The sequence below is a fragment of the Dreissena polymorpha genome, chromosome 3 (assembly GCF_020536995.1).
Source record: "Dreissena polymorpha isolate Duluth1 chromosome 3, UMN_Dpol_1.0, whole genome shotgun sequence".
In the NCBI taxonomy this organism is placed as follows: domain Eukaryota; kingdom Metazoa; phylum Mollusca; class Bivalvia; order Myida; family Dreissenidae; genus Dreissena; species Dreissena polymorpha.
In genome coordinates this window covers 1,750,635-1,894,813 of record NC_068357.1, presented here as the reverse complement: position 1 = coordinate 1,894,813, position 144,179 = coordinate 1,750,635, and the positions used below count along the sequence as shown (strand labels likewise).

At 37.3% G+C, this 144,179-nt stretch overlaps 6 protein-coding genes and 1 long non-coding RNA gene across 19 annotated transcripts in view; 4 read left to right on the top strand and 3 right to left on the bottom strand.

The window, feature by feature from the left end:
* The window catches only part of LOC127875044 (uncharacterized), a 17,680-nt gene extending 1,765 nt beyond the window's left edge, over positions 1-15,915 (top strand). Inside the window, exons 5-6 of the mRNA XM_052419845.1 lie at positions 6,862-8,760; positions 14,520-15,915. Coding sequence (XP_052275805.1) covers positions 6,862-8,760; positions 14,520-15,604 — 2,984 coding nt within the window. The 3' untranslated portion in view covers positions 15,605-15,915. The remainder of the gene's footprint in view (positions 1-6,861; positions 8,761-14,519) is intronic.
* Positions 15,916-31,237: 15,322 nt separating this feature from the next.
* On the top strand, positions 31,238-60,568 carry LOC127873830 (NKAP-like protein). 4 transcript variants are annotated; one of them, XM_052417836.1, is made up of 9 exons: positions 31,238-31,257; positions 34,413-35,097; positions 35,972-36,052; positions 37,290-37,354; positions 39,124-39,196; positions 40,492-40,607; positions 43,631-43,745; positions 44,110-44,259; positions 59,576-60,568. In XM_052417836.1, exons 2-9 carry the CDS (start codon positions 34,460-34,462, stop codon positions 59,742-59,744), a joined length of 1,407 nt encoding a protein of 468 aa, XP_052273796.1. In that variant the 5' UTR covers positions 31,238-31,257; positions 34,413-34,459; the 3' UTR covers positions 59,745-60,568. The 4 variants fall into 4 exon arrangements, with proteins under 4 accessions (XP_052273796.1, XP_052273793.1, XP_052273795.1 ...); XM_052417833.1 differs by having other exon boundaries at positions 31,249-31,319; XM_052417835.1 differs by having other exon boundaries at positions 31,251-31,394.
* LOC127873829 (uncharacterized) lies at positions 53,604-56,685 on the bottom strand. Its single transcript, XM_052417831.1, has 3 exons — positions 56,164-56,685; positions 55,348-55,619; positions 53,604-54,576 (listed from the first exon to the last, which is right to left on the bottom strand). Exons 1-3 carry the CDS (start codon positions 56,650-56,652, stop codon positions 53,634-53,636), a joined length of 1,704 nt encoding a protein of 567 aa, XP_052273791.1. The 5' UTR covers positions 56,653-56,685; the 3' UTR covers positions 53,604-53,633.
* Positions 60,569-66,239: 5,671 nt separating the features above from the next.
* On the top strand, positions 66,240-68,007 carry LOC127872734 (uncharacterized). The gene is made up of 2 exons (XR_008045759.1): positions 66,240-66,358; positions 66,755-68,007. It is a non-coding gene; the product is annotated as an uncharacterized LOC127872734 (long non-coding RNA).
* LOC127872721 (uncharacterized) lies at positions 67,956-102,441 on the bottom strand. Of its 4 annotated transcripts, none has more exons than XM_052416073.1 (18): positions 102,350-102,441; positions 99,581-99,755; positions 99,073-99,153; positions 97,058-97,099; positions 95,760-96,031; positions 90,771-92,126; positions 88,868-89,122; positions 87,728-87,821; positions 86,911-87,077; positions 85,489-86,109; positions 84,253-84,294; positions 82,532-82,608; positions 75,616-75,802; positions 74,170-74,399; positions 72,613-72,729; positions 71,706-71,851; positions 70,802-70,945; positions 67,956-69,960 (listed from the first exon to the last, which is right to left on the bottom strand). In XM_052416073.1, the coding sequence occupies exons 2-18, from the start codon at positions 99,708-99,710 to the stop codon at positions 69,626-69,628; spliced, it is 4,296 nt and encodes a 1,431-aa protein (XP_052272033.1). In that variant the 5' UTR covers positions 99,711-99,755; positions 102,350-102,441; the 3' UTR covers positions 67,956-69,625. The 4 variants fall into 4 exon arrangements, with proteins under 4 accessions (XP_052272033.1, XP_052272034.1, XP_052272036.1 ...); XM_052416074.1 differs by having other exon boundaries at positions 102,344-102,440; XM_052416076.1 differs by lacking the exons at positions 70,802-70,945; positions 71,706-71,851 and having other exon boundaries at positions 69,860-69,960.
* Positions 102,394-125,148, top strand: LOC127872731 (activating signal cointegrator 1 complex subunit 1-like). Of its 7 annotated transcripts, none has more exons than XM_052416107.1 (10): positions 102,394-102,493; positions 106,720-106,832; positions 108,007-108,216; positions 109,883-110,061; positions 112,792-112,928; positions 117,916-117,988; positions 118,809-118,849; positions 121,706-121,830; positions 124,274-124,350; positions 125,001-125,148. In XM_052416107.1, the coding sequence occupies exons 2-10, from the start codon at positions 106,727-106,729 to the stop codon at positions 125,115-125,117; spliced, it is 1,065 nt and encodes a 354-aa protein (XP_052272067.1). In that variant the 5' UTR covers positions 102,394-102,493; positions 106,720-106,726; the 3' UTR covers positions 125,118-125,148. The 7 variants fall into 7 exon arrangements, with proteins under 7 accessions (XP_052272067.1, XP_052272066.1, XP_052272065.1 ...); XM_052416106.1 differs by lacking the exon at positions 118,809-118,849 and adding an exon at positions 118,735-118,775; XM_052416105.1 differs by lacking the exon at positions 118,809-118,849 and adding an exon at positions 118,661-118,701.
* Positions 125,149-135,976: 10,828 nt separating this feature from the next.
* On the bottom strand, positions 135,977-142,423 carry LOC127875042 (uncharacterized). Its single transcript, XM_052419843.1, has 5 exons — positions 142,317-142,423; positions 138,715-138,811; positions 137,332-137,469; positions 136,445-136,959; positions 135,977-136,001 (listed from the first exon to the last, which is right to left on the bottom strand). Exons 1-5 carry the CDS (start codon positions 142,421-142,423, stop codon positions 135,977-135,979), a joined length of 882 nt encoding a protein of 293 aa, XP_052275803.1.
* Between the last annotated feature and the right edge of the window lie 1,756 nt (positions 142,424-144,179).

The following is a 144,179-nucleotide window of genomic DNA, read 5'->3' as shown; positions in this document are numbered from 1 at the left end:
CGTTAAACCGTTAGAACTTGTTATACCCTAATGTAGACTAATGTATCGTTTCCGGGTTTAATTCAAAATATCACTATATTGATTCACATGAACTCCGAGAAAATCACGCATTTTTTTATTCATGACATTGTAACTGCTAACTAGCTTATCTTAGTCGTCTTCTATTAGTCTGACGCCCTCTCATGAAAAAATTGCAATAAACGACATAATTGGGACAATGAATTTAAAATGACAAGAAATTACATGTAATGTTTAAAAGTCGAACAAAATCCTGGCGCAGAGGCCAATCACTTAAAAATTTGCTTTTTTTGGATTTATACCTGTAAAGTCAATTACACAATGCGTTGTACAGACCAGTTGTACCATATTTGGATATCCATGGTTTGCAACAGTCATATTTGTAAAAAAATATCGTAGAAATTCAGCCATGTACGCAGCACTGTTGTAAATACCGATTGTTGTTAATTAAGAACTCTATTGTATTGAACACATACTGAAATATTAAATAAGTATTAATTTATAATTTCCTTCTGAACTTGTCATAGATAAATCGCAGTTATCGGGTGTGTATTTATTCAAGACATCATATGCGTGTACAATAGCAATCAGTCATAGCGGACGGTACTACTGTTACTGCACGTTTCGAACATCGAGCTTAAGGACAGTTTTAATGCAAATTTTGCCCCACCTAGAATCTGATCTGTGTTTGATAGAAAATAACATAAAAATTATGGATCACCGATGTTGTTCATTTTTTATTCGCTCTTGAACAACAAGCATATTTCAGCATAAGAACAATTCACCAAAAAGGTAATGACATAAAAACTTGAATAAATTAATGAGAAAAGTATTCAAAACAACCTCTGTTTATCACAAAACATGTAATACTGATTAAATGTGACTGCAGTTAAAAAAATAATGTGAATCGATTGATTCATGTTTTTCATCAATGTTTAAACATAAACAAAAACAACAGAATTTCACATATGAAAATAAACAAAATGCATCAAAGTCATTGTTATTTGTATATGCCTTCCTGCACCTAGATTTTTTCCAAATTTGCCTAAATATTAAATGAGTTATAACTTAAAACAAATATAAAAAGAAAACAATAGGTCACCGAGGTCGTTTCTTCACAAAAGCGGTTTAATTGCATGTGTTAAAATACAATTTAAAAACACAGTGAAAACCATGTACATGGTAAAGGTCAAAACACATACTTGTACATATATTGCTGTTTTCCAATTCAAAAGTAGATTTTAATGTAAATGAAAACACAAGTTATTTGAAACAAGATCAGTAAAAGTAGGTAAATTCAGCATGCAACTAAAAAAGAGGTAAACAAAACATTCAAGGGAAATATCGACGGTATAATTTGTAATTCTTGACATGACTTGGTCAATGTTTTTTTATGTATGCCAATGCAAAAGTAGATTTTAATTTAAGTGAAAACACAAATTATGTCTAGCAAGATCAAACAAATAAAAGTTTATATTGAACCAAACAAAAAGGTAGTTGAATTTAAAGGGGCATACCACATTGTCTTTTAAATTCTAGATATGACTTTACCATTTAATTGTTGTATGCAAATGTAGATTTGAATATAATGAAAATACAAATTATAAATGATTTTAAATTATATCGACGTCATTACATTATGTTAATTAAGTATTCAATTAAATACAATACGTATACAATACACTTAAAGGGGCATATCAACGGTATTAATGGTGATTCTTGGTATGACTTTACCAATTCACGGCATATCATTTGTATGAATTAATGTGTATTAACGCCGTACCATATTATTGGAAGTATTAGGGAAATATATATTAATTTTTTTATCTTCAGAGTTTGTGTACGATGAAAATCTAATCTAACTATTGCATTTTTATGAAAACGTTAAATACCTTGCCGCATATAGATTTCATGCCAATTTAATCAAATGGCTCGTGGGCTAACTGACGTACGGTCGAACAAAGCCAATTCTATATCCCTCCGCCTTTAGAGGGGGATATTGACTAAGTCACCAGGCTCTTTTGTTCACAATAACAATTCAAAATACAACTCGCAGTCAAACAATAAATACTAAGTTCCAACACATCACGAATGAAAATGAACTTAATAAATAAATATCCGATCCTGTTTGCTCAATATAATGCGGGTTATTGTTCTGTCAAATGTTAGAAGAATATATCTTATTGAGAATCGAGAATCGATTACATTCTTGTATTTTGAAGGCTGTTGATTTCCCGTTCCAGAATACGGGCCCTATTAAATTCCCCAATGCTACACGTGATCCCATGTCTTGTCTTAAGAATTTCAACGTGTCACAAAAATAAAAAAAGGATTCCACTATATTTAGTTAGAAAGATTAAGATTGCATTGCATTCGTGTAATATGACGTTATGTGTGTAGTATAAATGGGTTGCAGGTGCGGTACCGGCGCACGCTCAGATACTTTGCTTAACGATTGACCAGCCTTTAAATGTCTTAGTGTACACCAATGTGTTTTCTTAAATCATTTGCTAACCAAAAAAAACCACAATGTTATTTTTTTCCAATCATATTGGTCAGAGAAAAATAAATTAAGCGCAAAGTATGCATGTATTATATACACGTGCGGCAAGATGCACCACCGCACATGGTTAAAAGGTATCAGAGCGTCGTGGATGAATAATTTTAATTCATCAGATATTCTATGTAGTAAATTTTCTCACACAACACTACATAAAAGTTGATAACTTAAGCCGTTGTTTGAGAAATTAAAATTTTCCGATTTGTTTTTTTTAAGCATAAAATGAAACTTGCATAACAATTTTGATTATATTCTTTATATAAAACATATATACTTTGATGGCATGTTTTAAATTTATGATGATTCAATTACAAATTGCTTAATTTGAAGGAAAGCTATCCGTCTTAAACAAGTCGTTCTTGCGACACAAATATGTTCAGTTATAAGGAAGTATTGACTGTTTCCGTAATGAGATTCTTGATTGTTGTTACAAAAACGCGAAGAAAAAGGATTTTTAATTGTCGCAGGAATGAGTGTCGATTCTAACTGTGTTATTTAGGGGCTGCACATTGTTTATCATTTTTTTAAACTTAATAGTACTTATTTCTTGTCATCATTCCCTTATTGAATATGCATCCCGTTTTTATTCGAATATCCGAAAAAACATACACTTATTGCGCAACCGGTGTTACAGTCAAAACAAATTTGCGTAAAACGAAACTACCGCGTACGTCATTAATATCTACTCAGTTCTCAGTGTGTTCGGTGTGAGCTATTACGGATGTGTTTTAATGTCAGATTCGTGTTAGAAACGTTCTTACTTCATGTTTTTAGATATGAACAAAAACCACCCACAAGCTTAATATTTCACGTGACTACAGGTCGTTTTTTACACTTAGACCGAATGCCACTGTGAAATTCAATCCGGACATGGATCATAATGATTTGCAAACAAACAAATGTATTGGCGCAATGCCATTGTTAGGCATGATTTCACGATGATGACCTCTTGTCAGGTTAAACTGGTCTTATTATTGAAATTGTTTTATGATACGAGATTATGCACATCGACATATAATACCCAATTTAAATGTTCATGTAACATTGTGGTATATAACCTTTTTACGAAGTTAAAAGGTTTTTTGTAAAAACAATCTAAAAGGCTTACAAAATATACCGCATGCGCGTATGATCACTGAAGGAGGACATTATATAGTCGCATACTTTGTTGCATGTTTATATAAAGATATTGTCAAGGAATCAAGGTAGAATGATTTAAGAGAGTGTTGGCTTTTTATAAGAAATAAGTAGGAGAAATAAGCAATTTTAAAAGCATTAGTTGGGTTACGTCGGCTTGTCATAAATAAATAACCATAATTCACGGAATCATAATATGAAGTTCCGGTAAGAAGTGGGCATGTAATATTCGGTCTGATGGTCGTGGAAACGAGATAATCAATCATAAAAAACTCTATCAATAAAAATACCCACAATGACATATCTATACAATCATTATCGCAAACTTTGCACAAATCTTTTGAAATGAAAGTATTCATGTTTACTCGGAACATCACCGAAGAAAGATATAATCGTATGCTATATATAATTTTGGGGTAATTTAATAAGAGGTTAAATTATCAGATCTTTTCTTAAAAGTTTACGAGGCGCTTAATCGAAAACTGATTGGTCCATTCAAAGTGTAACGGTAAATCATGCTGTACACTGACCTATCATATCACAAATTCGTGCGACTGGAATAATACATTAGTACACGCGATTTTGAAATAAATTGTTGATATTAATTTTCCGTAAGAACTCTGCACAGTTTGTTCCAAAAAGGTTTTATTGAAATTTTGATAATTTGTATTCTTTTGGAAATGCCTAGGAATACTTACCATAACTATGTGTTATTTCCGCGACGTTGACTTTTGCGAACGGTCCGAGAATCAACAAATGAGAAATGTTTATCCTCTCTAAATTGTGTCGTAGATTTTGTGCTATGCTGCACTTAAATGATATTTTTCCCCTCCGTCCGATTTTTAATCGAACTATATATTTCCCTAATGCAGTTAATACATTCAGTCTTGAAAACAATGTGTTAGCCTATCTTTCCGTCGGTTCGGTACTACGTTTCCGCGCGAAATCACGAGAGCTAATACCCACGTTGAGCCTTGCTGTATTTCTATAGTGTGTGTGTGTGTGTGTGTGTGTGTGTGTGTGTGTGTGTGTGTGTGTGTGTGTGTGTGTGTGTGTGTGTGTGTGTGTGTGTGTGTGTGTGTGTGTGTGTGTGTGTGTGTGTGTGTGTGTGTGTGTGTGCCATACGTCTTATCAGTCAGATTGTTTTGTGATAGTTATTGTCATTTGCTTTTTTCACAGGATTACAACAATAAACTTAATTTGTATTTTTTAAATAAAGTTACAATTGCGTATTGTCAGATCCACACGGTGTGACGGTGTTTTATGGAAATAAATGTTATATTGCATGCTCATATGAGTATGTCTTAGTAAGATGTTGAAATACAATGGTGTTTTATCCAGGAGATTTTAGAAATAGGTTGACAAAACATGTTTCCTCATCGAAGCTTTCATTGTTGAACAACTAATATAATAATCGAAATTAAATGTTAAAGAAAGAAAAAAATGTTATTTAAATAATCATAACAATCGCATTATAAAAAAAAATCCCCCAAAAAATAAAACAATATACAGGGGAATATGAACAGTTGTTATTTATTACAATTTACCATCGTTGATGGGCGGTTGATGGGCGATACATGTTGGGGGAAATCATAAGGTCGCTTTGAATGTTTTATGTAATATGGCAATTTCATACTTATGGTTACAATATACTAAATCTTTTTGGAGTGCAGGCTATACTCTCTTAAAACATGAACATCATTTATTTAAACACGGTTCTCTGTAGAGTCACTTGCCATGACTTTATTTTAGTATATTTCTGTGTGCATGTGGCAGGGAAAACATTGTTGTTTACTAGAAATTCACTCTTTAATCTGAAGATTGGAGACTAAATAAGACTTTGACAGATGGCGGGAAACCCTCATGAACTGGATAGTGTCCGGTAAATAGATGGCCGTAAAACAGTGACTTTTGATTCGTGGCGAGTTCTTTCTTACATGTCGCGTGACCTATCTTTTTTATTCTTTAAATCAATTGGGCTTGGAATGCTCTTTAAGAAAAGGTATGGTTATGGGGGTCTCTATGCGCAAAAGTTTGACTTTATTTTTTGTTGAAGTTATTGCTTTCACATTGAATTTGTGTAGGAAATCTTTTACTATATTGTGACCTTATATTAAGGACTGCCCCTTTTAAACCGGTTTGAGCTTCTTATATAGGAATGGGGATTCTGGAACTGTATTATGGAATGCTTACAATCATATTCATTATGAAAATAACAATGCTGGTAATAACTGAGCGTTACATCGGTTAGGCTTCTACTCAAATCTGAACTGTATAATCAATATTCTACCACGGCACGTAGCTTGTTTTCTGTATACACAGAAGGAAAAGTACCGTGGGTTATTACCCCTATATACCAACGGAGATAAGTATGACGTCACTTTGATTGTCCGCGCACTGTTTATGAATGAAGACGACGTCATTTGATTGTCATTGTTGTGGTGACGTCACGTTTTCGCGGAAAAGTGGAGTACATTCGGTTAATATAATTCTCATATATAACCTTTAAATCGCGGAAAACTTATGAATGAAATCGTGTTAGAATCGAAATAATCGACGGGTAACCGTTGGTTATTGCGGTAATAACCTACGGCATGTCGTGCCGATGCTTGTTATCAAACCACTCGGGCTACGCCCTCTTGGTTTAATTCCTACGCATCGGAACTCCATACCGTTGGTTATTACCGCAATAACCAACGGTTAACTGTCGATTATTTCTTAAATAAATTAGATATCAACTGTAGGCACCCATAAGGATCAGTATTTTTGAGACCGTGGTAAGGCCTTAATAATCAACACACACCATGTGATTTAAAAAATGAAGGAATCGATGTGCCAATATGTATACAACCAAACAACATAGGTCGTTGAAAATCGCATAACATGAACGTACATTTAAAGGTTAAAATTGCTGCGTAATATAAGAATATATACAGATTATCCATAATACAGCACAAACAACTAGTATTTTGAAGAAGTAATTGCCTATGTTCCCTATAATATATAAAGTCATACAAATATCCTTACGTCATGTATATCGAATAGATACAATAATATTTCAACGATGATTTACATACCGAATTCTGCCACTCGTTGTATTATTAATTGTGGAATAGTTTTTAATCAATGCGTTTGTTTGTTTTCAGAAATGCTATTAGATATGATGATTGAACATTACGACAACACACTTAGTACCATCACAACCTCGCCATTGCAGGACGGTATTCACGCTAGGGTAGATGATATTTACATGCCACCAAAATTACAGTTGATGGAAAAAGTCAAGGGGGCCTTCAAGAAAACTGATACAACGATTACGAAATACAGCAACGTTCTTTTAAAGGATGGTAAATACAACCGAAAAATGTTCATACAAGGCGAGGCAGGGTCTGGCAAATCCACGTTTCTCGCCATATTAGTTAGAGACTGGTGTTGTATAACTAGTAAAGCATCAGGTAAACAGTTCCAGACGGACGAAACTTACACTGCCGATGCTAATGCACGATTGAGACCCTCTCATGTCTTTGAAGATTTAGAGACCCTGAAAGTGTACACGTTCGTTTTCCATGTCACTCTAAGGGATTCAGTCAACGAGTTAAACATTTTAGAGATGCTTAAAAAACAAATAATTGACTCAATTTACGGCGATAAGGATATACGCAAAAATGCATACCGACTACTGAATGAGATCATGGAACGTGAACGCTGCTTGGTATTACTGGATGGTCTAGATGAGTGGACCTGCAACAAAGGTAAAAGCCTACCGATATTGGCTGTATCTCACAGTCACTGTGATGTGTTGATTACAACTCGACCTTGGAAATTGACAGAAGCGATGATACCTGACGCGAAGATTGACATACTGCTTCAACTGGAAGGGGTTAACGAGCCTTTTGAGGTGAGCAGAAGACTGCTGGGCTGTATGGATGATTGTAAAGATAACATGATGTTGGACAAAAAACAATCAGAATTTAAGTCATTCATAATGAAAAATCACTTGGAAAAGTTTCTGATTTCACCAATGCTATTGCAATTGATAGTGCGCTCATGGTTTGAAGGGACTGAAATGAACAGCTGCATGTGTGAAATATACAGTCTCTTCCTGGAAAGTCTTCTTAAGAAGGCAAACAAGAAAAAAATAAAATTTAAATCGCCACCCGTCCAATGCTTCAAAGACACTGAACACATACGGCCAAATATTGAAAACGTGGATCGTCTTGCTAAAGCGGCATTCCATTTGCTGTTTTCAAATACAAGAGAAAGTTCACTAGTGTTTAGCGATACAGATTTGGAGGAATTTGGATTAGATGAAGAAGAACGAAAGTTTGCATTCGAATCCGGTATTTTATCGGCAACTCGAAAGCCGTCTACAAAGCGATCATCTTCTTCATTTTCCTTCATCCACAAGAGCATACAGGAATTCCTCACTGCTTATTATATCGCCTGCAATACCCATCTGATTGATGACATCATTTCCGGTTATCTCAACCGTTACAAGGATGCATATATGGATATTTCACAGGTGTTTATATTCCTTTGTGGACTGGAAATATCATCTGCTAATAAACTATCCAGCATGATGAATGAACGCAATGTTGATTCGTTTAGCATGAAGAATGAACGCGATTGGTATCAGTCTAATTGTAAGTTTTCAAGCATCATACTATCAGGATACAGAGAAAGTGTAGCGAATAAACATTATGACAGTAACCTCAGACTCAGTCACTTTGATTTCACCATACCGGTCACCGAAATAGGAGACGTCCACAACATCTGGCTAAAAAACATGTCAAATATTCTGTCATTGGATCTAACGATAGAGCGTGATGATGATGATGACGATGATGATGATGATGATGATGATGATGATGATGATGATGATGATGATGATGATGATGATGATGATGATGATGATGATGATGATGATGTAGAGAGTCAGAGTTCCTATGAACGAGGCGAGTCTGCATCCCATTATGAGTTTGACTTGTCATCGTGTAGCAAGCTGGAAACGTTAAAACTACGGGGCAAAAACATGTGGCTAAAAGGTAAGTAAACAATAACATATTTGTTTCACACGCGCTTTCGTTTTGTACGGTCCGTAATGAAAGTATCACAGTCTGATCAAATGTATTATGATTAAAATGGATCAGCTCATTGAATACTATTCTATACAGTAAAAAGACGAAAGAGGTATCAAACATATACATAACATGATTTTTAGCTCGGCTGTTTTCGGAGGAAATCCGAGGTATTGTCATAGCCTGCTCGTCGTCCTGATAAAACCTTTACATTGGCTCTTAAATCAAAGTGCTTCCACCTACAACTTTGAAACTTCATATGTACATGCACCTTGATGAGTTCTTCACGCCACACCCATTTTTGGGCACTACAACTTTTAAACTTCATATGTAGATGCACCTCGATGAGCTCTACAGCCCCACCAATTTTTGGGTCACTAGGTCAAAGGTCAAGGTCACTGTGACCTCTAATATAAAACTTTAACTATGCCTCTAACATCATAGTGCTTCCACCTAAAACTTTGAAACGTCATGTGTACATTCACCTTTATTAGCCAGGCTGTTTTAGGAGAAACCCCGAGGTATTGTCTTATCCTGCTCGCCCGTCCGACGTCCGCCGGCGATGTGCTAAAACCTTTACATTGGCTCTAAAATCAAAGTGCTTCCGCCTACAACTTTGAAACTTCATATGTAGATGCACCTTGATGAGTTCTACACGCCACACCCATTTTGTTTCACTAGGTCAAAGGTCAAGGTCACTGTGACCTCTAAAAAAACAAATTCTGACAAGCTTTCGCAGCCGAGCGTGGCACCCGTTATGCGGTGCTCTTGTTATTATTCAATACAGCGACTTATCGCACAACTTCAGATTAAACATTTATGTGAACGAGCCGTTCTCCATGATAATTGCGCTGTTCGCGGAAAAAAACGATTCCGTGCACGTAGCAAATTAATGTTTGCCTCAAAAGCTCCTGCTCCTTCTCTATAAATGTCTAGAACAGAGTTAAACACACTTACTATTATACTGTTTCGCATTATATGTATCGCCTTAAACTGTGTACAGTATCACAGTTTGCACTTGAACATACATCCTCTTAAAATGCAAAAAAAAAATAATCATATAATACAATTTTAATTTACGGGTTTGATATTCCGTTTAAGTTGTTAATATTGTGTATGGTTTTGAAAGGAAATCAATTTCACTAATTGTTGTCAACCATGTAGCAATTTCAAACAACATTTATTCGCAAAAGATAAATTGTGCATGCTAGTTGTGTTTTAAAATGCTTGGAATATACACTACATATATTATAGAGAAGACATAAGTTTGTATGCGGAACTTGTCTTACAAATAAAATAGTTAGACATTTCTTCTTAAAAATCAACACTTAAATTGAGTCATGCACATACCTCTGAACACAGACTCTTGCGCCGGAAGTAAAATATAGTTGCTTTACCCGTCAGCGAAAATTGCTAATGAATGGATCGCAAGTAGTTCGGACACCTATTGGATGGTTTTCTACATTTATATACAGGTATACTATTGTGTAACAGTTCTCGTCTGTTTGCATGTTCCTGGTAATGGGTTAATGATCTTTTTTCGGATATTTGGCTAACGACGGCGGGCGTAGTATTTTATCGTGTCCGTATAGTATATAAATGAAATAGCATACGCCATATGATACGCTTTGAGTGTATTCAAAATGCTCTTCTTATTCCACTGACAATTACATAAACAGTGCGGTATCTGAAATGCAAGTGTGTATTCAAGGCTGATATTCACAATTTACGCTATTAAAAAACGAAAAGCTATGAAATGGAACTCTTGTCAAACGATGTTTGAATAATCTTTCTTTTTAAATAAATAATATTTTCTTTAGTGTTGTTCATCGGTAAATAAATAATATTAGTTTAATTTGAAGAGTTAATACCTGGAATGCAATGCAGTATGCCGATCGATATTTAAATAGTCGTTCTGTTTGAACAATACTATTCAATAAAGGGTTGTTTATCAGTCGATTAAGAACGATTTAGAATTCTGACGCGTAGGAATTGAACAACAATTGCGTTCATTAAATGTGTTTGGTAGTCAGAATCAAATGATTTTTTTTCATATATAACGACACTGGAATGCTGTAAAAATATGTGTTCATTGTAAATAAAAAAATATATTGTATTAATGTATGCCCAGGCTCGTTTCTACTTTCTGCGTTATGTAAAAATTATATACACGATAGATTTTTTGGTTTGAACAGTAAGATGCGTATTCTATTTTAAAACAAACAGTAAACGAGTATTGTTTACGATGCGTAAAGATGTGTCATATTTAAAGAAGGATAAAGTAGTACTTATTAATTGTGTGTATGCAATAAACATCAACAAATGTCCACTAAATATTCACGATTCATTCATATGTGGGCGTATTACTAAGGAATAAGGTAACATTTACTTATTATGATCATTTACGTACTGTCGACTCTTGTTGGCTCGAACTCGCTTGGCTCGAATTTAGGGTTAGCTCGAAGTCTCCTCACAGGACCTTTGTATTTTATGTCGCCGTGTCGTAGTGCATATGGAGTCCGTCTAACGACCGGGATGTCTTGGGTTCGATCCACTTAGTGGGAGCGTTCTAGAGATCAAAACAAAGTACTGGTTGTACCCAGGAAACGGACCCGAAAGCTTTTCAATAAGCCTTAGGCTTGCCCTGCATTCTAGCTCAACATAAATACAATTTTACAGACAAAGAGTCATCGGAGCCAATATGTAAATATGAGCAGGTAAATGTTAAGCCATCGGAGCCAAATGTTAATTTAAAATATGCATTTGTAAACATTAACGATAGGTAATATTTGACCGAAGTTGGAACTGCCATTATATAACATGAACAAACATGTGCATGTGTGTAACCGGAACATATTGCTAGAGAAATCTTTTATCTTTAGTGATTCATATTTGTGAGTATAATTTTTTCACAAATCTGTGTTTTACTATATTTTTTGATAATTGGTCGTTTTTCGTCGTCGTTTAATAATACAAAACAAGATCCATATACCGCACGCACCTCGGAGCACAGACTACTATGTACAAGTATTTAAAACAGTGTGTTTCTTGTGAAATGGGTGTTAATGATATTTTTTAACATATAAATTATACAACTGTCGTCAAATTTACATTTTAATACCCAATAATCCAAGATGAGGATGATTATTCTGATTAAAATTATGGTTTCGACGACGATGTTTCGGCTGATGGTGCTGCTGCTGCTGATGATGATAATGATGACGGTGGTATTGGTGTTGTTGGTGATGGTGTTGATGATGATGATGATGGTAATGATGATGATGATGATGATGATGATGATGATGATGATGATGATGATGATGATGATGATGATGATGATGATGATGATGATGATGATGATGATGATGATGATGGTGATGATGATGATGGTGGTGGTGGTGATGATGATTATGATGATGATGATAATGTTGATGATGATGATGATGATGATGATGATGATGATGATGATGATGATGATGATGATGATGATGATGATGATGATGATCATGATGATCATGATGATCATGATGATCATGATGATCATGATGATGATGGAGACGGTGGTGTTGGTGTTGATGATGATGATGATAATGCTGATGATAATGATGTTGATGATGATGATGATGACGACGACGATGATGCTGCTGATGATGATAATGATGAATATGATGGTGATGATGATGATCATGATGATGATGATAATGATTATAATTATGTTGCTGATTATGCTGCTGCTGGTGCTGATGATAATGATGATGATACTGGTGGTGATTACGTTGGTGTTGGTGTTGGTGATGGCCATGATGATGATAATGATGAATATGATGATTATTATGATGAATATGATGATGAGGAAGATCATGATGATGATGGTGATGACAATGATTATAGTTATGTTGCTGAGTATGCTGCTGCTGCTAGTACTGATGATAATGATAATGATGATGACAAAGATGATGGTGTTGATGACGTTGGTGTTGGTGTTGGTGATGGTGATGATGATGATGATGATAATGATGATGATGGTGATGAGGATGATGATGATGATGGTGGTGATGATGATGATGATGATGATGATGATGATGATGATGATGATGATGATGATGATGATGATGATGATGATGATGATGATGATGATGATGATGATGGTGATGACGTAGATGACGGTGGTGTTGGTGTTGAACCAAGCGAAACCATAAATTCACGTATTTATATAAAAACAAGGCGTACGAAGAGTTATCTGGAAAAAAGTCGTTGTTTTAATTCAGTTAACATTTCTTACTAGACAAAACACGATCATTGGGAATCGTGATCTATTCAAAATGATGACATGCAAAATTGTATCGTAACTTCAATGCCAAATAAGGAAATAGTAATGATTTATAGTGATCTATTGAGATGTAAGTTTTATTAGTTAGGTTTCCAATTAATTATTTTATATATCTACTTTCAATGTTGACTTACATTATAACATAGAGGGTATTTGTTGGATTTGGTGGAATACCGATTTTAATTCACAACTAATCATATAAAATGACATTTAAACGAGTGGCGCAGCCAGTCGTGAAAATATAGTTTTTCTATGCTATCCATAAACACTACTATATTTAATGTATTTTAAATGGGAGCTCTCCAGTATATTTTTATAAACATCTATGCAGAGTAGTCCCCCTTTGTAAAGTTTGTCTTTAATTGGGGTCACAATGTGGAAATCAAAGATAACTACCAATAGCTCAGGTAAAACAATGAAAATTATCGGTAATTTTCACTGTTATTTGTATGCCCCCTTTCGAAGAAAAGGGGCATATAGTGATCGGACTGTCCGTCTATCTGTCCGTCCGTCCGTCTGTCCGTCTATCCGTCACACTTTGCGTTAAGGTTTCGAAAAATGCCCATAACTTCTATGTTCCTTGAGATATAACCTTCATATTTAGTATGTATGTGTATATGGACAAGGCCTTTCCATACGCACAAAAATTTTGACCCCAGTGACCTTGACGTTGAACTTAGGGTCCGCGTTTAGGTTTCGAAATCTGTGTTTAGGTTTCGAAAAATGCTCATAACTTCTATGTCCCTTGAGATATAACCTTCATATTTGGTATGCATTTGTATATGGACAAGGCCTTTCCATACGCACAAACAGTTTGAATCCTGTGACCTTGACGTTGAACTTAGGGTCCGCGTTTTGGTTTCGAAATCTGTGTTTAGGTTTCGAAAAAGTTCATAACTTCTATCAAGCGTTTATTGGGGGCATAAGTCATCCTATGGTAGCAGCTCTTGTTTACTGTTTCAAACAGTGAAATATCAGTTTTAATTTACTGATACATGTATTTAAACCATCGGAAAGCATAAAATAAAGTTACCTAAACAGGATTCGATTATGTTCATATTAACAAAAACTTTCATTGAATAAGAAAACAGAGTGACACATATTACTTATGATGGCAGTGAAGATAACTGTGGTAAAACTGTGTTTGGATTGTCTCCCATAGACCATTCACATTATTTCAATTTTACTTGTAACAAATTTATTATTTATTAAAAATGTATAATTTATTATCAACTAATCAAAATCTTAAAAATGGTTCAGTTTTTTTAATGCTGCACGAATCATATGGCAATTTCAATATTTTCATTTATAAATGCATTTATTTATATTATTACATATATAAAAACTTAAAAAGTATGCTCTTTTGAATGTGTAATGGATTCAAGTATTATTTCAGAGTCGGCTTGTTCGTCCAAATCAAAACATCCGGTCTGGATTGTTCTAAACAGTCTAGACCCTCTACCAGCACTACCCTGCATAGAACGGATTGTATTGGACATAGTTACAATTTCCTCTCGAGGTCTACGCAGTCTGCTCAGCTCTTTGCTGACACTCGATCATGAGGTTACGTGTGAGCTGCACCAGTGTAGCATAGCATCAAGTGTACAGGGATCAAATACAAATACAGTAGTTAAAATTATTGTTATAAACAATACATTAGAAATGGTGGTCTGGAAAGGCAGTCGCGGTCTGTGGGAGGCGCTCCATAGTCTCAATACAAAAAGTCTCAGTCTTATTTTTGGGTTAATAAATTGGTGGTTGTGGGTATCGTGGGCACCGTGGGCAACGCCTACATTAGAAATGGAGGAAACTGGAAACAGTCTGTGGGAGGCGCTCCATAGTCTCAATATAAATAGTCTCAGTTTGGGTGGTGAGTTAACATTAGCATGGGAGAAACGTGGTGAGCTGTTGTCCAAGTCACTATCATCGCTTACACAACTGGAAACGCTTACAATTCATTTGCGTACATATTTCGTCATTCAGCCACCTCAATCATTGAAGAATTTAATTATTTACTGTCACACATTGCTTCCATCTCAATTACGTGAACTTATCGACACACTGCGCGCATGTACTCAGACGATTGAGAGTAGGCTTGAATTCGGCTGTGCGAGGTCAACTTATGCCGATGATGATTATTATGAGGAACGCATACAGCAAATCGCACCGGAGGAGTACATTCCCATAGTACAGGAACTGGAGACGCTGGAGAATGTTGCAGTGAATCGATTCCGAATATTAGACCGAATACGTGAAAACCGAGAATTTGAAGAAAATACGGATGTTTCTTGCTGGTCTGTTCGTAGCAATGGTGATATCGATGACGATAAACAAAACGGTGATAACTTTAAAGATAAGCAGCTATATACAGAGTTCCTTGAATGGCTGCATGATGACGTCATACATCGAATATCAATGCGACTTCTGATTACTCCAGCCTCGACATCAGGAGTAAGCAATCAATACGGTTGCAACACATGATTTAACTATTAACAGTTGTGTGTTAATGTCTGGAAAGGTTTGTGAAATAATAATATCTCCCACTTGGAAAGCATACATAGATCGTTATATTTCTATAGAATTTTCTTTTTTTGTCAATGTTATTGTAAACAGATTTTATTGAATACATCTCGTTTTACAATGTTTAACATCTTTGCAACAACTATTTAATGTATGCATTGTTTAAGTTCACGTTTAACCCATTTATGCCTAACGTCTAGAAAAAAAGGCCATGGCAAAATGCGTAGACACAGATGACACACCGCATGATGCGGCGTCTCATCAGGGTCTGCGCTGTTTGCTTAAAGGAATTTCTGTTAGAAATATTCTACATATAGAAATAAATATACTAGACATCACTTATTTTGGAAATAAATTGATCCAATTTAGAACAATGGGAGAGTCCACAAGGCTTAAATGGGTTAATAGCGAGAAATGTATGTACACGTTTCGAACATTCTCTAGATATACATTTAAAGAAAATCAATCCATATATATTGCAAAATAACAAACAATAAGGATACGTGTTTGGTAATAGAAAACACACCTCGTTTCGTGTAAGAAGTCATCATGTAATAATATCTGTTAATTTGAACCGTGTTCACAGTGCTTGTGATTTGTATATTTTATCAGTACCAAGATACATTATTACTATAATGTAACTTTGCTAAATTTAACAAGAAAAAGAAGTTACATACTTTTATTTCTCATACAGCTTTACTTTATTTTAAAACAGAAAAATGTTTCTAAACTATTTCATGTTGATATGTCGCCTAAAATTCACATTTTTATTTTTTATTACGAATTTCATTATAAATATATATATCTATATATAGATATATATATATATAGATATATATATATAGTATAGATTATAAATATATATATATATATATATATATATATATATATATATATATAAATATATATATATATATATATATATATATATATATATATATATATATATATAATATATATATATATATATATATATATATATACTATTTTATCCCACTGTTACAGCGAATTCGGTTGATTTAAGCCCCGTTGATTAAATATCATCTATAATGAAGGAACGTTGGAAATGACGTCAATATTTTGACGAAATGACGTCATAATTCCAGCGAAATTATCCAGTCAAACTAATTTTGTTTCAACAAAAAGATTTTCAAAATAAAAAGTGGGATACATAGAGTAATAGATTAGTGTTGATTATAGATCAGGTTTATCATGCTCGGCACGAAAACGAAAAAGCACTCGCCAAGGCTCGTGCTTTTTGTTTTCTAAGCCTCGCATGATAAACCTGATCTATAATCAACACTAACCTATTATTCTCTATATACTATTGTATATATACACTTTAATGTTTTGTTAGCTATTGTGGACGAAGTGTGATGTGTTAACTCCTTAAATGGGTTTCTATTGAGAAATTACGATCTTAATAGTTTTTTTTTAAGGAATAAAACGTTTGATGAATAAAAACTCATCATAAAAAAAATATAATAAATGTTCAGAAAAGGAAAACGAGTAATAAACGAACGTACAGATTTATTCACTTTCAAATACCATTTTGCTGTCCAGAAAGAAACTGCTTAATGTGCACAAGTCATACTATTTGTTGGGAAAACCAAGTCAATATATCGACACATAGTAACAATGAGCCTTGTTCTGAGAAAACTGGGCTTAATGCATGAGCGTTAAGTGGAATCCCAGATTAGCCTGTGCAGTCCGCACAGGCTAATCAGGGACGACATTTTCCGCCTAAACTTGATTATCGGTAAGGACCTCATTGAAACTAAAAATACCATAAAAACGCGGAAACTGTCGTCCCTGATTAGCCTGTGTATTCAACACAGGCTAATCTAGGACGACACTTTAAGCATATGCATTAAGCCCAGTGTTCTCAGAACGCGGCTCAAATGCTGGTTCTTGAGCAAATACGAATGCACTGTTTGGTATCGGCGTGTACTTTCTCGTAAAAATATCATTAAACTAAACAGCAGTTGATTGATGGTGCCATATAATGGTTGCATTTTTAACCCATTAATGCATAGTCGACTCTCCCATCCATCTAAATAGGATCAATTTATTTCCAAAATTAGGGATGTGTTGTATATTTATTTCTATATTTAGAACATTTCTAAAAGAAATTCCTTTAAGCAAACAGCGCAGATCCTGATGAGACGCCGCATCGTGCGGCGTCTCATCTGGATCTACGCTGTCTGCCAAGGCCTTTTTTCCTAGACACAAGGCATAATGGGTTAAGCTTAACAGCATTTGATTGATGGTTCCATTTAACGATTGCATTTTTTACTATGAAATTCTTCGTACATATTCACTTGTTAGTTTGGATTGCGAGAATAAAATGTTTACATTGAACTCGTTGTTATTCGGTTTATAACATTGTTGTGTTGTTTTTGTCACAATCATTAGCAATTGGATGATAGGAAGCAATACATGATGATTATTATTCTGCTTCTGCTGCTGATGATGATTATGAACATTATTAATACCATTATGATAATGAAGATGACGATGCAAAGACGAAAGTGTTGGAGTACGGAACATGAGAGATGAAATCAGCCAGCATATTAATACATATATTCCTTAGAATTAACTAGATAGTGTTTGGAAACTTACTAAACTGATATTGAGCTTTGACCTTATGACATCAATATTTCCACCTATGTGCAACTACATCCGTTTGCCAGATTTATAAGCGTCGTCTTAATCAAGTCAACGGCATGTCAATTACGATGATTGCTGGTTGAACTTGTTCTCTAGAGTTAATGAAGTAACCAGTTTTTTGGATACCAGCTCATGAGACCCTTCCTTTTACCTTGTGACCTAACAATCCATCTGCGTCTTTGTTTACTACTGTGTAAACATTATACTAATATGCATGATTGTAGGACAAATCTTTCACAAAGAACAGTGCCAACACAAATATCCTGTTAAACTACTATTTGACCTTGACCTTGATCTTTAATCGGGTGTCCGCAAAATTCATAGGCATATCCCCTTTATCGGGCGTAACCACAATAACAATAGGCATGATATTAGGTCAAAGAATTATCGAGATATAGAGGTGAAACAGTGTTACTGTGACAAACCTTGATATATTTATGTTGGTTTAATCGTTACGTTGCATATCATTTCAATGTCTGTCATGTAGGCTTCATATTATAAAAATGACCCAACAAATAAATATTAACGCAGTATTCGGATCACATGGTGGTGCGATAACGACACAACCAAAGAACCGATTTTCTGGAATAATATGCAATATGACCCTGAATCGGTCACCTGTTGGTTTTGAGAGCAGAAAGTAATTTTTAAGTCATGTTGCTTATATATATTGATTTCTAGGGCTTTGTCAATTTTAAAATCAGAGGAATAAATTAAACAAACTTTGATGAGGACCACTATCTGATTTAAGAAACATTTTGATATAGAGGTATAAAGGAAAAATTAGCTATTTTGTTACGAATAATATCATAGGCTTGGTCAGTTTTAAACCAATATGAACATATTTACAGTTATTATGGTAAGTTGAAAATTAAATTTTTATTGATAATTAAGTCTTTATTAATCAATGTATCCCTTGAGCGTGTCCGCGAGGGGCAAGGACGCTTGGACTTATTTTCCCCTGACAACAAATAGCTGCACTTCTGTTACTGTTTTGAACATTTTGACAGTACTCTGTGGAAATGGGATTTAATGTATGTGCTTAATGTGTCGTCCCTGATTAGCCTGTGCAGTTTGCAAAGGCTTATTAGGGACGACACTTTCCGCTTGTATGATATTTTTCGTTCACAGACAGTCCCTTCTTAGCAACAATCGTGTTAAGGCGGAATATGTCGTCCGTGATAAGCCTTTTCAGATTGCTCAGGCTTATATGGGGCGACACTTTACGCACATGCATTAAAGGGGCCTTTTCACGTTTTGGCAAATTGACAAAATTGAAAAAAAAAAGTTGTTTCAGATTCGCAAATTTTCGTTTTACTTATGATATTTGTAAGGAAAAAGTAACACTGAACATTTAACATGCTCTAATATATCCATTATATACATCTTTTGACGATTTAAAAACCTGAAAATTATAAAGCAACGCGAAACGATTGAAAAATTTAGAGAGTTCTGTTGTTGTCGTTTAATTTTGTGAAACTACGAAGATTGCTTATATAAAGTATAAAATACGTCTGTCATACAAACTTGGCAGTATGGTCGAGCGGTCTCATTCGTTTTTACTCCAGGACTCCAGGGATCACTGGTTCGAGCCCTGCTGAGGTTTACTTTTTTCCTTTTTTAAATTTTATTCTTGATTTTTTACTGGAGCTTCTTGAATCCAATGTCTACATTTAGCAATATAAAGCATTTAATGCCAAACTTCAAAGTATGCCAAAATCTGTGAAAAGGCCGCTTTAAACACTCTTTTCTCAAAAGACGGCTCATGTATAAGGTAGACAAATCAATCATTTTCCTTCCATTTTCATCGTGTCGAAGAACAAATTCTATCCAAGGTTTTTATGTTGTTCCTTGTTCAGATCAATCTGACGAAACCTGTATAGAAACATCAAAGCAACGCATAGTTTTATTACATTAATTCAATGTTTCATAGCGACGAATATATCAATATAGGAACCACTATCCGATGCTACACACACAAATTGAGATTTTTTAGCTTTCATTTCAAATTATATACACACATTACTTCATTTTGAGCGGTCCGAAACGATATGGATAGCTTTGAATGATAGTCACTCACGTGTCATTCCTGTGACTTGCATTACAATTTTGTTATCAGTTTAGGAAAATACACGCGAAAAAGGCATCGCGTGGTTATACACACCCGTCCGTTTCGTGTAAGCTTGTTTTAGTCCAACGTCGATCATGTGGCGCCAAAGCGAATTAGGCATCTAGTAAATTCAATCCCAGGACATCATGCCCTCATCGTGAGTCAGACGACTGAAACTAAACAGAATACTTTAGGCTGGTATTCCATCTGTCCGTATCCGCATCCGCATATCCGCATCCGCAAAAAAAAATAGAACAAGTTGAATTGCACTGCGCTTATTCCATTCATCCGCATCCGTATATCCGCACGCGCAAAAGGCGTCCGCAAAAGAACGCTCAAGTGAGTATTCTAATGCGGATGTGGACAAGATACGGACGGCATTTAGCACGATGAGAGTAGCTGTCATCTCAAAAATCAACTGAAAACTATCGAATTCGTAAAAAAATACCCGGGATTATACAACCGACGCAGTTCTGCATATCGGGACTCTGATTTTACTTCAAATAATTGGGAAAGCATAGCCAAGGCACTAAAAGAAGATGTCTCAGGTATTTAACATTTGTATTCATTTACAGACTGAACGATAATTGAACCTTATATATACTTAAATTCACGCTTGCCCTTCATAATAATTATCTAAATTATAATTTAAGTTTTATTCATATATAAAAATAAGATACGTTCGGCGGATGCGGATAAATGGAATATGGCGTCCGTGTTATGATTTTGCGGATACGGATGCGGATATTGATGCGGATAGATGGAATACTAGCCTTAATTATTACAGTAGTGTAGTGGTTTATCTGCATACTGATTTGTGAGGAAAAACTGATAAGTCGAATATAACGACACTTTAGACAACGTCAAATTGAAGAACCACAACAAGAATAATTGTAGAAAACATAGTTTTTGCATGATTTTTATGTTAAACTGAGGCTCGTGATGAGAAACCTGGGCTTAATGCATGTGCCTAAAGTGATATCCCAGATTAGCCTGTGCACTTTCCGCTTTTATAGTATTTTTAATTTCAAGGAAGTCCCTCCTTACCGAAAATCAAGTTTAGGCGGAAAAGTGCCGTCCATGATTAGCCTGTGTGGACTGCACAGGCTACTATGGGACGACACTTTACGCACATGCATTATGCCCATTTTTTTCTCAGAACGCGATTCAATTATATCTTAGTACAGGACGCACGTATTTACTTCAAAAGGCACAGGGAACTCCGTTAGTTAACATAGAACGGCTTTCCCACCCCCGGAAATCCAATATGCTGTGAGAAGTTGGAATCTTGCTGAATATATTCCATCAAGGCTTGGGACTTCAGCAGATGAAAAATGCGTGTTATCTATGCAAATACACATAAAGAGGAGGCGCGGATTGGGTTTTGAAAATAAAAGTTAACATTTTGCATATATAATTACCAAAAAGCACGAAAAGAAACCAACATTTGCACGCGTGCATCGTCGGAGATGTTTGCAAAGCTGTCAACTTGAAGTCATGTATAATAGATCCAAATAGTTAACATTTATGAAAGTCTACCCATAAGTGGAACTATAGGCAAAAAATATTATTATAAATGTTAAGATTGCCTACCGGACGTATATTTTTACCTGCATGAATCAATTGCTTTACATTTACAATGATATTCAAACAATAAAAAAGATACAAATAAGCTTGAAATTAACTTAGCTTCAGAACGGATATAATTATAAAACCTCAAAGTTCAATGATAATGATCTACAATGCATCAGAGGGGGCATAAATCAGCTGTAATAGTTAGCTTTTAAGTTTATAAATGAACTGCATTCAGGTCATATCTCGACATCTTTGTACAGCACCATGTCATATCATGTTTTCATCAACATGTTGAATTAAAAGTCGATTTTTTCCACCAATACGAATTTTTTTAAGAAACCCTGGCGGATATGTTGCTCGGGGACATTAGTTAATATAATTGTCGGTGCAAAAACTTTTTCACTGGCATACCTTTAAAGAAATTTGTAAATAAAGTGCTAAATATGGGACAAATCCCTGCATCGTCGACTTTAAATAGCCATATTTCAAGAAATCCTGAATATTAATAACCAGGATTTTTCTAACATACATGGTAATTCCTCCTTTGCATACACCAAAATATATTTTAATTCAAAAATGCCTTTAAACAATTATATAACTGGATTTACTTACCCCACCGAAATTCATCGAAATATATCGGCAACTTCTCCTAGCACATCCGACTTCTCACAGCATATCGGGTGTCCGGGGGTGTTTCCAGTCTCGTCGGCGTCCCTTTGAGTATGTATATCATCGGGACTGCTTCAATAGAATTGACATCTCGAGTACGTACCTTGGTACAATACGCGGATCGATCGATGGTAAGTAACAAACGGCGTCTCGTTTGCTTTCATTTGTAAACACATTGAATATGGTTATACTGGCGTCAATCAATGAGAAATATATATTATTTTATATATTATATTCCTTATTTTTGATAGCTGTCTTAATACGTAAGATAAATCAACACACACGTTAACGCGCCAATTTATAAAGCACGTGCACATCAATAGTGGTCTATATAGGTTAGTACTTCTTTTCATTATATGCCGGTTCCTGATAATCCATATCTGTGCTATTGAATGTAAGGTACTCATCATCAGCGTCAATATCATTGGCAGTCTGCGTATCCTTGGTCCGTCCGTTCAGATAGCCGCGTGATGTCGTCGTGCACGGATAAAGAATTTTCACCACACTTGTATGCTGCACAAGTTATAACGCGCCACGGACTGAACTGTACGGCAATTTTCAATCAGAATCTAAATGTTGAATACATTTCGCAATCGTCATAGGAGAATCTCTTTTGTAAGCAACCATGTTCTGCTCACTCTTTAAAACAAACAAATACTTTATAAAACTTTATTTTTTGCGAGCCACAATTTACAAAAGTGTGAAGATCAAGCATTTGACTGTATTTGATGTGATGTGGATAAATGTAACTGTTATAATTCCGTTATTAAATATTACAATTGATATATTATGAGTAACTGGAAAACAAATTGCATGGCTGTTGATGAATACTCTAGATCCGGAGTGCCAAATGCAGAAAAATGCATACACAATACACGGATAAGAAACGGGACCGTTACGCCAAATATCTTGTTGTGTCTAAGTCACATGACCGTGTCGTAACTATTGATCTTTTTTCGAAGCGCCGAGGTTATACATTTGATGTACCCACTCACGTATTTTGTTAAATTTTAGTTTCATTTCTAGGCCGATTTTGACGAATTATATATCATTAGAAAGCTTACGTAACGTAGTTTTCAGATATTTAAATATATGTTAAGTTTTTCATCCGATTTCAGCAGCCCGGCGAGTTATAACTTTAACTTTTGCAAATATCAAACCGTTTTGGAGTTTTAGAATCTAGATTTACGGTTGACATGTTCGTACTTTATACCGATTTGTAGCGTTTATATTTAGAGTTTAGTTTTAAAAATAACATCTTGCTTAGGAGAATAAAATTCTGTATATGATAGAGATTAAAAAATGGTTTAAAAATGAAAGCAAGTAAGGAATGAAGGCGGAAGAAAGTAGCGCGCGGTCCTAACGAACCGAACTGATGCTAAGGTCTTGGCGATTATGCTTTTGTTTAGATACCGGCCATTGAATTTCCTTTGCCATGATTATTATATTTTTTATGGAATATATTGAAATATTTTGTTCTAGAGACATATCAATAAAGCTAAGAATTAATGAAGCTTAATAAATTATCGATTTCAGCTCTTGATCATAACACAGAAAGGGTGTTAATTTTATGATGAAAAAGCGTATATAGCGGACCCTCTTGATATTTTTCGGCTTTGCATACTTCAAATATAATGGGTGTCAAAACATTCATCGTTTGTTGTTTATTATCAAAAAGGTAATTATGTAAACTTATATGAAAGGTTATTAACCATAAATTATCAATTAATAAAAATTATTTAAAGATTCTTGAAAATCACGGTCAACTGCCTATGCATGTATATTGAAATATCTTTATAAGTTATCGGAGTTATAAATATATAGAATTCTAAATTTAAACTCTGTATTATTTGTATTTTTCGGAAAGATTATTTAACCCCGTTGTGGTCAAATGAGAATGCTGTTTTAATCATGTTGTTCCGTACACTACCATGCACTCTTTATAGGACTACGAAATGACGGAGTTTTTTTACCGGTACCCGCTAAATACGTAAAGTATTAAGTATTAGATTTTTTAAATGTTTAAAATGTACATGCATAGGTATTAAGCACTTATACTTATTATGATTAAGCCGGCTGACATCTATACAGTTTTTAGTTTATGGCAATCTGTATGGGCAGATGACTATAAATGTTTTCAATACGCTACATATCTAATAAACGCGAAATTGAGTATTTGGCGTTACATAACTCCAAGAAATGGCCACCAATACCACGAGAAGACATGGAGGTATCATAAAAAGTGTAAACTGACCAGACATTGCCACCTGTGGTTAGGGACCAATATACAAGTATAGGTCCCTGCTGTGGCGTATGACACCATAGTGTTATTTAGTATTGGTCGGCACAGTGTCTGATCATAACGAGATAATTGGTTTGTGCTGAACACAGGGGCAATAAAACCACAGATCTATCAATAAACAAGATTATTGGGATATCTTTTATTGTACACCGCGATAAAAATGCTCAAACCACGGACTCTAGATTACACGGATAAGAAACATGGCAACATTCTCAGAATCATCACTGCTATATGTGTAATCACCTAACAATTCGTCTAAAAATAATTTTTATATTTGAGTTGAAGACGATGCACTGCTGTATAAGTCTGAATAAACTATCTGTCTGCCTGTCTAAATCTAAGCCGTCATCGTTCCAGTGAAAAAATCTGATTTTGAATAGTTGGACATGATGCCCTGATGTCAAAATACGAAATGACCCGCGTAACACCGACCATAATTTTCAAGAATCTTTGATAAATTGATAATTTAAGGAAAATAACATTTCATATAATTATACATAATAACCTCGTTGATAATAAACAGCAAACGATGAATGTTTTTGACACCCATTTTATTTCAAGTATGCATGCAAAGCCGAATAATATCGAGAGGGTCCGCTATATACGCTGTTTCATCATAAATTTAACACCCTTTCTGTGTTATAAACAAGAAATCGTTAATTTATTAAGATTCATTTATAATAAGCTTTATTGATATGTTTCGTGAACAAAATACTACAATATATTCCATAAAAAATATAATAATATGGCAAAGGAAATTCAATGGCCGGTTTCTAAACAAAAGGCATAATCGCCAAGACCGTAGCATCAGTTTAGTGCGTTAGGAACGCGCGCTACTTGCTTCCGCCTTCATTCCTTAATTACTTTCGTTTTTAAACAATTTTTTTCTATCGTAAACAGAATTCTATTCTCCTAAGCAAGATGTAATTTTTAAAACTGAACTCCAAATATAAACGCTACAAATTGGTATTAAGTACGAACATGTCAACCGTAAATCTAGATTCTAAAACTCCAAAACGGTATGATATTTGCAAAAGTTAAAGTCATAACTCGCCGGGCTATCGAAATCAGAAGAAAAACTTAATGTATATTTATATATCTGTTTACTACGTAACGTAAACTTTCTAATGATATATAATTTGTCAAAATCGGCCTAGAAATGAAACTATAATTTAACAAAAGACGTGAGTGGGTACATCAAAATGTATAACCTCGGCGCTTCGCTGTACGCTAATTGTAAAAGATCGATAGTCACAACACGGTAAAACGCGCGGTGGTAAAACATAAAATGTGTATTTCTTGTGTTTAACTCGCTATAAATCCATTAATAACAACGGGAATATACTAAAAGTTACATTATTTTTGGAAAGAGGAATTAATAAGCAACAAGATAACGTATAAATCAATAAAATCGCATGAATAATTTTTGCATAAGATTGAATTTACTACAGTAAGGGTCAAATACTCGATTCATCTATATACACTCCGTGCATACACATTCTCACGAGAACAATGCTATGAGTACCGGCATTGTGTCACACCGGTCTTACTGACCTGTGTGAATGCGCGCTAAGCATTGTGGGAAACGGACTTTTTCCCATCATGGCGTTGGTAAACATAATAAACACGGAAGTGAAAAATGGTAATTAATTATTATCAAAAACAGGCCACATAAAACCGGGCCAGCTGTAATATATATTTGGATGCAGTTTGTGCTTCAATAGGAGCCACTTTTCATGTCAGTCTATTGTTTGTAAGAATCACTAAACACGTAACTTAGACTAACTAAACACGTTGCAAGACTGTATCTTCGAAATAGTAAATAAATCTTTATCATAAATATTTATAATTAAATATCTGCTGAAATTTGATGTTAATGTGTGAGAGGATTAATCAGGGATAAAATAAATGGAGTTCGAAGGATCTAACATTTTGAGGAGGACGTCATGGTATCTTGGACATTTGGCACTTTCATATATTTATTTAGTAGATACTGAAAATGCTGAATGTGCGAATTGCAACATCAAAGACGAGCAGGTGAGATTTTTACAGCTTTATTTTTCTTGACATAATATTTATGTTTTCCATTTAATTTATATGGCGCTCAATTTTAGCTCGGCTGTTTTCGGGGAAAACCCTAGGTATTGTCATAGACAGCTCGTCGTCAGACGTCCGGGTCGTGCTAAAACCTTTACATCGGCTCTAAAATCAAAGTGCTTCCACCTATAACATTGAAACCTCACATGTATATGCACCACACCCATTTTGGGGTCACTTAGTCAAAGGTCAAGGTCACTAACCTCTAATTAAAAAAAAAAAAATTCATTTATTCAAAACTGCACAGCAGCCTAGCTTGGCACCCATTATGTGGTGCTCTTGTTTATATATAATTTTTAAAATGTATTAATAACCAGAATAGTTGATGCATGTATAAATAAAAAGATACAGCCATGAACAGTGTGTTTTAATTTTTAATAAATATGCTTTGATTGCGTATATGCAAAACAATTAAGTCCATATATTGTTAACTGATTTTTAAAATGTTGAATGTCACACCTTACGTACCAGTCCGTTTATGTACCGACACTTTATGTACCACTATCTGACACTTTATGTACCATATTTATAATATATAGAGATAACTAATTTAATATGAATGTGTGTTATTGATGAAATGTATTTTGCGTGATAGTATTTATGAATTTAGACTTATATATTGGCAATAGATTTTATTTTTTGTCAGATTGTCTAAGTGTCACTGAGTGTCTTAGTAAAAATTTATTCGCCCAAGTACATGTAGTAATTAATAAATAATTTATTAATCTTACCTGAAATTGAAGTAAATTATAAAAATTCATTGTCTGTCACTTATCTTATCCTGACTAAGGATTATAAAGTCTAAAATGTTTGTATTATATTGTATAATTGAAATGTGATACTTTGAAGAGACGAGAGAATGACCTTAATGTTCAAACTGTAAAAAAATCAAATTATTTCCTTCTTTAGACTTTAATCATGTTTAGAGAATGACCATAATTCATTAGGAGTGCTATGAATGAATGGACAATAACGCCTATATTTTATGTAGGTGGTACGTAAAGTTTCAAAGTACCGGTAGAACATAGAAAGTCTGGTACATGTTCATAAGGTGTTACACCCTAAAATGTTCATGGTATCAGTGTTTCAATAATGAAGTGTTTCTTATTATGTATTGCTTAGGTCGTTTTATTTCAAATTTCAAATTTGCATTTATTTTAAAGCATTTTCAGTCATTTTGTGAATTCCATGTTTTTTTGTTATAAGGTGAATTATGTTGCACATGGCGTCAAATATTAATTTATGGTCGCTATGGTGTATAAAATGTTGTCCGCTGGGCATGGGTTCGATCAATACTTTGGGAGAGTTCACATTATCGTCTCCATGGACAACAAGTCCTGGTGTACCAAGTAGTAGTAGTAGCAGTAGTAGTGGTGGTGGTTGTGGTGGTGGTGGTAGTAGTAGTAGTAGTAGTAGTAGAAGTAGTAGTAGTAGTAGTAGTAGTAGTAGTAGTAGTAGTAGTTGTTGTTGTTCTTGTTGTTCTTGTTGTAGAAGTAGATAATTAATTAATTAGTAGTAGTAGTAAGAGGTGTAATGGTTGTGGTTGTATTGAATTCTGATAATACAACACAATGATGCTGCTGCTAACGATGATGATGAATATGATAATGCTGCTGCTGATTGTGATGATGATTATATGATGGGACTTCGGTATTATACAATTTGTGAGGTTCAAACACAAAACCTGTTGGATAATAAAACTTCTCATTTTATGACAAAAGAGCTAGATTGTGAAGTAAAAAATAAGTATAAAATCCCTAATAGGAAAGCTACCATTAAAGGGCCATGTGGGCTTCATCAAAGGCAATGCATGAAACAGTTATATCTCTTTCAAATGCACTCAATATTGCTGTTCCAATTGATATGCTCAGAAATGCTTCTGGATGGGCATACACCAATGAGTACTTTCCTTCAGTTTTTTCTTCTAAAGACACATTAACAACACTGTCGCCCTTAGCAGGAATTCTGGACGCCCCCCCCCCCCCCCCTAAGATGTTCCCTTCCCAGACATTTCCCCCATTTTAGTTTTAGTGCTTACATTACCTCCCCCCACCCCACAATTAATTTATAATGGTTTGGTTGAAGTATAATCTTGATTTATTATAAAAATGATTATTTTGCTAATGTAATCTTATGTAATTAACTTTTTATATGAAGCAGTTTGTTTGTTGTTTTCTTTTGATTAATCATTCATTATTTTTGTTAAACTGTTTAAGGAGTGCATGTAAATCATTAGTAAGACGGGCATGTTGGTGTACTAGAGGAATACTAGAGGAATACATGGGATATTCTAAAAATCTTACACATGTTGTTTTTAATATAATTAAATAGGATCAATTGATGAATTAATTCAGTTTGAGTCAACTTGGGCTGGGTTGTGGAACTATAGTTATTTGTTGTTTTTAATCCAATTGAATAGGGTACTATGTAACTGTCAAAGAAAATATGCATTCATACGCATATAATCCAAGTATTGGATGTCACTGATATTTTCAATTTTAATAGTAGCTAATTAAGACTAATTAAAACAGAATTGGACTTTCCTTGCAAAGTATTTCATTATTAATAATGTAATAAGCTAATGTAAACAAAAGATATTGATATTTAAATAAGTTAACTCAATGATATTAATAATATTTAAATTTGCCCCCAAAAACTAGGGCAGGTAGATAGGAAGGATTTTTTTTTGGAAAACCAACAGTGTTGTCAGTGTTAAATATTTGTAAAGCTTCTTCAATTTCAGTTTTACATTTTATGACCTGCAACATATTCTATGCTACTTTATTTTACTATGGTAAGTCATTAAAGTGTTATTTATTTTTCAACTATATAATGTGCTTATCTCATATAATGAATCACTACCCCATTTAAAGATGACACCTAATCTAAATTCATTAATAATTATAATAGTTATAATTGTTTTATTGTAACATACTATTCCACTGAAAATGACCACCATAGAAAATCAATGCAGTGCTTTTACTAAATTTTTCATTGATCTCAATTTTTAAAGAAAAAAATCTGTCAGGCACTTATAAAAAGATATATAATTAGGGTGTCAAAATTTAACAAACTGAACAAGTCAATTTGAACTTCTCTTGCAATGCAAATGGAGCCACTTGAAATATCAAATTGTTCCCATACTACAGTAGTCGGCTATATAGCTATGACATTGTGTCTATTCAAAACATGCATCAGACACACCTTCTGAAACTTTTTAAGCGGTTTTGAAAACGCTATTTCATTGCAAACTTTCGTCAATAAAGGATACATGTTGTTATACACCCAAAAGTGAAAGTACAGTTTAAAAAAATTGAATAAAGAGCGGAATTGTTGAAAACTAACGAAATTTTAATTGATACTAACATAAAACCGCAAGACTGAACAAAATAATACTTAGCTTTTAAATCAAAGCACGAATGTTTACTTATAAAGCAAATTCTTCATTCATCCGCGGACTTCTTTGTGTCGTAGTCATAAATGCCTCCAAATGGAGGTGCGTGATGCGTCTAAGTATAGAGGTGACAATAACGTAGTGACGTCACCATCTATGTATAGAATGTGAGTACCGGTACTTCCCACTAGTAATCATTACCCAGGAAAAGTTAATGTATATATCATAAACTGAAACCTACAAACATAATAACAACACGCCATAAATTTGATTCATTCGCAATTCAGACAAATAACTTATAAATGCAAGTATAAATAATCAGAAACTGACCAGTATGATAGAATGAAAATAGTACAAGTAGACTTAAACACATTGAAGTGTGTCTTTATAGAGCATGTGAGGAAAGGAAAGCACGGTCAGCAGTTTGCCCAACACTTTTACTGGGTTTAGTATTGACTAATACAAGTCTTGTATATATTTTATATCTCTCATTCTAACTTGACAAAACATGTATGATATCATGGTACATGGCTGGACGCACACCGGACAAGGGACTGAATCCCACAAGAGATGAAAATGGACACATACACGACAATGGACATAATCACTGGTACATGAGACATAGAAACATATAATTACGCTGACCAATATTACATAATCAATTTATTTCTATTTTATACATCAGAATTTAAAGAAATGTCTCTACCGCCCCAACTGAACCAACTCCGAAACTTCAGATACTTTGTAACCGAATTTAGTACTGTAGGGTAGAATTTACAACATCAAACGGTGTCGAGGTAAACATTACATCGTAAAATAAAATTGAGGAACTTTGTAAAACGTATGCATTTAAACCAAGGTATATCAATAAAGACAAACATAATTGCAAGACTGTGGAAGACATTCGTATGAGTATATCGCGGCCCTCTGTTTGGTCTGAGTGCACATGATTTTATGACTTCGCACTTTGAATTGAAAATAAGATAAACAATCAATTATCATGAATCAAAACGTGAACTGGTAAAACAAAGTTTTGACATTTAATTGTTTTTGTTGAGTTTTGGATCCTGTTTGAGTCATGGTTAACCGTTGTAGAGATTGCGTTTGGTAGCAAGTTAACACATAATGACGTTTGTTTCAGTAAAAGTTTTGACACATCAAGGTTTTGCTGATCAAAAATGCGACAAAAACATGTCATATAGTCAAGTTACCATTACCGGATCATTACTCATAGTAGATCACTTTGATGTTCAAGACTGCGTATCGAAATAACAAGTTGACATTGTTAGGTGATAATTTGCACACAGCATCTTCAAGGCCTGTTCTTTAAAACGCATTGATTGAGTCATAATCGGAGCTCCTATATGTCAAACATTTCGGTATGTTTTGCTTACATGTATATACAACTTTGTTGACTTCCGCCTCGTTTCCAATTTGAGGTTGAACATATTTCGCAACAACATGCTAAAACTCTGTTGGAAAGTAAGAAGTTTACGCATTAATTTAAAGGCCATTTAGTAGTCTTTCTGCCTGCAAAAGTCTAGTTCAGTTTTGATTTGTGTTTTTGATTTTGCAACACCTTCAATGAAAAGAAGAATTAGGGCAATAACGGATCAAGCGTGATAATAAATGCGTATTGATAATATATTATATTTAAATATATGTAAATCTGGATGATTCTTACAATAAGTAATCTTAATGTTTTATTTATGTTCCATGTTAAATATCGATGATTAGATATGATTCAAACGATTTACATGGTTTATAAGATGCCAGTCTTCGAAATTAGCTTTGAAAAGTTACATGCCAGTCGGGCCAGTTACTTAAGAATTTTTACATGCCCAACATATTTTTTACATGCCCAAACTTTTTTAACCAAAACTATAACAAATCACAACATTTTAACACTTACATGCTACACATAGTAAAGCAGAACATTTGTTTCAATAGTAGTGAATACAATTACATCTAATCAATCACTAGAATTAAGACTGTCGATCGTTACACTAGTGCTCTTGAAAAGAGCGTTCTCTGGTGTCTTCGTACCATTTCTTGGATTCCTTTTTCTCTAAATCATTGTCAATTTTCTATTTTGGAAGTGCTTTATCAGGCTCAGCCCCATCAACATACCTAAGATACTGCCTCTATGTCGACAATGACATTTGTTTACATTGACAAAAACGGAAGCGTATTACTTGATTGAAATGATCGATTCAAAAAGCATCTTTTCGATTAATGTGTAGAGAAACCGTCGATAAGAACCGAATGTGACAGAACTGCATCGGTCAAAAACAATAACGATGACATGTGCAAGCAGGTGCGTGTTGTTAAACCAATGGAATTTCATTGTTTTACAACTTACGGCAAGGTGTTTGTTCGCAAAATTGAAAAATAGATCTGCAAATATCAAGAACCGCTTACGATTATTTTTTATAAATTGTGCTTCAATAATTTACATGCTGGCGGGCCACAAACGTGAATTTTTGTATGTGCCGGGCAGTAATTTTACTCGCCACGGGCAATCGGGCGTGTGCTAATTTCGAAGACTGAGATGCCCTTATCTCTTCGATCTATTTAGGATTTTCAACAGATAATTCACACAAAAACACCATCTGTAAAGTGTAGATACAAGATCACATACAGAAAACAATTAATAAGAAAAAAAAGAATATAATTTATAACTGGCAATGTAACTTGGTCATTGTAAACAACACAGTTCATGTTTCGACAGTTCAAATAGCGTGTTAGATGCCCTCTTGAATGGTTTCGAACACGTGATCCGTTATGGCTACAACTGATCCGTTAATGCATAAATTATGCGGCGAAAAAAGGTTATTACAAATACAGTTTGCCTGCGTTTAAAAATAAGACTATGTGCTGAATCAGAAAGCAAAGGTAATATTTAATCAAACTGGTATAACAGATGTCTCAAAACATTTATTGCTTTTCACCAGAACAACTTTATTACGCTACTGATCCGGTAATGGTTACTTGACTGTACTGGTCATCCTTATTCTCACAGTACTTAACCCTTTGCATGCTGGGTAATTTGTCTTCTGCTAAAATGTCGTCTGCAGAATTTCTAAAATTAGCATTTTCTTCGATTTTTTTCAAAGAATACTATCAGAATAGCAAACAGTTTGGATCCTGATGAGACGCCACGTTCTGTGGCGTCTCATCTGGATCCAAACTGTTTGCAAAGGCCTTTAAAATTCAGCTCCAGCGCTTTAAGGGTTAATATTAAAATTAAACAAAAATAAAAGTTGAAATAAATACTTAATTGATAAATTAGGGACTCCTTTTCGAAGATAGACAACTTTTCCGCTAATACATACGGAATATTACGCTAGGCAATTGTTCCAAGAGTTTGTATCAGTGGAGTGGCTTGTGTGATGACGTATCGCCATGATTGTGATGCGAAACAGCCCCAGCCACAAAACTGATACAAACTCTTAATTTAGATTGATGCAATATGCACAAACTATTTTCTGAAAATCAGACGAAAATAATAGTGAAAGATCAACTTGTATTTGTATGCCTGCAATTTGTTTGTTATACACAATCACTGAATTTACAGAGTATACATGTGTATTTAAATCTATGTTTGTATAATACACATGATAGTTGTACCTTTACACTTGTTGAGGCCATACATTCCATAACAATACATATATTGACAACCATTATTATAAAAACTGTGAATGTCTAATAAAGGCCTTCATTGGTGCATAGGTGCATTAATCTAAACTTCATTCGAGCATTTTCCAAAATATAGATAAATTAAAGTGAAAAGGCTACAACATCTTCAAAAACAAATGCTACTGCTAGATCTAAAAAGGCATGAAATATGTAATAAAATATGATTTCAGTACAAAATCTATACATTATCTTATGTAATTATATAAATAAATGATAACAACCCAAAATATCATGTGATACATATTGATTGAAGGTTTTGGCCAAAGTGACACGAAAAAGTTCAGCGGATAGAAAGAAAACATGGCCCGCTCAGACAGTGATGGTTCACCGAGCTATCGATCCAGGAAATACTCTCAATCCTCTTCTGATGATTCTAACCACAGAAGTCAAAGGTCACCAAAAAGGAAACGTTCAAGGTCATATTCGAGGTCACCAGACAGGAATAAAAAGAACACATCAAACAGTGGTAAAATATTCAGAGACAGTACTTCTTCAGATAGTAGGTCAAAGTCAAGGTCACCAATGTGTCGTAGAAAAGAATTTGCAGGTTCTCGTGAACGAGACTCAAAAATCATGGACAGAAACACTAAAATCAGAGACAGATCTTATACTAGGTCAAGGAGTAGATCACCTATAGCCAGAAATAGGTCACCTGTTCAAAGAACTAGGTCGCCTGTTGAAAGAAATAGGTCGCCTTTCCAAAGAAATAGGTCGCCTGATCAAAGAACTAGGTCACCTGTTCAAAGAAATAGGTCGCCTGTTCAAAGAAATAGGTCACCTGTTCAAAGAAATCGGTCACCAGCTTGGAATGACAGGACAAGGTTACCAATACTGAAAGGACGTGAGTCAAATGAAGATCAGGTGGGGAGAAGCAATAATGAAAATGGGTATGGTGGGAGACATAAAGACAGGGAGTTGCAGTATGACGTTTTTGAAAGGTAAGCAAAATATGAAAAAAAATATATGAACATTGCTATCATTATTTTCATCATCAAGGATAATAATGAATTAAATTTTCTGATAATCTATTTATTTGTTACTGATATTATTAAGTCTGTACAAGTCAATCAAGGATGAAATGTTTTGCCTAAAATGGATTTATGAGGACAAGAGACTTCATTAAGAACGAACAAATGCAAGAAAAGCACATGTTTATTTGTTGGCAAAGATCACTCTTGTATACTTAAATTTAATTGATATTTTTTACTCATGGATTAACCCTTTTCGGCTTAGACGGAAAGTGAAAATGCCTATATGCAACCAGCATAAAACAAGAACAGCCTGTGAGTTACTTGGAGGCTGTTCTTGTTTTATGCTGTTTGCTACTCATCAGTATCTTATGGTTGGAAATGAAGCCACTTAAACTTGAATCTGTTAAGAAAGCTTTTTAATTGAACTTGATTTTATAGGCTACTACAAGCGGTTAAAATGCTAAACTGAGCAGAAAGGGGCTAAACTCGAAATTCTAATAAAACCTTCAAACATGCTGTATATGGCTGTTTTAACCCTTTGCCACTTACATGTAGATACATATTCTGATGAGCAGCATAAAGCATGAACGAACTGCGAGTTACCCGCAGGCTGTTCTGGTTTTATGCTGTTTGCACATAGCCATTATCACTTTGCTTCTATTATAGTGCGAAGGGTTTCACATGACACTTTGCTTCTAAGTGGAAAAGGGTTTAACATGACACTTTGTACAAAAGGGTTTAACATGACACTTTGCTTCTAAGTGGGAAAGGGTTAAACATGACAGTTTGCTTCTATTAAAGTGGGAAAGGGTTTAACATGACATTTTGCTTCCATTTACAGGCGGAGGACAGACAGAGAGAGGATTTGTGCACTGGGAGCCCCTGAAGTCTGGGGCAGATCACCCTCGCCACAACACTCAGAGTAGGGTCAATAACTCTTATGTGCAATCTATCAGAATTTTGGCCGTTTTGATCTACTGTTAAATATATTTGTTGGCTTGAAAATTCATGGTTTTTCAAAAAATGACTTTTTCAAGGAAATAATTGTAATGTTGTGAATTACTGATTTTTGAAAAAACAGCGTAATTAGTGTTGGTCATTTTCTAATTTGTTTATGTTAAATTCATGGATCCATCAACCCAAGAAATCAACAAAAATTAATGGCTGATTAATTATTATGATTTTACAGTATCTCGGTAACTACTCAAATCCTTATATTGAAACTACAAATGGGTAATGAGTGTGGTATAATTTAGTAACTGTTGAAATACTATATAGTGTTTTATTTAAGTTTACACAATTTATATATTGTTTTATTTTAGTTGACCAAATTTATATATGGTTTTATTTAAGTTGACAATTTTTTTCGTGAATTCATTCAATCTTGTTTTTATGTTTGATCTTAAATTCATGGATCATTTTAATGTATACTCTTTGTTATGTCTGATCTAAGAATTCACTTGGACATGAGCGTTTAGTGATGATAGCATTTTGTGATTGAGACGACCCACATCAATTAGTGTCTGATTGTACCACAAATATTAATGGTTTCACAGTGTACATGTACTATCAAAGGGTAAGAATAGCCAAGCATGCTGTATTCAGATTGCTCTTGTAAGGTATGGAAAGTAATAATTTAAAGGAAAATACAGTTGCAATCTTATTGTAAACTTAATATGAGTCGCGTTCTGAGAAATTTGGGCTTAATGCATGTGCGTAAAGTGTCGTCCCAGATTAGCCTGTGCCGTCTGCAAAGCGGAAAGTGTCGTCCCTGATTAGCCTGTGAGGACTGCACAGCCTTATCTGGGATGACACTTTACGCACATGCATTAAGCCCAGTTTTCTCACAACATGACACATATGACGGAAAAGAACTTTTTACTACAGTGGTCTAGTGGATATGGTGTCCGCCTAGCGATCCGGAGGTCATGGATTTGATCCCCACTGTGGGAGGTTCTTTAGATTTCCCCCATAGACAATAAGTACTTATTCTAGTCCCAGGAAACAGACTCGAGAGCGTTTCAAATAAGCCTTAGTCTTTCGATGCAATCAAGCTAAAATAAATAGGTTTAAACTAAAGGACCTTTTCTTTGTAGAATCTACGTGTGTATATGATGGCTGTGTGAAAGGTCATGTGTTTTACATTCTATTTCAAACAGATCTGATGATTCAGAAGACACTGATGAAAGTGAGGACGCCTCGGGGACTGATTCCAGCTCAGAAGGTACTTGTTATATCCGGAGTTATTGCCCTTTGTTGTTTTTGTATGATGTCCCATGAGGTTCTCTTGTATGAGATTCCATGCCTAAGAACCATTACCACAGACACTTTCTTAAATAAGACTTATTACCATTTGTTGTTTTTGTATGGTGGAACTGTTCAGAGCTATATCTCTGATACTATACAAGATCTCAATATGAACCTTAATTGGTGTATAGGTATCAATGAGGAGAATTACAATTCATAAAATCAATAAAATTTCGCACTGTGTTTTGCATTTATTGCTCTGTTCATCCATCTAAAACCACAAATAAACATAGTTTATTCTGAGGGGAATATCAATTCAACAAATTTACTTTTTATAAAAAAGACGTCATTTATGGGTTACTTTGGGTGGCAGTATCATTCTGAAACTGTTGTCCTGACAAGCTTGTGCAATAACTGCATGTAAAAAAAGATCTAGATAAAAAAAGCAGTGGGCAGCATCCTTTACCTAATTGCGCCCCTCTTTCCTCCCTCTGCTGTCACTATGGACTAGGCAGCGCAAAACAACGTGAAAATTATTTGAATTCTATTTATGTTTTGTAAGTAAATGTAAAATGAAAAGCATGTGCTTTAAAAATTCATAACGTTTGTAAGAATAAAAAATTCCTCGTATTAAGTAAATTCATAGACTGGTTTGACTTTCCATACCATCCTTTTTTAGCAGCACCCTGTACCTTTTTATGTCCCCCACCACTATAGTGGGGGAAATATTGTTTTTGCCCTGTCTGTTGGTTTGTTTGCCCAAACTTTAACATTTTGCAATAACGTTTGCCATATTGAAGATAGCAATTTCATATTTGGCATGCATGTGTATTTCATAGAGCTGCACAATTTGAGTGGTGAAAGGTCAAGGTCATCCTTCAAGGTCAAAGGTTAAAAAATTAAATCAAAGCGGCGCAGAAGGGGACATTGTGTTTCTGACAAACACATCTCTTGTTGATCCTGAATCTTTCCTGACTTCAAGTTGATATTTATATTTTACCCCTTTGAAGTAGGCAGCATGTAGCCGTCCCACAGTAGGGCTATGAGTGTCAGGATGAAAGTAAACAACTACATGTACTTGTCTCAGCCACAACTTTGCCATATTTTGATTGATGATAAACTTACTTGCACAAATATGTATCATCAAAAGATGACATGTCACTTTTAACAATGAGCCTTGGGCTTTCAATGCTATATTGCTAAAATAGTACAAGGATATTTGTTGGATTTTGTGGAATATATATATTTGATATTCCACCAAATCCAACAAATTTTCTATCTATTTTATGCTTACAAATGATTATTTTTGTATTTTTGCCATTCCGAACAATATGATTCCCCGTGTGGTGCCCAGAAATATTTTTACATGTATGTTCAAGGGAAGCTTATCAGTATGTTTTTATAAACATTCAATACAGAGTTATCACCCTAGGTAACATTGGGGGTCAAAATGGGGAAATCAAGATATCTAAAAATAGAACATGTGAAAAAAATGACAATTATCGATAATTTCGGTGTTATTTTTCAATGAAATATCAGTTTTAATTCACTGATATTTCTATATAAACCATCCGAAAACATAAAATAAATAGTTTTAAACTAAATCATTGTATTTTTTCTATTTTTTTCTAATAAACACAACAAATAATCACACATTTCTTTAATGAGTTACATTTTATTGTTCTTCTCAATTGTTTTGCTTTTCAAGTCTTTCATAATTCAGTCATTGTTTTGGTACTTTAATAGAAGAACGAAGGAAAAAGAAAAAAAAGAAGAAGTCATCAAAGAAAAAGAAGCACAAAAAGCACAGTAAAAAGGGGTTAGTATAGTCTGAGGTATTAATACACTCTGTTTATACATTTATACATGTTACATCACCTATTATAGTTGAGTGTATGATAGATTCATAAAAGTAGAATAAGGATGCGTTTTTGACCCCCCCTCCACTGCCCCCCTCCCCTTTTTACGGCAACATATAGCAGTCACCAGAGCTCCTGATAACTTTTCTGAGTAATTGGGTAAATACCCACTACGTTTGAGTTCACTTGGGTATTTTCATTTTCAATTGGGTACAAAAAAGTCGGTACCCACTACTTTACTTGACAATTGGGTATTTTTGTATTAAAATTGGGTATTTTCATTGCCTTAAATTCTCAAATGCTTACCAGAATGAGCTAGTTGAAGTTCCGCTCTTAACTGATATGTTTCTGAGATCTTGTGTAATTATGTAGATGTATCCATAATATACAGTCTTCATTAAAAAAAAAGTTTGACGATTCCTTCCACTAGTTTTTTTTACAATTTAAGGACTTTCAGCGCTTGCCTCCTACACAATATCGTCAAAAATTAGTTTCACTATATTTTCTGCTTCTGATTTTGTGTTGCTCGCGGTGAAATAACTTAAAATAGTTTTTTTGTGCCTGGGATACGATATTTCCCTGTTTATGGCCTCGCGGTTTTGACATTTGACAACAATAATACATAGTTACATAGACGCTTTCTTCCGGACATATTATTGTGCTGAAGGTTATACTGATGGTTGGACGAAGCGGAAAGAATCCGGGTATTTCGTACCTGGATATTTTCGGGAAAGATTTACTAGTAACGTAGGGGAAAATACGATGCGTAATCAGCCATTTCAATTGGGTTTCGGTACGCAGAGTTCAATTTTTCTATGCGTAATCGGCAATTTTACATTGGGTATTTACGCAAATACGCACCTTATCTGTAGCTCTGAGTCACACTGTCAATCCCACAAAAAAAACAAAAACATTTTATATTAAATTGAAAGTGTGCGAATGTGATATTAACCTGCAAATAGATGAGTGTGATTTGGAAATTGAAAATGTTTATAGGCTGGCCCAATAGTCTGTTCTTATGAACCTGCAAACAGATGAGTGTGATTTGGAAATTGAAAATGTTTATAAGCTGGCATAATACTCTGTTCTTCTTATTTAAAAAAAAGGCATCATCTTATCTTTTAATTTGCGTATGGAGGTGTCCTTCAATTGAACATTAAATAATACATGATCATTTCATTACCTTCAAGTAAAACTTGGGTGTTTTGGTTCAGCACAAGTATCATTTTACTGTAGATTTTTTTTCATCAAACAGAAAGAAGTCCAAGCACAAGTCTAAGAAGCGAAAGCAAAAAAAGAAGGCTGAGGAGTCTGACTCGGAAAGCAAAGATTCGGAGGTCGAAGAAGACCAGTGGGTGGAGGTCGTGAAAAGTAGGGGATTGATATCACCACCCACTATGAAAATGGGGCTCAATGCGTAAAGTGTAGTCTCTGTGATAACCCTTTGCAGTCTGCAGTCCTTAAGACTAAATAACCTGTTTATGTGTAAAGTGTTGTCCCTGATTAGCCTGTGTGGACTGCATGGGCTAATCTTGGACTACACTTTATGCACATGCATTAAGTCCCTTTTTCCCAGAACGAGGCTTATGTTATTTCCTGCAGGTGTTATAAACAAATGAAGTTATAGCTTTAAAGTCAGTTAAAAGTCAGTTTTTCCAGTCTTGAGGTTTTTTAACCCTTTCCCACTCAGAAGCAAAGTGGAAATGGCTATGTGCATAAAACCAGAACAGCCTGCGAGTAAGTCGCAGTCTTTATGTAAGCGTTACCAACCTATGCTATAGATGTTACAATTCGACATAATGGAATTGACCAGTAAGGAATTGTCATTAAATAAGATGGGCGGAGTTACGACATTATAATAGCCACTTTAAACTTTTCTAAGAAACAACGATTTTGATTGGCTAGAAAAGAAGAAAAGAGTAACTTCCCTTTACGGTTGCTATGCGACTTTAAGGACCGATTTAGAAAGGGAGTTGCAGATTCTGGGAAAAATGAGCACTTCCAACGAAAAAGGAAAGTCGAAGCAACAGAAATTAACACAATTCTTTAGAAAAGAAATGACCAAATGTTAGGTTCGTGATCGGAATATGTCTCAAATAGTGCAGACGTGAATGCAGAATCGGAAACGTATTATCTAACCAGTGTATATACACAGTTTAAAACAGTTTCAAAGTTCTTCTATTAACCATATTTTGGAATTTATTTCTTCAATTTTTATCAACTGACAAGTTCAGGAAAGTTTCAATATGAACATACGTTGAACATATTCCAAGTTTATACAATGTTGGTTCTTAAAAGAGATTTGTGTGGGTTTAATTTATCTTTTCTTTGAGTCCCCCTCTTTTAAATGTAAGAGAGGATCAAGCTCTCCTTGTCCTGAAAGTGAGGGGGGCCAGAACCCCTATCTACGTTTTTCTAGATGCAACCCTGCATATCTCCAATGAGCGGATGCTAGCCCAAGTCAGTGATGAAATCATACCTGTCAAGTCTGACGGTTTTGCCGTGAGTCTCACTGTTTTTGGCATGCAATAACGGTCTCATGCTGACTTAGTAATTTCTGTTTTTGAAGAAATGTAATGTTTGGATTTCATAAAATGTCGTATAATTACTACGAAGACGGGCAGGCTGTTTTAGTGGTTTCTAACCTAAATACCACATGTACCGAACACTGTTTAACAGTGTTAATGTATCATTATCACTACGCCACCGGCGTCTACATAAACAAAACAAATCGGCTGAAAAATGCCAATAAGCAGCTCACCAGCGAAGAAAATAACTTCACGCTAAAAAGGGCTAATTCCAGAAAAAAGTCTTAATTTTGCTCAGGAAATAACCACAAAACTCACCACAGACGATCTAGGATAAAAAAAATCGGGCTTTTTTCCTTAACGCCAACCTAGAGTCTGTTCAGGTTTTATGCTGTTTGCTGCTCATCAGTATCTAAGGATTGGAAATAAGACCTTTCAAACTTGAATACATTAAGAAAGGACTTAAATTCAATTTGATTTACTCAAGAACTTCAAATGGGTCATAGTGCGTTTCTGAGTGGTAAAGGGTTAATTAATGAACTTAAATCTGGTGATTATGAATATAATACTTTCACAAAAAGCAGTAAGTTTAAGTATATTAATGTGCTAATAACACCTGTGATTTACTCATGCTTATATGTACACTGACCCACGTAAAGCAGTTGCAACTTGGTTAAATGTAGTTCCTGTTTTGAACATTAAAAAGAATAAAACAATATGTTAAAAACATTTTACCAACAATCTGTGAATTAAACAACCTCAAAAAGGTGCATTTTTCATATAAAAATCCACTAGATATATATATAATTTGGGTAATGAACATAAAATATTGAATGATCAATTGTTGTTTCTGTTTTTATTTGTACCTTTATTTTGCACACTCGGCCATTAAAATTGACTTACATTTGGTAACTTCTTGTATATAATGAAATGATCGTATAATTTGTATTTTAAGTCCGTAATAATTTAAGAAAATAATTGTACTATTTCTTATGTGTTGATGCCTTAACATAAATGTGCCAGCTATTATTATAGAGATTGTCCTGTCGATCCGTTCACCTTTATCTGGACAAATAAAATTTGTTTCTTTTTAAACTAGATTTTACCATACAATCTACCATCATCATAGCTTTCAATTTTTTATGCCCCCCTTCGAAGAAGAGGGGGTATATTGTTTTGCTCATGTCGGTCAGTTCGTCGGTCCGTCCGTCCACCAGATGGTTTCCGGATAACTCAAGAACGCTTAGGCCTAGGATCATGAAACTTCATAGGTAGATTTATCATGACTGGCAGATGACCCCTATCGATTTTCAGGTCACTAGGTCAAAGGTCAAGGTCAGGGTGACGTGACACAGTAAAATGGTTTCCGGATGATAACTCAAGAAAGCTTTCGCCTAGAATCATGAAACTTCATAGGTTCATTGATCATGACTGGCAGATGACCCCAATTGATTTTCAGGTCACTAGGTCAAAGGTCAAGGGTGACTCGAAACAGTAAAATGGTTTGCAGATGATAAATCTAGAATGCTTACGCCTAGGATCATGAAACTTCATAGGAACATTGATCATGACTGGCAGATGACCCCTATTTATTTTCAGGTCACTAGGTCAAAGGTCAATGTCACAGTGACTTGAAACAGTAAAATGGTTTCCGGATGATAACTCAAGAATGCTTACGCCTATGATCATGAAACTTCACAGGTACATTGATAATGACTTGCCAATGACCCCTAATTTTTCAATTTCTGGGTACCAAAACACTAAAAATAATTTTTACTTATGACTTGTCAATTTTCACTGATATTGCTTTTACCTTGGCATCTTTTGGACATAGAATTGGGGCTTATTGAGCATTTCTATTTGTAGAACCCGAACCCGAAGTAGCAACACAGCAGATGGCAGCGCACTCTGATGACGACGCGGAAGATGAGTTTGGTCCGAAGCCTTTCGTTCCTACGGCACCTGGATTGACCCAGAAAGAGTAGGTGGCCTTGGACCTCTTTGTTGTCCAGAACTTAAAAATTGATTGTAGATTGTGGTGACATTTGACTTCATGTCCGTTCGGTATTGAAAATTTGACGTGAAAATCATTGACCTTTGATCTTTTGCTTGTCCTGCACTGGGAAAGTGACTTGAACAACATGATAACCTTTTACCTCTTGTGTGTCGGGTACTTAACAATTGACATGAAAATTGTTGGTTACTTTAAATCCTTCACCTGTACTATATAATTGACTAATACTTGACATGACAATATCTTAATGTGATCTGTGACTTCTTGCCATACTGGATTGGAAAAATGTGTACATACTGTCCGTCACCATCCACACATGGATCTGTTCCAGTTTCGGCCATGCGCTGTTGCCAGGTGAAGGTGCGGCCATGGCGGCCTACATTGCAGAAGGCAAACGTATCCCCCGCAGAGGAGAGATCGGTCTCACGCCTGATGAGATTACGCAATACGAGGACCAGGGATTCGTGATGAGCGGTAGCAGGTATTGGAGTACTTAGTTACCTCCTCTTAATACTAACCATATAGTTTAGCTCGCTGGCAAGGCTTCATGCATGTGTTTAAAGTGTTGTTCCAGATTAGCCTGTGCAGTCGGTTTTATTGAATTTTTAGTTTAAAGGAAATCTCTTCTAGCCCAAAGTCAAGTCCAGTCCAAAAGTTTGGTCCCTGGTTAGCCTATGTGAACTGGACAGGTGGATCATGGATGACACTTTGCGGACATGCATTAAGACCAATTGTCATAGAACAAGGCTGATGTAGTAGGTTTGTCTGACCTTTTATGTTTGTTCCTTATTCACTACATGGTGCACATTTATCTGTTATATCTCAGAAATTTGCAAACTTGTTACATCATGCTTTGATGACATGCTTTTTTAACATATCTGTTCTAGAATATTTTATTAACGCATACCATAATTACAGTTTTTTAAACCTTAAATGTTGATTTTATGTGTGTCTTAAAATTAAGATACCACACTTAGTGCAGTTATGGTTAATATGACAAAATAAACAACAGCATCACGATGAGGAACACAAATTAAAACCGAGCATTCCAAATAATCGGAAAAATGTATAATTTTGCATACCATAGAGAGTTTATCTGCCATTGGATATCATAGAATATTTATTGTCTCTAACTGTGCACTTTCATGAAAAAATTTAACAATATTTTTTACCAGATTATAAAAAATATATTTCTTCCATTTTTGCTTTGTCTTAGGCAATTTGTCCAAGCATTTAAAATAAATTGATTGGTTAATGCAACCATCTGCTATTACCTCTGAAATATCACAAGCATTTGAAATAAATTGATTGGTTTATGCAACCATCTGCTATTACCACTGAAATATCACAAGCATTTAAAGTAAATTGATTGGTTTATGCAACCATCTGCTATTACCACTGAAATATCACAAGCATTTAAAGTAAATTGATTGGTTTATGCAACCATCTGCTATTACCTCTGAAATATCACAAGCATTTAAAATAAATTGATTGGCTTATGCAACCATCTGCTATTACCTCTGAAATATCACAAGCATTTAAAGTAAATTGATTGGTTTATGCAACCATCTGCTATTACCACTGAAATATCACAAGCATTTAAAGTACATTGATTGGTTTATGCAACCATCTGCTATTACCTCTGAAATATCACAAGCATTTAAAGTACATTGATTGGTTTATGCAACCATCTGCTATTACCTCTGAAATATCACAAGCATTTAAAGTAAATTGATTGGTTTATGCAACCATCTGCTATTACCTCTGAAATAACACAAGCATTTAAAGTAAATTGATTGGTTTATGCAACCATCTGCTATTACCTCTGAAATATCACAAGCATTAAAAGTAAATTGATTGGTTTATGCAACCATCTGCTATTACCTCTGAAATATCAGCCTCATTGTGGGAAAACAGGGTTTAATGCATGGGCATAAATACTCGTCCCAGAACAGCCTTTGCAGTTTGCACAGACTAAACAGGGACACCACTTTGCGCCTAACCCGGGTATAAGCTAAGAACAGATATAAATAGATTTTACCATAAAAATACCATCAACGGGGACAATGTCATCCCTGAATAGCCTGTGCAACAACACAGGCCATTCAGGGACAACACTTTACACACTTGACTTACGCCCAGTTTTCCCAAAACGCCCCTCATATAAGCAAAAATTAGGCTTAAAATTACAATTTCTTACAAACATTAGAACCCTTTCAGACACAAATGCTTGACAATAAATTTGAACTAGTTATAAGTAACGAGCATATGCGGCTGACAAGATTGAATAAATGCCTGACCTATTAAGACAAAGTGTCTGACAGTCCCTGTAGAAGGTTCGCATTGTCAGTGAGGGATATTTGTTGCATTGTTAATTGTGCATTAAATGATGTACTTGAGCTTCGTGTTGGGACCATTGGGAATGAATGTTCGTAATGTGGCATCCCAGATAAGAAAAATGCACAAGCTAGTCAGGGGCGATACTTTTTTTTCATTGCATTTTTCATTTAACGCTTTTTCCCATAAGAAGCAAAGTGAAAATGGCTTTTGCAACCAGCATAAAACCAGAACAGCCTGCGAGTAACTTGCAATTTACTTGAAATTTGGGATGGAGGCAAATCAGGAAATGATATTTTAATATTTGTTTATCCTTATTCAATGTATTTCATATTTATATATTTACTTTTAAGCCCCTTGATCCAAATGTCCAAACTTTTAAACGTCCGAAAAAATAGTGGTGTTCTGTGTTGTCACACAAATTACAAAAAATGTATCATCTATCTTTGAAGAAGTGAGATATATCAACATTATGGCACAACAGTATTTTTGTTTTCATTAGTTATCCTTAAAATAAAAAAAATTTATTTTCGGTTTATTAAAGTTTGTTAATAGTAAATACATGCCATATTTTTTAAAGCCAAAACAGGATATTGAAATTTGCAACTTTACGGGGACACTTTGATATTATGTTATTAATATGCAAATTTAACTGCATTTGTACTTTGTAAAGTTTGTTCAAATCAACTTTTCTGCAAAAAAGCTCTCAAACGATATTCAAGCACTGAACAACGTCACATCATACGCATGTTAAGCAGGAAAAGCAGAATAAAAACTTTGTAACTCGTAACATTATGAGATCTTTACTATTGCATAAAAGTCACATAAAGCAAAACAACACAATTTTTGTATCAATAGCGCGAATGATGCAGATTAAATATATCATCTTTTCCAAAAATACTGTTACATTTAAATCACAACATATTAGTGTTTTTTATGTCCCCCACCACTATAGCTGGGGACATATTGTTTTTGCCCTATCTGTTGCTCTGTCTGTTGGTTTGTTTGCGCCAACTTTAACATTTTGCAATAACTTTTGCTAAATATTGAAGACAGCAACTTCATATTTGGCATGCATGTGTATCTAATGGAGCTGCTCATTTTGAGTGGTAAAAGGTCAAGGTCATCCTTCATGGTCAAAGGGAAAAAAACTAAATCAAAGCGGCGCAGAAGGGGACATAGTGTTTCTGACAAACACACTTCTTGTTTCAATTAGGTTTTCCGAAATGTCGATAACTACATGGTCATGGTCACACTTTAAGTTCAATGGTCGAAAATGACCATAAATGAGCTTGTCTGGACCATAAATAAGTCATTCATTGTCAGATTTTAAAATCATTTTGCACATTTGTTCACCATCATTGGACAGTGTGTCGCACAAAAGAATTACATCGATTTATCCAAGGTCAAGTTCTCCAGGACTGAAAATAGATTGATTTTGAAACAAGGGGGGTAACTATGATGAATAATCAGTAACAATGCACATTTTGAGTTGTCAACCTTTATCAGACTTTTTTTTTCAAATTGAAATCAAGGTCGCCAAAAGTAAAAATAGGTTTAATTTGAAACAATGGGGGTAACAATGCACATTTTGAATTGTCTCCCTTTATCAGACTTTTTTTTATAATTGAAAACCTGGTTTTGTGACAACTTTGTCCACTTGATATTTGGCAGGCATGTGAATCTCATTGAGCTACACATTTTGAGTGGTGAAAGGTCAAGGTCATCCTTCAAGGTCAAAGGTAAAAAAAACATGTATCAAAGCGGCGCAGTAGGGGGCATTGTGTTTCTGACAAACACATCTCTTGTTCCAATTTAACATGACGTGAAAAGATCCCTTTAAGAACCCTCTTTAAATAAAAAATGGAACATATGACCTAGTTTATGTATAAACAAGAGATTGCCAAGCAATATGGTCCCCTACCGGTGAAACTCCACCATTGTAAGTAAAAAATTATGTTTTTTTATATATTTGTTGCCATAGCAACCAGAACTCTTGACATAGGAACAAAATGAAATGATGTGCATACTCTCCATATTGCCATCTATCCATCTTTAAGTTTCATGAAAAAAATGAAGAACTTTTAAAGTTATCGCAGGATCCAGAAAAGTGTGACGGACTGACAGACTGACAGACAGACAGACTGACAGACTGACACATGGAGCGCAAACTATAAGTCCCCTCCGGTTTCACCGGTAGGGGACAATAAGCTAGAGAATGCAGATAAGTGTGATCAATAGACCATTTTGACAATCTGCTTGCCGTTTTTAAAGTTCGCTGTGACGTAATGGATATGGTGTCAGCCTAGTGATCGGAAGGTCACAGGTTCTATCCCCACTGTGGGAGCGTTCTTTAGATCTCTCCTAAAGACACCAAGTACTGATTCAAGGCTTAGAAAATGGACTCTACAACCTGTCAAATAACCCAGAGGCTTGTGATGCAATTGAGCTAAAAAATAGGTTTAAACTAAGCTGCTCGCTGTAAGGATACCATGTTGATATAACACCCACGTAACTGCCAGGGAATTTAATGAAAGACAGGTTCAAACTGCAGGGCAGGGGGACACAAATGACAACCTAGCTACACAAGATACCAAATGATACAATCCACTATACCGATTAATAACATCAATGATGACAGCTTTATCAGATCATTTACTAAAACACTACAGTGATCTTCTTTCTTTTACCTAGCTACTAAAGTTCTTATGCATAATAACAATAATTTTCTAACATATATAAAATATTTGAGTCAGAAGTTTTTGAATATTTGAATAATTTTTCCCATCACAATGGGAAATCATAAAATTGTAAATAAAAGTGAATAAAACACACAAAATAAATACATAAAATAAGAAAAATAAACAAGCACTTTTCATCTGAATTATAAATAGCATACATTTGTAAAAATAATGATGATAACAAAACGATGAATGACATTTGTAAATATAAATCCATTTTGATTACAAAGCAATGAACGACATGCGTTAACATTTATCAGTATGATGTTTAATAAATATATGTATATTTTTAACAAAAGAACACAAATAACATTGATTTTCAGTTTCATAGTTGATTATATACACACACAATTTAAAACAATATATGATGAACAGTTATTTGGATACAATTGTCAAAAAATAAGTTAATACACGTTTGAAAGAAAGTTGAAAATCCTGATGATTAGATGAGAATATTGCAAGCGACATCAAACAAGTGGTTCCTTGTCAAAAACTTCTGTCTGCCTCTTAATTGATTTTGTACCTTACAGAAAAAAATAACATAGACCATGGCATGTTATAAATAAATGGAAAAATAATGTCACAGTGTTTAACCTTTTTCCCCCAAGAAGTTGAAAGTTCTGGTTATTAGATTGGGGTTTGGTGGGGGTAGTGCATTTTATGTTTCAACTGATTGCATATAGTACATAAAATCATCTTAATGAATATTATACAAATTCATGGGTAGTTTATTTTCTGTTTTAACTGATTGTGTACAGTTTGACCTTATCCGACCTTCCTGCTATAAGGAGCATCTCGTCTTTCTCCCGGTACGCCATTGTTTGTGGCGAGAACCCAATGTCTGCCTTGGAAAGCATGTACTGCACTTTCTCTCCCTGCTCGTTGAGTTGGTGAATCCGGTCCGGACCAGCCACGTAGATGTAGCCCTTTCTGTCTACAAACACGTCTTGGGGACTCTTGAGGTCTTTGTACGCGAATATCACATAGCCTTCGGGTGTTATATGAAACACTGTGTTGTTACCCTTGTCCGATACGACCAGGTTTAGTTCGTCTGTTATTGCTATGTGTTCTGGATTGAGGAACAACATTTCCCCGTGGATTCTCTTCTGAAGGTCACCGGTAGAGTTCATTAGGTGTATCTGCCATTGGTTTCCCACTGTATTCACAGCAACGGCAAGTCCGCCAAATTTATTGCTGCTAATTGCTGTGCATCTGTTGACAGTCTGAATGGTGTCTACCCGTTGAATGTCATTAACGGTGACACCAACTTTTCGGATTCTACTCGATGCTGGAAAGGTCACATAAACGTTTGGTGCATTGGGTATGCTGCATGCGCCTTCCGGGTTTGATGGAACCTGAGCGCTCATCTTGAATTGTCCACTTTTCTTATCGAATAGTTTTAGTTTCTTATTAGCCTTGTCCACGATAAATATGTCCCCATTGGGCAGGAACGCAGCACCAGTGATGTTACATTCATTTTCATCATCTAGGATTTTCACACCAAACTCTCTGAAAGGGTTAGCGTGACGCGCCTTCTTTGTTATGACCTTTGGGAGCCATTCCTTGTTGACAAATTTTTGTTCAGCTGGCCCTTCATCAGCCACTGTCCATCGGATGGTTTCTGGCTTCTTTGAACAACAGCCCCCCATGCTGCCAGTTTGTTGCTCAGTGACTCATTTTCAAACCGTTGGGCATGGCTACAATTATCAATGAGTTAATGTTATGCAGTTTTGATCCATGATCCAGTGTAAATTTCCTAATATAAGTATGATTCAATGAAACAGTTTATAAAAACAAGCTTTAATATGCCGTTGTAATTATTACAGACAAACTCATTAACAATTGATTATTGCTACTTGTTAAACTTTTGAATCACTGCCACTTTTAACAATCATGCTGTTCATTTTAGAGAGGGTTTGACATGATTGGGTCTCATTTAAGACTGCATCTTGGTATTAACAATAGGCAAACTGTAATACTTTGTTAAACTAATAATTTACATCAAAAATGCTCTAATTAAGCAAGTTCAATTTACCTGAATAAAGAACAAAAACAATGGCAACCATAAGTATGATTTGAAATATCTCAGACTTTGTAATAACAGATTTTTTAATTTCAACATTCAGATCTAATACAAATTTTGTGTCATTGCATAAATGTTATTGAAAGTAGTACTAAAAGAAAACCATCACTTAACTCTTCCCAACTTAGAAGCAAAGTAAATATGGCTATGTACAAACTGCATAAAACCAGAACAGCCTGCGAGTAACTCGCAGTCTGTTCAGGTTTTATGCTGTTTGCTGCTCATCAGTATCTAAGGTTTGGAGATGAAGCCTTAACAACTTGAGTCTAGTAAGAAGGCCTTAAATTAAATATAACTTTCTTAGGGAATACAAATGCTTGAAAATACTCATCTTAAAGGGACTGTCAACCACGACGACGAAGAAAAGAAAAGTTGTAAAATATCACGACTGGTATATTACATTACTTAAAAAAAAATAAGTTGTCATATTTTCAGTATATTTGGTAATAAATGTTACTGGGTATGTCTACCAGGTAACTACCAGTTAACTACATTATAAATAACGCCAGTAGATTGATCATCATCGTCACGTGGTAAACCCAGGAATGCAAATTGTGCATGCGTAGTGAATTGTATATATTTTATATATAAAATGATCAATCTACTTGCGTTATTTATAGTGTGTTTATACTTATGTCACCTCAGATCGCAAAATTTTATTACCGAATATACTGAAAATATTAACTTTTTTCAAGTAATGTAATATACCAGTCATGATATTTTAATCAATATAAACTAATCATTGTAAATAAATACGGTACTAGAACTTTTCTTTGTAAGTCATTTGTGGTTGACAGTCCCTTTAAGTAGGAAAGGGTTAACATGCTTTTTGGTATGTGGTTTATAACACATACAAATTGCATTAAAGTAAACAAATAAACTGAAATAAAACAACATTAGTATGATCACCTTTTAAACAAATACATTTTAACTGAAATGGTTTAATTGTGTATATCAACAGAATAAACTGAAACATCGTTCAGTTAGACTGAAAAAAAAATTGAATTAATTTCTTTCCAACTTACCTTTTTTTCACAGCTATGCATGCAAGAATTACATCCCCCTAAAACTCTGTGCAAAATGCTCAAGTAAAAATGCCAAAATAAAAAAGAGCTTTATTAATGTTATGTATTGTGAAAAGTTGAACAACACTCATTTCTTTTAAATAATAGCTTCATATTAAGTTAATCAAATTCACCTAGCAAGTTAAATTGTAATTGTAAACTGTGCTATCTTGATCGGGTTTTCAAACAGTTTCAGACCTATTGAATTGACAAAAGTTTGATTGTGTTGTTATGGTACATGTATACCAATCAAGGAAATATTATATTTCACTTTCTTTTTGTTTGAAGCTAACAAAGCATAGCCGGCTTTGAGAAATAGATTAGTTCAACTTGACATTTTATTTAGTATCTCAAGAGACCTAATCAACAAGTTGGACCATCTTTAAATACTTTTTGTCTGATTTCAAAAAGAAATTACGTAATAATAAAACTCTGAAAATAGATATTACAAGATAATGTGTTATATAGGTGTGAGGACAGATTCTGTTTTAGTGGAAAAGTGATAGAAGTATTCCAAATTAATTTAAGAAACAAACATATTTTGTATTTAAATGGTTTCATAATAGTCTTTATAGGGCCTTCAACACAATTATAACGCTGTAACTGGCAGTCTTTTTTATGCTTTCGAAGAAAAGGGGGCATATAGTGATCGGACTGTCCGTCTGTCTGTCCGTCCGTCTGTCTGTCTTTCCGTCGCACTTTGCGTTTAGGTTTCGAAAAATGCTCATAACTTCTATGTCCCTTGAAATATAACCTTCATATTTGGTATGCATGTGTATATGGACAAGGCCTTTCCATACGCCCACAATTTTTTCCCCTGTGACCTTGACCTTGAACTTAGGGTCCGCATTTAGGTTTTGAAATCTGCGTTTAGGTTTCGAAAAATGCTCATTACTTCTATGTCCCTTGAGATATAACCTTCATATTTGGTTTGCATGTGTATATGGACAAGACCTTGCCATACGCACAAAATTGTTTACCCCTGTGACCTTTACCTTGAAGTTAGGGCCCGCGTTTAGGTTTCGAAATCTGCGTTTAGGTTTCGAAAAATGCTCATAACTTCTATGTCCCTTGAGATATAACCTTCATATTTGGTATGCATGTTTATATGGACAATGCCTTTCTATACGCACACAAATTTTGACCCCTGTGACCTTGACCTTGAACTTAGGGTCCGCGTTTAGGTTTCGAAATCTGCGTTGAGGTTTCGAAAAATGCTATGTATCAAAGCGATTATAGGGGGCATATGTCATCCTGTGGTGACAGCTCTTGTTCAAATTTAATGTTAAAATAATGGATTTACACATTTTCAGAAACAATTATCTGAGTGGTGTACTGCCATGGTTTGCTGTTACAATTTATGTGTACTTCATTCCCAGTGTGAGTTTAAACTCCACTCATAAACACATCAGAAGTTACAGTAATTCAGAATACAAAAGTAACATGGCTCTGCAAAATTTATCTCTATGAGTTTAAAGATGACTAAATGACACTAGTATATTGCAGCTTGTATAAATCAAGCTATTTAATGTGCCTTATTTTGCTCAAGGTTATAGTACCAATAAGATTTATTGTACAATTGAAAAAAAAAAACACCACCACAAAAAAAAGATCTTCCTTTGCTACACAGTCAGGTTTCAAGAATAGCAAAAGCAGCCACGGAATTGTTCAGTCCACTGAGCACCAGTAATCCATCAACAGGGTCATAAGAAATATTGACCGCAATGAACCCAATTGTCTCCCTTGTCATCAGAGGCCAGATTCGCTCCCCTGATTTTGAAATCTGATGCACAAGGCCTGCACCTGAAATGAACAGCGAATCTTTTGCATCGCTGCAGACTCCCAATGGCTCGCGAAGCTGTTTGTAATTGAAGAGTTCTTCCCCATGCATATTGAAACATAAAACAGAGTTATGACCCCTATCTGAGATAACAAAGTTTAATTCTTGGGTGATGAACAGGCATTCCGGTTGCGACAGGGTGTAGCCCTCTTTCTTCAGATCAATTTCCTGCAGAAGCTTGCCTTTCAAATCTAGCAAATGAATTTGCCAGGCGTCTTCTTTGAATTGCATTACAGCGATTCCAGCATTACTCCTTCCAATAGCGCCAATTGGCCATGGTGTGGTCATGGTGTTCTTGTGAGTGAAATTGTTGTTTTCAACTTGGTACACTTTTATCCCATTGCAGATAGCATTTTTGAACACCACATGCACTAGGTAGTCATTTCGCCAGCTGGCTATCTTCAGCAGGCTCATATCGGGGGAGATGGATGTGACAAACTCTAGCTCTTGGTTAAACAATTTGAGTCTTTGGTTCTTGCGGTCTGCAAGCACAAGCTGACCGTTTGGCAGAAACGCTGCCCCACTTATTGCACAGTCAGAAACATCCTCCTGGATTTTGACTGGAAACAATCCTAATTTCTTGAAGTTCTTTGCCCTCGGGAGCGCAGATTTTTCGTGTGCTATTTTCAGCTGTTTTTGAAGAATCTTGTTTTCTGCCTCAGTTTGTGCAGTCAGCTGTGTCTCTATCAAGTCTGTCTCATCCTTAAGGTACGTTGGTGTTACAAGGGCCTCTCTGGAAATGATGATATTGTCATTATTGAACCATTTACCACTCAGATACCTATTTTGACACGATTTTAGTTGCTAGAAAATCAAATTAAATGTAAGACTCTTTATGTCCCCCACCACTATAGTAGGGGACATATTGTTTTTGCCCTGTCTGTTTGTTTGTGTGTTTGTTTGCGCCAACTTTAACATTTGCAATAACTTTTGCAATATTGAAGATAGCAAATTGAAATTTGGCATGCATGTGTATCTCATGGAGCTGCACATTTTGAGTGGTGAAAGGTCAAGGTCATCCTTCAAGGTCAAAGGTCAAATATATAGCTTCAAAGCGGCGCAAAAGGGGACATAGTGTTTCTGACAAACACATATCTTGTTTTACTAAATTCTTGTTTTAAAGGCTTCATTTCAAACCTTTAGGTACCTTAAACATTAACAGCTTGTGAGTTACTATTAGGTTTTCTGGTTTATCCTGGTTGCCTGTAGCTATTTTCACTTTGCTTTTTCTCTTCGCTTTTAATCCTTTCCCACTCAGAAGCAAAGTGAAAATGGTCACAAAATTTGTGTGTTATATCTGTTGAGTCAATGTAAGTTTTGCTTAGCTTTTTTAATGTCAACAACATGAAAAATGCATTGAGTTTACATGTACATGTATTTACAGTGTAGATAAAATAGCACCCACTTAAGTATTTATCTAGAATTTGTAAATAATTCATATATAATTCATAATAAAATTAAATATAATTTTTTTTAAATGCACCAACAATTTAGAAATCCAAACCTGTTATAATCTTTGCTCACAAACGACAAGCTTGAGTATGGTGATATAGTGCCTTCAAACAGTTCACTACTGTCAATACTAGTGGGCGTGTCTGGTCTGTTACGATGATCAATGATTTCCACTGACGGAATCCGTCCGTGACCTAACTCTTCTCCTTCAAACAATGGTGGTGTTTGATTTGAGGGCTTGAATTGTACAGATTCATGTGATGTGGTAGGTATTGCAGAATCAGGACTTCTGGGTTCTGGTCGTGTTGTAGCCTGACCAATTTTCTGAATAAGAATACACTCTTATGACATTTCATTACCCTTTTCCACATAGATACATTTTCGACGCATTTGTAGTCCCATAGAAAGTTAAATTTAATAAAATATCTTTCTTACTAAATTGAAGTTTCAAACACTTTATTTTCAACTCTTAATTACTGATGAGCAGCAAACTGCATTAAACCTGAATTGACTGCGAGTTACTCGCAGGCTGTTCTGGTTTTAAGCTGGTTTCAAAAGCTATTTACACTTAGCTTCTTATTGGCGAAAGGGTTAAAAGTTTTGCTTTCACAGAGGTTGATTCAGTAAGTACAGAGAAACATGGCACATACAAAGTTTGATAATTTTTATTCTAGGATTTTAAATGTATAAAAATGATGCAATACTAAAACAAAATCATAAATTAAAAGTTTCAGAAAACATTCAGGTTTAGAAATGTGGATAAAACTGCCTAGAATTGTAACTTTTTGTCAAAATTTCCATTTTCAGTACTACATTTTAAAATAGCTGACACTCGTAATTTGCTCTGTATAGCTTTTGCAGTTCATACCTGTTCTTCACCATTTCTGCCTCTAACTCCCAAATGGATATAATACCTCAGAGAGGAATATAGTTCACCAGTCAGATGTTTTTCTGACACTCGTACTCCCCTAGCAGATGATGGTACATTCTCGTCATTCTTCAAACTTCTCCTTTCTTGGTTCAGCTCAGCTTGAGATGGAAGCTGTTCCGAGTTTAAGTTGACTGGTTCTCCATTCTCATCCAAATAAATCTTTTCCCCATTAACGTCCATCACGTAAGGCTGATCGGTCTCATCCAGATAGAACAGAAATCCGTTTTCATTTTTGAAGTACTTTTTACCGTTAGCGTCTAGATAGTAAAACCAGTCTCGATCCTTGTCGTAGTAAAACACGTCCCCATATTTATCTCGCTTCAATAATTGTCGTGTGGGTTTACGTTTCTTCTTGGTGCCTTGGGTCAGTGGCATGCTTGATTGCCTAGCAACCTGGGCTGCATTGTTTGAAGTACCTGATCCCATTGTGTTGTTGCGCTATGTTTCGAGACTTGGAAACAATCCTTAAAATATAAGAATCTATGATTTTTGGTGGGTTGGGCAGTTAGCTGCGATATCTTATTTGAAAACATGCCCAATTGAGCATTACCGTATTTGATATTCTGTTACATTGTTTCATCACTGTGTTGTATCATCAGTCTTTTAAATTTCCCTTGTTATTGTATTTGTATTGCATTTTATATAATGGATGTAAGTTATGTAGTTCTTCAGAAAAATAAGGTTATAGTTGCTTGTGCCTTATATTTGTCTCCAGTTTGGTTTGCACAATTTCATTTCAACGTTCTTAATCCCTGTCTTGAGATACCCTGTCACTATAATCAATTTTTGAATTAATTTAAGTCCACAATATTAATTCACAAATCTTATTTATTCACCAGTTTAATTTACTATGATAATTGTTTAATGACATTAATACTTCAAAAATGAAAGTGAAAATCTTATGGTATATCAGGTTTCCCAATACATAATTAGCTTTTGTTTGATTTATTGATAAGCTCTGCATGCTACAGGTTTGAAGACCACACAAACTTAGTTATACAGTTTTTATTTCTTATGCTTTACAACATTTTTTTACAAAGTGAAGTAATGTGTATTATATTATAAAAACAGTTAAGCACGTTATTGTAAGTTCAAAAAATGTTACTAAAACACAAAAAGGTTCCACAGACCTTCTTACTGAACCATGTGTTAACAACTGACTTTCAGCTCAGAATTTTACCACAATGTGTGTAAACACAATTGTAATTCACACAAGTTCAGGCATACATTATAAAGGGCTTTTAACTGAATGACTCACCAATTCTATGGTGGCACTGTGAAATCTTAATAAAACGCAAAATGTATGTTGTTTAGAAATATATTTACCTCAGAAAGTGTGACACTATGATTTGTTTTTAAATATGTGGATAAATTTGATATTTTTGAAGCCTCTTAATGCATGTAAGTTTTTGTCCCAGATAAGCCTGTGCAGTCCTCACATGCTATTTAGGGACGACACTTTCCCCCTAAAATGGATTTTCATTAGAAGAGACTTTCTTTTAATGGAAAATTCCATAAAGCAGCTAGTGCTGTCTCTTATAAGCCTGTGTGCAGCTAGTGTTGTCTCTTATAAGCCTGTGTGCAGCTAGTGTTGTCTCTTATAAGCCTGTGTGCAGCTAGTGTTGTCTCTTATAAGCCTGTGTGCAGCTAGTGTTGTCTCTTATAAGCCTGTGTGCAGCTAGTGCTGTCTCTTATAAGCCTGTGTGCAGCTAGTGCTGTCTCTTATAAGCCTGTGTGCAGCTAGTGCTGTCTCTTATAAGCCTGTGTGCAGCTAGTGTTGTCTCTTATAAGCCTGTGTGCAGCTAGTGTTGTCTCTTATAAGCCTGTGTGCAGCTAGTGTTGTCTCTTATAAGCCTGTGTGCAGCTAGTGCTGTCTCTTATAAGCCTGTGTGCAGCTAGTGCTGTCTCTTATAAGCCTGTGTGCAGCTAGTGCTGTCTCTTATAAGCCTGTGTGCAGCTAGTGCTGTCTCTTATAAGCCTGTGTGCAGCTAGTGCTGTCTCTTATAAGCCTGTGTGCAGCTAGTGTTGTCTCTTATAAGCCTGTGTGCAGCTAGTGTTGTCTCTTATAAGCCTGTGTGCAGCTAGTGTTGTCTCTTATAAGCCTGTGTGCAGCTAGTGTTGTCTCTTATAAGCCTGTGTGCAGCTAGTGTTGTCTCTTATAAGCCTGTGTGCAGCTAGTGTTGTCTCTTATAAGCCTGTGTGCAGCTAGTGTTGTCTCTTATAAGCCTGTGTGCAGCTAGTGTTGTCTCTTATAAGCCTGTGTGCAGCTAGTGTTGTCTCTTATAAGCCTGTGTGCAGCTAGTGTTGTCTCTTATAAGCCTGTGTGCAGCTAGTGTTGTCTCTTATAAGCCTGTGTGCAGCTAGTGTTGTCTCTTATAAGCCTGTGTGCAGCTAGTGTTGTCTCTTATAAGCCTGTGTGCAGCTAGTGTTGTCTCTTATAAGCCTGTGTGCAGCTAGTGTTGTCTCTTATAAGCCTGTGTGCAGCTAGTGTTGTCTCTTATAAGCCTGTGTGCAGCTAGTGTTGTCTCTGATAAGCCTGTGTGGACTACATAGGCTTATGTGGGATGACACTTTATGCAGGTGCATTTAGCCCAGTTTTCCCAGAATGAGGCACAATTTGTCTTCAGAAGTTTCTACCATTAAAATTACCCTTAATTTGTCTCTTCAGAAGTTTTTACCAGTAAAACTACACATGTTTTGACTCTTAAGAAATTTCTACGATTAAAACAACCCATATTTTGACTCTTCTTAAGTTTCAACCAATAAAACTAACCATATTTTGACTCTTCAGAAGTTTCTACCATTAAAACAACCCATATTTTGACTCTTCAGAAGTTTCTACCATTAAAACAACCCATATTTTGACTCTTCAGAAGTTTCTACCATTAAAACTACCCATATTTTGTCTCTTCAGAAGTTTCTACCATTAAAACAACCCATATTTTGACTCTTCAGAAGTTTCTACCATTAAAACAACCCATATTTTGACTCTTCAGAAGATTCTACCATTAAAACTACCCATATTTTGTCTCTTCAGAAGTTTCTACCATTAAAACAACCCATATTTTGACTCTTCAGAAGTTTCTACCATTAAAACAACCCATATTTTGACTCTTCAGAAGTTTCTACCATTAAAACTACCCATATTTTGTCTCTTCAGAAGTTTCTACCATTAAAACAACCCATATTTTGACTCTTCAGAAGTTTCTACCATTAAAACTACCCATATTTTGACTCTTCAGAAGTTTCTACCATTAAAACAACTCATATTTTGACTCTTCAGAAGATTCTTCCATTAGTCTCTTCTGAAGGTTCTACCATTAAAACTACCCATATTTTCTCTCTTCAGGCATCGTCGAATGGAGGCCGTGCGTCTGCGCAAGGAAAATCAGATCTACAGCGCGGACGAGAAGCGGGCCCTGGCAAACTTCAACCACGAGGAACGCACGAAACGCGAGACCAAGATCCTCTCCCAACTGAGGGAGATGGTCCGCAAGAAAATGGACGCTCGCAAATGAGTGTTAGACATGGGAGCCTGCTCTGAGGAAACGGGCTGTATGCATGTCGTAAAGTGTCGTCCCAGATAAGCCTGTGCAGTCCACACAGTCTTATCAGAGACGACACTTTCCACTTCTATGGTAATTTCTGTTTTAAGGAAGTCTATAATTGCTTCAATTATGCAGTTTAGGAGGAAAGTATTGTCCCTGATAAGCCAGTGCAGACTTCATGATGCGGATATGCGTTTTATCCCGTTTTCCGAAAGCGAGGCTCCGTGGAATTGTGGAATTCATGACTCAGGATTGAGCTGTTCGACTGTTTGTATGCATTCAAGTTACCTATAGGAGGGTATATGATGAAGTATTGAGGTTCAGAAATAAGAATTAAATGTGGAATTGTGGAGTTGTGACTCAAGATTGAGCTTGTGAACTTTTTGTATGCATTAAAGAAGGGATTTAGCTAGACAAAAAAAAGGCAGGACGGGAGCTTAAATTGGCAGGGTGACCTCTTTGGTGTAATAATGCTCTTTCCACTTATGAACTTATGTTCAATCACCCTTTCAGCATAATGCCATCAGGTTTATTTTTATTAGCTCATCTATTTTTTGAAAAAAAATTATGAGCTATTGTCATCACCTTGGCGTTTCGATCCACTTCTTAAGTATCAAGGCTATTGCTTTCAAACTTCAAATACTTTCATGCTATCATGAGGTTACTGTACCTGGCAAGTTGAAATTTACCTTGACCTTTGAATGACCTTGACTCTCAAGGTCAAATTATTAAATTTTGCTAAAATTGCCATAACTTCTTTATTTATGATTAGATTTGATTGATAATTTGACAAAACTACTCTTACCTGACATACCACAATAGACTCCACCCAAACCATCGCCCGTGCCCCCCCTTTCCGTGCCCCCCCCCCCCCCACCCCCCCCCCCCCCCCCCGAACTATTTATTTTGATTATTTTATGTTTGAAATACTGTCCAACCATCGCACCCAAGAATCCTCCCCCCAACCCCCCTCCCCCCACCCGAATCCCCCCCCCCCCTAATTTTTTTTTTTTTTTTTTTTAGATCATCTCTCAAATTACCACCACACCCTTACACTATACCCCCCCAACCTCACCCCCCCATTTATTTTTTGAAACGGTTAAAAAACACAAATATTTATTTTTATTATTTTATGTTTGAAATACCGTCCACTCCAACCATCGCACCCAAGAATCCCCCCCCCCACCCCCCCCCCCCGATTTTTTTTCCCTTTTTTTTTTGCATTTTTGAAAGATAATGTAATAAATGTCCACACCCCCACACAATGCACCCCTCCCTCCTTTGTGATTGAAAATGAGAGTCCCTTGACCTTTAAAAAGAAAATAGATGAGCGGTCTGCACCCGCAAGGTGCTCTTGTTATTTATTAATATAATTTGATATTAATATCAAGTAATACTGTTCATAAATGTAATTCGGTGAAATTCTCATTAGCTGATAAAAACAGGTGGGGTGTTCAAAAGGGGAATAAAATGTGTGTTGTTTGGACATTAAAAAAAGGGTGAGGGGTGAGGGGGCAGCTCATATTTTATCTGGGTGGGGCATAACATTGGAAGGGCAAGTAAGCCCTTATAACAAACAGTAAGGGGTACAATAATCGCATTTGAAAGTGTTATTGTTGTTTCTTCAAATCCCTGTATCAACACAATATCTGTCTGTTAAAGGTTTCATCACTTAACCTATGTGAATGGACTTCTCATCTAGTGGTGATTTAAAATTCTGTATAATTGAAGAAGTATGTTATGTAATAAAGTATTGAACAGAAAAGGGTACTCATTATCCATTGTGCAAATTTTATTGGTTAACCTGTGTGACTCAAGTTATTATTTAGTGGTGTTTGATCTGTAATTATTTTGTATGGTCCATAAACATGCATTATCAATAATTTATGTTTACCTTGTTTCTTGAAATATATTCATCACAATTATAAGTTTGTAAGAAAGATTATTAATTGTAAAAAAATACCATTTTTTATGCCACAACAGAGAGGGGGCATTATGAATTTTGCACTTTCCGACCGTCTGTATGTATGTCTGGAAGCTTGTGTTTTTCAATTCCTCCTTTTGCCGCTTAGACACATATTTTGATGCATTTATAGTACCATATAAATCAAATTTAATTAAATACCTTTGTTTCTTACTAAAGTCAAGTTTCAAATGCTTCATTTTTAACCCATAGGTACTGATCAGCAGCAAATAGCATAAAACCTGAACAGACTGCGAGTTATTCGCAGACTGTTCTGGTTTTATGCTGGTTGCAAAAGCCATTTTCACTTTGCTTCATATGGGGCAAAGGGTCTTAACTACTTGGTTGATCTCGCTCTGTTTACAGAGTTCAATGACCTTTATGTCTAGAGGATTGTAAAGAAAGGGATTTTGTGGTTACGACTGTTAGCAGAAATTATGACCCTTTGTCGCGGGTCATGTGTACTATTAATAATCCAAGGATTATGTTCGTTCAACTCCTCACTACTTGGTGAAACTCACTTAACCCTTACCCACTCAGTGGCAAAGTGAATATGGCTATTTGCAAACAGCATAAAACCAGAACAGCCTGCAAGTAACAGGCACTCTGTTCAGATTTTATGCTGTCTGCTGCTCATCAGTACCTAAGCTTTGGAGATGAAGCCATAAAACCTTGAATATAGTAAGAAAGGTCTTAAATTAAATATAACTTTATAAGGGACTACAAATGCTTAAAATACGTATCTAAGTGGTAAAGGGTCTAGATTCAATTTTTGGCTTTGACGAGTTTTGACAGAGTGGTGGCCCATTGCTTGTTTTAAATTTATGGAATGTAATATGCTATTAAATTTTCTTGTTAACAACTCCTCTTTAACTGCTCGGCTGATTACCGAAAATTGTCAACGCTGGATGATCTATAAGGGAGCTTTTCATAGATTTTGGAATGTATTGAAGTTTGTCATTAGATGCTTTAAATTTATTAATTTAAACATTACAACTAAAAAGCTCCAGTAAAAAAAATAATAAAATATAAACGGCTTGAAACACTGACCTTTGGAGTAAAAGTCTAGCACCTAAAGCACATGGCTCCATGCTCATTAAAAATATAAAATGTAACAATAACAACAGAACTTGCCAAATTACTCAATTGATTTGCTTTTGTAACGCTTTATTATTTTCAGCTTTTTAAATCGTCTTAAGATGCATATAACAGATATTTTAGAGCATAGTAAATGTTCGGTATGACTGTTTCATTGCAAATATCATTACTTCACCGAAAATGTGCAAATCTGAAACAATTTTGTCTATTTACCAAGTCGTGTTGATCTTTTGGATAGCAATTTTTGCTGCAATCAGTTTTGGCTGTATTATTACCCCTTGTTCTGATTTTTCTCTTTAAAATATATAGTCCCCCTAATTTTGTGTACTAAACTCCACTTGAACTGCTTGGAGGAGGATTTTATCTAATTTTTAATAGCTGAATTACCTACATATATATGTAGATGATTGTAAAGGAAAGAATTTTGGCTGCAACGATATCGAGCCCTTTGCTTTTTGTCCACTGAAGAATATATACATGTATAGTGGATTTGTTTGTGTCCAAACATTAGACATTTAAACATTTTTCAATATAAATCATTAAAAAATTGGCTTTTTTCTGCACTTTGCATGATAATACAAGATGCTTTTGTGAAACACAATGTCCCCCTATATGACGTTTGACCTTGAAGGATGACCTTGACCCTTCACCACTCAAAATGTGCAGCTCCACGAGGTACACATGCATTTCAAATATAAAATTGCTAGCTTCAATATTGCAGAAGTGACATTACATGAGCAATTTTGACCCATATATTTGACCTTGAAGGATGACCTTGACCTTTCACCACTCAAAATGTGCAGCTCCATGAGATACACATGCATGCCAAATATCAAGTTGCTATCTTCAATAATGCAAAAGTATTCATAAATTAGCGATTTGGGCCACATATATTTGACCTCTGACCTTGAAGAATGACCTTGACCTTTCACCACTCAAATTGTGCAGCTCCATGAGATACACATGCATGCCAAATATCAAGTTGCTATCTTCAATATTGCAAAAGTATTCATAAAACAAGGGCTGTTTGTAAAACATGCATGCCCCCCATATGGGCTGTCCGTTGTAGTGGCAGCCATTGTGTGAATACGTTTTTTGTCACTGTGACCTTGACCTTTGACCTAGTGACCCGAAAATCAAAAGGGGTCATCTGCGAGTCAAGATCAATGTACCTAGGAAGTGTCATGATCCTAGGCAAAAGCGTTCTTGAGTATTCATCCGAAAACCATTTTACTGTTTCGGGTCACCGTGACCTTGACCTTTGACCAAGTGACCTCAAAATCAATAGGGGTTATCTGCGAGTCATGATCAATCTACCCATGAAGTTTCATGATCCTAGGCATATGCGTTCTTGAGTTATCATCCGGAAACCATTTTACTATTTCGGGTCACCGCGACCTTGACCTAGTGACCTCAAAATCAATAGGGGTCATCTGCGAGTCATGATCAATCTACCCGTGAAGTTTCATGATCCTAGGCGTATGTGTTCTTGAGTTATCATCCGGAAACCATTTTACCATTTCGGGTCACCGCGACCTTGACCTTTGACCTAGTGACCTCAAAATCAATAGGGGTCATCTGCGAGTCATGATCAATGTACCCATGAAGTTTCATGATCCTAGGCGTATGCGTTCTTGAATTATCATCCGGAAACCATTTTACTATTTCGGGTCACCATGACCTTGACCTTTGACCTAGTGACCTCAAAATCAATAGGGGTCATCTGCGAGTCATGATCAATCTACCCATGAAGTTTCATGATCCTAGCCCCAAGCGTTCTTGAGTTATCATCCGGAAACCACCTGATGGACGGACCGACAGACCGACCAACCGACCGACAGACATGTGCAAAGCAATATACCCCCTCTTCTTCGAAGGAGGGCATAATAAGCGATTTGGGCCACCTATATTTGACCTCTGACCTTGAAGGATGACCTTGACGTTGACCTTTCACCACTCAAATTGTGCAGCTCCATGAGATACACATGCATGCCAAATATCAAGTTGCTATCTGCAATATTGCAAAAATATTCATAAAATGAGCGATTTTAGCCACATATATTTGAGCTCTGACCTTGAAGGATGACCTTGACCTTTCACCACTCAAATTGTGCAGCTCAATGAGATACACATGCATGCCAAATATCAAGTTGCTATCTTCAATATTGCAAAAGTTATTGCAAAATGTTAAAGTTTGCGCAAACCAACCAACCAACCAACAGACCAACCAACAGACAGGGCAAAAACAATATGTCCCCCACTACTATAACACGCATCCTGAGGTACACCGCACTTATACTTGTGCATTTATGTAAGACACCATCCCTGTTATCAGCAGCAACACAGGTAAGTCTGTGCTGTCTGTACATATATTAAAGACTCAATTTGATTGAAATTTAAACAACACCATATCAAAGTGAGTGGATCATTTATTAAAACATGTAATTGCACAAATCAAGTCTGTCAAGATATTTTACAACAAGGAACATGCATTAAATAAAGATATTTGTTTTGAGATAAGTCAACATCAACAACAGGTGTTCTATAATAATGTAATTAATTTGAGCTTTGAAAATAAAGCCCCAAATAACAATGCCAAAAGATCATGAATAAAACAGAAAGATATTGATGATATATCGAAAAACTAAGTGTAAGATCGTTATAATTTTAATTGATCAATATATCCATAGAAGCTTCTATATAAAACTGCGATATTAATAATATCATAGTACAAATTTATGGAATATTAATAGAACAATACAGAATATAGAACATTTAAAAAAACTATCTGATCCAAAAAAAAGAAAATTTGCAACATTTACAAGTAAATATTTGTTATTGTGGATGCTAAAATGGACCTTGCAACATAGTTTTTAGATGAAAGTGACACTGATTTGAACCTGGCATAAATATTGTCACTCTTAACATTCTGACTAATATTCAGCAAGATCGATTCATAAATGTGGCCTCAAGAGTATTACCAATGATTTGTCTCAGATTTGACCTGATGACCTAATTTTAAGATGCACAAACTCTGCCTATATATTGTAAAAATAAACATTCAGACCAACTTTTATCAAGATTAGATAGAAATTAAGGCCTCAAGAGTGTAACAAGCTCACAGTTGATGACAAACACTGCATGATGCCGAACACAGGGCGATCACAATACCTGACTTTGTGCTAAGGCAGTGATTGTTTTACTTTTTATAAAGTACCCGAAAAAAGTACGTTCCAAAATGAGGAAAAACTACAAAATTCTCGATTGCCGTCCAAAAAATTCCCAAAAGGAAAGAAAATGGGGTCATCGTTGTGCCAAAACTGCACTATCTTCATGTGAACACACTAAATGAGCACTGAAAATAAACATTTCAAGCTGAAATGTATGTAAATAAATATTTAAAGTGGTTTGTGCAATTTTAACCAAGACCCATAATTCCCAATCTGAAGATTTCACAATGTGAACTGTATCAATTTCAGGGTTTTATATACTGACAGCAATGTAAACTGTATCAATTTCAGGGGTTTATATACTGACAGCAATGTAAACTGTATCAATTTCAGGGGTTTATATACTGACAGCAATGTAAACTGTATCAATTTTAGGGGTTTATATACTGACAGCAATGTGAACTGTATCAATTTCAGGGGTTTATATACTGACAGCAATGTAAACTGTATCAATTTCAGGGGTTTATATACTGACAGCAATGTGAACTGTATCAATTTCAGGGTTTATATACTGACAGCAATGTAAACTGTATCAATTTCAGGGGTTTATATACTGACAGCAATGTGAACTGTATCAATTTCAGGGTTTTTCACGCTATTACTTCCCTATTAGAACGGTACGGGTACTTTTCCCAATTGGGCCAAACAAATTGCTGTAAGGTGACCAAACAAGCAGCAATACTAAGGAGCTTTATATACTGACAGCAATGTGAACTGTATCAATTTCAGGGTTTTTCACGCTATTACTTCCCAAATAGAACGGTACGGGTACTTTTCCCAACTGGGCCAAACAAATTGCTGTAAGGTGACCAAACAAGCAGCAATACTAAGGAGCTTTATATACTGACAGCAATGTCCTTGATGTTTAATTTTATTCCGAACTTCAAATTCTTGTTCACTGAACAATAAACATTTAAAAAAATATTTTAAGTTAATTATTTTAAAACTGCCACCCAGTAAGATTTGAATACAATTGTTATTATAGACATATACTGAATTAAATGGTCATAATAGAATTGTGTGTTCATTGAACAAATAATTAAACTGAAAACCTAACCATTTAAATAACTCATGTACAGATAAGATTTTTTTATTTAAAGCAATTTGTAATTTTAAGTATCAAAATGAAATCTAGACAGAAAACTACCTCTCTCAAGTTTTCAAATTTGTCTTAAAACACTTAAGAAAGCAGAACATGAAAATGGATTCATTGAAATACGATATACTAGTACAAAGACACATGTTCAAACTGGGTGTAATGCATATATGTATGTGCTAGGAATCATCCCAGATTAGAATGTGCAGTCTTGCACTTTGTGTCTACAATGGATTTACATCTCGAAGAGACCTTTTAAACAAACAATTTTATTAAAGTGTAAAGTGACCTACATGATTAACCTGTGCAGACTGCACAGGCATATCTGGGACCGCACTTTACGCACATGCATTTAGCCCCCTTTTCTCAGAAGGAGCCTCACGTGTAAATACTTCAAGCTTCGGAGCTGAAATACTGTAGACCCTAACAGTCAGTACCGTCAAATATAAAAATATCAACAACAAAGACATCACAAATACATCCACTAAAAATGCACTAGTCATCATATGAATCGAAGCCTGTTCAATTGCTTTTTCACAGGATAACCATCATATTTCACACTGCAAACTACTTCAATAATGAATACTTTCGCTGTATCACTGTACATCTTAAAAGTTCAAATAATGTCTCTGTTTTAATCTTTGCCTTGTCTAGCCAATATAACCATATAGAAGATACTTCAATTAATTATATGGCATAAAACTGACCCTGATTTCATTTTTTTTAAATCTCCCATGTGAGCTGTGGAGATCTACAATTTGATACTGTAATGTACATGTACAATACAAAACTGCTTACCATGTGAAATCTATTACATAAATGCAACTGTAAAATGCTGATCAAATGGATATGAACTTTGAAAAAATGGGTTAAGAATAAATTCCAGAAAATCTTATAACGTATTTGTCACACATTCCAAGTCTTTCATTAGCTTACCAGGGTTCGACAATAACTTCTTTTACAGCAAGACCATCGGACCAGCTCCTCTTAAAATGTACTAGCCCGAATCTAATGTCTACTAGACCATAAATGACATAGCAAATAAACAAAATTGGATTATGTTACTGTTGTATCAGGATTTATCAGTAAATAATAAGTGAACACCAGAAAGTTATTTTGATGCATAGAGTAAAACAATAAAATAAAACTATTTTTTTTGCTATTCTTCGTCAAATTCAAGCCGCGGGAACTGACTCGATTTTCCATAGGATAAATTTGACGTTTTCGTTTTTCTTTATATATACGTTTCCTCTCGGTTTTACCGTCGAAATCTTCTTTATTAACTGATTTGTCGGACGAAAATCCGAACTTGAACAAAGCCATTCTTTAAATTACATTATCTTGTCTGCTACGGAAAAAAAATGACATTGACGATACCGATTTTTTTATAGAAGTTGTAAAAACATGCTGCAAAGTTTAACGAAACTGCAGAAAATCATTAGTATTCATGACAACTTGACCTATGGAAACAAGCAATTCCTGCGGGAAGCTCTCCTTCGCGTCTAAAAATAGCGATGAATCATGTGAATTCTCTGCGTTTATTTATATACGCTAGTTTTGTTCTGATGTAAATAACGAGACTAATTTTACACATAAAGGAAAAACGTTTTCACAGCAGTTAGTTATAGTTATATGAGTCAGTATAGATTTGTGTATGTACGACCAGTCGGACAAGCTAGCCCGCAGTTTACTAGCCCGACCACCGATCTTACTAGACAATGTCTGTCGGACGTGCCTTAGTGTTGAACCCTGCTTACTGAACATGATTTTCACCTGTTTACATAGAATTATTACAGAACCAAAACATTGTTTTGAGAAGATAGTAAAGTAAAACCTGTCATCAGTAAAAAAGACATGTCCAATGCTATCAATGTCCTTTGCTTGATATTTCTAGCAGAATCAGGATGACTGTCTCTTGTTATTTTTTAACCTAGTTAAGACAGTATTCCTACAACAACTTAGCCTGGCTCTATGAAAAAGGGGTTTGATGCATGGGCGTAAAGCATCGTCCAAGAATTGGTTGTGCAGACTGCACAGGCTTATCAGGGACATTTTCCGACTTTCATTTCATGGTATTGTTTCTTAAACCCATTTATGCCTAGCGTCTAAAAAAAAAGGCCTTGGCAAACAGCGTAGACCTAGATGAGACACCGCATGATGCGTCTCATCAGGGTCTGCGCTGTTTGCTTAAAGAAATTTCTGTAAGAAACATTCTAAATATAGAAATAAATATACTAGACATCCCTAATTTTCGAAATACATTGATCCAATTTAGGACGGGAGAGTCCACTAGGCTTACATGGGTTAAGAAATCTCTTCTCAGTGAAAATCCAGTTTTGACAGAAAGTGTCGTCCATGACAAGCCTGTGCTACTACACATAATGATCTGGGACACTTTACCCACATGCATAAAGCCTCATTTTACCAGAGCAATGCTATATTTTTATTATAAAAAAACAAAAGTTCAAGAATAAAAGTCGAACGATCCCACAGTACTGTCGGCCTCAGCTAATTCTGTCTTCTGTTGCCTTCCCACATTATCACTACTTCCACTGTCGTTTTTATCTCGACCCTTGACCTTGACATCGATGGACATGTCAAACATGCCTGCTGATGGCGCCAATGAGTGACTCGAGTGCGATGGTGATGAGGCGTTTCCAGGTGGAGTTACCTCCCTTCCAGTTGGGTCAAAGGTCACTGATGTGTCAGCATCGCTTGAGGTCACGGGGTCGAAATGAAGATCATCGGTGTCAATATGTAGGTCAAGGTCTTCTGGGATATGTATGGCTTTGTCAGTACCTAAAAGATGATACACAAGCATCAGACAGTATTTATTAAATTTATTTACTGACATCAGACCGTAAAGAAATTGACATTTCAAACACAAATTTGATAATGAAACAAAACTGCGACCTATTTTGTTATGGCATTCTGATTGTGTTTTTCAAAATACAAAGCCTTAAGTGCTAACACAGTCAAAATGAATCAACTCAGCAATAGACTTGTTAAGAGTAAGGATACTGAGTTCGATCAGGTCAAAAGCAACAAATTGAAAAACGCAAACTTAAGATATGACACATATGCCCCATTTTACGAATCTAAAAATGTATTGTCAACAAAATCGAATAAATCTGTAGTAAAATGGTGGAAACTTAATTACAGACTCTTATTTGCTTTGTGGAAAAAAGTGTGCAAGTTTTATCAATGTATACATTCTTAGAGCATGCTTATGAGGGTGAGAGAAACAATAAGCAATAACCAAAAACGTTTTCATGTGTAGTATGGACTTACCTGCTTTTTATTATATATTTGCACAAATTGAAAAGTGTAAACTCTTAACATGTTGTTGATTAATCTATAACAAACATGTTTATGTTATGCAGATATTTGATGACAAACATTTTAATCCTTAAAATAAACCTTTTTTTCAGCGGACTCTATTCAGATTTTAGGCTTTCACTGCCCTTTGCCAATAAATTTACAATTTTTCTTCATTATCACCAATCAAATGTAACACAAAAAATTCAGACATAAAAAGGTAAATTTGGCTTCAGACAATGTTCAGCCAGGGGAAGCACTAAGATTGCCGAATCTAAGGCGAAAAATCATCTCAACAGGCTTTTTGTCTACAAGAGTGTACCTTTTCGTTGATAGAAGAGCATGTATGTGCTGGAGAACTCGGGGTCACTGGGTGTACTCTCTGTGACGGTCTCGTCATTGTAGAAATACCACCTGCCATCCACAGGGTGTCTGGCGTAGGCCGTGTAGTGACCCGAATTAGCACCTGTGTATAACCAGTTATCAGTCCAGTTAAATTAATTTGTTGAGCTGCGTTTTGGGAAAACTGGACTTGTTAAATGTATGTGCGAAAGGGTCGTCCCAGATAAGGCTGTACACACTTTCACAGGCTAATCTGGCACAACACTTTCGGCCTAAACTGTTTTTATGCTAAGAAAAGACGTACCATACAAGCGGAAAGTTTCGTCCCTGATTAGCCCATGTGGACTTCACAGGCTTTTCTGGGACGATACTTGACTCACATTAAGAAAAGACGTACCATACAAGCGGAAAGTTTCGTCCCTGATTAGCCCATGTGGACTTCACAGGCTTTTCTGGGACAATACTTGACTCACATTAAGAAAATACGTACAATACAAGCAGAAAGTTTCATCCCTGATTAGCCCATGTGGACTTCACAGGCTTTTCTGGGACGATACTTGACTCACATGCATAAAGCCGAGATTTCCTCGTAAGATGTTCAAATAAAGACTCAGCCTATCAACATAACTTTACAACTTCTTTACTTATTGTATGTTGTCAGACACTTTGTTTTTGGACCCCCTCAAAATAAACCTAATAAAATATTTCACTGTCTCTTTCTGAATTTTTTAGAAATGGTGATAAATTTAGATTTTGGAAATGCCTCACTGCAAAAAAATACTTTAACCCTTCACTAGGTCTACCAAACTGTTCAAACTGTCTACAAAGACCCTGTAAATTACAAACATAGTGTTTTTTCAATGCTTTTATTCCAAGGCACTTACCACCATAGTGGCACACAGAGCTGTAAAGATTGTACACGAGGTTCTTTGTCTTTGGTCCTGATATGAACTCGTTGAGGTCAAGGTCATCGATAGGAAACACGACCTTGCAGTCGACCTTGGTACTGGCCAGCTCATGGAACACGAACCTGGAGAGAGAGTAAAACTATTTACCACATAAATTATTTATTTTACTTCATCCCAGTGCACTGTTACGAGCCTTGATCTAATTAAACGTGGCTCAGTGCATGTGTGAAAAGTGTTGCCCCAGTCTGTACAGGGTTATATGGACGACACTTTACACTTTTAGTGAAATTTTTCATGAAAAGCATGTCTCTTTTTAGAGAAAATAGGGTCTAGGCAGAAAGTTTTCTTTCTGATTAGCACAGGCTTATTTGGGACAACACTTGACACACATGTATTAAGCTCCATTTTGCTACAGCCAGGATCATATGAATTGCATGGGACAACACTTGACGCACATGCTTTAAGCTCCATTTTGCTACAGCCAGAATCATATGCATTGCACTTAATGTAAGAATCGGCAATACATGCATTTATAATATATGTGGAGAGTAAATTAACCCATAACAAATTATATATCAGGGCATACAAACTTCACTTGTTCTCTCATCTTGATGATGATAATTAGTTACTTTTGTTCCAGAATACGCTCTTTATTCTGTCTGGTAGTCCACCAGGAGGAGTGATTATGAATGCAAGAATTTAGCAGCCAACAAGCAAATTCATTAAATTGATATCCCCCCGCCAAAAATTAATTTTGTGACAAGACGACCTGACAGAGGGACATCAATTCAATATCCCTCCGCCTTCGGGAGGAATAATAAGAAACTTCAGTAACCATGGGCTGTTTTGGCTGCTGGTAATGCTAACATAGCTAAAAGTGTACCTTTTCAGTTGAATGATGAGTGTATCCGGATACTGCCACACCGTCATAGTCTTCTTGGCGCGTTGGTTCTGTTTGCAGTGAGGACAGAACCAGGGATTGTGCTCATCCAGGTCTTCACTGTTCATACAAATCAGTGGTTCAGTTTACAACCTTAATTTGAGATTCATTCTCGAAAAACTGGGCTTAACACATGCTTTTAGTGTCATCCCAGATTAGCCTGTGCAGTCTGCACAGACTAATTAGGAACGACATTTTTCGTCTACACTGGATTTTCATTATGAAGAGATATACTTGAAATGAATAATTCCTTAAAAGAGGAATATTGTCCCTGATAAGCTTGTGCAAACTGCTACGCTTATCTTGGATGACACACTTTATGCACAAGCATTAATTTTAAATTTGCTGAATGAGGCGCCAGGGCTTTTTTTAGCATGGGCCTTAAATAGATCCCTTCCCCTGAGAGAAAGACCCCTTAAATGGATCCCTTCCCCTGAGAGAAAGACCCCTTAAATAGATCCCTTCCCCTGAGAGAAAGACCCCTTAAATAGATCCCTTCCCCTGAGAGAAAGACCCCTTAAATAGATCCCTTCCCCTGAGAGAAAGACCCCTTAAATAGATCCCTTCCCCTGAGAGAAAGACCCCTTAAATAGATCCCTTCCCCTGAGAGAAAGACCCCTTAAATAGATCCCTTCCCCTGAGAGAAAGACCCCTTAAATAGATCCCTTCCCCTGAGAAAAAGACCCCTTAAATAGATCCCTTCCCCTGAGAGAAAGACCCCTTAAATAGATCCCTTCCCCTGAGAGAAAGACCCCTTAAATAGATCCCTTCCCCTGAGAGAAAGACCCCTTAAATAGATCCCTTCCCCTGAGAGAAAGACCCCTTAAATAGATCCCTTCCCCTGAGAGAAAGACCCCTTAAATAGATCCCTTCCCCTGAGAGAAAGACCCCTTCCCCTAAAAGAAATCTTTAAAATCGTGCAATTTTCCGAAATTTCAAGCTTACTTTGGAAAATTTCTTCCCCTTTTTCAGGGCTGTTGATAATTTTTTAACCCAAATGGAAGGCCAGGCCCTTTCCCCAAATAAAAAAAAGGCCTAGGCTCATTTAGTTTAGCTTGACTGCATCTAAACATATTGGCTAATAGAGACACTGTTGAGTTTAATTTTCTTGGAAGAACACAGAAAATACTTGGCAAGTGTTGAATATAGGAAAGCTTATTTGGCGAGGCTAAAAAAACCTAAGCCTTGGTGGGTGGTTAAGGTTTTTGTGCAGAGCAATTTAACTTTTATATTTTACTTATACCATTATTTCAGTATTTGTCTGTATTCATGGCGAAAGTAAACAAAAGAAAATGGCTGACCAAACAAATCAAATGATATTATGTAATGAACAAAATCTATCACATGTTAGGTGCATTTTAACAGTGTTGAAAACAACAACATTCATCGGATTCATCTGCACCGTCTTATCTGTGATAAAACTTAAAATGCATGCATTAAACCCCGTTTTTCCAGGGTGGAACTCATTTGAAAAAGAAGCATAGAAGTTTTTACACCCACCTTTGCGTGAAAGCCCTGAAGCAGTCCATCAATGTCACCGGGTCATCAGACACCTTGTTCTCCATCGAGGGATGATTGACAAGCCCCCTACACACCCCCGTAAAATCGTCTGGGAGACGGGATACACTGACTGTCAGGTTGTCCCCGGGCCTTAGTATTGCCTCCCCTTGTTCTGGGATCTCGCAGCCTGTGCAGTGCTCGATGTAGAGACAGCGGGAACACTTCAGGCCCTGCAATGCGCAACACCTTAGTCACTAAGGTGACATGAATATTGGTCAAGCCAGAAACAGGGGTCATAACAGGACCAGATTGCCAATCCTGAAAACAAGCCAGGGGTCTGGCTCTGCAGGCCACCAGCGGGGTCAAGGGGCAGCGCCTTTGTCAGGGGGATAAAGGGGGGCTAAGTCCCCCAGACAAAAATTGATTTAAATCATTTTCAGACCCTTCTAGATTGCATTTCCAAGCAGTTTTAAATGCATTTTATTATAGCAAAAGAAAGATTTTTTTCCAAGAATTTACTTATATTTTTCAGCATAATATTATACTACATTAAGCAAATACCGGAATTTTGAAAAAAAATCAATACAGGAAAAATTGAAAAAAAAAAAAAAAAATCATTAAAAAGTACAACCTTAGCCCATAATATAAACAGCACTAAATAATATCACATAAATATATATAATATTAACGATTTCCACCTAAAAACTGATGCTGTTACAAGAAAACGTAATCATAAATTATTCGTCAAGTGGCTAAATTTACCACCCCCCACACACCTGTTCACGCAAAGTAAGATTCACGGTTGTTTTCGTTTGTTCCAATGTCACAGTTTATCAAATTAATCATTTATGTAAAGAAACAATAAAAATATAAAAAAGTAATTACGTTTATAAGCTTCTTAACATAGGTTACGTGGTCAAAATTCACAGGATAAATACTAATGTGTCTTGTTCTGATAAAACTGGGCATAATACATGTGCGTAAAGTGTCGTCCCAGATTAGCCTGTGCAGTTCGCACAGGCTAATCAGGGACGACACTTTCCGCCTAAACTTGATTTTCGGTAAGGAGACTACACAGGCTAATCTGGGACAACACTTTAGGCACATGAATTAAGCCCAGTTTTCTCAGAACACGACACTAATAAATTTTATGATTTCAGCGCAGGAGTTATCTTCTGTAGAACCGAAATAAACCAAGAATCACTCCTTAACCCCCCCCCCCCCCCAACAAAACTCGAATTTTTATTGATCTCAAAAGTGACCCTGGTGCCTTGAAATCTGGATTTCCGGATCAATCCGGAATATTACAACCCCTGCAGAAAGTAATAAGCCTGAGCTGAATGAAAAGTCTTTTCTTGGAAAACACTTCAGGTATATGCATCAGGATCAGTTTTCCTGAACGTGGCTGATCAAATAATGCATGTTATAAAAACTTGTTAAACATACCGTTCCATCAGTCAGCATCACTCGAAACTCAGACAGATATGGGTGCCGCGCTAGAATGCAGTCCCGTATGTGCTGCCAGGGTAGGTTACTGGGTAGGCTGATGACGTCTGGGTGAGCAAACAGACATGGAGTGGTGTCCTCTGTCAGCCCCGTCTCACAGCGGTACGAAATAGGAACGGCAATAATCCTGCAACAGCAACATATTTGACATACAATGTAAACAACTTCAAAAAGGCCAACAAAAAATCAATTGTGTTTTCTTAAAAAGTTTTCAGAAAGACACATTGGGAAGAGTTTTCTTTTTTCTTTTTGACTTTTTTGTTTTAATTTGGTACAAACTTACAAATTAAAATATGCAAAAAAGCCCGTTCATTCCAATTTCGTCTCAAAACTTTGCTTATGTCACAAACAAGCTGTTAATGGCCAAATCTTTATAGTGACATTTACCTTTTAGGTTATGTGTCGGATGATACACGCAATGAGCATGTTACAAGATGTTAAATGGCCTAATCAACATTTGACCAATAAGTGCGACGCTGACCACTGAGATAAGGAGACATGTTTTAAACAAGAAATGACATCTTCTGATGGTGAACATTAGTGGATAAGTGTTTCGTTTCATCGCATGATGGATGACAAAGTTACAGAATGGACAGACTGTTTTAGGGCCAAATTTTACCTGAATGTCTGAGGTAGGGATACGGGCTTTACACACAAAAAGGCCGTCTCCTCATTGTAGTCAAGGGATTCGGGCTTTACACACAAAAAGGCCGTCTCCTCATTGTAGTCAAGGGATACGGGCTTTACACACAAAAAAGGCCGTCTCCTCATTGTAGTCAAGGGATACGGGCTTTACACACAAAAAGGCCGTCTCCTCATTGTAGTCATTAGTGGCAAGTTGTTAATAAATAGCATGATGAATGAGAGAATTACAGCTTGGTCAAGATGTTTAAAGGCCAAATATGAATTTTGAACTAAGTGTGACCTCCTTAACCTTTGAGGAAGGGAGACAAGAGTTACATGTAACATGTTGTTTTTATGATGGGTTGCATTTTCGCAAATGTTTTATAAAATACATTCATCTATGGCAAAGTTAAGGCTGGTACAGGAATTGTCAAGCTGTGTTATGGCCAATTTTTACATTAGACCTTTGAACTCTAAGTCTGACCTTGACCTTAGAGGTGGAGAATGGTTTTTAATGTCACACATTGTCTTGTGAAGGTCAACTTATGAGCCAAGTTATTACAGAATCTATAACTATATGGCAAATTTATGGCAGACAGGAAATTTTGCACAGACATATGGCAGACAATGCCACAGCTACATAATCCCTTGTTTGAAGACAGGCATTGAATATTCATACATACTAGGTGGATTGTTATTTTTCATAACATATTTCATCACAAGGCTAACTTCAACAATTCAATGGACACCTAGCCCAACTCACTATACACTGCCACCCACACTGGACACCTAGCCAAACGCACTACACACTGCCACCCACACTGGATACCTAGCCCAACTCACTATACACTGCCACCCACACTGGACACCTAGCCCAACTCGCTATACACTGCAACCCACACTGGACACCTAGCCCAACTCACTATACACTGCCACCCACACTGGACACCTAGCCCAACTCACTATACACTGCCACCCACACTGGACACCTAGCCCAACGCACTACACACTGCCACCCACACTGGACACCTAGCCCAACTCACTATACACTGCCACCCACACTGGACACCTAGCCCAACTCACTATACACTGCCACCCACACTGGACACCTAGCCAAACTCACTATACACTGCCACCCACACTGGACACCTAGCCAAACTCACTATACACTGCCACCCACACTGGACACCTAGCCCAACTCACTATACACTGCTACCCACACTGGACACCTAGCCCAACTCACTATACACTGCCACCCACACTGGACACCTAGCCCAACTCAATATACACTGCCACCCACACTAGACACCTAGCCCAACTCACTATACACTGCCACTGACACTGGACACCTAGCCCAACTCACTATACACTGCCACCCACACTGGATACCTCGCCCAACTCACTATACACTGCCACCCACACTGGACACCTAGCCCAACTCACTATAAACTGCCACCCACACTGGACACCTTGCCCAACTCACTATACACTGCCACCCACACTGGACACCTAGCCAAACTCACTATACACTGCCACCCACACTGGACACCTAGCCCAACTCACTATACACTGCTTCCCACACTGGACACCTAGCCCAACTCACTATACACTGCCACCCACACTGGACACCTAGCCCAACTCACTATACACTGCCACCCACACTGGACACCTAGCCCAACGCACTACACACTGCCACCCACACTGGACACCTAGCCCAACTCACTATACACTGCCACCCACACTGGCCACCTAGCCCAACTCACTATACACTGCTACCCACACTGGACACCTAGCCCAACTCGCTATACACTGCCACCCACACTGGACACCTAGCACAACTCAATATACACTGCCACCCACACTAGACACCTAGCCCAACTCACTATACACTGCCACTGACACTGGACACCTAGCCCAACTCACTATACACTGCCACCCACACTGGATACCTAGCCCAACTCACTATACACTGCCACCCACACTGGACACCTAGCCCAACTCACTATACACTGCCACCCACACTGGACACCTTACCCAACTCACTATACACTGTCACCCACACTGGACACCTAGCCAAACTCACTATACACTGCCACCCACACTGGACACCTAGCCCAACTCACTATACACTGCTTCCCACACTGGACACCTAGCCCAACTCACTATACACTGCCACCCACACTGGACACCTAGCCCAACTCACTATACACTGCCACCCACACTGGACACCTAGCCCAACGCACTACACACTGCCACCCACACTGGACACCTAGCCCAACTCACTATACACTGCCACCCACACTGGACACATAGCCCAACTCACTATACACTGCCACCCACACTGGACACCAAGCCCAACTCACTATACACTGCCACCCACACTGGATACCTAGCCAAACTCACTATACACTGCCACCCACACTGGACACCTAGCCCAACTCACTATACACTGCTACCCACACTGGACACCTAGCCCAACTCACTATACACTGCCACCCACACTGGACACCTAGCCCAACTCAATATACACTGCCACCCACACTAGACACCTAGCCCAACTCACTATACACTGCCACTGACACTGGACACCTAGCCCAACTCACTATACACTGCCACCCACACTGGATACCTAGCCCAACTCACTATACACTGCCACCCACACTGGACACCTAGCCCAACTCAATATACACTGCCACCCACACTAGACACCTAGCCCAACTCACTATACACTGCCACTGACACTGGACACCTAGCCCAACTCACTATACACTGCCACCCACACTGGATACCTAGCCCAACTCACTATACACTGCCACCCACACTGGACACCTAGCCCAACTCACTATACACTGCCACCCACACTGGACACCTTACCCAACTCACTATACACTGCCACCCACACTGGACACCTAGCCAAACTCACTATACACTGCCACGCACACTGGACACCTAGCCCAACTCACTATACACTGCTTCCCACACTGGACACCTAGCCCAACTCACTATACACTGCCACCCACACTGGACACCTAGCCCAACTCACTATACACTGCCACCCACACTGGACACCTAGCCCAACGCACTACACACTGCCACCCACACTGGACACCTAGCCCAACTCACTATACACTGCTTCCCACACTGGACACCTAGCCCAACTCACTATACACTGCCACCCACACTGGACACCTAGCCCAACTCACTATACACTGCCACCCACACTGGACACCTAGCCCAACGCACTACACACTGCCACCCACACTGGCCACCTAGCCCAACTCACTATACACTGCCACCCACACTGGCCACCTAGCCCAACTCACTATACACTGCTACCCACACTGGACACCTAGCCCAACTCACTATACACTGCCACCCACACTGGACACCTAGCACAACTCAATATACACTGCCACCCACACTAGACACCTAGCCCAACTCACTATACACTGCCACTGACACTGGACACCTAGCCCAACTCACTATACACTGCCACCCACACTGGATACCTAGCCCAACTCACTATACACTGCCACCCACACTGGACACCTAGCCCAACTCACTATACACTGCCACCCACACTGGACACCTTACCCAACTCACTATACACTGCCACCCACACTGGACACCTAGCCAAACTCACTATACACTGCCACCCACACTGGACACCTAGCCCAACTCACTATACACTGCTTCCCACACTGGACACCTAGCCCAACTCACTATACACTGCCACCCACACTGGACACCTAGCCCAACTCACTATTCACTGCCACCCACACTGGACACCTAGCCCAACGCACTACACACTGCCACCCATACTGGACACCTAGCCCAACTCACTATACACTGCCACCCACACTGGACACCTAGCCCAACTCACTTTACACTGCCACCCACACTGGACACCAAGCCCAACTCACTATACACTGCCACCCACACTGGACACCTAGCCAAACTCACTATACACTGCCACCCACACTGGACACCTAGCCCAACTCACTATACACTGCTACCCACACTGGACACCTAGCCCAACTCACTATACACTGCCACCCACACTGGACACCTAGCCCAACTCAATATACACTGCCACCCACACTAGACACCTAGCCCAACTCACTATACACTGCCATTGACACTGGACACCTAGCCCAACTCACTATACACTGCCACCCACACTGGATACCTAGCCCAACTCACTATACACTGCCACCCACACTGGACACCTAGCCCAACTCAATATACACTGCCACCCACACTAGACACCTAGCCCAACTCACTATACACTGCCACTGACACTGGACACCTAGCCCAACTCACTATACACTGCCACCCACACTGGATACCTAGCCCAACTCACTATACACTGCCACCCACACTGGACACCTAGCCCAACTCACTATACACTGCCACCCACACTGGACACCTTACCCAACTCACTATACACTGCCACCCACACTGGACACCTAGCCAAACTCACTATACACTGCCACGCACACTGGACACCTAGCCCAACTCACTATACACTGCTTCCCACACTGGACACCTAGCCCAACTCACTATACACTGCCACCCACACTGGACACCTAGCCCAACTCACTATACACTGCCACCCACACTGGACACCTAGCCCAACGCACTACACACTGCCACCCACACTGGACACCTAGCCCAACTCACTATACACTGCCACCCACACTGGACACCTAGCCCAACTCACTATACACTGCCACCCACACTGGACACCTAGCCCAACTCACTATACACTGCCACCCACACTGGACACCTAGCCAAACTCACTATACACTGCCACCCACACTGGACACCTAGCCCAACTCACTATACACTGCTACCCACACTGGAAACCTAGCCCAACTCACTATACACTGCCACCCACACTGGACACCTAGCCCAACTCAATATACACTGCCACCCACACTAGACACCTAGCCCAACTCACTATACACTGCCACTGACACTGGACACCTAGCCCAACTCACTATACACTGCCACCCACACTGGATACCTAGCCCAACTCACTATACACTGCCACCCACACTGGACACCTAGCCCAACTCACTATACACTGCCACCCACACTGGACACCTTGCCCAACTCACTATACACTGCCACCCACACTGGACACCTAGCCAAACTCACTATACACTGCCACCCACACTGGACACCTAGCCCAACTCACTATACACTGCTTCCCACACTGGACACCTAGCCCAACTCACTATACACTGCCACCCACACTGGACACCTAGCCCAACTCACTATACACTGCCACCCACACTGGACACCTAGCCCAACTCACTATACACTGCCACCGACACTGGACACATAGCCCAATTCACTATACACTGCCACCCACACTGGATACCTAGCCCAACTCACTATACACTGCCACCCACACTGGACACCTAGCCCAACTCACTATACACTGCCACCCACACTGGACACCTAGCCCAACTCACTATACACTGCCACCCACACTGGACACCTAGCCCAACTCACTATACACTGCCACCCACACTGGACACCTAGCCCAACTCACTATACACTGCCACCCACACTGGAAACCTAGTCCAACTCACTATACACTGCCACCCACACTGGACACCTAGCCCAACTCACTATACACTGCCACCCACACTGGACACCTAGCCCAACTCACTATACACTGCCACCCACACTGGACACCTAGCCCAACTCACTATACACTGCCACCCACACTGGACACCTAGCCCAACTCACTATACACTGCCACCCACACTGGACACCTAGCCCAACTCACTATACACTGCCAACCACACTGGATTGTGGTGAGGCCCAACTCACTATACACTGCCACCCACACTGGATTGTGGTCAATGGACACCTAGCCCAACTCACTATACACTGCCACCCACACTGGATTGTGGTAAATGGACACCTAGCCCAACTCACTATACACTGCCACCCACACTGGATAGTGGTCAATGGACACCTAGCCCAACTCACTATACACTGCCACCCACAATGGATTGTGCTGAGGCTTTTACCAAGTTATGGACATGGATTTTGCCTTGTTTTGGCAAGGATTTTACCTAGTTATGGGCAAGGAGTTTACTTAGTTATGGGCAAGGATTTTACCTAGCTATGGGCAAGGATTTTACCTTGTTTTGGCAAGGATTTTACCTAGTTATGGGCAAGGAGTTTACCTAGTTATGGGCAAGAATTTTACCTTGTTTTGGGCTTGTGGTTGGCAGCACTTGCAAGCGGCACAAAGTCTTCTGTGATCTCAGCAGGGGTTGAGCACACCTGATTGGCAAAAAATATCAGATAATATAAAGAATTACTGCTAAATTGAAAAATGTCAATCTGCTCAAAATATTACTGTTCAAAAGAAAAACATTTCGCTGTTCAAAGTATCATTGTTTGATTGGAAAAAAACATCAAACTTTTTAATGTATGACTGTTTAACTAAATACCATCAAACAGTACCAAGAGTGACTGTTCAACTGTAAAACATCCAACACTACAAAGTATTACTCTTAAAGTGTGAAATATCAAACTGCTCAAAGGTTTACTGTTTAACTTTATTTAAACATCAATTTGTTTAAAGGATTACTATTCATTTTTAAGTAAACAAATACATGTTTGTTGGGTCATTTTGGCTAGATTTTCGCAACATTTAACAGTATTCACTGATAGCATTTAACCTACTCACAATTGTGTAAGTCAACCTAAGGATATCCTAGCAATTAAGCAGTTAGTGCTTAGTTCACATACTTAAGAGAGTCATGGTGAATGCCATACATGTTCAAAGATAGGAGGGGAAATGTCCAAACAAATAATTGTGTTGCCAATGCACACACAGGTTATGATGATTTGTACTCTACCCCCAAGTTTGGTAGACCAGAGGTCACCCAACTGAGCAAGCTGGGTCAGGCCAGGTATGGGTATACCAGTTGAAAGTAATTACATTCTTGCATTTTTATTGAGGTAAATATCAATTGATGACCTGACCTGTCAAGCAGTAACATTATTTCATATAACTGTTAAACACCTTAGAGGTCTAGCACATGTACTGGCTTTTTGCTTCTCAAATTTCTCTTGAAAAACAGGGCTTTATGCATGAGCTTAAAGTGTTGTACCAGATTAAACTGTGCAATCTGCATAGATTATCCTGGAATGATACTTTATCCTATTACCAGATGAAAATCGATAGTATAACAACGATCGTATAAACATGAGCTTTATACTATCGCTATTTTTAGATCAGATTTGGGTTTTTCAAAAATTGGAGAATCTGTTTTTGTCAACTACGGAAAAACTAAATCGTCAAAAAATGCCATATTTGACAGTTATTAATGGAAAATTGTGAGGAAATAATAGAATAAATAGAATATTATGTGAGTTTTGGATAAAGATCAAGTTTATCATGCGAGGCTGAGAACCGATGTAGCGCGAGGCTTGCTGAGCGGTACCATGGTTCGTGCTGAGCATGATAAACTTTTTCTTAAACTCACATTATAATCTATTTATCCTATTATTTCCTCCCTTTTTCCACTAATAATGATAAAATATTGCATTTTTGACGATTTTATCTTTCCGTAGTTGACAGAAACAGATTCTCAATTTTTTGGAAAAACCCAAAATCTGATCTAAAAATAGCGATAGTATAAAGCTTAAGTTTATACGATCGTTGTTATTCTATCGATTTTCATCTGGTAATAGGATAAAATATTCTCTATTTCTGCAGAAACTGGATTTTCGCTAACAGAGTTCCTTTAAATTAAAAAATACCATAAAAAAGACAGTGTGGTCCCTGATCAGCCAGTTAGGACTGCACAGGCTAATGTGGGACATGAAAAAAAGCACATTTAATTAGCCCAGATTTCCCAGAAAAGGGCTCCTAAGTTTCCTAGAAACGAGATACATCTCACAGAGTTGTTCACTTACCGGACAACAAAAGGCACTCTCACTGTAATGCTGAACAGACATCTGCAAAAACACAAATGCATTTTTATATATATATATATTAACTGTAAATTATTGTGAGCCAAATTTTCAACCAAGCAAACAGACCATCATTCACATGAAATCAAATCATAATTTTGTGAGGAACAATCTTTAACCTTAGCTTTCTGTAGAGTCTACAAGCATTCCAGTGGACCAAGTTTATCACTTCAACTGGTGGCTAGGGGAGTTTTCATATCTCATAGATGAAAATACTAAAACAGCGTAGGTGTTTGAATGCACAATGTGCTGAAAATTCTGTCTGGCATTAATAAACATTCCCCTAGTAGAAAATATGTAAAGATCACATAACTAGGGTTACTTAACTGTCATATTTGATATTTCATACTGTACATGAACAAACCTAGTGATTAAGTTTGGACTTGCAAATGAACAAAGAAAATCCCATTTATAGTGGAGATTAAAGCCATATACTATGACAATTTTTAATGTTGGCATTACGTCTATGCTAACCTAATATTTAATTTTATTTGTTTTGTCTGAAAACAAATTCAAAGGCTTTAATTCACCTCTACATGTAACTACTACTCATCAAACTATAGGTTTTTCACCAAAAACGGAAACAATAAAATTTTCCACACAAGAAGAGATGCATTTAGTAGGTGTTAAAGACATTCACAAGGAAATCAGCAGAACAAACAAATACATCACACACCTAAGTGTAATTTAAAACAAGAGCTGTGTTTATGAAACACAATGTCCCCTACTGAGCCGCTTTAAAGCCATATATTTGACCTTTGACCTTGAAGGATGACCTTGACCTTTCACCACTCAAAATATGCAGAGCCATGAGCTTCACATGCATGCCAAATATCAAGTTGCTCTTTAATATTGCAAAAGTTATGACCAAGGTTTAAGTTTTGTGACAGACAGACAATGACAGACAGAAAGGACAAAAACAATATACCCCCGATCAATCGATCCGGGGGCATAACAATTGAAAACAGGATTTGAAAACAGTTCAATCAGCCTATTGACAGCAAGAATGTTAACTACTGTAACCAGGATTGTAAACTACTGTAACCAGGATTGTAAACTACTGAAACCAGGATTAGCAAATAAAGAAATCAGGTTTTAAAACAGCTAAACCCAAGCTGCATAACCACAAAAAAATCAGGAATATAAAAATTACATACCAGGAATATAAAAATTAATTACCTCAAGGCAAGTAGAGCAGAAAGTTCCACTGCACGTTGTATGCACCATGAGGTCCATTTCAGGAAGCTCCTCCAGACAGATTGCACACGACTTCCAGTCATTCTCCTCCCCGCCCTTCGAACTACTCACGACCCCTTTCTCCCCGACCTCCATTGATTGGCTGGAACCACTAATCGCTGAGGAAACCACCTCAGTCAAATCCAGTTCCGATGAGGCCACAGCGGTTGTGCTATCAGCCCCCAGCCAACCATCCTCAGGTTCCGTCTCCAGGCTTCCCCGACGTTTTTCCGTGTTTGACCTTTGACCCCATTCCCAGAGGCCAGTTCCCATGATGTCAAGGTCGTTGTTGGAATGTGACACGTAATTAGACTGGTCCCCGTTATCATTGTTGTAGCCGTACGCCGAGGTAACAGATTCGTCTGGACTGGTCGCCCGCTCAGATTTAATATTCCCGCTTTGTGTAAAGGTTTCAACGTGGGAGAAAACATCATTGGGATCGGACGTCCCCATTTGGGAGCAGCTAAGGTTGTCTAGGTTGTGTGTTACGCTGATGCTGTCCATCTCGAATGCATACAGTTTCCTGGTGGAGTCATTGATGTAACGTAGCATGGTGTTGTCTTCCTGTTCATATAGAGAAATATTGTAAGTGCTGCTGCTTTACTTATATCATAAACTTAACTCTTTACCAAACCAATACTCGTTTTAACACAGCTGAAGTCCCTAACAAAATCAAGTTAAATTTAAGATATTTTTTGCTAGATTTAAGTCTTAATGTTTTCAAACCCTAAGATACGAATGAGCAACAAAATAAGTATTTTCTATATTCACCAAGGGAAAACAATCAATAATCTACCAATGCAAAGAAATTGTCTTTTTAAATAAGTATAAGTATTTGTTAACATTTTAAAAAGATTCAATTGAATAATTTCATGAAAATAGTAACCTTATGTTGATAAAATAATTTCATTTTATGTCAGTGAAGAATAAATCAAAATAACTCAATAATTATTTTGATTATCTTCAAAGCTTTAGGCAAAAAAAAACATGGGCATATTCACAAACCCATTGTTTGACTTGAATAAAGTAAAGAATAGACTCAGAACTTAGAAAATGTGTTCAACCTTTAAATATAAATCTTCTACAAATGTTACTAATGCCATAAATAAATTGTTCTAAATAAAGAATTGTGAAATAAAAGGACTTAAAGTCTGTGCCACATTGAACTGTATTGAACCATTAAAACATTACAGTTCTGAGAACTACTTTTGACTTTAGACTTAAGTTGGTTGAGGAATACAGACAATTTGTATTTATTGAAAACAACTGAATTTGATGTAAACTAGCTGGATATCATTCCATTTTGCAATTCAACGTAAACAGTAATAATTTACCCTAAAGAAATTCATAAATATTAATCCATACCAATATTCTTGAGACATGCCAATCCAACACCTCAGCTATGATGATGTCATCAACATTTCGACCAATCACATTACAGAGTTCTTGTTTGACCTTTGAAACCTTGTCTTGTTTGTGCATGACCAGCAGGTACTGGGTGGGCTCCACACCGGGTGAAATAAACACTATACCTGAGAAATAAACAAGGAGTATTTGCGCAACTTTGGTACTCGTGATCCTTGTTAATTTGTGGTCAAAAGAAACCGCTTAGAAACTTCGAGTCATTGAAACTCAAACTGAGAGTATTTTGCCACTGGAATTTCGTTCAGAGTTTTATAGTCAAATTAAACGGCGTCTTATATATAACGTAAAACTCTTGCATACAAACAACACAGACACACTATGGGATTAACATTATAAACATACTCTCTGATTAGCCAATTTTAAGGCAGAACAGTGCATTTTACTTGTTAACTGTTTACTATAAAGTAGTGTTTATCAGAACTCTGTGGAAAAGGCCCAAGACTGCACGGGGAAATCTTTTCCCAACATTCCATAGAGGAACCTTAACTTGAATTGTACTAAATTGTACTTCTGGAAACGTTTTAAATATACAATGTAACATTTTCTATAAGAAATCAAATGTACTCCATCTACAAATAGACAAAATATTAATCATTTTAGAAACATAACTTGTTGAAACCTTCTTAATGAAAAACAAATAAAACAGAAACAACGAACAAAACACACATTTCCCCAGACTTAACAGAATTGTATAAATTTATGAATTTAAAGAAAACCCTTGAGCAGCTTTTAAAAACGGTCTTCCAACTCCTCTTACATATCTGCCTTTCCATGGCGCGAGGTACTGGAACAGACAGGTACATGAAGGGTTCAAACGTCACAGACACCTGGCTGCACTCTCCACACACCACCTAAAAACAGCAGGGGCATTGAATATAGAAAACTAGAAACAGCAGGACACATGAATATTGAAAACTAGAAATAGCAGGACACATGAATATAGAAGACTAGAAACAGCAGGACACATGAATATAGAAGACTAGAAACAGCAGGACACATGAATATATAAAACTAGAAACAGCAGGACACATGAATATAGAAGACTAGAAACAGCAGGACACATGAATATAGAAAACTAGAAACAGCAGAACACATGAATATATAAAACTAGAAACAGCAGGACACATGAATATAGAAAACTAGAAACAGCAGAACACATGAATATAGAAAACTAGAAACAGCAGAACACATGAATATAGAAAACTAGAAACAGCAGGACACATGAATATAGAAAACTAGAAACAGCAGAACACATGAATATAGAAAACTAGAAACAGCAGAACACATGAATATAGAAGACTTGAAACAGCAGGACACATGAATATAACAAATAAATCACAGTCTCACTCAGAGAAAATAGGGCTTAATGCATGCACATAAACAAAATGTCATCCCAGATGCGCCGTTTGCACAGGCTAATCCTGGACAACATGATTCAACCTACGCTGGATTTTTTTTTAAAGAAGAGACTTACTTTAAACAAAAAATCCCTTTTAAACAGTGGTTTTCATCCCTATTTAGCCTGTGCTGTGAGGAGTGACCTGGGGTGAAACTTAACTCATATAATAATGGAAACACTCTAATTCTCAATTTTGAAGCTTAGTTTTAGCAAATCAACAACAACATTAATTTCCAAAATTGTTGTCAAAACAATACAATTTTTGCACTCCGAATGGTGTAAAAATACACTGTTTAGAAATTTAGATAAAACAGGAATTAGTTTAAATTAATAAATATTTATTTCTTTTGTGTTCAGAACAATAAAAATAAGTCAATGCCAAACATAGGAAATATACCTAATAAATGTGCAATCGTTTTGAAAAAATAAATAAAAAGGATTGTTGATTCAAGGAATGGGACAATAAATAACAACAACAACACAAATCAGGCACCCTACCGTAGACTTGAACTGCCCCTGGAAAGTGTCCACAATGACACTGTCATTCCTGTTCAGGTATTTCTGCCACGCCTCCTCAGCAGCAACCACGTCCCGTGCCGTGTACGCCGCCTCCAGGTCACATGACACGTCACATGACATCACAGCCGGCCCATCCTCCACATCAGACAAGTCCATGTCGGCATCTTCAGGGTCAGGTAGTTCACTCTCGATGTCACTGCCGAGGCTTGGACTTGTGTCCTTCTTGAATGTGGACTGAAAGTATCAATGCAGCATTATCTGATACAAAAATATTATCAGCCACGTCCTGGGAATACTGGGCTTAATGCATGTTATTCGATCACAATATCCAACATTCGTTATTCAATCACAATATCCAACATTCTGGGAAAACTGGGCTTAATGCATTTTAGAAAAGAGTAGTCCACACAGGATAATATGGCATGACCCTTCAAATCCAATTTGGTGTAAAAGAGACATCTGTAAACAAGACTATTGCCAAGTAATATAAGTCCCTTACCGGTGGAAACTCGACCATTTTCAGCAATATTTCTAGTCCATTTGTTGCCATAGCAACCAGAATTATTGACGTAGGAACAAAATGAAATGACATGCATAATCTCCATATTGCCATCTATCCATATTTTAAGTATCATGAAAAAATATGAAGAACCTTTAAAGCTATCGCAGAATCCAATTTCAGCAAGATTTCTAGTCTTTATGTATTTGTTAATATTTCTAGTCTATTTGTTGCCATAGTAACCTGAAATCTTGACGTAGGAACAAAATGAAATGACGTGCATAATGACGTCCATATTGCCATCTGTCCATGTAACAAGTTACATGGAAAAATATGAAGAACTTTTAAAGTTACCGCAGGATCCATAAAAGTGTGACAGACACACAAAGCGCAAACCAGAAGTCCCCTCCGGTTTCACTGGTAGAGGACAACAAAAAACTCCATTAACGCAAAAAGTTTAGTCCCTAATGAGCCGTGTGGACTGCACACTAGTTTGGGTCAGCAGGACACTCACTCATCTTTATCAAGTCTAGTTTTCACAGATTTGAGTTCAAATGAGCAAATTCCATTTCTTCTACGCAAAATCATCTGCCTCCTTTAAAATTCTTTTAACAAGCTGCTCATTTACATCCTATCCAGTGTTTTTGCTGCTAGTACTACAACAAAAATAAATGAATTTGTTGAATTGATATCCCCTACCAAATGACCTTTTTGTATGGATCAGTGTCAATCCCTAGATAAACAGTATTAATTGTAGGCTAATAATTATTACATTATAATTAAGTGAATGGTAATTGTTTTTATGAATTGCAATTTATCTTGTAGCGTATCTGAGATAAAGGATTGAAAAGTTGAATCATACACAAACAACAAAGCACAATAATTCTTAGTTAAGTAAGTGCAGTGTTATGGTTTTTGTGCATTGCACTTCATCCCATATTTTTTCATGATGAAGTTTCATGGTGAAATGTTGTAACGTATTCGAGATATAGCCCTAAAAGTTTCATCACACAAAATACAAACTAAGGGCAATAACTCTTATTAAAGAAAGTGTAAGTTTGTGGCTCTTATGCATGGCACTTATCCTCATTGGTATCTATATCTATACACCTATTTAGTTTCATATTGATATCTTATAAACTTTTAAATTATCTGAGATATAGCCCTTAAAAGTTTTGCTACAGATGGACCGACTGACTGACGAACTGACTGACAGATGGAAAACGCCATTTCTATATCCCTTTGCCTTTGGCAGGGAAAAAAACGAATTCCATTCCTACTTTTGGACATCCACTGCCTACTTCAAAACCAGTCATACAGGCCGGAAAGGCTACCTCCTCTCCAGTGTTCCCCTGCTGGTACTTGGCCGGTCAGACATCTTACCTCCTCTCCAGTGTTCCCTCTGCTGGTACTCGGCCGGTCAGACCTCATTGCCTCACACAGCAAGGCCTCTTTCTGCAGCTTACACATCTCCTGCATCTGCAGATTCTTCTCCGTCCCTTCAAACTTCATCCTCTTTACACCACTAAGCGAAAAACACTCCTCTTTCTCGGGAATGCTGTTACCCCCGCAAGCCCCTTTCGGAAATTTCGTCTTCTTGTCCGCACGAATGTTGATGTCTTTGACTCTCTTTGTCTCGTATCCGTCTGTTTTTGTCGTCACCTCAGCGATACTCTGCAGGATGTCATCTTCTTCAATCATTGCCTCACTTCTACTGGTGTTGTCCTCTTTGGCAAACTTTTCCGAATCTGTATTCATCACAGTTTCTGATATGAACTCGGTTGCCAGCACATTTGTGTTGAGAGTTTTCGTTTCCTTTGAGTACAAATCCACAAGGGACGGCACAGACACCATAGGAATAGCATTGTTCAGAACATGTGGTTCAAAGCTGGCCTCCATTTGTTCAGAACGTGTACTTTTACCCACTGATTCCTGTAAGTTCAAACTAGCAGAGCCAGTTTTATCAATATCACAGTCTGAGTCAACACGGCTGTCCCAAAGTAAATCTTGTTCGCTTGAGGCCTTTGTCAAGCTTTTAACTTTTGCAGACAGCCTCAAATCCTGAAGACTAGAAACACGCTTAAAACTAACAATCTCTTCACCAAAATTATCAGTGCCCTCTCCCTCTGTTTCCATATCAACATCGTCCATATCTGTGGACGATACGCCGCAGTCTTTGTCCGCACAGTCGTTAACAATTTTATTTGACAGCCCTTCGCATGGACTGGATCGTAACTTCAGATTCTTCATCACCGAACACTGATCAGAATCCGAGCTTTGTTCCGACAGATTGGAATGATTGCTATCTTCTGAGATCTGGTTTACTGTGTATGATATAAGATTCTGTATGCCTTTACTCTTGCACACTTGAGGTCTGTTCATCGAACTTTCCTCGACTGGTGTTTCAGAGCTTGAACTTTCTGGTGATTTCATGTTATCAAATGTCAACGTTGATACAGAGCTCGAATTCTCTGGTGATTTGCAGCCCTTCATGTTATCAAACGTCAACGTTGATTCTCTAGAATTGGCATTCCGCGATTTATCGCACGTTTGATTCTTTGCTACCGTCTGAGGTACGTTTCTTCTGCATGTTTTGTTGTTTATGTTGTGCTCATACGTGATTGGCTGTTTACTGCAGCTAGGTCCAGCCTCTGTGTTCTGATTGGTCCATTGTCCCTTGAAGTTGAGTTGCTCATGTAGGCTGTCCAATAAAAGGGCCAGGAATTCCTGGCAGTCATGCTGAAATACAAGTCAGCATTTTTATAATTAAGTTACAAGAATTAAAAGAAAGGCATAACTTGTGTAGACATTTTTAACATAAATCTATTATAAAGATAAACATTTCTCATGCAATTTTCATATCATAAGGTACAATGCATGCATGCATTGTGATAAAGAAACACAAATGTATGTATGTTAGTAGCCTTTCCAACAAATTTTCCAACAGATAAAATATTTCAAAAAGTACCTATGTATTAAGGGTTTTTAAATTTAAACAGAATAGTTTTGTGTTTTTCCAAAAAAAATATAATGAACATCAGAAAGGTTCAAACCGTGTTTAAAAAAATGTCCGTCGATTTCATTTCTGTACATGATGTCAGTTTTTTGTCAAATTATATGACAGCCTTTTTAAAATTGCCAGTTGCCAGTTGGGTCTACGCACAGCATTTCCTAACACCTTAAGCATAAAGTCTTTGTGATTTAGATTTATGACAGCATTGACAGCCTATTATATTTGGCAAACCATTAAGACTGAAATCAATTCCAGCAGAAATATCTTCTGTACAGAATGGGGGTACTAACGTGATAGTCAATATGGCGATGTCCATGCAGAGACAGGTTTTTTTTGCCGTTTCTTCACTACTTTTGTTATCCCCACGCTTTTTGAAAAAAAGGTGGGGATATTGTGGTGATCTCCGCCGTCCGTCCGTCCGTCCGTCCGTCCTGGCCACTATCTCCTCCTACACTAAAAGCACTAGAACCTTGAAATTTACACACATGGTAGCTATGAGCATATGTGCGACCCTGCACTATTTGGAATTTTGATCTGACCCCTGGGTCAAAAGTTATAGGGGTTGGGGTGGGGCCGCGTCAGAAATTATCACTCATTTTTTTAGGTTATTTTACATTTACTTCTTTATTTCTACACCGATTCACTTCAAATTGATACTGGACCTCACCTATGACAATACGGTCAATCTCAACCATGCATGGCCCCATTCCCAACCCTGGGGCGCCCCGCCCACATAGGCCACACCCACCAAAAATTTCCATTTACTATAATTTTTTCATTTCTACACGGATTCACTTCAAATTGATACTGAACTTTTGTTATGACATTAGGGTCAATCTCAACTATGCATGGCCCCAATCCCAACCCTGGGGCGCCCGCCCACATAGGCCACACCCACCAAAAAATTCCATTTACTATAATTTTTTCATTTCTACACGGATTTACTTCAAATTGATACTGAACTTCTCTTATGACATTAGGGTCAATCTCAACTATGCATGGCCCCATAACCAACCCTGGGGCCCCGCCCACATAGACCACACCCACCCAAAATTGCCTTTACTATAATTTCTTCATTTCTACACCGATTCACTTCAAATTGATATTGAACTTCTCTTATGACAATACAGTCAATCTCAACTATGCATGGCCCCATTACCAACCCTGGGGCGCCCCGCCCACATAGACCACACCCACCCAAAATTGCCTTTTACTATAATTTCTTCATTTCTACACCGATTCACTTCAAATTGATACTGAACCTCTCTTATGACAATACGGTCAATCTCAACTATGCATGGCCCCATTACCAACCCTGGGGCGCCCTGCCCACATATGTCACACCCACCCAAAATTGCCTTTTACTATAACTTCTTCATTTCTACACCAATTCACTTCTAATTGATGATGAACTTCTCTTATGACAATACGGTCAATCTCAGCTATGCATGGCCCCATTACCAACCCTGGGGCACACCTAGGTCAAACATTCGGCGTGGGGATACGCGTCGGCCTCTGCCGCGCCATTTCTAGTTTAATTTTAGAATGACGCTCACTTTCCAGCCATATCAGTAAGAAAGCGATTAGCTCTTTTTTCATATTTAAAATTGCTTTATATCTCTACGTTACCCACAGTTAAATTTCTAAGTGGATCTATCATAAGGTCATCCCGCAAAGAAATTTGGTAACGAGTAAACTCGAGATTGAGAGCAAATATCAATACAAAACAAACGCTCGTAAATTTCTTGCTGACGTGGTTGGAGGCATTTAACACAAGTATTAAAGGGTATAAAACAGCGAAAAATATCTGTCTAGGCATCGACGTCGCCACTCACCACTTTGATGTTATATGCAACTTATTATTTGTACAGATTTCATAAGGATTTCAGCATAGTAATAAATTTCCCAGTTAGGTAAAAACGCAGCTAATTTTTTACCCAATTTGACCATATATGTATATGAGCCTAGCTATGCAAAAAAACAGGGTTTAATGCATATCCCTAAAGTGTTGTACCAGACCAGCCTGTGCAGTTAACACAGGCTAATCAGGGACAACACTTTCCGCATAAAATGGATTTTCTCTAAAACGGTTCTTCATTTATACAAAAAATACATTAAAATCAGAAAAGGTCATCCCTGACCAACCTTTGCGACTACACAGGCTAATCTGGGATGACACTTTACACAAATGCATAAAACCCCGTTTTACCAGAGCAAGGTTTATATATATATTCGTTATAAATCAATACAAGCACTGTCCTTACCTGCCTATATCACTTATAGACCAGTACTAGAAATGTGCTCCACTCTACCTACCTGCCAATATCACTTATAGACCAGTACTAGAAATGTGCTCCACTCTACCTACCTGCCAATATCACTTATAGATCAGTACTAGAAATGTGCTTGACTCTGCCTACCAGCCAATATCACTTATAGACCAGTACAAGAAATGTGCTTGACTCTACCTACCAGCCAATATCACTTATAGATCAGTACAAGAAATGTGCTTGACTCTGCCTACCAGCCAATATCACTTATAGATCAGTACAAGAAATGTGCTTGACTCTGCCTACCAGCCAATATCACTTATAGATCAGTACAAGAAATGTGCTCCACTCTACCTACCTGCCAATATCACTTATAGATCAGTACAAGAAATGTGCTTGACTCTGCCTACCAGCCAATATCACTTACAGACCAGTACAAGAAATGTGCTTGACTCTACCTACCAGCCAATATCACTTATAGATCAGTACAAGAAATGTGCTTGACTCTGCCTACCAGCCAATATCACTTACAGACCAGTACAAGAAATGTGCTTGACTCTGCCTACCAGCCAATATCACTTACAGACCAGTACAAGAAATGTGCTCCACTCTACCTACCAGCCAATATCACTTATAGACCAGTACAAGAAATGTGCTCCACTCTGCCTACCTGCCTATATCACTTATAGACCAGTACTAGAAATGTGCTTGACTCTGCCTACCAGCCAATATCACTTATAGACCAGTACTAGAAATGTGCTTGACTCTGCCTACCTGCCTATATCACTTATAGACCAGTACTAGAAATGTGCTTGACTCTGCCTACCTGCCTTTATCACTTATAGACCAGTACAAGAAATGTGCTCCACTCTTCCTACCTGCCTATATCACTTATAGACCAGTACAAGAAATGTGCTTGACTCTGCCTACCAGCCAATATCACTTATAGACCAGTACAAGAAATGTGCTCCACTCTGCCTACCTGCCTATATCACTTATAGACCAGTACTAGAAATGTGCTCGACTCATCCTACCTGCCTAAATCACGTATAGATCAATCCAACAATAAATTAACACAACTCTACTAACCTGCCTATAATCCTGGAACTGGGGATGATAGATGCCCAGGATCTGCTTAAACTCCTTCGGGTAAACCACCGAGAACTGGCCACTCCAGATCTTCCCAAACAGTCTGCGGAACTCTCCTAGCAATGTGCTGTCTTTGGTTTTCTCGTTTCCATGGTAACTGATGAGGAACTTCACCATGGGCGCCGTACTCATGAGGCACTGCAGGCCAGAGTTCATGAAGCATGTGTTACCCAGGTTGTAAAGGCCACACTGCCCACGGATGCCGTTACCATCTGGAAAAACAACAACAACATAGTGTGTTATATACGTATTTTTATGCATTTGTAGTCTCTTAGAAAAATAAATATATTTAAAGATCTTTCTTACTAGATTCAAGTTGTTAAGGCTTCTTTAGATACTGATGAGCAGCAAACAGCATAAAACCTCAACAGACTGCGAGTTACTTGCAGGTTGTTCTGGTTTTATACTGTTTGCACAAAGCCATTTTCACTTTGCTTCCGAGAGGGAAAGGGTACAGTTAAATAAATGCATATAGACCCAACTGAAGCCGTGTCAGTATCAATTCATTGGCCCAAAATTTGGTCAATGTTATAGAAACAAGGGCTGTTTGTAAAACATGCATGACCCCCATATAGGCTGTCCGTTGTAGTGGCAGCCATTGTGTGAATACGTTTTTTGTCACTGTGACCTTGACCTTTGACCTAGTGACCTGAAAATCAATAGGGGTCATCTGCGAGTCACGATCAATGTACCTATGAAGTGTCATGATCCTAGGCAAAAGCGTTCTTGAGTTGTCATCCGAAAATCATTTTACTATTTTGGGTCACTGTGACCTTGACCTTTGACCTTGTGACCTCAAAATAAATAGGGGTCATCTGCGAGTCATGATCAATCTACCCATGAAGTTTCATGATCCTAGGCATATGCGTTCTTGAGTTATCATCTGAAAACCATTTTACTATTTCGGGTCACCGTGACCTTGACCTTTGACCTAGTGACCTTAAAATCAATAGGGGTCATCTGCGAGTCATGATCAATCTACCCATGAAGTTTCATGATCCTAGGCCCAAGCATTCTTGAGTTATCATCTGACAACCACCTGGTGGACGGAGCGACGGACCGACAGACCGACCGACATGAGCAAAGCAATATACCCCCTCTTCTTCGAAGGGGGGCATAAAAATGACGTCATTTGAAATCTGGTGTGTACATTTTGTTTGTCTTGTTGCTCTTTGATTAATATTTGCTTGAAATAAATAGTTTATTTAGAACAAATATTTTGAAATATAAACAGTTACCTTTAGTATCTTTATTGTATACTTGACTGTCCGAGTTAGAATCTGCAAAATAAAAAAAAGCAAATTTGCAATAAATAAGTTAGGTTTTTAAAGTAAACATAATGTTAAGTAATTTATTGCGTAGTTTGATAACAACAACAAATAATAACGTCTCAAAAGAAATTCATCAGGAATGTTTTTGGAAATTATTTAACAGTTTCTATGTACATTCCAAGAAATTTTTCACATACCGTGACAGTTTCGATCCACCATTGGCGAATCTTCATCAGACTGAAAATTTGCTGGAAATGCACATCACAGGGCGGGTTTACTGCCGGAATGGTTCCCAGCAGTAAACAAAGGCCTGTAGATGTGGCTCAGTTGGTAGCCCCCCCCCCTCGTCCCTGTACATTACCCGTATCTCAATAGCTATGGCAACCGATTCCCTAAGTTTTCTGAGTGCGGTGTTGTTTTCCCTATCAATCACTTTCACCCCCTCCCAGTCAATGACATGGTTGTGCCTAGCTATATGGTTTGTAACTGCACTAGAGTGTTCTGTTGCTTCTGATTCTCTCCTTCCTGACCGCGTGAAAACTTGTGGACTGTTTTGGGCATATTTTTTACGTTCATTCATCAGAGTACCAAGTTTGCGACCTGTTTCTCCTATGTACACAGTTTCACAATTCTTCCGTCAGCGTCTTGTCCTTAGGATGTACGAGAAAGCGTCTGAGAGTGCTGTGTGGTCGCATTGCTACACTTATGTTGTGCTTTCTGTAGACTCGCGCCAGCAATACTGTATTTGAATACAGTTGATACTACAGGCAGTATCAAATTCACAAATGAGGAGGAAGCTGAGGGCAAGATACCATTTCTGGACTCTTTGATAGAGTGAAAGGAGGACGGATTGGTGAAGTTATTGGTTTACAGGAAACCTACCCATACAGATCAATATCTGCAATTCGACTCCCACCATCCGTTATCTCACAAATTGAGTGTGGTAAGAACTCTAGTCAACAGATGTTTTACTATAGTGACTGATAAAGAGGATCAGAAAAGGGAACTTGACCACATCAGGGGAGCTTTGAAAGTGTGTGAATATCCACAATGGACAATAAACAAAGAGGTTAAAGACATGGAAACGAAGATAGCAGAAAAGCAAGAGGGGAAGTGTAAAAGGAGGAAAGAAAGGGATAAAACCAAGAATAAGTCGAAGGGTATGGTAGTCATTCCCTATGTGAAAAATGTATCTGAGGCGCTGGCGTGAGTCTACAGAAAGCACAACATAAGTGTAGCAATACGACCACACAGCACTCTCAGACGCTTTCTCGTACATCCTTAGGACAAGACGCTGACCGCAGAGGTGTGTGGCTGTGTAAACAAGATCCCGTGCAAGAATTGTGAAACTGTGTACATAGAAGAAACTGGTCGCAAACTTGGTACTCAGATGAATGAGCACAAAAAAGATGCCAAAAACAGACTACAAGTTTTCACACGGTCAGGAAGGAGAGAATCAGAAGCAACAGAACACTCTAGTGCAGTTACAAACCATATAGCTAGGCACAACCATGTCATTGACTGGGAGGGGGTGAAAGTGATTGATAGGGCAAACAACACCGCACTCCAAAAACTTATGGAATCGGTTGCGATAGCTAAGGAGAGACGGGTAATGAACAGAGACGAGGGGGGGCTACCAACTGAGCCACATCTACCGGCATTTTTTTACTGCTGGGAACCATTCCGGCAGTAAACCCGCCCTGTGACATGCATTTCCCACAAAGTTACAGTCTGATGAAGATTCACCAATGGTGGATAGAAACTGTCACGGTATGTGAAAAATTTCTTGGAATGTACATAGAAACTGTTAAATAACAAATAATAACTTTTTTGTTCTAAGTAAACAAAAGTGTGCATAACTTTTACAATAAAGCTTGTTATATTTGATTTCACAAAATTTTAAACATGTTTGTTAAAGGATATTAGGTGTACAAACAATAACACATACATGAAAGCATTAGGTGTACAAACAATACACATACATGAAAGTAAGACATCCTGGTCATGGTAATTTGCAGGTCCATAAACCAATGGTGGATTCTCAGCCTGGTCATCTTTATAATCTGTATAAAAAAACACAATAAAGATTAAATAATGTCAGAAAAGTTGTAACTAGTTAATGGCTAATATGTAAATTCACAATGTACATGTTTACAATAGACCACACACAGGATTTCATAATACAAATTACAATGTGTTTAGTATTTAGGGATCTTCATCTTGCTATCTTAAATGTTTGTTAGACAAAAAAGACATTTGAAACTTATAACCATATTTACAAACCTTTATTCAAAATAGGTCTAATTTTAAATCACATAGAGTAGTTTAAATAGAAAAGCAGTTAAACACATTTTTTTTTTTAAAGATTTCCACATTTCAAGATGGCAGATTCTCACTTAATTGCCCAGAGTTTTAGGTGTTCATCAAATTGTTTTGTGCTCTCTTGTAAAAATGTATATACATGTAGTTATTAAATATATAGCTTTTTACCAACGAAGCCTAGACTGATAGGGCTGCTATTCACGTCTGTGTTGCTAGTAATCTCATTTGCAGGGTTTTCATCCTGGGTCTCACCAGACAGTGTCTGCTCGTCCTGGGTAGATGTACATTCCGCTGACATGACTGATGTGTTCGTGGCCTTGCACTGGTTTCACATTGCACAACCCTAAAGGATAAAGGTGAATAGTTGCTTTTATGAATTTCACATTTAAATGTTTTCACAGTGCTTCGATAACAAGAGATGTTGGTCAGAAACACAATGCCCCCAACTGCACTGCTTTGATTTATAAAAAATTTTATCATTTGGCAGGTACAGATAATAATCTCCCTTTAAAGCTTATTACTTCCCTTGGATTTGTTTTTTTTACCTTTAACCTTGAAGGATGACCTTGACCTTTCACCACTCAAAATGTGCAGCTCCATGAGATACACATGCATACCAAATATCAAGTTTCTATCTTAAATATTGCAATAGTAATCGCAAAACTTTAAACAAAGTTAAAGTTTTGAGGTTAACGTTTTGGGGTAGAATAACAGACAGACAGGCCAAAAACAATATTCCCCCGATGATTCCATCTGGGGGCATAAAAAATGTCAGCCAACTAGAAAGCAGTGATTGCAGATTGCCATACAGGTGCATGTGTTCAGGTTATAGTGTTTTCAGCCCTGGATTTTTTTGTTAACTTTGATTTATTATAATAATTTTCTTTTTATTTCAGTAAATCTTTTACTGTGCACACTTTGTAAAGTCTGTTCAACAGTTGTTTGATTAAATCAAAGCAAAATTGATTCTGTCTGATGGTCTGCTACAAGAGAAAACATATTTTTAATTTTTAGTATTTTGTTAAAGTAACGTTTAAAAGTATAAATCATTGTACATTTATTACAAAAGAGTAGGGCTGCAACAATATACCGGTATATCGGTATATATCGCAATACGCAATCCCCATATTGTATTGCGATATGATTTTCATCATACCGGTACGAAAATTTTTACAAAAATTCATTCACATTTCGTCCAGAAAAGCCATCCGAAATAATGATAAAAAGGTAAACAAAACAAAGCAGTTAAAATTATTTTTTACGTAAAAAAAGCATTCTAAAAAGTGTATTATACGGAGTAGCGTTGTTACATGGGAGCATTCATTCGATGCTTTTGAACAGATTATCGTTTAATTAATTGCGCACAGCTGTAAATGTTTCGTTCGATTCTGATTTGAGCATTATTTGTAATCCGAATTTCGGAAATACGCTTCCAAATTTGAATGCTAACGCGACAATAAAAAATTATAGCGTCAAATAAAAAGTGCTTTATCCTTTGTCTCAATAAAAAGCGCGCGAAAATTATACAGACATGTAGAACGTCGCATGGAAAGTATGGGTGTATTTTGTGTTGTATAAAAACGGGAACATCACGTCAGCTGAATTACGCGTGTTCAGTGGGAAAAACGCCCCGGTTGGACGTTATTTCATCACATCTTTAAATAGTAACAATTTCAAAAATGTATTTGATACTTAAGAAAATTTGCAAATGTTTGTGTTTCTTATTATTCTTGAGCACATTTATAGTAAATATTTACCAGAATTTGCTTTAAAATTGGAATTTATGGGATTATTGGGTAATTGGCAAGTTATAATTTTGGTACAAGTTAGCAATATATTGCGATATATTGCAATACGGGTTTTTGAACTGACAATATATTGCAATACGGTTTTTGGCGTATTGTTGCAGCACTACAAAAGAGACATTCATTCATACCATAACCAATATCTACACTACTTAGTACAGTCAAGTTACCATAATCTGATCATTACCTATAGCGGATCACTTTGATGTTCAAGACTGCGTATCGTGATAAATAGTTGACATTTTTAGATTATATTCTGCACACAGCATCTTCAAGGAATGTTCTTTAAAACGAATAAGTTGTAATCAGAACTACGCTTCGTCAAACATTTCGGTATGTTTTGCTGACATGTATATACGACTTTGTTGATTTCTGTATCGTTTCGAAATCAAGGATGAACATTTTTTCGCGACCATATGCTATAACTCTGTTGGAAAGTGTTGATACAAGATCACATATAGAAAACAATAACACAAAAATGAGTAAATTTATAACTGGCAATGTAACTTGGTCATTGTAAACAACTCTGTTTATGTTTCGACAGTTCAAACAGCTTGTCAGATGCCCCCTGATTGGTTTAGATCACATGATCTGTTATGGCTACCACTGATCCGTTAATGAATGCATTTTGCGGCGAAAAAAAGGTATCACAAATACATTTTACGTTTAAAAATAAGTCTATGTGTTGAATCATTAAGCAAAGGTAATATTTTAACAAACTGGTGTAAAAGAAGTCTCAAAACAGTTATTGCTTTTCACCAGAACAACTTTATTATGATACTGATCCGGTAATGGTAACTTGACTGTACAGAATAATAAACATATCAGAAATCTCTTTTCAAAGTTCGGATTGAATGTACATGCTTCGACACTAAAGATAAAACTAGAACTAAAACCATGTTTTCTTTTTCAGCCTTCCTATTTGTTTTGTAAACACATCAACTTTCGTTTTGTATGCATGTGAAACCACAGCGCTAAAGGGTGACATTTTGATACATTTGGTTACTAATGCATTTATAAGAAAAATCTCTACAAAACATGAGAATATATTAAATCGTCTTCATGCCCCAACAGAATTTAATATAACTTGTAATTATAAAATGAATCCCGCAACAAAATTAATTACTTTTACCAGTTTTTGTTTACAATGAAAACAAAAATATGTCGATTTTTCTCCCTCTGACATGCGCGGATTAATTTTCCGGTGTAACCGGAAGTGTATTTAGTAACAAGTCAGGGTCAACACCGGCTGTCATATTATCAATAACAAAAAGAGGTAATTCAATCATATATGACTTTGTTTATCATTTTATTGTAATAATTAAATTACATTTTACCTTACAATAATGTTATGGAATCATGTCTTTGTATTAAAGCTGTAGTTTTACCGTTACTATTCTGTGACGGTGCTATTTAAAATGCCACTCTGACAAAATATCCTACGTTGACTCAATTGGTCATTGTCGGCTCGGGTACTACTAACATGTACAACGGTTACTCTTAGTCTTATGTATGCTAACATATACCCCGGGTACGGTAAATATACTAAAACATACCCAGGAATTTTAACGCTAAATCACTGTTGTTGTCGGATATTTTTTTCAAATTAATTAAAAGAGAAGTTTGTTTAAGATAATCAATATCGCTTTACCGTAATCGATAGCGCGTTTTATAACATCAGATTGGGGGCGGGAATACAACTCGGGTACAGTCTAATATCGACCAGGTAAGCAGGCTTACTCCGTCATTTGCCAAATTAGCCAATGGCTACAAATAAGGAAATTCTGAGTGGCTACAAAAAATTCCATTTGGCTACAAGGATTTCTACATAATTACCCATAAAATATCCTAAATAATAAGAATTAAAGACATAAAAAGGTAACTTTGGCTACAGAAAATTTTGAGCCAGAGGGAGCCTATGTTTAAGTATATTTACCGTACCAGGGGTACATGTAAGTATACTTACCAGGGGTACGCGTACATGTATGTAAGAAGTACCCAAGCCCACAATGACCAATCAAGCCCTACTTTGAGATGTATTACTTCATATTTACTGCTATTAAGTGCATATTTTGCTAGAGTTTTTACAGTAGACAACAATGAACGAAAATAAATTTAAACTAGAAATGGCGCGGCAGAGGCCGACGCGTATCTCCACGTCGCATGTTTGACCCAGGGGCGCCCCAGGGTTGGTAATGGGGCCATGCATAGTTGAGATTGAGTGTATTGTCATAAGAGAAGTTCAGTATCAATTAGAAGTGAATCGGTGTAGAAATGAAGAAGTTAAGTAAAAGTCAATTTTGGGTGGGTGTGGCCTATGTGGGCGGGGCACCCCAGGGTTGGTAATGGGGCTATGCATAGTTGAGAATGACTGTATTGTCATGAGAATAGTTCAGTATCAATTAGAAGTGAATCGGTGTAGAAATGAAGGAATCATAGTAAAAGGCAATTTTGTGTGGGTGTGGCCTATTTATGCAGGGCACCCCAGGGTTGGTTATTGAGCCATGCATAGTTGAGATATTGTCATAAGAGAAGTTCAGTATCAATTAGAAGTGAATCGGTGTAGAAATGAAGAAGTTATAGTAAAAGGCAATTTTGGGAGGGTGTGGCCTATGTGGGTGGGGCGCATCAGGGTTGGTAATGGGGCCATGCATAGTTGAGATTGACCGTATTGTCATGCATAGTTGAGATTGACCGTATTGTCATAAGAGAATTTCAGTATCAATTTGAAGTGAATCGGTGTAGAAATGAAGAAATTATAGTAAAAGGCAATTTTGGGTGGGTGTGGTCCATGTGGGCGGGGTGCCCTAGGGTTGGTAATAGGGCCATGCATAGTTGAGATTGACCATATTGTCATATGAGAGGTTCAGTATCAATTTGAAGTAAATCGGTGCAGAAATGAAGAAGTTAATGTAAAAAAAACATAAAAATGAGTGAAAATCTTTGACCCTGCTCTGCTCCAACCCCCATAACTTTTGACCCAGGGGTCAGATCAAAATTCCAAATAGTGCAGGGTCGCACATATGCTCATATCTACCATGTGTGTAAGTTTCAAGGTTCAAGTGCTTATAGTGTAGGAGGAGATAGTGGCCAGGGCAGACGGACAGACCGACAGACGGCTGTGATAACCACAATATCCCCACGCTTTTCAAAAAGCGTGGGGATAAAAAACTTTCATGTCAAATTATCTGTCGTTAAACAATGTCTTTTGTGACTAAGATAAAAATACCTTCTAATCAAAGACTTTATTTAATGTGCTTAGTATATTATCAGTTTTGCATATAATTTATTGTCCGCCATAATTGTTATTCAAAATATTAATTTATTAGGATTTTTATTTGTATTTATCCTTGAACGGCATTTGAATTGTTATTTATATAAAAAGAAGCATACAAGTGTGAATTATTCTGCAGAGCTAAATGTTTTGAAAAACAATCGATACAATGTTTAATGTCACCTCTTTGGGTATGGGGCAGCAACCTTTAGACTGTTTTGAATAAAATTGTGACCTTTAATTGTAGTTATTTGCTTGCAAATACTCAAAAATATATACAATTGAGAATATATGCATTTTGTCATTTAATTGTTAAGGTTCTATTCATAGAGGTGGATAAGGAGATGCACGGTGATAGTGCGATTACCACAACTATTTTGCTTACTCGTCAAAATTTTATACTTCTGACACAAGCACCGTATCCTTCTGTCAAAAAACATGGCCGCAAACTTTTTGGCGAGTCCAGATATCAATGAAAAAAAAGAGAAAAGAAGGTAAGTTGGGAATAAAATGATATTTCACCGAACAAAGTATATATTTACATCTAATTGCCGTTTACTGCATCAAAATTGAGTCTCTATTAACTTCAAAATAGTATAAACAGTTTGAGCATGTCGTGAAAGAAGTGACATTCATGACGCGAAAAATCATATTTTTGGAGATTTTAAACCCTTTAAATGAAAGATTTTTTTTTGTTAAACAGTATTTTATGGTAGAAGAATCAATTAACAACACATTACGGCATGTTTTAATGAATATACCTGTGATTTTTACATTTACACGTGTTAGTAAGTATGCACCGCTCAACACTGACATTATAGAAATATGAACACCGCTCAACAATGTCCCTAAAAGCACTGCATCTTTATGATTTTGTGGCACCGCTTTATTCTGATCTTTTTTCTTTCAGAAGGAAGAGACGTTCAAATTTATGGTTAACCAAGCTGAAGACCAAGGAAAGGAGACTTTTTCCTCCTGGTGCTGAAGATGATTCCAGCGCAACTCCAGGCGACCTTCGACCGGCATGTACCAGTTTGACGTCTGTCATAGAGACACCAAATGATAGTGCAGCTCAGCCTTTCATGACAATCTTGAACATGCTCCTAAGAAACGAAAAACCAAACAGCAAGCTCATCAAGAAAGAAATTATTAAAAAAATAGCAGTTTAGAAAACATGACTGAAATTATCAATAATGATTGTATTTTACGACAACAATAGATAAATTGAAACATGAGACTTAAACATGTGCCTTCTACGTACTGAAAAGCAAGACAATCCATCCCTGTCAACCTTTTCGGTGCAAGCATGCCATCATTTTTAAGATCAATTCTGGTACATGTAACTTTGATAAATGGAAGAATATCGTAAGTAAATTCAGCTCACGATGGCTGGTTCTAGCACATCATTTAAAACCATGTGCAGAAATTAGCGGTGCCACGAATTTCAGTTACATGGAATATAAATACGGTGCTCATAATCAGTGTTGCGCAGTGCATCGATGTTTATGTAAGTGATGTATGTTTTCACTAAAAAATAGGCCTTTAACAGGCTGTTAAACAGCTATTGAAACAAACAGGTTCGTATGGCATGTTCCCATATATATATATATATATATATATATATATATATATATATATATATATATATATACTATGAGTGTATGATTTAAGTCTGTCACATCAGGTCTGACACATTGACAATCATCTGATTATTACATTTTTCTCACAAGTACGAACGGTGTCGAGGCGCGACACGACTTTTTGTACACACTATTTCAAAGTCATGCTAAATATTTCACGACTGGTAAACTTTTAAATAGACGACATATTGGTTCAGAAATTCGGTGGAGTGCTTCGCAAGTAGCAATCACTTTGCATTGTCTTATAATAAAATATTTTGTCATCTGGTTACCTAATATTTCTTCTTCCGCCATTGTTATTTCATCAGAACGATACGGTGCTTGTGTCAGAAGTATAAAATTTTGACGGTAAGCTGAATAGTTGTGGTAATCCCCCTAGCACTGTGAGATGACATATTGTGATTTATTAAAAATTGGGGAAAAAGCTTCAATTGGTAATTATTCTATATTTAAAAAGTTAGTTTGGAGGAAAAACATACTTATACAGCTTTGGAATGGGCCTTGGGGACACAATTTGGTCCAAGATTTACAAAAAAAACGCTATAGATTAGGATTTTGTTTCTGCTTATTTTGTGTACATTTTTGTAGATGCTCAATGGATATTCTGAGGCCAGAGATAATTAAAATTGGTAAAAGATGTTATAGAAAGAATCCAGTATTGCATACTGACGTCAATGCTGCGGAGGAAGAAGACTTTACAGGTATTAATAAAAAAAAGGTTCAGGTTTTTTTCTGCTATGTAAATATTAAGTAAAACGGACCTGATTCCAAACCAATTTTTTTGTAAATTCCCAATTTCCAAAAAAAAAAAATCATATTTGTATTTAATTATTTTTTTTAAGAAAAGTCTCTTATGACTTTTGATTATAAGACACTTTATCCCAACTTTATTTTTTAAATATCCCACAAAATATTTTACTTTAATTAAGTCCTTTTTTTGATAAAAATAATTCACAAATTTGCCACTTTTATTGATCAAAAAAACAATATTACCAGACGCCTTTTCCCAAAATGGCTAGAAACCCCCCTGAGGTTGGCTTCAAATCATTACCATATCATCTCTTAATATAAAACCCCAAATTGTAAGGATTTTTTATAACTTTTAATGTTTTATTGTTTGTTTTGTTGTTTGTTTTTTATGAGGAAATAAATCTTGGGCTTTATTTTTCTACTGAAGATCAATTGATTTAAATTGCAACCATATCCATGCAGGGCTTTTTTCTTGATTTGGGGAAAGTGCCTGGCCTTCTTCTGGGTAAAAAAAAATTATAAGAACTGTGAGGGGGAAAATTTTCCCAAAGTAAGCTTGAAATTTGGGAAAAATTGCCTCATTTTAAAAGAAATTCTCTTTGGGAAAGGGGCCTTTCTATTGGTGGAAGGGCCTGGGGCCTTTATGAGGCGGATGCTAAAGAAGAATAATAGCCCTGATATGTTTTCAGTATTGATGAAACCTGAAATGAACATATTTTGGTTTGTGTTTTACTTTTTGGTTGGGTTTGTAAATTAATTGAATGCAAGCCTTGCCAACTCTTTGTGAAAAATAACCCTTTAAAGTCTTTGCCTTTACATTTTCTGTGCACTTGTCCAGGATAAATTATGCCTCAGCAAAATTATTGCAATTATTATCTTACCGCAAATCAAAAGCGCTGGCCCAGAATAAAGACTTCATTTGCTGAAAGCTCATTGAAACTGACTGAAAGTCAACAAGGATACATTAAGAGTTTATATTTAGTTTATCTTTATTTTTGTGTATCATTTAAATACAGAGAATTTATTTCTTGAAGACAAGCACTTAGATCCTAAACATGTAAACTATCAAGAACTTAATCATTATTAGTATTATATTATCTTTTGTTGACATTTCTATTTTTCAAGAACGTATCATCTCCGATTATAATGACGAAATCTGTGCCCTGGATCAGCCGAATGTTGAGGAAACGTCTGATGGCTTTCGCACTCTGGTGAAGGCACCAAGCACTCTCTTCAAGTTTGTGATTGGCCGACAAGGAGAGTCAAAAAAACGCCTGGAGACTGAAACTAGGACAAAGATTAAAATTCCCAAACAGGGTCAGGAGGGTGACATTGGTAGGCATATTTTTGTATATGTGCCTCGCTCTGGGAAAAAAACAGGCTTAAGGTATGTGCAAAAGGTGTCTTTCCAGATTAGCCTGTGCAGTCAGCACAGAATAATCAGGGACTACACTTTTTCCCTCGACTGGATTTTCGTTGAGAAGAGACTTTCTTAAAAAGAGGCTATAAAAACGGAATGTGTTGTCCCTGATTAGCCTGTGCAGACTGCACAGGCTAATCTGGGACGATAGTTGACCTACATGAATATAGTATTTTTTGCCAGAGCAAGGCTTATATATGTGTTTAGAAGCAGTTTGGTTAAGAAGCAGTTTGGTTTAGAAGTAGTTTGGTTTAGAAGCAGTTTGGTTTAGAAGCAGTTTGGTTAAGAAGCAGTTAAAAGCAGTTTGGTTAAGAAGCAGTTTGAAGCAGTTTGGTTTAGAAGCAGTTTGGTTTAGAAGCAGTTTGGTTTAGAAGCAGTTTGGTTTTGAAGCAGTTTAGTACTTTTGGGTTTTTTTATTGGTTTATTAACAGTGAGTGATTCAGAGCATCTAGTATTGATTTTTGAAAAGTATTTAGGTATTTTATTTCAATGGTTCATGTTTAAATTGAACATTTGATATTGTTTCACAAAGTAGCTGTTATATTCATGATTTTATATACATTTTCCATTGAAAGCATGTAATAATTTATGAAAGTAAGTGAGCTTTAGATTATGATTATAAAAATTGATTATGTTTTATGCAAGCAGCATTGTTCGCTCTGAAGTTGAGAAAATGTTAACAGTTATGCGCAAAGCTCAATGTATTGTTGATACTGTTGCAGCCAAATCTGGCTATCAAGACCACCTTTGGGACTTTTGAAAAGTGGTCTTGAATGTTCATCAATTTTGAACAGATCATACAAATGGTTGATTTTCTATGAACTTGAATCTTTTCATGCAACATATGAGTAGTCAAACAATGACCAATTTACCCATCAAAGACTTGATCATATTTGCTATTTATCCTTAAAGAATCAAGGATTAAAAAGGAATCTAACACCTGGCAGTTGATGCAAAAACTGTTGTTGTTAATTGGGTCTCAATGGCTTCATACACAAACCTGATCAAACCACAACCCGCAATCAAGTAAAGTGTGAACATTACTGGTCGTTAGGCGGATGTCAATTTAGAGCAATTTTGTGTATTATTACTGATTTAAGTGGTCGTGATAGCCATTCGCGGGTTCATCAGATCAGTGATTGGAACAACCATTGAAGTACAAAATGAAAAAAAGGGACTTAAAAATGGTGGTCGTTGTAGGGTGTTGGTCGCAATGACTGGGTGGTCCTTATGAGAGTTTTAATTGTATATTCAAAGCCCTTTTTGTAGTTGATTATGTCAAGTGCAAAACCCACTGTATAGGTAATAATGTTATACCATATTTGAAGTTAATAAAGCTATATTCAAAGCCCATTTGGAAATTGAAAATGTTATATGCATAATCCACTTTGAAGTTGATAATGTTATATGTATAAGTTGATAATGTTTTATGCATAACCCACTTTGAAGTTGATGACATATGCATAACCCACTTATAAGTTGATAATGTTATATGCATATCCCACTTATCAGTTGGTAATTGTATATGCATAACCCACTTTATAGATTCAGATATGACTGTTATTGTCTGCATCTCTCTAGTGATCCAAGGTCACGAGCGTATGGGCGTTATATCTGCAAAGACGCGCATAGAAGTGCTGCTGGACTCTGGTCGACAGAAGACGGCCTTTACACACTTTGTCTCCGTGCCGTTCAATACTGCAGAGATCATGAATGCTTTTACAGACTTCAAAAACGATGTTCTCAGGGATTGTGATGGGGTATGTTCTCAGGGATTGTGATGGGGTAGATGTTCTCAGGGATTGTGATGGGGTAGGAATGTTCTCAGGGATTGTGATGGGGTAGGAAATGTTCTCAGGGATTGTGATGGGGTAGGAAATGTTCTCAGGGATTGTGATGGGGTATTTTCTCAGGGATTGTGATGGGGTAGGAATGTTCTCAGGGATTGTGATGGGGTAGATGTTCTCAGGGATTGTGATGGGGTAGGAATGTTCTCAGGGATTGTGATGGGGTATGTTCTCAGGGATTGTGATGGGGTAGGAATGTTCTCAGGGATTGTGATGGGGTAGATGTTCTCAGGGATTGTGATGGGGTATGTTCTCAGGGATTGTGATGGGGTATGTTCTCAGGGATTGTGATGGGGTATGTTCTCAGGGATTGTGATGGGGTAGGAATGTTCTCAGGGATTGTGATGGTGTAGATGTTCTCAGGGATTGTGATGGGGTATGTTCTCAGGGATTGTGATGGGGTATGTTCTCAGGGATTGTGATGGGGTAGGAAATGTTCTATGGGGTAGGAAATGTTCTCAGGGATTGTAATGGGGTAGGAAATGTTCTCAGGGATTGTGATGGGGTAGGAACTGTTCTCAGGGATTGTGATGGGGTATGTTCTCAGGGATTGTGATGGGGTAGGAATGTTCTCAGGGATTGTGATGGGGTAGATGTTCTCAGGGATTGTGATGGGGTAAATGTTCTCAGGGATTGTGATGGGGTAGGAAATGTTCTCAGGGATTGTGATGGGGTAGGAAATTTTTAGGATGGAAAACGGTAGATAATTTATTGAAACAAACATATTTTCTTTATATTTCATGTTTTTCCTATTTTTGTTTACATGAGTTTTACTAGAGAATTTTACTGCAATACCAGGAAATATGCCATAATTTTAAAATGAGAACACACAGTGAAGCAGTGAAAAATATCAATGCTTCTCACTGTAGTATTTTTAGCTTGGCTGTTTTCAGAGGAAACCCGAGGTATTGTCATAGTCAGCTCGTCCGCTGTCCGCGTCATGCTAAAACCTGAATATTGGCCTTAAAATCAGAGTGCTTCCACCTACAACTTTGAAACTTCATATGTAGCTGCACCTTGATGAGTTCTACATGCCACACCCATTTTTGGGTCACTAGGTCAAAGTTCAAGGTCACTGTGACCTCTAATAAAAAAAATCATCCTGACAAGCTTTCATTTATTCAATACTGCACCCGCAGCCGAGCGTTGGCACCCTCTATGCGGTTCTCTTGTTTAGTTTTTACTCTTGTTTAGTTTTTACTCCGGCGTTTATAGCTGAATAACTAAAAATGACTCAATAGAAAATTGTATACTGGTTCAGTGCCTATTTCCACCCCTTTTTGGACGTTATTTTATTGAACATTCTTTTGAAGTCAACTGATCAGCACAAAAAATGCACATATATTGAGTTGAATTGGAACTGAGCTCACTAGGTCAAAGGTCACTGCCACAGTATGTGTGAAAATTGTTTTCAATCAATAACTCATCAATGAATAAATCGATTGACTAGATACTCCACATGTGCATTGGCCTTGGACAGTAGATGACCCCTATTGAAATTGGGGTCACTTGGTCAAAGGTCAAGGTCACTGTCACAATAAGTGTGGAAATTGTTTCTGATCAATAACTCATCAAGGAATTGAAGGATTGGCTTGATACTTCCCATATGCGTTGGCCTAAGACAGTAGATTACCCCTATGGAATTTGGGGTCACTAGGTTTAAGGTCATGGTCACTGTCACAATAAGTGGGAAAATCCATTCTGATCAATAACTCATCAACGAATCGACCAATTGGCTTGATACTTAATATGTGCATTGGCCTTGGACAGTAGATGACCTTTATTGAAATTGGGGTCACTAGTTCAAAGCCCTGTTTGGGGAGCAATATATGTCTCCGACTGTGGAACTCGTGTTTATTTTGAGTTACTTTTCTAGTGAATTTAAGCGGCTTGGTGTAGACTGGAAGCCAGGTAACATGCTTTGTGAACTAAATTTTACTTTGATTAACATTCAAGCTTCAATAATAAGCCATAGTTTGTTGTTCATACGGGGTTTTAGTGTGTTTAAATACTAACTTATATATGATCAAAGATAATTCATTTGTAGAGCTCTGCAACAATTGACCCAGTTTGGGTAACAAATGCACATTTTGTTATTGCAGTGAAATTAATTTTAATTCAACATGCACTTTTTTGCTTACTATACAGTTTATCCACATAAACTGGTAAACAAAGCAAATGTTTTCTGTACGTTACAAGATGAAAATTTATTATGGATAATTGGAGGACTCAAAATTACACTTATGAAGCATGGTACATAACTTCCTCCCATGTAACATATATTACTTGTAGGGATCATATACAAAATAAATACATAAATATTTAAATTATTTTTATGATTTTGTCAATTTTCTTAAACAATGTTTAGGCTCTGTATCAGTTCTTTGAAGGATTAAGTATATTTGTTAAAAAATAAAAATAAGCAAAGTACAGACCGGCTTAGTAGACAAAAATAAATACAGTCAACATTATTTACACCACAAGCAGTTTTATGGAAATACTATCAAAATCATGTGGGACATGAAAAAAATGCACAAAAATTAAGAAATGAAGTTGTATTTGATTTTTGCAAATGTTCTTCAAAGTTTTATGTCATATTATAACTTCACATAACACTGAGTTAATTTGTTACCATGGTTACAGGAGCGAGGGGTGGACGCCAGTATTTTCCAGAACGCAAGCAAGTTGCACCTTACGATAGGCTGTCTTGTTTTGCTCAATGAGGAAGAAGTGCAAAGAGCCACTGATATGCTTCAGTCCTCACTTGAGGAAGTGCTAAGGTATAGTTTAAATCTTTGACACTCAGAGGCAAAGTGTAAATTGCTATGTGCAAATAGCATTAAACCAGAACAGCCTGCGAGTCACTCGCAGTCTGTTCAGGTTTTATGCTGTTTGCTTCTCAACAGTATCTAAGGTTTCGAGATGAAGCGGTAAAAACTTGAATCTTGTAAGATAGGTCTTCAATTCAGCGTTCGACATTAAAGGGAGTCCGGGAATCTGAGACTCCTTAAAATGAGACTCGGACTCCTTGTTTTTGCGTCAGGGGTGTCCGTCGGACTCCTTTAAAATCATCTTAAAATTTAAAAAAAATCAGTTGATTTCCTTATTTGTTCGCAAGATCAGAATGTCCGAACTTTTGTGGACCTGAAATATGTGCCACAAATTATTCTCCTTGAACACATGTACAAAAACAAAATAATCCAAATTGTTAGCTCGGCGTTTTCAGAGAAAACCCAAGGTATTGTAATAGCCAGCTCGTCGTCTGCGTCAGCCGTCTGCCGTAGGCGTTGTGCTAAAACCTAAACATTGGCTCTAAAATCAAAGTGCTTCCACATACAACTTTGAAACTTCATATGTACATGCAGCTTGATGAGTTCTACATGCCACACCCATTTTTTGGTCACTAGGTCCGAGGTCAAGGTCATTGTGACCTAAAAAAAAAAATCTGACAAGCTTTAATTTATTCAAAACTGCACCCGTAGCCGAGCGTGGCACCTGTTATGTGGTGCTCTTGTTTTATTTTGGTTCCCTGTCAATGCCTGTGCATGTAGTAATAGGGGAACATGCAAACTATGAATAGTGTGGCAGTTTTTTTCACTGATTTTGCTGTAGTAAATTAGCTTCGCCAAACAATTTCTCATAACTATAAAAATCATCACAATACCCGAATTTTTTACACATTGTACGTTTTATGGCCCCAAGGTACTGAAGATCGGACCAGCTGTGAATCATTTGAGCGTGAATGACCAGTGTCACTATCAATTGATGATTTCAGTGGTTTATTGCAGATTGTAGGCATTGACATACCAACCACACTAATCGTTTCCTACCGTGTACTCCTCCATGAATAAATCGTGGCAAGTTGCTTAAGATGATGGCAACAGGGTGTAATCTTCGTGGAAAGTGTGCTTTGCATGCAAAATATTGTCTAAACATGTTCTCATGGTGTAAAAACCCAATGATGACATTACAAAATAAGTTGGAATTAAATTGTGTTTCTCAATTTCCACGTTCTTGGAAATATTATAAGGAATATATATAAAGCAATGAGAAATATAGGGTTGTTACACCCTTACGATGTGATTAAGTAACTATAACACTAAAACAAAACAGAAGGCTTCGAGAATGTTTTTTACCCCTAATATCGAGGTTAAACAAGCAATCATAATGCATAATAGATAAAAGTATATGTTTAAATCTTACAATGATTAAGTAAATTATTAACTTAAATATTACTGGAATCCGTTAAATATTTTGCAATGTGATATAACAAATATTGAACAGCAGTCACATACAACTTCAATCTAAAAACAAACATACAATAAAAATTAAACATTTCATGGACTGACATGTGTAACTAGCTGAAAATATGATATAATAAAAAAGTGTCTTAATGATTGGACTCCTTGAAATCTGTCCGGACTGCTAAATTTCACAAGTTTGGAGTCCTTGGACTCCTTTCTCAGATTGGTTAGTGTCAAACACTGCAATTAAATGTAACTTTGTACCGGACTACACACATGTCAAAATATGTATCTAGGAAAGGATTAAACCTTTTTATTTTTGCATAGGAAGCCTGAGGCTTAATGCTTTTGAAGAAACAGTTTCCATCACCTGATGTCAAACTCGTGACCTCCTGCTTGTTAGACGGCACTATATCCACTACCCCACTGTGCTCAGGTGTGAAATTGTGATAAATTTGTTAAGAACCCTCCAAGCTTTGCATTGATCAGCTTACCTATGAAGTTGGTGAACCCGGTTTTAATCCATCCTGAATGTATTCTTTTGTATGTTCTCATTACCCAGTTGGGATTCTCTCAACTGTTCACTGGTATTTTGTGTAATAATGTGTATGTTTTATCTTGTTTCATGAAGATCTTTGAATTACAAATCAAGGAAATACAAATAAATCAATGCATGACCTTAATTAATATCTTGTACAACCATGTGTTGATTTGAACTTATGAAAATGGTTTGACGAGAAAGCAATTTTAAATATATCATGCATCACTATATTTGTGTTTTTTTGTTGTGTGGTTATATCGTGTTTTTTTTCATCATCTGAAAGATGTAACGTTCATAGATGTCAAATACCTCGTCTTCAAAGAAGGGCTTTTGTTCGATCCTTGCTGTCGATGTTTAATCCGATGAATTGTGTCTTGTCCTGAGAAAACTGGGTATAATGCATGTGCGACCGGTGCAGTCCACACAGGCAAATTAGGGACAACACTTTCCACTTAAACTAGATTTTTCGGTAAAGAGGGACTTCCTGTAAACGGAAAATACCATTTAAGCGGAAAGAGTCGTCCCTGATTAGCCTGTGCGGACTGCACAGCCTAATCTTGGATGACACTTTAAACAAATGCATTATGGCCAGTTTTCTCAGAACAGGATTCTATTTATTTTTAAGTTTAAACAAGTATTTTGTCATCACACACCAATGGGAACTTTCCTCCCCATACATGTCAACGTTTTTATACGGAGTTAATCCAGTCATTTTTTAAATTACACAGTTTATTGATTCTGCAAATGTAAAGAATTTATCTTTGTCGCCGATGTTATGTTGCTTATTTATATTAATTAGTGTCTCCGCCCTAAGTTGAATGGTTCTTACACAAGACCCAAAAAGTATTGATTTTTACGTTTATTCACTACTGCTATCAGAGAGCATCTTAAAGCAATACAAGCATACAAAATACCGCCAGCTTATATTCACTGAGCAGGAGATATCAGGCAACAATGACTGTTACAATCACTATTATTTTATTTTTTTAAATCATTGAAAATGTTTTGCGCATATTTGTTGACTAACACAGGTTTATTGAAGTTATCTCTTTAACTAAGTATGCTTGAAATTACCAAGAAAACCTTTACAGCATATTTCAGATGCATACAGTTGATTTAAACGGTTGCCTGAAATAAATAAAATTTCATTAAAGCATAAAACATTTACTGCAAATGTGAGGCCTACAGAGTTGATTGAAACTTTCATCTTCAATAAAGAAGCCATGTGCTGGGAATACTGGGCTTAAAGCGATATTATGCGCATTTTCAGTGTTGAATTGAGCTGAAAAGAATTAACTGGGGTCGTATTCCAGAAACATCTTAAGCGATTTCTTAAATATTTTCACTTAATTTCAAAATTACAATGTTTTGCATTTCTTTACTAAATAAAGACATGCATGTTGTTTTGGTATTCCTTAAATAACACTGACATAATGATGTTATTTTGATGTAATTTTCGATGCCTCACTATTGCAGTATGAAATGAAACACTGAAGAAAAATTCCCAATTTAAGGATAAAAATAAAATTTAACTTAAGATGCTTCAGAAATACCACCCCAGGTCAAAAGAGTTAGTTAAAAGGTGGTAACTGACCAATGATCTGCAACTCATCTTGCTACCAGTTCTTTATAAAAAAAATTATTATATTCAATATTTTACATGACTGTGCAGTCCTCTAATCCTAGCGGAACTGTCTTTTTATTAGGATAGGAGTTAGTGTTCGTGTGTCGTATGAACGAATCTGCACTAAAACTTAATTTAGATTCGCATCGTACATGCTTGATCAGTTGTCAAATGAAAGTATGGTTGATATTCAAATGCATTATTTTTCTCTTTCCGGGATATTGTTTTATAATGTTGGTTCTGCATCAACAAATATAAGTGTATGTGAAGTGAAAACACAAAAAATAAACAACGGTAGTGATAGACACCTATAAACATAGCATATACTGTTAGATGCGCATAATTGCGATAGACACCTATAAACATAGCATATACTGTTAGATGCGCAAAATTGCGATAGACACCTATAAACATAGCATATACTGTTAGATGCGCATAATGTCACTTGAAAGCATGTGCGTTAAAGGCTGTTCCAGATTAGCCTGTCACTTAGCTGCACAGTCTGCACTGGCTAGAGAACACTATCCATCTAGATAGCTGCACAGTCTGCACAGGCTAGAGAACACTATCCATCTAGATAGCTGCACAGTCTGCACAGGCTAGAGAACACTATCCATCTAGACTGGATTTTCATTTAGAATAGACTTTCTTTTAAAAAATCCATAAAAGCAGAAAGTGCTATCTTTGATTTGCCTGTGCCTAGCATCATTTGGATCTGATAGCAATCAAGGTGTGTAAAACTGTAAACAAGATTACACAGGCTAATATAGGAAACACTTCACGCTTGTGCATTTAGCCCCGTTTCCCCAGAATGAGACTCAAATAGGCTCCAAACAATGCTTAACCCTTTCCCCCATAAGAAGCAAAGTGAAAATGGCTTTTGCAACCAGCATTAAACCAGAACAGCAAGTCTGTTTAGGTTTTATGCTGTTTGCTGCTCATCAGGATCTCAGGTTTGGAAATGAAGCCTTTAAAACATGAATCTAGTTAGAAAGTTCTTAAGTTATATTTAACTTTTTAGGGCCAACAAATGCGATAAAATGTGTATCGTAGTGGTAAAGGGTTAAATACGTATCTAAGTGGTAAAGTGTTAAATATGTATCTCAGTGGTAAAGTGTTTAATAAGTATGTAAGTGGTTAAGTGTTAAATACATATGTTAGTGGTAAAGTGTTAAATACGTATCTAAGTGGTAAAGTGTTAAATATGTATCTAAGTGGTAAAGTGTTAAATACGTATGTAAGTGGTTAAGTGTTAAATACGTATGTAAGTGGTAAAGTGTTAAATACGTATGTAAGTGGTAAAGTGTTAAATACGTATCTAAGTGTTAAAGGGTTAAAACTTGTTCACCACATTGCAGGCCTATACTGAAGGACGGTCCTCTGCACATACAGTTGAAAGGCTTGGAGTACATGAATGATGACCCGTCAGAGGTTGATGTTCTTTACGCTAAGGTCTTGGATAACACTGAAAGGTACAGTAGTACATGAACGATGACCCGTCAGAGGTTGATGTCCTTTACGCTAAGGTCTTGGATAACACTAACAGGTACAGTAGTACATGAATGATGACCCATCAGAGGTTGATGTTCTTTATGCTAAGGTCTTAGATAACACTGACAGGTACAGTAGTAGTACATGAATGATGACCCGTCAGAGGTTGATGTTCTCTATGCTAAGGTCTTTGATCACACTGACAGGTACAGTAGTAGTACATGAATGATGACCCATCAGAGGTTGATGTTCTCTATGCTAAGGTCTTGGATAACACTGACAGGTACAGTAGTACATGAACGATGACCCGTCAGAGGTTGATGTTCTCTACGCTAAGGTCTTGGATAACACTGACAGGTACAGTAGTACATGAACAATGACCCGTCAGAGTTTGATGTTCTCTACGCTAAGGTCTGGGATCACAGTGACAGGTTCACTAGTACATGAACGATGACCCGTCAGAGGTTGATGTTCTCGAGGCTAAGGTCTTGGATAACACTGACATGAACAGAAGTACATGAATGATGACCCGTCAGAGGTTGATGTTCTCTACGCTAAGGTCTTGGATCACACTGACAGGTACAGTAGTACATGAACGATGACCCGTCAGAGGTTGATGTTCTCTACGCTAAGGTCTTGGATAACACTGACAGGTACAGTAGTACATGAACGATGACCCGTCAGAGGTTGATGTTCTCTACGCTAAGGTCTTGGATAACACTGACAGGTACAGTAGTACATGAATGATGACCCATTAGAGGTTGATGTTCTCTACGCTAAGGTCTTGGATAACACTGACAGGTACAGTAGTAGTACATGAATGATGACCCGTCAGAGGTTGATGTTCTCTACGCTAAGATCTTGGATAACACTGACAGGTACAGTAGGAGTGGTGGAGTTAGTGGCAGGAAAATGTGTGCACATTACATTCAGAAGAATTGGAAGAATTAGCTCATGTTTTTGCCTTTGATTTATTTTCGTCTAACTCTCGAACTTTAAACAAAAACTTCAATAGAAGCAGGAAAATAATGTCTTCTCTAATTAGCCTTTGCTGACTGCATTAAGCCCTGTTTTCCCAGAGCAAAGCTCAAGTATGAAGAAAAAAATGTATGCTTTTTATACGCCCGTATAAAATACGGGACGTATTATGTGAAACCCCTTGGCGGGCGGGCGGGCGGGCGGCGGGCGGAAGGCATCACTTTGTCCGGACTCTAATTCAAATTGTATTCATCCGATCTTCACCAAACTTGGTCAGCAGTTGCATCTAGTTGATATCTAGGCCAAGTTCGAATATGGGTCATGCCGGGTCAAAAACTAGGTCATAGGGTCAATAAGTGCATTTTCAAAGGGGCCACTTTGTCCGGACTCTATTTCAAATTGTATTCATCCGATCTTCACCAAACTTGGTCAGCAGTTGCATCTAGTTGATATATAGGCCAAGTTCGAATATGGGTCATGCCGGGTCAAAAACTAGGTCATAGGGTCAATTAGTGCATTTTCAACGGCGCCACTTTGTCCGGACTCTAATTCAAATTGTATTCATCCGATCTTCACCAAACTTGGTCAGTAGTTGCATCTAGTTGATATCTAGGTCAAGTCCGAATATGGGTCATGCTGGGTTAAAAACTAGGTCACTGGGTCACTTAGTGCATTTCAAGGATTTAGCATGGTGTCCGCTCTCTAATTGAAGTATTTTTCATCCGATCTTCACCGAATTCGGTCAGAAGTTGTGTCTAAATGATATCTAGGTCAAGAACAAATATGTGTCTTGGCGGGTCAAAAAATAGGTCACAAGGTCACTTAATGAATTTCAAGCGTTTAGCATGGTGTCCGCTCTCTACTTGAAGTAGTTTTCATCTGATCTTCACTGAATTTGGTCAGAAGTTGAGTCTAAATGATATCTAGGTCAAGAACAAATATGGGTCTTGCTGGGTCAAAAACTAGGTCACTTAATGCATTTCAAGCATTTAGCATGGTGTCCGCTCTCTAATTGAAGTAGTTTTCATCCTGTCTTTACCAAATTTGGTCAGAAGTTGTGTCTAATTGATATCTAGGTCAAGTTCAAATATGTGCTGCTTAATTTTCAAAAATATATCATTTTGCCACTCAAATGGTAAAGCTATCAAGTTGTCCAAAACCTTCAAACGGGCGTATCTTGTGACAGTTTGGCACTCTTGTTATTGCTTATATTTGTTCAGATAACAAGGCTTATTTTCCTGTCAAAGGGGCCTTTAGCCTCTCAATTTGTGAAAAATTGAGTCACAAACTTTTCACAATCGGCAAAAAATGGACTGTGAACTTTTCAATATGGTGAAAACATTAGTTGCACACTTTTTTAAATGGTGAAAATTTGAGTTGCAAACATCTCAAAAGATTAAACTTTTGAGGTGCGAACTTCTCAAAGTTGTGGAAAACAGCCATTTTCTAAGAAGTAACCCCTGGCTTGTTTTTCTGTGCACACTTTCAGAGTGATTGTCTTGTAGAAAACTTGTTTATTTTTTTTGCCCTGCTTGTTGTCTGTTACAAACCGTAAAACTTTGCTGATCATCTTGTAGATATATCCTCTTATTTGTCTGCCCTCAGCTGTCTTGTAGATATATCTTCTAAATTGTCTGCCCTAAGCTGTCGTTTAGATATATCTTCTAAATTGTCTGCCCTAAGCTGTCTTGTAGATATATCTTCTAAATTGTCTGCCCTAAGCTGTCTTGTAGATATATCTTCTAAATTGTCTGCCCTAAGCTGTCGTTTAGATATATCTTCTAAATTGTCTGCCCTAAGCTGTCTTGTAGATATATCTTCTAAATTGTCTGCCCTAAGCTGTCTTGTAGATATATCTTCTAAATTGTCTGCCCTAAGCTGTCTTGTAGATATATCTTCTAAATTGTCTACCCTAAGCTGTCTTGTAGATATATCTTCTAAATTGTCTGCCCTAAGCTGTCTTGTAGATATATCTTCTAAATTGTCTGCCCTAAGCTGTCTTGTAGATATATCTTCTAAATTGTCTGCCCTAAGCTGTCTTGTAGATATATCTTCTAAATTGTCTGCCCTCAGCTCACAATGCTGTCTGTTAACTCTTTCCCACTCAGAAAGAAAGTGAAAATGGTTATATGGAAACAGCATAAAACTAGAAATGCCTGTTTGCTGCTTATCAGTATCTAAGGGTTTGAAATGAATCCTTTAATTTGAATTTAGTAAGAAAGGTCTTTAACTAAATATAACTTTTTAATGGACGACAAAGCCGTCAAAATACGTATCCAAGTGGTTAAGGGTTAAAAGCGAGAGTAAATAGGGGGTTGTTTTGATGATAGATGCTTTATTATATCTGCCCTCACCTCATTTGTTTTCTCAGTTATAGATGACCAAACATAGCTTATCATCCCTTCGATAGATCCTATATATGAGACGCATTCTGAGTAAACCCAGCTTAATGCATGTGCGTAGTGTCATCAGAGGCCAGCCTGTGCAGTCTGCACAGGCTAATACGATATGAGATTATCCGCCTTGACTGAATGTTTGTTTAGAAGAGATGTAATTTGAAAGAAAATTTCATAAAAATGGATTGTTTTGTGAGATGACCTCTACCCACTTATTAAGCCCGGTTTTTACAGAATGATGCTAATATTGTCTGCCTTTACCTTAATGTGTTCTCTTTTATAGACTACAGAGCATAGCAGATCGTCTTGTAGACCGCTTATCCACATCAGGTCTGATGCAGCGGGATTATGAGCGGGTCAAACTTCATGTGACTGTGATGAACACACTGTTCAGAAAAGACCCCACTGGTGAATGTTGAAATATATGGGCGGTGCTCCATGAAAAAGGGGTTTAACACATGTGCATAAAGTGTCTTCTTAGATTAATATGTGTGGTCAGCACAGGCTAATCAGGTGGTCTGCACAGGCTAATCAGGGACGACACTTTCCACCAAAACTGGATTTTTGCTAAGAAGAGACTTTCTTAAAACATAAACTATCATAAAAGCAGAAAAGTGTCGTTCCTGATTATCCTGTGCAGACTGCACAGGCTTATCCGTGACAACAGTACGCATATGCATTAAACCCCCTTTTCACAGAGCGAGGCTTCAGATTGATAGGAGCACCTTAACGACAAAAAATATACATGTAAACATTAAAAGGCTCTATAAAGGTGACGATCAATTATTATTTACCCATTTTTAAATATTTTTTTCATATTATATTTATAAAGGTTATCAAAAAACAATATATATATGCTATTGGACATTACCATAAAAAACGAGCAATACAACTTGTTTTGAGCTCAAAATACAGTGTCCTCCAAGTCAATTGTGTTTACAAATAATCAGTTTATTTACATTGCTGTTTACTCGGGAAAGTGAAAGTGACTCAGGTCACCAAAAATATTTCGTTGATTTTCAACGTTTTCCGGTATCACTCACACAGTAGGTCTCTTCTAAATGGTTAAAACGTTTGTAGTGATCTAATAAGTTACCTTCTGCTGGTAAAAAGTTGTATAAAATAGTATTACAATTGAATTTTCTTTTGTCTATTTTTAGCATATGTTACCACTTTGAGGCTACACACCACGTTAGTTGCAAAAATGTAAACATTTCTTCCAATTATGAAACAGGTTTATCTTCCATAATTCTTGACAACGTTGCACCTAAGCTGTGTTATTAGCATTTTTTTGCGAGAGTAACTGAAATCCGGTAAAAATTGGTAAAAATTAGACCAGTTTATATGCATAATAATTGGATTTGTCACCTTTATAGGGCCTTTAATATGCAGTGTAGTGATATGTATACATGTATTGGAGTCAAGTTTAGTCAGTCTGTTGGCATAAGTTTGTAGAGCTCACAACTTTCACATATCTAAATTGATATATTTGAAACTTACTTCTGTCACCTCTATGAAGTTTAGTTGTGCAGGACAGTTGTTTCATCCCCAGTGATCTACATATTCGTCAGTTATTCCTTTCCCACTCAGAAGCAAAGTGAAAATGGCTATGTGCAAACAGCATAAAACCAGAAGACCCTATGAGAAACTCGCAGTCTGTTCAGGTTTTATGCTGTTTGCTGCAAACCAGTATCTAAAGTATGGAAAGGAAGCCTATAAAACTTGAATCCAGAACAGTCTTGAATTAAATTTTCTTAGGGACTACAAATTCGTCAAAAATACGTATCTAAGTGGTAAAGGATTATTTTTTCCTATGACATAGCAGGCAAAGTGGTTTGGGAAAATCAGTCAAGTTTGTGACAAATAATGATTACATTATGTACTTTATCCTCTTTATTAAGACCTTTCAAAGTTCAAAATGATTGCGTCATGAATGATTAGGTATTATCTATTTAAATATAAAAAAACTATATATTCAAAATATACTTTATTTAAACCCCATTATAATGATGCAATTTTAAGATAAATAAATGCATAAAATCTTATTTAAACCCACTAAAAGAATAAAATTTAAGACCTGAACTGCAACTAAATCATTGGAGATTTAACAGCTTAATATAGCTCAATTGGTCATTGTCATTTCAGGTTCTACTTAAATGTACCCCAGATACAAGTATACTTAAATGTACCCCGGGTACGGTAAATATACTAAAATATACGTGGGAATTCTGATGCTAAATTGGTTGTCGGCTTTTTTTTTCCAAATAATAATGGTAATATTTATGTCAAAATTGTGTATAAATACCTCTATATTATCAAAACTCATACTAAAAAATGGATGTTGAGGCAGGTTTTTTCAGAGTGAATTATTTTTCGTATTCCGTATTGCGTTTTACGACATTGGATTTTGGGCAGGAAAAAAGAGTCGCAAACTGTTCAAAATTGTGAAAAAAATGCGTCGCAAACTGTTCAAAATTGTGAAAAAAATGCGTCGCAAACTGTTCAAAATAGTGAAAAAAATTAGTCGTGAACTTCTTTAAATTTGAAAATTTTAGTCACAAACTTCTGGAAATCGTACAAATTTGAGTAACAAATTTCCCAAATTTGTAAATAACGGCCATTCGGACATAAGAAAAAAAAGCCTTGAGATATTGAGTGAATTTCTTTCACATTTTCATTGACTTAAATTGAAATGTAAAATTTGTCATCACCATGAAATGAAGATATGCAAGACACCTTTTTTATCACCAGTTATCTAATCTCTAGTTAGTTATGTTCCCTGAAGATAGCTGGCAAAGTCGTGTGTGGATGCAAGTCACATGTGTGGCAAGGCTTATGTTTCTGTTGTTAGGGACAACTGAGGCGAGACAACCCCAGGAGAAGGGCCGCAAAGAGAGAGAATCATTCAGTGCGGTGCAGTTGCTAAAGGTACACTATTAGACTATAGGAATATGAACACTGTGAAACATCGGCTGTCAGCTGCAGCACTATTCAGTATTATTAGTTACACAGTTAGTAACTGATGGTGTATGGGATATATACCCTTAGTAATTTCATACCATACTCCAGCTTTGAAAAGTACTGAGGATGTATATCTCATTCACCATCAGTTACTAACTGTGTAACGACTATATCTCAACCGACTACTTGATTACTTGGGTTGTATGGAAAATAGACCATGGGCATGTTACCGCTTTAAGCCAATCGTATTTGGTCATTTTTGTAGGAGGTGAGATGTTGGATTATACTTTTACTAATACAAATTGATATGTTTTATGGAAGAAATTACCCTGATGGATAAAGAACTCTTGCTTGCTTGAACCTTCAATCCAATAGCTTATTTTGGTAATACAAATTGATATGTTTTATTGAAGAAATTACCCTGATGGACAAAGAACTCTTGCTTGCATGAACCTTCAATCCAATAGCTTATTTTGGTAATAGAAATGTTGCATCACAATAAAGGCCTTTGATATATTGATTATTTCAGACAACTTCCTTGTCATGTTGTATATTTTTCCTGAGGTCATTTTACAGTGTCATGTTATTTGAACATGGTTCCTTGTATCTTATTTCAGAAATTTGGGGATTACAAATTTGGTTCCCATACAGTGGACACTGTTCACATATCCCAGAGACACAGAACTGGTCCACAAGGATATTACGCTTGTGCAGGATCAATCAGACTTACTTGATGTGAAATTCTGGAATAAACATAATAACTTATTTGCTTATTTGCTTTACCGGTGACCACTGATGGAATACAAATAAGCTGCGCTCTGTGCTAAGGGGTTTAATGCATGTGCATAGAGTGTCATCCCAGATTAGCCTGTGCAGTCCACACAGGCTATTCAGGGAAGACACTTTCAGCCTAAACTAGAGTTTTGCCAAGAAAAGACTTTCTTGAAACATTTTTTCTTATAAAAGTGGAAAGTGTTGTCCCTGATTAACCTATGCAGACTGCACAGGCTTATCTGGGACAACACTTTACACACATGCATTAAACCCCATTTTAATATCATAAATACGTTACCTGTTATCTCTAGCTACCCCTTTCCAAGGGAGTTATTTCATCCGGAAAATATTCAAGCGCTGGGAATCGTCCACCTCTATAAGAATCCAAATCAGGTTAAACATAGTACAATGCAACCTAACAGGAAATCAAGAACCACAACTCATCTTTCCTTTCCGGATAAAACCATGTGCACGCCTATTTTAGGCTCAGGACTTATGTGTTCTTTTCACTGTGTTTTTGGCGGAGTTTAAAAGGATAAAGTTTATTTATCTTTTATTTGTATCATTCGGTTTATATTTCTATACTTTTTGTTGCAGTAATTGTCATATTTCTGCTTTTGCTGGGTTTCTTTGTTTGTATCGTCGCTCATGTACATGACGTCATGAGCACGTGAACCACGAGGAATTCGTGCCTATTCCCCAATAAGTAATTGAGGTCAATTGGACAGCGTTCTTTGTGTTTACATTTTGTGGTTTAACTTTTTATTTGAATTTATAATCATTAATTTGTTTTTTTGTAGGTTCTTTCTGTTTCTTTTATTTCAGAATGAACTTACAGGATAGAGGTTCTTGTGGTCATATCAAAGCAAGGTGGGATTCCCACGATACTTGCTTGGCATGTACCGGTTGCACATTTAATAACAAATGTGCGGTTTGCGATTTGTGGGCTTACGACGTATGGACAAAAGCAGGTCGCCGGAGGACGTCGATCAGCCGCAAACGCAACGAACCTCCATCCGACGTTGATTACCCGGTGACTCCACTGGTCAAGGATGACCAGCGGTTTTGTCAGTCACCGAGTACCGGGCAAGATGGTGTTGTTGTCAGTCGATCGTCATCAGATCTTATGACTCACACCATGCATACCGGCGACATTGATCATGGAACGACTGGATCAATGTCAGACCACATGGCAGCCGCCATTCTACGGTCTTTGTCCGGTGACGTAACCGGTCATAATATGACCGGCCGGTCACCGGTCCGGTCCGGTCCGGTCACCGGTCATGTCACCGGTCCGGTCCGGTCCGGTCATGTCACCGGTCCGGTCCGGTCACCGGTCCGGTCACCGGTCACCGGTCCGGTCCGGTCCGGTCACCGGTCCGGTCACCGGTCCGGTCCGGTCACCGGTCCGGTCACCGGTCCGGTCCGGTCACCGGTCCGGTCCGGTCATTGATCACCGGTCCGGTCACCGGTCCGGTCCGGTCACCGGTCCAGTCCGGTCCGGTCACCGGTCAACAGTCATCAGTTGGGCCTGCCACCGATAACACCAATCGCCGGTCAAGAAGAACTCGGTCTTCATCATCGGCGTATTCTTCTACATCCGATTCGTCGTCGAATACATCGTCTTCATCAAGGAGTGGACATCGGACACGCTCTTCTTCGTCGAGCAGTTATCATCGTCGCGGCGCTCATAAGCGATCACGTCGTCACTCACGGAGACGGTATTCCAAAAAATCTCGATCACATCGCAGCCGATCCACATCTCGACAGCGCAGCCGATCCAGATCTCGACATTGCAGGAAACGAGGACGTCGGCAACGTTCACGTAGACAGCATCGGACTTACCATACGTATAGTCGTTCACCATCGTGTTCCGTTATGGAATCGCATGTTTCCATGCCAAATGTGTCGGTTCCAACGTTGACTGCCACACGTATTGCATCTTCAGGAGCTCATCTCACTACTACGGCGTCAGTGTCAACACCACGGGTATCATCTACAGTATCTAGTCGTGTACCCCCTACAGCTACCCTGTCGAATCCTGATACACTATGGATACAGAATTCGGCGGGACATTTTGTACCGGTCAATGCTGATAATTTACCTTCTTCCGGTTTACATTATCAGTTTACTGACGTCGGGGATGATCATTCGCTGTTACCAGACAATTACAATCCGGTACAAGATATTCTCACTTCTGTTCCTGCTGATTCTATACAAACCGCTGGTGTTGTAGAGAGTGAGGCTGATTCAGATGCAGAATCTAATGTTGAGACGGATCAATATTTAGCTCCGATTGGTCAGATCTATGAACTGATGTTTCGTACTCTTGGTGAAGATTACTGTCCAAGACCTGCTGAACTGTCTTCAAATGCGACGATTTCTGTGACAGAACAACTTTTTCGTACATATGAATATCTTGATTATGAAATCGTTTCATGTAAATGATGATAATGTATAGGGTTATTCTGTGCATGCATGATTCTTATGCGTATTATTATCAATATCATTATTATTTTTTTTTTATCATAATAATATTTATTATTATTATTATTATTACTACTACTATTATTATTATCATTACTATTATTATTATTATTATTACTATTATTATTACTATTATTATTATTATTATTATTATTATTATTATTTAATTACTATTATTATTACTAAATTATTGTTTAAGCACAAATGCTATTATTGAAAACCAATGTTAATTTTTATCTCTCCCATTTTGCGAACTTAATTTAAAACTAACAAACAATCAATGTAACTGTTAAAACTGTTAAGTGATTCAAACTGCTTATATAAATATGACTTCCCCCTATACCAAAATGTCCCGCACTTGAACCGGAAACAAACAATGTATTTTGTACTGTGTATATTATATGTTCCCCATGTTGTATCTATGTATACCTGGGAGTAATAAAGTATTGTTCTGTTCTGTTCTGATCCCAACAGGGTTATTAAGTCGACGGCTCGTCCTGACCCACGACTTCCCATTGGTTCTACTGTTCTATCTGTTCTTCAATCATTGGAATCAGCTAATAAGACTATTCCAAAACGAGGAGAAACATGGAAAATTCCTAAGGAACTAGCTGATCCAAAACACCAGGAAGGTAGTAAAAGTTACAAACCTCCTGTACCACATGCAACATCTGGGTTGGATTTTTCAAAACTTCCGGTTCCAGATCCGGACATAAGCAAGCTATCTCTTGTAATGCCAAGTGGTTCCAATTCAGTTTCTGTTCCGTTTTCAATGTTGGAAACTTGGGAAATGAGGGAACGTAGATCATTAGGTTTGACTAACCAAATTGACTTCATGCTAGCGACAATTTTACAAATGGTGTGTGATTGGTCGGAATCTGTTCCGGAGGAACTCCGTGATTTGTTAATTCATCTCTCACGGACCACACTGGCCTTATCTCACACTTCTGCTTCTTCAATGTCCGAGATGCTAAGGATTCGTAGAGATCTTATCCTTACTTCTTTACCTAAAGATTTTCTGTTGGAACCTGGTATGAACTCGCTCAGAACAGCTCCTCTCACATCAGGGTTTCTTTTTGGTGGAAGGATACAAGAAGCAATCACAGCTGACAAGGATGACCAACTTCATGCTTCTTTAGCTAGAAACAACTCTGGACAACGCCAAGGGGTCTTTAAGCATCCTGCTTCTAGGCCACCAGCAGTTCCAGCATTCAAGACGGCTAAGAGAAATAACCTTTTCTCTAAAAAGCCTTCTTTTAATCCACGGTCAGGTCCTAATAGGCAGTCTTCCTATAACAGACCTTCTTTGTCACACAAGTCTTCTAATAAAGATTCTGGGAAAAAGGGCAAACCCAAGCCGGGACAGAGGAATTTCAAACCTTCTACCGGCAGGGGCGCACCTCCTGCTTATCAGCCCTAGGTCCCTTCCCTTTCTACCGCCACAACCTCCGATGCCGGAAATACCAGTCGGGGCCAGACTTTTCCACTTCTCAAATCGATGGCTTCAAATTACTTCAGACGCATGGGTTCATTCTCTTGTGACAAAAGGCCTGACTTTTCAATTCGAAAAAAGGCCTCCACTTTCTCGCGTCCCTATAGAGCTGGTATCTCGGCATCCACATATTCCAGAGTCCATTCTCGGGCTCTTGGAAAAACAGGCGGTAGAAAGGGTTCAAGATCCTTATTCTCCAGGATTTTACAGTCGTCTTTTTCTTGTTCAAAAGAAAAATGGTTCCTGGAGACCAGTAATAGATTTAAAAGTGTTCAACATGTATCTCCTCAAACCAACTTTCAAAATGGAGACTCCTTCTTTCATACGGGAATCCATCAAACCCCTGCACTGGGGGGTGTCTTTGGATCTGGAAGATGCTTACTTCCATGTTCCTATACATCCCAACTACCGAAAGTACTTGCGATTCGCCTTTCAAGGCCAAGTCTACCAGTTCCGGTCTATGCCTTTCGGGTTGGCGACAGCCCCACGAGTTTTTACCAAACTAATGTCGGCAGTCGGATCACACCTCAGAGTTCACGGGATTATTCTTCTTCAGTATTTCGACGACTGGCTCTTACACCAGCTCGATCGTCAATTGCTTCTGTACAACCTAGAATTCTCTTGGAAGGAGCTCCTCTCGTTAGGGCTCCTTCTCAATGCAGACAAATCAGACCTCATTCCTTCACAGGACTTTACGTTTGTGGGAATGAATTTCTTGACCCACATCAATCGGGTCAGAGTGTCTATTCAACGTATATCAGACCTTCTGATGAAGGTCAACTGGGTTTTGTCCCAATCTCATATAACAGCTCAAGAATTCCTCTCTCTCAACGGTATCCTGAGCTCAGTAGCAGACTTTGTGCAGTTGGGACGTCTCTTCCTACGTCCTCTTCAGCACTATCTCTCAGCTTGTTGGAAATGGTCTCCAGGCAATCTATTAACACAGATTCCAATCCTTCCCTCCTTAAGGTCTCATCTTCAGTGGTGGCTAGACGAGGAGACTCTGTTGGCAGGAGTACCCCTTCTTCCCCCGCAACCGTCATTATATCTAATAACGGATGCGAGCAAGGAAGGGTGGGGTGCTCACCTGGAACCTCTCAGTCTGATAATTTCAGGGTTGTGGGCTCATCAGGAATCTCACCTTCATATCAACAATCTAGAAATGCGAGCAGTATTTCTAGCTGTATCTCATTTCCAATCACATCTTCGAGACTCTTGTGTGATGGTGTCAACAGACAACACATCTGTGGTGGCTTACATCCAGGCACAGGGGGGAACACATTCTCAATCCCTGTATCTGGAAACCAGAAAATTACTTGTTCTTTGCAAAACACTCAACATTCATCTGCTGGCAAAATATATACCAGGTCGCCTCAACGCCCTGGCGGATGGTTTGTCTCGCAAACACCAGTTACTTCCATCGGAGTGGACACTTCATCAAGAAGTGACCAACCAGATCTTTTTCAAGTTCGGTTATCCCCTGGTCGATCTATTTGCAACCAGACACAATCACAGACTTCCTCTGTATGTGAGTCCAGTTTACGATCCAGCAGCGTGGGCAATCGACGCGCTTTCGTTCGCATGGGACCAACTGGATGCTAACGCCTATCCCCCACCCATTCTAATTCCCCAAATATTGGGGAAAATCAGGGTGAGCTCTTGCAGGATACTCCTGATTGCCCCTTGGTGGCCCAGAAGATCTTGGTTCAACGATCTTCTCAGTCTCCTGTACGATTATCCCAGGAATCTTCCTCACAGGTCAGATCTTCTGTCTCAAAGCGGCAGACTACATGCGGACCCAAAAATGTTCCACTTACACGTCTGGCCGTTATCAGGCAATCTTTGCAGAAGAAATGTTTTTCTGTCAGGGCTTCAACCCTCGTTGCTTCTGCAAGGAGAAAATCCACCAGAGCAGTCTATGATGCTCGTTGGAAACTCTTCTCCAATTGGTGTTTTCGAGGGAAAATTAATCCCCTCAATCCCTCTGCTAGACGAATAGCGGATTTTCTCATTTATCTTTTTGATGATAAGAAACTTTCTCTTAGTTCCATCAAAGGATACAGATCTATGATTTCGCATACATTGGCTTTCACTAAGTCTTCACAAGTCTGTGCTGATCCAGCTATTTCAGAACTTGTTCGAGCTATGGAACTTAGTCGTCCTGTATCTCGTACACTTGCTCCTAAATGGGATTTAGCTTGTGTGCTTGGTTCCCTTATTAAGGCTCCCTATGAACCTCTTGATCAGGCTTCATTACAATTCCTAACATGGAAGACCGTTTTCCTTCTTACTATGGCTTCAGCCAAACGGAGAAGTGAAATTCATGCTCTTTCTATCGAGGATAGTCATCTTCGTTTTGACTCTTCTGATGGTTCTGTTACATTGTTGTGTCAGTCAGGATTCCTTGCTAAAAATCAACTCCCCTCTATGGCTTCCAAACCCTTCAAAGTTCCAAGTCTATCTAGAACTTGTGGACATGAAGATGATGATAGACTCCTTTGCCCGGTTAGGGCTTTGAAGTTCTACCTTAAAAAGGTTAAGTCTATTCGAGGTTCTCGCAAGAGACTTTTCATTCCATTAAAAGGGGGGGGGGGGGGGCGATGTGTCTGCGGCTTCTATTTCTCGTTGGATAGCCTCGACTATAAGGAAAGCTTATTCTTCTCTTTCATCGAGGGATTTATCCCTGTTTAAGATAAGACCGCATGAATTAAGAGCTCTTTCGGCTTCGTGGGCTTATATTAATCAGACCCCACTATCTGAAGTGCTTCAAGCTGCTTTCTGGAGGAATCCGACCACCTTCTCCTCTTTTTATCTTCGTTCTCTTGAGTGCCAACAAGACAATTTGTATAAGTTGGGTCCTCTTGTAGTGGCTCAAACTGTAGTTTCTTCTATGGCGTAAGTACACTGGTGCCATCCGAGAATTAAGTACTATACTGTACTAACAAAGATTATAAGAGGACTTGATTCTACTATCTCTGGCTGTAAACCCTCTATATGGGTTTTGCTGTGATGGGAAAAAATATGCGAACCTTCCCGCCGCAGCTGCAAAATCAGCTAGAGATAACAGGTAACGTATTTATGATATTAAAACAAATTTTCTTAAGTAAAATTCATTTTAATTATTAAATACTTACCTGTTATCGGTAAGTCCCACCTCCCACCCCGCTCATCGCCTTTTTATGTTTGCGTAAAGGAAAGATGAGTTGTGGTTCTTGATTTCCTGTTAGGTTGCATTGTACTATGTTTAACCTGATTTGGATTCTTATAGAGGTGGACGATTCCCAGCGCTTGAATATTTTCCGGATGAAATAACTCCCTTGGAAAGGGGTAGCTAGAGATAACAGGTAAGTATTTAATAATTAAAATGAATTTTACTTAAGAAAATTTGTTTTCACAGAGCATGGCCCAGATCATTTTTTTTCAACTGGAAGTTTTAGCAAACAGTGTAGAACAATGACTGATTACAATTCTAGACAGTGTGAAAACTTGTAATCTGAAAAGTGGAGTAAAAAAGTGAAGGGGATTGCATTTCTTAACATTTCGGTATCAAATCATTATTTGTAATTTTTGCCCTTAATTGTATGTGTGAAGGAGACATTAAATATTCAAATTTATGGTTTTACATCAACTGAAAGATACAGTTAATACTGTGTATTATTTTATACATAATTACTTGTTCCTTGATGCTTGTGTCCTTACATTTTGGTTTTGTTTATAATATGAATTGATTTTTTAAATGTTTTATCACACCTGTTAATATAAATGACATGCCAAGTGATTGATTGTATATTTTCATTCTACAAGATTTAGTTGTATCAAAACAACTGACTTTATATTATTAAGTATAACAAAACAATAATACAGGCATACTAAAAAATAAAAAAGCGTAAAGATACACATACACTACAAAATTAATTCGCCCTTGTATGAAACAGAATAATATTCACACTTACTAGCGTAACGATTTAATGTAAAAAAAAATGTATATATATGCATTTACATGTTTTGGCAGTTATTCGAAAAAAAGCTGTATTGTGTTCAAAACAATTCACCTATTGAAACATAGATTCCGTGCTAATGTCTTAACGATTCATCAGGCACAAGTCAAACTGTAAAATCCCATCTACTTTTAGTAAACTAATTAATTATCATGCAGTGTTGACCGCAATTTCATGAAATGAGGCAACCAGTGCATACATTTGACGCAATAGCCCCAGTGTGACCACAAGTTCAGTTAATAATTCTACCGGTGCATGTGGGTGCATGTGTTTACCGCAATTACAGTTAATGAGACAAACGGTTTATATGATTGTCGCGAGCGCATTAACAACAAGGAGTCTTGTTCTGAGAAAACTGGGCATAATGCATGTGCTTAAAGTGTCGTCCCAGATTAGCCTGTGCAGTTTGCACAGGCTAATCAGGGACGACACTTTCCACTTTAACTAGATTTTCAGTAAAAAGGGACTTCCTTTAAACGAAAAATAACATTAAAGCGGAAAGTGTCGTCCCTGATTAGCCTGTGTGGACTGCACAGGCTAATCTGGGATGGCACTTACGCACATTTATTATGCCCAGTTTTCTCAGAACACGACTCCAATTTTAGTTTATGAGACAACCGGTGCATACGTTTGCAGCAATCGCCCGTGTGTCCTGCACACCCTCCTCCTCCAAAAAGTCAATAATCTTCCTCATCCGATGCTTCCTAGCTACAAATAGCGCTTCCTTGACCTCCTGGTGTCCGGCATTCCAATATAGATTGTCTTTAAGGTACTGGACTATTCTCTTCAATGCCTGCAAATCGTTGGCCTTGACCGCCGCCACAAGATGTTCCTCGCGGTACAGGACGCCATAGGTCAATAGAAGATCGCATAACTTCATGTTTCCCCAGTTCACACAGATTGTCATCGCCGCTTCTTTGTGTTCACACTTCCAGCATTTCCCATTGGCGATTGATGTGCTCCGTTTCCATGCTGGGTCTTGATTATCAGAAATATCGTTTGAAGATCCGTCAGTATTTGGATGTTTATCAGAAGTTCCGTTTGAAGATTTGCCGTTATTCGAAGACTTGAATCGTCTGCCGTGAGACGGCGATTCAGCACTTCTACCCGAGCTGTGCGATTGGGGAGGTTTTTCCTTTGCTGGAGAAGTAGATCGGTTTCGAACTTTAGACACAAGTGGCCGAGACGCCGTGCTGCCATTTGTAGAATAGCCGTTCGTTGATTTTGGGGATTGAGATCTTGATCTTCTGTTCGCCGATTTACTACCGACGCTACCTATGCGGTCTTTAGATCTGCGTTTTGGAGACAAACTTCTATTCCCAGAATTGCGTTTAATCAACGAGTCTAATGAGCCCGAAACGTTTTTGTTTATAGAGGCCGATTGTGGTCGCCTGGCAATGCCCCTAGTAAGACTTTCGCGCGACACAGATTTGCTTCTGCTCTGAGCTAGCGACAGACTTTCCCTTAATCTTGCAATAGGTGTTATTCCACTCGTAAGCAGTGAATTATTTCTTCTACCTTTTGGGTGGCGTTTAACACCATTAGTTGCAATACCCGCACCGTTCAGTTTCGAAGATGGCACACCGTTGTTGTTATTAACAGATGATGGCGAATAAGATACATTCGTCATTTGATCCATGCCATTTCCATTTTTAATTGTTGAAGACAAATTTTGTCGACTTTTGTGCTTGCACTGCATACGGTTTAACATCTTTTGCACAAGGTAGGAAGCCTGGTCGGACTCGCGGTTCTCAACGTGTCTAAATATATAGGCAAGGAAGAAGGAAAACTGAACTCGTTTGCCGTTGTGTAGCTTCCACGACTTATGTGGATCAGTTGTCTGGGAGCGCAAGAACGTCTTGGCAACATTATTCGCTTCGAGAAATTTGAAAAACTGATCTACGAAACGTTTATCATGGAAAAGTGGATTACGAACTGCCAAATGCATTTGCTGGTGAACAATGACCTCGTTAGCGATTTTCTTCATATTGTCGTCATATTCTGAAATTGAAATAGCATGCCTAGGCTTTTATGAGGTTAAACAATACATGAATAAACTCTATAGTTTAGAGGAAATAACTCTGTTAAATTTTTATATATGCAGACAAATGTTCACAATATTTGTTAATAAACTATATTTGTTTATCGGATTGCTATCTTAAATAATTGTTTAAACTGAAAATCGGTTGCACATACGTCGATATTGGTTGCGCAAAAAATAGTTTCAATTATAATTATCAATTATCCTACTTTATTTGTTTCAAATTAAACATGTTACTACGACTACAAAAAACAACTACCTTTGCTGATATCATTTTTATAAGACGATTCCTTCATATTCCCTTCTAGACTCGCAAACGGAGTATTGGGAATATCTTCGTCGTCAGAGTAGTTATAAATCTTTTGGAAGTCATCGAATGGTTTGGTGATTCGTTTAACATCCTTATAATCATGTTCTTTTCCTTTGTACTCCGTCAGCACAGTTTCAACTGCATCGAGCAACTTTGCAGAACTAGAAGAATTGCCCAATGGCATGTTGCGATCTTCAATTTGTTCGTTGTCTCTATTGCTTAGGATATGATTGTATGAACAGCCGTCCATCTGGTCTTTGTCCAATCTCCACATGTACTTCGTTTTGGTTTCAGCATCGTTTTCTTTCGTTTTCTCGTTAACATTTTCGTCAGGCACGCTATTTATCCAACTCACTGGGCTGGGGTTCCTTTCAGCACCTTGCTCTTTTTCGCTTTGACTGCGACTGCTCTTCTTGACCTTTGGAGACTTGGAACGAACGGAACCTCTGGATTTAATTTGACGTTTTTTAGATTTTTGTTTAGCTTCAACGCTAACTGATGATTGCCTCGATCGGGCTGAAACGGGTCGACTTTTGTTTCTCCTGGAGGATTGTTTTCGCGCTAGAATTCCTTTACTGATATCGCTTAAATCTCCAACGGAATATCGTCGTTTTAATACGGCTAATTTACTCGCAAGGTAAACCTTTTTCGTTGTGACTTGTTGAGCGTCTGCTAGAAGGGGTTTTGCGGTTGAATCCCACGCTGATTGTTTTGTTTTCTGTTCTCGTTCAGTTTGCTGCAATTTGCTTTCACGAAGAATGACTTTAAATTGTGGCGAGCCATTAGTTTTTTCACTTGATACTTTTCCACTTGCAGATCGTGGTTGCCCTGGGCTACGAGAGTTTCTGGCGGAGTTTTTCGACCGTTGTAACTCATTTTGTTCCTTAATTGATGATAGGCGTGGTAACGCTGATCTCGGTCTCCGCGTCAGCCTAGGTTGCTTCTGTCGCGATGTATACTTCAAGTCTACAATTTGTTTCTTTTTTGTTCCATTCGCTTCGTTTGATACGTGATCTCTGATGGGCTTTCTGTCTCTTGGGTGGTCGTCTTCAATCATGCCTGATATCAAATGTTCCAGACTCATCTGCGTCTCTTTCCTTGTCTGCGTAGTTTTTGATTCCATTTCAACTTTACAAATGAAATTCCTGACATGCTTAATGAGCTCTGCATCATCCGCTTTGTCAGCAAGTCGTTGAACTGCCGCGCAAACTTTTAGCCAATCGCGTTTCGCCTGTGTACCGCGTTTCGCGATCAGGCCAACACACTTCTGGCTGCTGCGTCTGAAATACTGCTGGTACGTCTTGGCCAGGAAAACCACGTCGTCCTGCTCGCGGACGGAGAGACAGTTTGAGGCGCGCAAGACGATACACATAAGCCGTGTACTCCATCGGGAAAGATCGGGAGCCGCGCGTTTTGGCGGGTAGGCGATCAGAATCAGGCTTTGAAGTTCGGCCAATGCCATAAGTATGTTGAGCTGAAATAGAGAGCCAGTGTACCTTATTAGCACATTGACTAGATAACGAATGAAATCAGGGAAATACCTGTCTGCAAAACCTGTATAAGTCTAATTTGTGAAAAATGTGTTTGTAATATTTACTTTGGATTTTCACGTGGCTGTCTACAACGTATCACGATATAAGTCTTTATTTTTTGTTGAAGTTATTGTCAAATAGTGTCATTCTGACGCGGCATTGGATGGGAAGATTCAGAAAAAAGGTAAGATTGTGGACGACCTAGTTTTGTTATGAGCAATTTATATATCACTGTACAGTTTAAAGCGACCTGTAGAGCTTATCACTATTAGTATAGCTGGGTATTGCCTTGTTGTAACTTGTGGAAGACCGACCTTGTGGACATCCAAGAAGTTCTGTACAGACATGCAGTCTAACGCAGCCACCTGCTGAAGGCGCATGCGCAGTATGTCAGCCGTGACGCCCGAAAGAAAAGCCATGATTATATTCGAGTACTTCCGGTGCTGCTCTTGCTAGAAAAGTAAACGGTTATGGGAAAATGGGGCTTAATGTATGTGTGTAAGTGTCGTCCCAAATAAGCCTTTGTAATCCACACAGGCCAATTAGGGACAACACTTTCAGCTTAAAGTGGAATTTTGTAAAAAGAAAAATTATTAAAGTGGAAAATGTTTGCCCTGATTAGCACAGGCAAATCTGGGACGACACATACGCACAGGCATACAACCCCGTTCCCAAGAGAGTGTGTTATCCGTGTGTTGAATAATATTAAACGCACAGGAACTTAATAATTTAATATGGGAATAACTGAAGTTAAGAAACATATTCATGCTAGAATTTAGTTGCAACCATCTTCTCGTATGTTATTAATGTATTTTTTTCAATTGATGTCATATGACAATACATACATCACAGCGAGTATTTTTGTGTGTGTCGTGTTCGCTGCAAAAGGAGTTTAATGCATGTGCTTAAAGTGCGCATGCTTATCAGGGACGACACTTTCCGCCTATATGTTAGTTTTCTATATGTTAGTTTTCGTTTCAAGAAAGTCTCCTCTTAGCAAAAATCAAGTTTATATGTAAAGTGTCGTCCCTGATTAGCTTGTGCGGATTGCACAGGCTAATCTGGGACGACATTTTACGCACATGCATAAAAAACCCTTTTTACAGAGCACGGCTCTATTATAATAGTAAGATACAGACAAAGGTAATGTTGACAACACGTATTATTGTCTGAACAACTTTATTTGGATTGCATACATATTCTGAAGGAAGATATTGTCAAAGAGCCATATAACTTCCTCAATCGCTTGCTGTCAAAATGTCTTTACAGCTAAACATTAAGTTGTATGAGAGGAATTAATCAAGGCGTTTAAAAAACTGTGTTTTAGCGCAACTTTGATACGTTACCAGTTCTACGAATGGCTAGACACGCCTAATGCGACTTCAATTGTGTTTGTAACGTACACCTTTAACTGTTTGTGAACCTTCATATCACTAACGAGTGTTGTTGTGTTTTTTTTTTTCGTTCATTTTTTTATAAATGTCAACATGTTCTTAATCTCCAACCTACATCTATAAGTTAAACCTTAGTCAATATACATGTAATAATGAAAGCACGTTTATTGCAATGTTAAAGTACTTGTTAGAAACACACACACATATTAATTCCCCCTTTTAAATCAAAACGACGCGATTTTTTTCAATCCAAAGGGACCCGGCCCCTTCCCAACATGGTGAAAAAAAAACAACACTACAAACCTGAAACGCAGCTCCTCGAGTCACTTTCGGTGGTATGCCCTGTACAGAACTGGCCGAACCTGGACGGTACATGGCCATGTATAATTCCGTCACTGACCTACGACAAACAATGATTTGACGAAGCAAAGACATGCATTACTGAAATTTGACGGTACTCGGTCCTGTTTCATAGCGTTTCTGACTACAGATAAACAAAGATTTGAAGAAGCACTTAACCCATTTATGCCTAGTAGACTCTCCCATCCTTCTAAATTGATCAATTTATTTCCAAAATTAGGGATATCTAGTATATTTATTTCCATATTTAGAATATTTCTTACAGAAATTCCTTTAAGCAAACAGTGCAGACCCTGATGAGACGCCGCATCATGCGGCGTCTCATCAGGGTCTACGCTGTTTGCCAAGGCCTTTTTTCTAGACGCTAGGCATAAATGGGTAAAGTGAATTACTTAACTTTTACGGTACCTAGGCCATGTTGCATTGCGTTCATGACTAGAAACCAACAGAACTCAACGAGCATAGGCAGAGCCAGATTAGCAACGGGGAGGTCGATAGGTAGTGAAACTTTTGGGGCCCCCGGCCCCTAGTTGGCTGAGTGCCTACTAGAGCCCCTTGCCCTGTCGATTTCACTCATTAAAATACACCTTCCAGTGCAAGGGCGGCAATACAGAACACGTGACAATATCCGTTAATACGTATAGGATATCACTATAATACCGAAATGCAAATACATTATAATTATTAGATCAATAATTTAAGAAAACAGTCACTGTAGTCTCTTTACATGTATAAACATATGTAACTGTTTATCCAGAAAAAAAATCATATGAAACAATTTTAAACTTAAATAACGATCTACGATAGGTAGTTTCCGTTCGGACCGTAACAATTATTTGGACATGGTCTTAAATAAGCAGCGGGACCTAATTGGTCATCCGGGACTGAGCATAGACCGTCGGTCTTGTTGTTAAACGTGAATTAGGGACATATATGATTACAGAAATTAACGGTACATGGTCATATAACATAATTTGTAATCATTGAATTTCTATTATCGCTGTGAAAAACGGACACAAAAATGTTTTCTGATATTGCTGAACAGTATCGACTTTTGATGAAGATGATATAAAATACACACCTTGGATAATTAAATCGAATTACAATTGTAATATATATTTTGTATGACAATGGGGTACAATCAAGATAGCTATAAGAATACCTATAAAGAAATATATATTAGCATTATGGATGTCATTTTGTTAGCTAAAATATTTTAACCCATTTATGCATAGCGTCTAGAAAAAAGGCCTTGGCAAACAGCGCAGACCCTGATGAGACGCCGCATGATGCGGCGTCTCATCAGGGTCTGCGCTGTTTGCTCAAAGGGATTTCTGTAAGAAATATTCTAAATATAAAAATAAATAAACTAGACATCCCTAATTTTGGAAATAAATTGATCCAATTTAGAAGGATGGGAGAGTCCACTAGGTATAAATGTGTTAATAATAGCCGCACACATAACGTTTCACGGTTACTCAGGGACGAGATTGTTGGTACGTAGGTGTCATCGTTTCCGGTTGAAATATAAAAACAGCATGAAATACATGTATTTAAAATTATATGGTTTGCATATGTATGTCATACATTTTCAACTAGCATTCAACATTGTTATTAGCTTAAAAAGTGTGTTTTCTAAATCCCATAGTGACTTTCAAAATGTATTTAATTGCGTACTTACTTTTAATAAAAACTCCAAAAAGTATCTTCGGTGTTTTAACGCAAAAACGTTATACTGAAAATTCATTACACAAACTTGTTACCAAATATCCAATGGTTGTTTTTGTTTTCTTTCGGAATTCGATAAGCTAAATGTTTGCAATACCTTTTGTTTTTACGCATGCGATTAGATAAGTATAATGGTTCGGTAATCGATCTGTGTTTAAGATTTTATGAAACCTTAGGCGAGCGGGTTAGGCCTCAGAGTTGACATTTTAATTAAATACCCTCAGGATCGTGTTTCTGTTAATCTTTGTAAACGTTTAGTATGAGTCGGGCGTTAGTATAAAGGTTAAATGCCATTCTGCAGGCGGAGTTGTCGTTCCTTGTTCTCAAATACCATCTCTGCCATCACAAGACAATTCTACCCGATTGTATAGGATTTTATTTTTGTTTAAGTATTATATTATAAAAAGTAGTATCATTTTCTTTTATGTATTGTCCTCGGTGGTAATGAAAAGGTCATAGACCGGACGGCTTCGTATGACTTGAAGGAATGAACAAACACAATACTGTTGATTGAAAACGGGCATTTATTATAAAATGCCATACAAAGATAAATACTAGAACAGATTCATTCAGAAAGGCATAATGGGTGGTAAAAAACACGCCACGCATACAAACAATGACTTTGTGAAGTTGAATGTAAAAACAAGTGCTTGTAACAGTAAAATAATAAACAAATGTGTTTTACACATAGGTAAAACATACATAGTACGGGAGTTAAAACCTTATGGCGGAGAATGGGTGGAGGTGGTTTGTTAGTTTTGACCATACTGGATTACCACGTCACAGTCTGGAAGGAACAAATGGCCACAATGGCCAAGACCGAATTTGATTGGTCAAAAGAGCCCATGTGATCCCACACTGAGGTTATATATAAGTAATTAAATATAAGGCTTGAACAAGTATACTGGTAACAAACAATTAAACAATTAAGAAGGCGTACAATGACATAAAATCTTTTATGTGTGCATAAAATATTATTTATGTATTGTCCTCGGTGTTAATGAAAAGGTCATAGACCGGACGGACTCGTATGACTTGAAGGAATGAACAAACACAATATTGTTGATTGAAAACGGACATTTATTATAAAATGCCACAAAAAATAAAAAATAGAACAGTTTCATTCCAGAAAGGCAAAATGGGTGGTAAAAAACACGCCAGAAAGAGGACCCGAACGGGAACCCCGCCGCCCATGAAGTACGGGAGAGGACCGCAATTAGAAAAGGGGGTAGCTGCCCCCGAATGGATATAAACGTAGCCTTACGATAAAGGTCAACAAAAGTAGTATCGTTTTCTTTTATGTTTCGAAAATAGTGTATAAGTTAAGGTTCATAATTAAACATTGAATTACCTAAATTAATATAACGGTAACATCATTATAATTCCCTGTCAAATGTAAAACCCTTTTATATTGGTTATTTGATTTGCCGCCGAAATACTGCAATCTGATTGGATTGGGCATGGTCACAGTTTGATGGTTATTGTCTATGATACGCTCTGAAAAGATGAAATTTCTTATTTACTTAAATGTCGACAGTGTGATTGTTGTAATGTACAGAGATTGCTGGTGCCAATGAGTAGAGTGCATTTAGACCCTCAGTTTGGTGAGTTAATAAATGTATAACCTGTTATTGTTATATTGTTGTAACCTGTAATTGCATAACTCATGTACATGTAAGTTTACATGCATTTCCTCAGAGACGGTAACCGTGTTGCTCCATAAATCACTAAGGACTTACAAGAACCCATCCCAACCGATAGGATACTAGAGTAACCCTGGGTGTAGAGCGAGAGTCTACCTAGCTTGCAGCACTCACCTCTCCTCGTGGCTGATCGTGGCCGTCACGTTCGAGAGAACAGCTTGCGTGCTCTTCCCTCCTAAAGTAAGACTCGGCTGTTCCCCACGAAACGCTGGGTTGATCATCGTCACGATTGTGCTAGCCGTGTTCGGAAATAATATAATAATACTCGTGATATTTGATGTGAATGGCTTCACGGGCTTGAATTGCGTTCCGTCCATGAAGGAATACTACGACCTAAATGACTACGTTTACCACTGGATCGACTTCACGTTAATTTTCGGAACGCCGTTCCCGTTGCTACTTATTGGCAACGTCACAGTCGTAGTGCAGCTCGCGCGCTCCCGTTCAAGACGTCAGCGGATGAATATTTCCGGTCAGGCGCGCGACACGCGTCCAGTGTCGATACTCATGATTTCCCTGTGCGTGCTGTTCGTCTTCACGATTACACCGGTGTCTGTCGGTATGGTTAACGATGTTGCCGTTCTGGTCAGCTACTTCAACGCCACCTTCAACTTTGTCATCTACGTGTTCAGCGGCTCGAAGTTCCGCGCAGAATTGCGGAGCCTGCTTTTCTGTATGGCAACACAATGCACCAGCCTGTTTGTGAGCTAGGTGCCGATGCAGCTGAACTCGAATTGCTAATAGCATCAAAATGCCGACGAAAACCGCTATCATTAACAATATTTGACATAATTGTTTATTTCATAATATTAAACACATATGCTGGATTGATTTTGGATATTGGTAATGCATTTGTACATATTAGCATTATTCTACACCTTAGATAAATGTGTGATTTTGAAAATAACGTGATACGTTGTTTTTATCTATTCCTTCAACTTTGTGAAAGGCCTCAACCTCCGCGCAGAGATTTGACGGGGACCAGCATAGCTTGATCCCTGCCTTCATAACCAACCACGTGATGATAGCCTAGCCACGTGGCTGCACGGTTCCGAGGCGGTGACCCCAGCTTTAATCATTCTTTAACTTGTTTGTTAAATGTCGTATTGTATGTAGTGTAAAGTATTGGCTATTGGAGTTTTCTCGTAAATATAATGAAACAGGTATATAATAAATAATATTATTTAACATCACAAGATCTATATATGCGTATGTGATGTAAATTAGTTTTCTTTAGTTTTCTTTTCTACTGGTTAATATTTTCTGACAAATTTTGAGTAACAATTGTGTCTCATTCTGTGAAAATTGGCCTTAATGCATATGCGTAAAGTGTCGTCACAGATTAGCCTGTGCAATCCGCACAGGCTAATCAGGGACGACACTTTACGCTTTAATGGTATTTTTCGTTTAAAGGAAGTCTCTTCTACACAAAATCCAGTTAAGGCAGAAAGTGTCGCCCCTAATTAGCCTGTGCGGACTGCTTTAAGCACATGCATTAAGCCCAGTTTTCTCAGAATGCGTCTCATTTATTAATCAATTAGAATTGGTAAATCGTCGTTGTGTCAAAGGTAATTATTTAAATAATTAAAGCGTAAGTCCGAAATAAATTATGGATCATGGTCTTCCATTTAGCAAATGTTTTGAGAAGTATTGTATATAGCTGTAGTATATTTAGGACGACAATGTCATCACTATTAATTTTAACACCGATTGCCTTTTTTATTTAAACTTTTAAAGATATCTCTTGTTACTTATTGCCATGAATACTTCTGGATCAAGAACCTGTGTCCATGTTTATGCCTTAAAAGTATCTTTTTATGCAATGTTTGCCAGGGAAGAAAACAAATGCTTGCATGTTGCCATCGTGGGACGCAGCAAAGACATGACTTTGCTTCAAAAAGTCCCCGAGTCTAAGATGGACACATTGCAGTTATATCTTTTTCCTCAGCTGTTGGCGGATGGATATCGTTTTGGCTT

Excerpts from the sequence above, each read along its gene's own strand:
- LOC127873830 (XM_052417836.1), top strand. The coding sequence starts at position 34,460 with ATGGCCCGCTCAGACAGTGATGGTTCACCGAGCTATCGATCCAGGAAA. Across the intron at positions 39,197-40,491 it reads AAAAAGCACAGTAAAAAGGG|AAAGAAGTCCAAGCACAAGT; the intron begins GTTAGTATAGTC and ends TTCATCAAACAG. Across the intron at positions 43,746-44,109 it reads CCTGGATTGACCCAGAAAGA|TTTCGGCCATGCGCTGTTGC; the intron begins GTAGGTGGCCTT and ends GATCTGTTCCAG.
- LOC127873829 (XM_052417831.1), bottom strand. The coding sequence starts at position 56,652 with ATGGGATCAGGTACTTCAAACAATGCAGCCCAGGTTGCTAGGCAATCA. Across the intron at positions 55,620-56,163 it reads GCAGAAATGGTGAAGAACAG|AAAATTGGTCAGGCTACAAC; the intron begins GTATGAACTGCA and ends ATTCTTATTCAG. Across the intron at positions 54,577-55,347 it reads GTGAGCAAAGATTATAACAG|AGAGGCCCTTGTAACACCAA; the intron begins GTTTGGATTTCT and ends CATCATTTCCAG.
- LOC127872731 (XM_052416107.1), top strand. The coding sequence starts at position 106,727 with ATGGATATTCTGAGGCCAGAGATAATTAAAATTGGTAAAAGATGTTAT. Across the intron at positions 112,929-117,915 it reads TCACTTGAGGAAGTGCTAAG|GCCTATACTGAAGGACGGTC; the intron begins GTATAGTTTAAA and ends ACCACATTGCAG. Across the intron at positions 124,351-125,000 it reads GTGCGGTGCAGTTGCTAAAG|AAATTTGGGGATTACAAATT; the intron begins GTACACTATTAG and ends ATCTTATTTCAG.
- LOC127872721 (XM_052416073.1), bottom strand. The coding sequence starts at position 99,710 with ATGTCAGCGGAATGTACATCTACCCAGGACGAGCAGACACTGTCTGGT. Across the intron at positions 99,154-99,580 it reads TATCAGTCTAGGCTTCGTTG|ATTATAAAGATGACCAGGCT; the intron begins GTAAAAAGCTAT and ends TTTTTTATACAG. Across the intron at positions 69,961-70,801 it reads GCTCTTCTATCAACGAAAAG|GTACTGACAAAGCCATACAT; the intron begins GTACACTCTTGT and ends ATCATCTTTTAG.
- LOC127875042 (XM_052419843.1), bottom strand. The coding sequence starts at position 142,423 with ATGATCAACCCAGCGTTTCGTGGGGAACAGCCGAGTCTTACTTTAGGA. Across the intron at positions 138,812-142,316 it reads ACGATCAGCCACGAGGAGAG|GTCAGTGACGGAATTATACA; the intron begins GTGAGTGCTGCA and ends TGTTTGTCGTAG. Across the intron at positions 136,002-136,444 it reads AAACAAATTGTAGACTTGAA|CCCGATCGAGGCAATCATCA; the intron begins GTATACATCGCG and ends GACCCGTTTCAG.